The 144,179-nt window shown below is 39.7% G+C and overlaps 4 protein-coding genes across 8 annotated transcripts; 3 read left to right on the plus strand and 1 right to left on the minus strand.

The window, feature by feature from the left end:
- Positions 1-8,265: 8,265 nt before the first annotated feature.
- Positions 8,266-10,536, plus strand: CATSPERD (cation channel sperm associated auxiliary subunit delta; the record flags this gene model as incomplete). The annotated part of the gene is made up of 1 exon (XM_081953193.1): positions 8,266-10,536. One exon carries the CDS (start codon positions 8,266-8,268, stop codon positions 10,534-10,536), a length of 2,271 nt encoding a protein of 756 aa, XP_081809319.1.
- Positions 10,537-10,998: 462 nt separating this feature from the next.
- Positions 10,999-85,471, minus strand: TRAPPC8 (trafficking protein particle complex subunit 8). Of its 5 annotated transcripts, XM_081951927.1 has the most exons (32): positions 84,987-85,455; positions 82,366-82,560; positions 71,832-71,915; positions 64,526-64,615; positions 62,016-62,190; positions 60,879-61,032; positions 58,346-58,436; positions 55,815-56,068; positions 54,807-54,922; positions 44,859-45,009; positions 43,157-43,257; positions 42,594-42,699; positions 41,805-41,825; positions 40,721-40,852; positions 37,773-37,997; positions 37,398-37,506; positions 36,119-36,313; positions 35,844-35,974; positions 35,256-35,330; positions 29,633-29,759; positions 28,591-28,748; positions 27,754-28,187; positions 27,069-27,216; positions 25,407-25,503; positions 24,029-24,097; positions 23,894-23,934; positions 23,079-23,246; positions 21,432-21,533; positions 15,366-15,413; positions 14,034-14,179; positions 12,469-12,558; positions 10,999-11,976 (listed from the first exon to the last, which is right to left on the minus strand). In XM_081951927.1, the coding sequence occupies exons 1-32, from the start codon at positions 85,141-85,143 to the stop codon at positions 11,742-11,744; spliced, it is 4,425 nt and encodes a 1,474-aa protein (XP_081808053.1). In that variant the 5' UTR covers positions 85,144-85,455; the 3' UTR covers positions 10,999-11,741. The 5 variants fall into 5 exon arrangements, 4 of the variants coding, with proteins under 4 accessions (XP_081808053.1, XP_081808054.1, XP_081808055.1 ...); XM_081951928.1 differs by lacking the exon at positions 41,805-41,825 and having other exon boundaries at positions 84,987-85,453; XM_081951929.1 differs by lacking the exon at positions 71,832-71,915 and having other exon boundaries at positions 84,987-85,452.
- Positions 85,472-102,429: 16,958 nt separating this feature from the next.
- Positions 102,430-111,407, plus strand: RNF125 (ring finger protein 125). The gene is made up of 6 exons (XM_081951171.1): positions 102,430-103,005; positions 105,653-105,806; positions 106,038-106,132; positions 106,374-106,464; positions 110,246-110,353; positions 110,997-111,407. The coding sequence occupies exons 1-6, from the start codon at positions 102,824-102,826 to the stop codon at positions 111,087-111,089; spliced, it is 723 nt and encodes a 240-aa protein (XP_081807297.1). The 5' UTR covers positions 102,430-102,823; the 3' UTR covers positions 111,090-111,407.
- Positions 111,408-119,312: 7,905 nt separating this feature from the next.
- Positions 119,313-140,047, plus strand: RNF138 (ring finger protein 138; the record flags this gene model as incomplete). The annotated part of the gene is given in 9 exon segments (XM_081951170.1): positions 119,313-119,328; positions 119,331-119,468; positions 120,690-120,816; positions 122,094-122,259; positions 122,921-123,036; positions 126,020-126,091; positions 132,905-133,010; positions 135,830-136,007; positions 137,518-140,047. Coding segments are annotated over 8 exon segments (810 nt in total). The 3' UTR covers positions 135,899-136,007; positions 137,518-140,047.
- Positions 140,048-144,179: the final 4,132 nt, after the last annotated feature.

Raw genomic sequence — 144,179 nt, forward strand, 5'->3', positions numbered from 1 at the left:
CGTCGTTCCCCAGTCGCTTTCAAGGACTGCGGAGCGCGAGCCGGCGGAGCACGCTCAGGAAAGCAGGGAATGGGATCACGTGTGCTGGAGGCTGTGGCAGCCTCAGCCTCTAGCACACGTGGTCCCATTCCCCGCCTTCCTGATGACGTCACCAGCCTCACCAGCCATAAACCTCACCGCACGTCACTGGTCGAAACTGTTTCACATTTCATATGTGAATGCAGCAAAATTTCACAAACTGATTCCAAAGCTAGACATGACTGAGTTGCTAAATTAATCCACTGGTCATTATGTAAAAATATGATTTACCTGTATCCAGAAAGTCATGGGAACATAAAATGGAAAAAGTTATCGAAAATGAGAAGGTGAAGATCTTGTGGGACTTTCGAATACAAATGGATCCTCATTTGGAGCACAACATGCCAGATATCATGGTTGTAGAGGACTGAAGTGTACTGTTTATTGATATCACTGTTCTTGGAGATGAAAACAGAAAAACAAGGAAGCTTACGAAAATGAATCATGCTTTGCACCCTAAAAGTGATGTTGACCAATTTTATCTACCAAGAGCAGAGTGTGGTCGAGGACTCCTACAAGTAAAGCAGACTGTGGAAGAAGAAAAACACAGCTTGAATGATTACATCCAGTAAAGTGAAGAACCAATGATTAAGGAAGTAAATAAAGGAGACCTTTTGAAGACAACTAAGTTAAAAGCTGAATATAAGAAAGAAGTAATTGAGAAGCGAGCTGAAAATTGGAAAAGTAAAGTTATGCATGGCCAATACTTGAAAAGTATTGAAGGCAAAGCAGACCAAAACCTAACTTGGAACTGGTTAAGATCAGGAGTATTGAAAAAAGAAACAGAAGGCTTTATTTTGGCAGCTCAAGAATAAGCCTTAGCCACAAACTGCATGAAGGCAAAAATTCAACATGTTACCACCATCAGCAAATGTTGCCTCTGTAATGAGAAAGATGAGACAGTAGACCACTTGATCAGCAGGTGCAGCAAAATTTCACAAACTGATTACCTACAACACCATGACCACGTTGCTAAGATTATTCATTGGAAATTGTGCCAAAAGTTTGGATTTGAGTACATGAAAAACCACTGGGACCATCAGGTTGAGAAGATTTTAGAGAATGAGAAAGGCAAAATCTTGTGGGACTTCAGAATCCACACTGACAAGCACTTGGCCTACAGCATACCTGACATAACAATAGTTGAAAAGAAAAAAGTATGTTTCGTTGACATTGCAATACCTGGTAATGCACAAATTGAAGATAAACAGCAAGAAAAAAAATCACAAAATACCGGGACTTGCAAATTGAGATTGAATGACTGTGGAAAAAGAAATCATGTGTTGTCTCAATTGTAATTGGAGCCCTTGGAGCAATACCTAAAGGGCTACCTTGCTATTTGAAAATTTACCTGACTTGAACATTCTGACTCTACAAAAAAATCACCCTACTTAGAACAACTTATATCCTCCGACGTTACTTTAACAGTTCCTAGGTCCTTGGTTAGAACTCAAGCTGTTGAGCTACCAACCAGCCCTAAAGGCTGTGAATCTCACCAAGGATTAACCACATAATGATGATGATGATGATGATCTCGTGGGACTTTTGAATACAGACGGATCGTCACCTGAACACAACACAACAGATATCACAGTTGTAAAGGGCTGAAACGTACAATTTATTGACATCGCGGTACCAGGAGATGCCAGAGTCAAAGAAAAAGAATTAGAAAAAAAATCATGAAATACCGCGACCTGGCCATCGAAACTACCCGATTATGGATGAAGCATGTAACAGTGATACCCATTGTCATCAGGGCATTTGGTACCATGTCTAAGAATTTTATAAGATACATCTTATAAAATTGCAGCTTCCTGAAATAACACCAGCGGAACTGCAAAAAACTGTGCTACTCGGAACATCGTATATTTTAAGAAGGTACTTGGTTGATACCTAGGACGCTGGCAGCAACCCATATCAACCGTTAGCACCAGTCAATGGTATTTGCTATGCATTTTTGAATGTACAGTTGACTGAGTTTTATGTTTAATGAATAATAAATGAATAAATATAATAATAATAATAATAATAATAATAATAATAATAATAATAATAATAATAATAACAACAACAACAACAACAACAACAACAACAACAACAACAACTCCGCCATTGCCGGTCCCAAGCCCGGATGACAAAGGAGGAGGGTTGGGGTCAGGTTGGCAACCTGGCCCCATTAAAAAAAAACGCCAACCCATATAACATGGTGAAAGAAACAAATAAAAATTCTATACCGCATCGGTCGTCGCGCAGATTAACAAGGACTACAATAAGGAAGCAAAATGGATACATGACTTTGAGAAAAGCATTGGCAACAAACAAATGCAAGTATTAGAAATAACAACTGAGATGGTCAAAAATCGAGTAAAAAAAAAAGTAAAGAATTGGACATCACCTGGAAAGGACCAATTACATGGTTTCTGGCTCAAATATCTGACCAGTTTACATGCAATGTTGGCCAGGCAACTGAATGAGATTTTACAAAATGGCCAAATTGATGAATGGTTGACAACTGGAAAAACATACTTGATTCAGAAAGATGCAACTAAAGGAACAATACCTGAAAACTACAGACCAATAACATGCTTGCCAACAACCTTCAAATTACTCACAGGCATTATTGCAGATAACATTATGGATTATTTGGAAACAAACAACATCTTGCCAGTAGAGCAGAAAGGCAACAAAAGAAGGAGCAGGGGCACAAAAGATCAGCTCCTAATTGATAAAATGATATTAGAAAATTGTAAGAACAGAAACGCGAACTTGAATATGGTCTGGATTGATTACAAAAAGGCATTCGACTCATTGCCACATAGTTGGATCATAAAATGCTTAGAAACAACTGGCATTAGCAAAAATATTACATCCTTTACTGAAAAGGCGATGAAACAATGGAGAACCGACTTGGCAGTAGGGAATGAGAACTGCTTGGATCCGCACACATATTACGAAAATACGTTACGACGTCCTAGGCCCCTGGATGGGGCCCGACTAGTAATTAATGCCAAATCCGGTGAAACAACTGGCCGCTGTGATACAATTCTGTTGATGCAATAATAATAATAATAATAATAATAATAATAATAATAATAATAATAATAATAATAATAATAATAATAATAATAATAATAATAATAACAACAACAACAATAATAATAATAATAACAACAATAATAACAACAACAACAACAACAATAACAACAACAATAATAATAATAATAACAACAACAATAACAACAATAACAACAATAACAATAATAACAACAATAACAATAATAACAATAATAACAATAATAACAATAATAACAATAATAACAATAATAACAATAATAACAATAATAACAATAATAACAATAATAACAATAATAACAATAATAACAATAATAACAACAACAATAATAACAATAACAACAACAGCAACAACAGCAACAACAACATATATATTGGCTTTTCTGGAATTGGTTATAGACAAACGCATGGGTCCTCAAACTACAGCCCGCAGGCAGCCTGCTGAAGCCATTAATCTTGCCCGCACATGACCATGAGGCTGCCCCACCCATATCACCCCCATCCTTCAGCTGAGCGCAGGACTTACATTCAGGAGCTCCGCGGGCTGGAACTGAAAGGTAAGGCCAACAATTTTGCCTGCAGAGACCAAAAAAGAGCCCTTTTTGCCTGTTTTTGGCCTGCAGAATGCTTCTGGAGGTGGGTGGGTGTGAAAAATGGGGCTCACAGATGCCCCAGGAGGCCAAAAATGGGCGAAAATGGCCTGTTTTTCATCTTCCTTGTCTCCAGAAGATAGTTAAAGAGAGAGGGGGGGGAGGAGGGAGAGAGGAAGGGAGGGAGAGTAGGAGAGAAGGGAGAAGGAGGGAGAAAGTGAGAAAGAGAAAAAAACAGAGGGGGGAGGGAGAGAAAGAAAAAGATAGAAAGAAGGAGGGAAAGAAAGGGAGAGAGGGAGAGAAAGGGAGAGAAAAAGAGAGGGGGGAGAGAGAGAGGGGAGAGAGAAAGAGAGAGTGAGGGAGAGAGAAAGAAAGAGAGAGAGGGAGAGTGTTGTGTTCTGAGCATGCTCAGCACTTTCTGGTTTCGGCAGGAACGCAGCTAACAGCTGATTGGTATAAAAGCAAGCTGTCAGACGGGAGTCTCAGCTGTTGCCTGTCAGTAAGCCAGGTTTTCTGTTGGCTGTTCATTGTTATAGAATAAACTTGTTAGCCTTTATTTCTGTGTGCGCCTCAGTTATTCTGGCACCCACTTGTAGTTCAAGGTGTCGAACACTGGCGATGAGGATGGGATTGCCAAATTGAAGCCGGGTTGCTGGTCACTGACTTGAGCTGAAGGTCACTAATTGAACTTTCACGACGAGACATCGTGACCACTTCTGACAGGAATGGCTGCCCTCATGTTTGTGCCTTTCAGTCAAGGCAGAGAAACTTGGGAATCGTACATAATACGATTCGAGTGTTTTTGGGTGACACACAATTTCACAGAGCTGACAGACGAACGAAAATGTGCATATTTTTTGTCTGTTTGGGGCCACAGATGTTCGAAACAGCAAGGTCTCTCACAGACCCACTGGCCATCAAATCCGTGCCTTGGGAGCAATTTTAATTGGGTATTTTTTAGGATTGTTTATATACTGTTTTTTATCTGCTTTACCTGTACAGTGTTGTATTGCCTCCTCTTCTATGTTTTTATGTTTCCATGTTTGTAGTCTATTTTATCTATTTCATTTGACTGTATACCGCCCCGAGTCCCTTTGGGGAGAGGGGGTGGTATAAAAATCGAAATAAAAGGTAAAGGTAAAGGTAATGGCGAAACTTAAGAATCACTATGCGCCATCACCCTCCAAAATCACATAACGACATACATTTCACCACAGGAACCAAGTCGAAGGCGAATCAGTCAATCAGTATTGTGCCGGCTTTAAGATTGACGGCACTCCATTGCAAGTTTAAAGACCTAGATGATGCTCTGCTGGATCGCTTGGTGTGCGATGTGCGTGATCTGAGGCTTCAGCTGTGGCTATTGGCCAGATCTGATGTCACTTTTGAAACTGCATTGGCTGAAGCACGAGCAGCAGAACTATCTAATCAATCTCTCACTGCGATTCAGTCTCTACCTCTGGGGGCTGAAGCCAGAGCTACGATGCCAACCACGGCAACTGTCCATCAAGGTGACATGAGTGCAGAATCTGAGCCAGAAGAGGATGAAGAAGTCAACCACCTTAATGAGGCAGAAAAAGAGCTGGCCCAGGGGCAAGAATGTTGGCAAATCAGCCTGCATGGGTTGCGGTGGTAACCATTCTAGAGCTGTATGTAAATTTAAACAGGCAATTTGCCAGTGTTGGGGCCGTAAAAGGCACATTGCCATATCTGCTGTGCCTCTCAACTGATGACTGTCCCAGCCGCCAAGCCTCCCAGCTGCACATGGCCTCCAGCTAAATTTCCAAAATCAGACAATGACTGTCATGCAATCTTCCGCCACCCAACCCACCTGGAAGTGCTCGCGCTCCAGACCTGCAACTCTATACGAAAGAAGATCCACCTGATGGTCCAAATTGAGGGGATGCCCTGCCAGATGGAAATTGATATGGGCTCCGCAATATCCATCGTGTCCTGGAGCACTATAAAGCATCTATTACCTAAACTGTCAAAATATTACCTGCAAAGCTGCAACTTAACCCTAAGAGACTATCAGGGAAATGTAATCCCTATCACCAGCACCAGAACAGTGAAGGTCCAGTTCAAGGGTTTCACAGGCCAGTTGCACTTGATAGTGGTGGAAGGAGCGTTGCCCAGCCTCCTGGGCCTTGATTGGTTCGATGCCCTGGGCCTCCAGATCAGCGGCATCCAGTGCGTGCAATTAGCTGAATTGGACATTTTAGTTAAAGAGTTTTCCGCCGTTTTTGACAGTCAGCTGGATACATACAAAGGGACTTCGGTTTCTTTCAACATTGATCCGCAGGTGCCGCCCATCCGCTTGAAGTTGGCTGGGTACCTTTTGCGCTGAAGCCTAAAGTTGACGCTGAGCTGGATGGGATCATCGCCCAAGGGGTCCTGGAGCCAGTGGACCATGCATGGTGGGAGACCCCTATTGTAGCGCCCATGAAGCCTGATGGCAGCATAAGGATCTGTGCGGATTACAAATGCTTGATAAACCGCGCCCTGCCATCCAATGCCTACCCTGTGCCAGTGGTGCACCACCTGCTGCACACCTTGGGCGAAGGTACCATCTTTGAAAAGTTGGACTTGGCCCAGGCCTACCAGCAACTGCTGGTAGATGACACAGCAGCTGAAGCACAAATAATCATCACTCATCGTGGTGCTTTCAAATGCCATTGCTTGCAGTTTGGAGTCAGTATTGCCCCAGGTTTATTTCAAGGTTTAATAGAGCGGCTGCTCCATAGACTCAAGGGCGTTGTCCCCTACTTTGACGGCATCCTCATTTCCGCGACCAGCCACTCCGAACTTATGACCAGGCTCCACGCAGTGCTGCACCACTTCAATCAAGCTGGTCTGAAGGTCAAGCACAAGAAGTGCCAGATTGTGGTGCCCCAGGTTGAGTTCCTGGGGTACCTCGTCGATGCCGCTGGCCTTCACCCCACTGCTGCCAAAACCAAACCAATCATGGAGGCCCTTACTCCAACAATGAAAGCTGAACTCCAAGCCTTCCTAGGACTTCTTAATTTTTATGTGCTGTTCCTGCCACATAAGGCATCTGTGGCAGAACCTCTGCATCACCTCCTTGACAAAACGGCCACATGGATTTGGGGCAAAAGAGAAGTTGTGGCTTTCAAGGCAGTCAAACACTTGTTATCTTCCAACGCAGTCCTCTTGCAATACAACGAGCAGTTGCCATTGCTCCTCGCTTGTGACGCTTCTCTGTACAAGGTAGGCGCCGTACTGTGCCACTGGAACTGAAGTTCCAGTGGCATTCTTCTCTAGAACCCTGTCTGCCGCCGAAAGAAACTACGGACAGGTGGACAAAGAGGCGTTGGCAATTGTTGCGGGAGTGAAACATTTCCACCACTACCTTTATGGCCACCGGTTCCAAATTCTAACTGACCACAAGCTGTTGCTGGGCCTGTCAGCCAGCGACAAGCAAACACCGCAAGTGATGTCCCTGCGAATGACTCGATGGACTGTGTTCTTGGCTGCCTACAATTACACCTTGCTACACCGCCAAGGCAAGCAAATCACCCACGAAAGAAAGAGGGGGAGGGGGAGAAAAAGAGAGAGGGAGAGATTTCTCAAGCTCCTTTGGGCTGAGAATTGTTGCAAAACTGTGTTTCCTGAAGTGGACCACTAGACTCCTAAACAACTGAAAAAATGATCCAGTAAAAAGAAAAGGCAACCAAAAGAACAACATGCAAACAAAAGCAAGTAAAAACCCCAGGAGCAAAACAAATGTGTGCATTGTTCAATGGACTGTTAAATTGGCACACCCACCCAGTCACATGACCACCTGGCTTTGCCCACCCAGCCAGTCTATCCCCCCAACAGTCTGAGGGACCATGAATTGATCCCCTGTTTAAAAAGTTTGAGGACCCCTGGACTAGAGGATGGCTAGAGTTTTAATGGAAATAGTAAATAATCTTTGAAAACTAAGCTGCAAATCTCTTATTTATCCTGAATTCCTGGACAATATATATAAAGGCATGTTCTTCACTATCACTGTGGATATCTACAATGAAAGCATATTCTGATTAAGTCATTCTGCGAGGGAGATAGGTGGTTTCTAAATTCAGGAAGATGATAGGCAGGTAGGCAGGCAGGCAGGCAGGCATCCACTGACTCTCTACCTAAGACATCTATCAGAATTGTGTAGAGTTGAAGGTAAAAAATAATTTGATGTATTCAGTTGATAAGAATCTATTAGCCAATGTTCTTTGACAGAAAATATTTAGAACAGGAAGATCTCAACTGATGTTATTCATCAGTTTTTCTTTAGTAATAAATGTGGTCTTTAACCAATAACTCCCAGGTGTGCTTTATGACACAGTAGATACCTCAGAGCCTTAAGCTGCCAACTGCCTTCTAGAACCATCTCCCTCAACGACCATTGGAAATAGAATCTCAAGAGAAACAACAGAAGGGGTATTTATGATCTTACGCCTTATGTCAGTTAAACTAAAGGAGCCACATCATGTTATTCTCCCTGTTAGTGACGTTTTGGCTGTCCCCCATTATGGCAGTTGACTCCTGGCCATGCAGCTACGAGCAAATTGTTTATTCAGTTAAGACTCAGCATTTGGTCCCATCAACATCAGGTATGCTGCTTAATTTCAGCCACAGTCACCCTTATATATTGCATCACCCATGTGAAAATCTTTTTTATGATGGTATATCCCCATCTCTTTATCTTGGAGAAAGGTTATTCATCAGCTTTGATGTGTTTGACAGCAGCCTTCTTCCTCTAACCATCCCCAACGGTTTTACAAAGTCACCTGCCATTGTTAGTGCTGCTGTCTTTGGGCAGAATACAATCGTGACAGTGGTGAATGGCGAAGTCTTTCTCTATCTCTATGCCACATGGAGGGCATGGGTGGATTCACAGGGGATTACTCATCCAGTTACTGATCTTGCAAGCTCCACATGCTGCTTTGCTCTAAATGATCCTGCCTGTGACAAAATCAATGAACTGATTGTGGCATATCACCCAGGCAATTTGGTTAGCAACAGTGAGATCTTTTATTCACAAAATGGGGGCTACATATTTGAATCTTTAAAAAGTAGACCATTGAAGGATGGCTTTCTACTCGGCATCTATGTTTTTGCTTCCTCATCATATTTTGGAATGCTCCTCGGGGATGCCAGTGATAAAGACACTGCATACTTCATATATGGAGATGTTGAATCCATACAAAATGAAACAGGAACATCCTTTAGGTCAACATTCTCAGGTTATAAAATTGAAAGCACACTCCCCCCTGGTCTGAGAGGTTTTATCTTGCTATGGACTAGCGAAACATTTATGAGCTCCTGGAATGATGGATTGACTGCAGATGTTATTACTGTGCTTCCAACAAACAGCTATCCTAATAAAACTCTTCCAGAACGTATTTGCTTTGTAGCTGCCACTAATAATGAACTTGCAGTCCTCACTGAAACTCAGCTTTTCTACGGAAACTTGGACATGGTTGCTAGAAAAGTGGTACATTTGGGAGACAAAAATGTTTCCTCAGCCAAGGTTTCTTGTGAAGCTATGTTATTTGAAAATATTGGAATACTTAGCATCATTCATCCAATTCCCGGCAATGCATCCAATTACTATCATTTTCAAAAATGCGTCATCAACATCCAGCATACGCTCATGACTGTGCAGCCACCACTGCAACCCTGTCCAATGGAGATCCTCACGGGGGATTTCCATAACAGGATGTATTATATTGATACAAAGCATCAGCTTCATTTTAATGCCACATTTGTACCAAAGCCAGGGACTAGTGCTTATCCATATGTACTGGTGAGCAATCCAGAAGTACTGGTATTCGAGGCACATATTATAGAGGATGGCTACACTTTTAATGGAAACCCTAAATACAGCTTGAAAATTAAATTAGAAGAACAACCACAATTAACAAGTATGATGGTAGGAAAAAAGAACTCAACACTCTTTAAGAAGCTGTCATCTGTTACTGTGGACATCTATAACAAAGGGACATTCTGCATTGACATGTATCCATTGACAGCTCTTATTGCAGTGGACTGCCCACCTAAGAAACACATCAGAATTATAAGGACAACAACAGGTTGCAGTGAAGGTCTCTTTGAACCAAGACTACTGCAGAATTTTGTTTATTCAGTTGATAAGAATCTATATGATCCTTTGTTCCTTGGTAGAAAAAATTTAGCACATGACAATCTTAATGTGACCTATCAATATGACACTTGGGGATGTCCTATTCTCTTACATTATGATAAGCCGTGGTTTCCACAACTTGAATTATGGGATGAAGGTGAATTTGTGGAACAGGTTTCTGCGGATTTTGTACTATATGAAATAAATGGAATGCACAATTATGATTATCTCTTGACTGAAATAGAGGCCAATTGTTTGTCAGAGGCCCAGAACTGGACCAAACAATTAGCAATTTTTCCAGGCTCTCCACACATTGCATGGACTAGATATACATATGAGAGTTGCAAGATCCCCAAAGGAAACACCTCTTTACCATCAATATATTCAAAGTACCAGGTTTTAAACAGGAATGAAAGAAATAGAATACTTTTTCCACAGTACAATGGCTTTTATGTCTTCAGAGCTACTGTTGTAGATAGACTATACAGCTATTGTGACTTGACCACAGTTTTCAGTGTGTACATTCATGGAGCCCTCCCAAAATCTAAAGTCAGTGTTGGGAAAGCACTAATTAGTTTTCTTGTTCTCATATTTGGTACAATGCTGATGGTTTATTTTTTTCTTAAATTACTAAAGGAGTACTCAAGAATGAAATAAATGTAACCATCTCATTTCACAACTTACTGTAGAACAATAAATGTGGGTGTAATTATACTAAGATTTTTTTTTCTTTTGCTATCTGGTTTGAAATAAGAATATGCTGTAGTAAATGTTATGTTTGTATATGTGTATGTATGTATTCTGTTTCTCTCCTTTCATCAAATTATTTTCAAGAATATTTATTATATTAATGCCCATATGAATAATCATCTCTTTTTAGGGCCACTGATAAAAATTGACAATGTGTTATGTTAATTTTATTTCCTCTTCATTTTAGGGGCTGACAATGGCCTTATTTGTTTGTATTTTCCTCACCTCCAAACCTTAAATCTTGCAAGAACATGTGTTTCAGGCTGGACACTGATAATTGAAATTGGTTAGTCTGTGAACAAAACATTTGGCCAGCCTGATACTTTCATTTCACAATTAAAAAAAAAACACACTGGGGAATGTAGTGAATAAGATGCACAATATTTTATTTATTTTATTTACAGCAAATCTGTTATAAATATTATACATTTCTTGAAAAGCTTAACTTTCTTTTAAAAAAACAGATCAACTGAATTGCTCTAGTTACATAATAAAGTGAATGAATTTAACTGACAAAACATTTCTTTGTTTGAAACAGTGCATTTGGTACTGAGATGAATGAGAAAATATTCAAACTGCTGTCAAAAATTGTAGAATATTAAGTGGAGCTATTTATGCAATTGCAATGAGAATTGCTTAACAGTATATGAGGCAAGTCTCAAATTCAACTTTTTAAAAATTGAAAATGAAAAAGAAGAATTGGACTGGAATAAATTGGATCCTAGTTAACTTCACAGAAACAACATGATATAATTATCAATCTATGGCTTAACTCAAAAAAGCCAACAAGGAACTTTTTTCCTAAATTGCCATCTAATACAGCCACAAATATTAACACATGCTGTACATTTTTTTCAGCAGTAAAGATGTCAGAGGATTTACCAATTTTGTTCTTAAGAATCTTAAATGTTACGTGGTTATTTCCATTTAACATGAAATATTTTTAAAAAGAAAGAAACTGGAATTCAAGATGCCTGGTATTATGAAGCAAAAATAGGCATGTAATCATATTATGTGGAAGATTTATCTACAACTTTTTAACAGGTTATATGCCAAGGTTGCAAGTTCAAAGAAAACAGCACTTTGTTTTGTTTTTAAAACAAACCCATAAGTCAAATATTGTTAATAATGATCAAGGCTGGCACTGAATTCTGTTGACTTGTTTCAAATAAAGTAACTTGATGGGAAAGCTTGGCAAATATTCGTGGGGTTCCAAGATTATACACTCCAGTATGAACAAAGCAAGCCTTTAACTGAAGGCTAGATAATTCATAGGCTTTTAGCTGAAGCTTGTATTGTGTTTGCCCAAGCCAAGTAAACGAACCATGGATTTCAAGAGCTTCTGGACTGGAAAAGAGAAAGCAAAAGGGTCACAATTTCTTCCTGCTTATATCCTTGTTCTAAACAATGTATTATTTGTCCTCAACACATCATTTCTGGATGTTAACGAGAATTTTATGTAAAATATTGGCACTGAGTATAAAATTATAAATTGGAAAATTCTATTACTTAAACCTGTAATACTACCCTAACCTTCTATTAACATGAAAAAAGGTTTTAAGCATCCCAGGTCAGGTCAATAGCTTCATGCTGACATCATGCAGAGTTATTTAGGTTATCAATCAATAATTCTTAGTTCTAACTAAACATGCCCCTTCTGGTACTTCACCAATCTGAAACTTGTAAAACCTTTAAACCAAAACAAATTAGAAATATGCTTTGATAAGCTCTGATATTTAAATTTCTTAGACAGGATATAATATTCTAAAGAATGTTCTCTAGGAATCTAATTCAAAGAATCTTCCCAAGTATAAATGGCTTATAGGCTGTAAAAATTACCTTGTTGTTTTATGTCGCAGATCAATTATCACATCAACATCAGCTTCAGAACAATTTGAAAGGAGAAGAGTAACTGGAACTATACAAAGGCTGGAAATAAAATTTGTATCAATTGCAACTAGATCAACTGATCAGTGAATCAATTGTAGAGCACAACCATCTTTGCTTTTTTAAAACAACAACAGTGAAATATGCTAGTTTTAAACAGAGTGTACACGTAGCTGCAGTTAACTGCCAAACAAAAATGGACCATCTGGAAAAAAAAGTAGAATAGCATGTTCTGCTTGCAGGATAAATGGAAATGTATTTTATTTGACAGGACTCTTATTAGAATTCCAATTTGAAATATAAATCAAATATCAACTTGCACAATCTCTTTTAAACGACATATGTTAGATTTAGGAATTGTTATTTGTGAAGGGAAGGGCTTCTTACATTCATAGAAAGAATTGAGATTTATTAATTATTTTCTATTGGAAAAAAGAATAGGAAAGCATTTTTTGCTTACTCTCTTTAAATATCTAGTATAATTTACCATTCGATCCCAGAAAGCCTCTCTTGAGCAGTTTCTCAGAAGGCATAGGACTACAGTAGCAAAAAAGAATCTGAAGCAATTATTTCTATTGAGAAAAAAATTCTACTGGATGCAACTTTGGATCCAACCCAGCGGCAGGATTCAGCCAGTTTGTACCACTTCGGAAGAACCGGTTGTTAATTTTCTGAGCAGTTTAGGGAACTGGTTGTTCGAAGAAATCATTAGGGCAAAGAACTGGTTGTTAAATTATTTGAATCCCACCACTGATCCAACCCACTGACTATAAGCCTCCCAAGAGTACTCCTGTCTTACATTTATACAAAGATTGTGTCAATTACTGTTAAAAATCATACATGAAAATTATTTCTTAAGGTAAAGATGGGGAACAGAATAGCTAAGGCTATGAATTCTTAAAAATTAGGATTTCAAGATAACTTCATAAAATATTATGAAGGTTAGCTAAAAGTTATTTTATTTCAATGCAAGAGCCCAAGAACTAATTTATTGCGGACTTTCTTGTTAGGTGTTCTGTGTTGTTTTAGAAAAGAATCGAGCTAGAGTGGAGGTTCCCAACCTTTTCTATACCCGCACCCATAGAAAGCTTCTGATATATTCTCTCATCCCTTAAAAAAGTAAATAATTATTTACATATAATTATGCATATATACTATATTTTTGAAACTTCTAAACTCAAGTTTTCGCACCCCCTGGAATATTGTCTTGCACCCGCAGGGGGTATGTGAAATAGAATTTGAACCCTGCAGAAAACAAACTTCATTCTTTCCATCTCATCAGTACAGATTTACTTCTTTGGCTATAGTCCCCAAGCGAATCACTCCCTAAGCAAATGTATTTGTTCGTGTTCAGTGGAGAAAATAGGCTTCACTTTTGGACTTGTATAAATAATATTTCATGCTTTGCAGTGGAATGTTATAATGAGTGCCATATTCATATTTCTAAAAAGGGAAGGAAAATGGATGGAAGGGTAATGCTGGTTACAGTCTAGAGTAAAAAGAAGAAATACTCAAACCTTTTCTGATTAAAGGAGTGATTAAATGTTTCAGGATAATGAAGACTAGTTTTAATAAGATTGGAAAATTGTTCCACAGATGGTCTGGATGATACCGTTGTGTTTTCTTGGCGAAAAAGATTTGAAAGGCCTATTTCTGTGGATTCCTGTAACATAAAAAGTATTCAGAAAATATTTAGATTCAAGAAACACTTGGAATTCTATATGACAAATAGCTTATACCATATAAACGAAAGAAAAAGTCAGTCAGTGGGTTGTACTTATGAATCAAGTGCAGCAGATAAAAAGTACAAAAAATGTGCAAAATATCTGATGACATAATTCTAGAGAATTCACATAATTAAATGATTGCCTTTATAAGGTACAAAACACTTAAAATTCAAATTATTCTGAAAATGTTTCAAGCGCAAGAGTTCCATTTCACTTTTTAAAGATTGAAATACTTTCTGAATGATCAAAGTAGCCTGTTTCTAATGTGAAAAAACATAGACAGTAATTTGAAACATTTCCCCCCCCCCTAATTCTTCTATACTTATGATTATACCAAGGTGTAATTTGGGATAATTTTTCATATACGGATAGTCCTTGAGTTACAACAATTGACTCAAAAATTTCTGTGCTAAGCAAGACAGTAGTTAAGTGAGTTTTGCCCCACTTTACGACATTCCTTGCCACAATTGTTAACCGAATCACTGCAAGTGTTAAGTTAGTAACATGGTTGTTACGTGAATCTGGCTTCTCTATTGACTTTGATAGTCAGAAGGTCACAAAAGGTAATCACATAATCCTGGGACACTGCAACCATCATAAATATGAGTCAGTTGTCAAGCGTCTGAGTTTTATCAGGTGACCCATAGGGATGCTGTCACAGCTGTAAGTGTGAAAAACGTTTATATATCCCCCTTTCAGTGGCATTGTAACTAAACAAATGGTTAAGTCAAGGACTACCTGTACTGTTCTTAAATTAGCTTCTGCTCAATGTTAGTATTATAGTGCAAGTGCAAATACTTCATACATCCACTTTTTGTCCATTTCACATGAAAATATTTTCAGGTGGAGACTTAACATTTTAAAAATAACATTAATGCTTTTTGAAGTAGAGGGTAATGAACTGAGAAGCCAAATTCATTAACAATGTAATTATTCAAATGCAAGCTATTCACAAATAACAGAACAAACCGTCGTCTCGTGATGAAAAATATTAAACTTTGCTCATGCCCTTGCCCCATGATTATAAAAAGCCTCATTTTTTTTCTTATGTTGCAAGTAACTAATAAGAAAAATAAACCATGTTTAGTACTATACAAATGTATTTCCCTAGAATTTCAGTACCTGCTCCAGGTCCTCCCAATCAGAATTCCCAAGTATTTTTTTAAAGCCCTATGAAACATAAAAATAGATTACAGTAAGAAGCATCAATGTATAGACTATATTGTTATATAGCAATGAACATCGTAGTGGAACATTTGCAAAACAAAATGCATTTTCTTAAACTTGACTAAGAATTCAGCATCTGTAAGTGAAGAAAGCAATATATGGCTTTCCAAACCAAAGAAATAAGCCTCAATATTTCCTAAGCATATTCCTTCTTTGTGTGCCCCTCCAGAATCGTTGAAATTAATGGGCCCTTATACCTGCAATCCTCTTTACTCATAAAAGATCAGACAGCCTAAAGATTAGGCCTTCCAATCAGCCTCTTTCACAAAAGGAGGAACAAAACTCAGTCCAATTATAGAGATATCAATGTATTGGTTGTCATAAGTAAACTTTGTATAACATTATCTGAATTAATTCTTAAACCGGCTGGAGAGCACAGCTCTTGCAGATGAACAGAAGTGATTTAAGTCAGAATGAGTAAATCTATGCCCGATTCTATTTATCTTATTTTAATTCCAATATATTTTAAAATATAAACATACACTTTTCAAATATAAACATTCACATCAATCAATCCAACCTTGTCAGCCTTTCATAATCTTGAAGACTTGGTTCTTTCATCTGGCTTGGGGTTGGGGCATATGTCAAAGCTATAGTTGTGCTGATGGCTGTGATAATGTTTTCTACCTTGGTTGCCAATTTGAATTTATTGTGATATTGGCTTTTGTTATGATACTGTCATTTTAAAAAATTATTATCTTCCCAGAGATATGATATTGAGATGAGCAGCCATGTCGAATCAAACAAACAGATCATATCTCTATATGAGACTGTTAGGGATGTAACCCTAGTCTTGGCTTGGCAATGTATATAAGCCATGATTGTAACAAATGTATCTGTAACTTTAAATGCTAGAGAGATGTATAGACCATATTTTCTGAACTGCACCAGGTCTACATTATACTGTTGTCGATGGATGAGAGTTATGAAGGGTTGTTTCGTCTCTCGAGGTTCTATCCCGACAGGACCTAACATTGACTGATGTAACGTCACAACTGTTAGAAGAGTCCAGAAGGAGAGTGGAGAGAGAAACATTGAGAGACGAACAAACTGAGAATATGAGTTTGACTCAATCAGCATATACTGTAAAGAAATGTTTTGTTTGTGGTGCTAGGGGGCATATATCTAGGTTCTGCAAGAAGGCAAATGCACAGAACTCTAGAGAAGCTAAGAAGAAAGCTAACATTAATTTGACTAGGTTAGGTAATGCATTTGTAAACCACGATATGTGGATTATAGATAGTGGAGCGTCGTTGTGCATAACTAGGAATAGACATAACTTTGTCAAAATGTCTACAAGCAAACATGTGTCTTTGGCTAATGGGTGGAAGCTAAAGGCAGCTGTGGAATGAACTGCACACTGTGAATGTGTAAAGGAGAAATTGCATATGTTGTATGTGCTGAGACTTAAGTTTAATTTTCTTTCAGTAAGGGCTTTAGTCAATATCGGTTACACAGTAACATTTAAAGGAGATACATGTCTCATAGAGAAAGCAGGTAAAATGGTTACTGCTAATTTAAAGAATGGTTTGTATGTAATGGCTGATGAAGGTGTAGTTAATTCTGTGTATACAAATGCTAAACCACATGATGAATGCATACATTTGTTACACAGGCGTCTGGGGCATATTAACTTTAAAACATTACAACAAACGGCTAAACTAGTGGAAGGTATTAAGTTGAAGCCATGTGCTAAGTATTTGAACTGTAACGTTTGCAGTAAGGAAAAGAGTAAGGCTAATGTATCTGTTACTTTAAATGCTAGAGATGTAATTGGATGCTAATTGCTTTAAGCAGCCATATAAGGAGGAAGGAACTATTGCGTCCTCCCCCCCATAGCTACTGATGTTCCTGATTGTTCCTGACTGTTACTGTATGAGCTTTGTATTGGAGAGAAGACCGTGTATTGGATGCTGGCTAGTCTGTAACTAAGTTTACCTGTCTACATGGTGAATTGTGAGTTGAGCAACTGTAACTTCAACGAGTTGTAAATAGACTGTATATACTTCAAGACTGCTTATAGTCCAGTGATGGCGAACCTATGGCACGCGTGCCACAAGTGGCATGCGGAGCCATTTGTCACGGCACGCAAGGCGCTGCCCTGTCAGCAGGCCAGCGCGCATGCGCACGGTGGCAAGCTGAGTTCACCTTTTTAAAAGCTATTTTTCGCCTTCCCCAGGCTCCAGAGGCTTTATAGGAGCCTGGGGAGGGTGAAAAGAGCCCCCCCGCCCCCCCTCGGAGGCTTCAGGGACCGTCCGGAGGCTTCCCTAAAGCCTTTGGAGTGCTTAAAACCACACTCCGAGCAAACCAGAAGTCACTTCCAGTTTGCTCGGAGGGTGGTTTTAAGCGTTCCGAAGGCTTCAGGGAAGCCTCTGGACGGTCCCTGAAGCCTCCGGAGGGCCTCCGGGGGGGCGGGGGAGGCTCTTTTCGCCCTCCCCAGGCTCCTATAAAGCCTCTGGAGCCTGGGGAGGGCGAAAAAAGCATGTAAAAATGGGGGGGGTCGCGTGTTGTGCACGCATGCACACTGGGGGGGTCATGCATTGCATTATGGGTGCGGCATGCCCGCACACGACCCCCCTGAGCTCCCCCCATTTGTGGCACGCGAGCCAAAAAAGGTTCGCCATCGCTGTTATAGTCTGTTTGAAGACTATTTATCCTATTTTTGTTATGCAACTAAAGCTATTCTTTGTTTTACCTTTGGTGGCTGTGAGAGACTATTCAACGGCTTATTCGTTACTACATTCCTCTGCTGAACTCTAGTCTCCTGGATAGACTTAACAGAGACTCTATATAACTTCTGTAAACAGTATCAGAACTAACTGAAAGGAAAGTCCCTGCAAGAAATTTATATCATCCTCCATGCCTATCCAGTACAGATAATTATAAGAAGCCTCTCTTCTATTAATTTATATATAAAACACTGGCTGTAAGTTACTAACCTAGGCATAATTTTGCTAAGTTGTCTGAGAAAGGTCTATCAGTTTTATTATGTAAGGCCATACAATGTTACTTTGATACTGCACTGATTCAAAACTTGTCGAATTTGGTACTTAACACATTTTGATGCAAAAATGTTGCCCAAGTACTCATTTGTTTGGTACTTGACTATCATGGCCCCATTGCAGCCTGGTTTGGAGGAGGAGGAATTGGAACTGCGATCATCCAACAGGGTTGGCACATCTCCCTTGACATGTTTGGAGATGCCAGGGGCTGAGCACAATACTATCCCAGGTCCCTCAGCCATTGGAAGATGTGGTCAACCAGATGGAGAGCTGCCTGCCTGCACAGACATAGAGGAGGATTAACTACTGACAGGCAGTGGTCCTGATAGGCAGCCGATCTCTGATGAGGAAAAGCTTGATCCAAGGAAAATGAATGTGGAAGGTAGGCAAGCCCAGATAAGGGCTACAAGGGTACTCGGGAGGAGGTCATCCCATTCTTCTTCACAAGGAACACCTGGAGAGTGGAGTAACTTAAGAGGATGCTATGGGACGTTTGTCTTTCCCAGGAACAATTGTTTCCTTTGGCTTACATTCCCCCAGCTTTGCTCTTTGCCTTTTGTCTTGGACCTAGCCCTTCTCTTGTGCACTGCTTTTGGATTTGTTTCACCTTGCCTTAGGAACTGACTCTTGCCTTGGACCTTCTTTTTGCCTAAAGATTGCCATTGTTTTGTGCCTAGACTCTGCCTTGTGGATTGGACTTGGATGTTGCCCTGTGAGTGTGCTCCTCCTCTGTGGGCTTTATTTCAGAGGTGGTATGCTGCCAGCTCGCACTGGTTAGGGTGAACTGGTAGTGGCGGTGGCGCAAGGCTCCGCCCACACATCCAGATGTCATCAAGAACTTTCTGCGCATGCACGCCTGGGTCATCAAGGACCCAGGCGTGCGCACTCCTGCTACCGAACTGGTAGTGAAGATAATAGAATACCATTACTGCTTTATTTGTATCATAAGGACTGTTGTTTGGGGGCACGAGGAGGCTGCCTTCAGGGTAGCGTGGGGTTGAAGCCTTACAGGTCATTGGACAGCTGTTTGCTGGAATATTTGTTGAGAAAAATAAAAGACACTCTAGTGGCCTGCCTTGCCTTGAACCACCTGGGTCATAACATTGACATGCTACAAAAGGAAGTGGGGAATAGCTGCCGAGGGCAGACAGAAATTTGGCCATGCTGGAAAGGTCGCTGCAAAAGGAAGTGGGGAACAGCTGCAGAGGCAGTCAGGAAGTCGGCCATGCTGGGAAGGTCAGTTTTTGACATAATTCAAAATGTTTCCTAACGTTTCCTAACATGATGTTTGACTGTGCTATGCACTTCAATATGGGCTATTTTCAAGGGACATACATTTCTCAATATATCCCAACTTTTTCAGTGAAAACAACACATTAGAAGTTCAGTCAGTATTGAAGGCACTGAGATATCTGGTAAGAAAATATCTATGAAAGCTTGACTCAAAAGGTCATGGGGAGAAGCTAGCATCATAATGGTATGACAATGCTTTTGTCATGTTGATGTAATGCTGGACCCTGCAGACTTCTCCTCAAAGTATTGAGACTAAAAGTCAAGAATCCTGGGGAATACATTTCCAACACATAAGGAGATAGTGTCCTGGTAAAGCTGTTCTAACAAACTGACTTTTTTCAGAGGTGAAATTCATTTCCACCTAATGCTTCAATTTTCATTCGTGCCTGTTTTGCAGTGGTCTTGTCAAATAAGTTACTATTTTTAACTTTGCATTAAGTTCTTAAACATTATTTACAGGTGAAACTCGAAAAATTAGAATATCGTGCAAAAGTTCATTTATTTCAGTAATGCAACTTAAAAGGTGAAACTAATATATGAGTTAAGACTCATTACATGCAAAGCAAGATAGTTCAAGCTGTGATTTGTCATAATTGTGATTATTATGGCGTACAGCTCATGAAAACCCCAAATCTACCATCTCAGAAAATTAGAATATTACATACAATCAATAAAACAAGGATTGTACACAGAACAATATCGGACCTCTGAAAAGTATAAGCATGCATATGTACTCAATACTTGGTTTGGGCCCCTTTTGCAGCAATCACTGCCTCAATGCGGTGTGGCATGGAAGCTATCAGCCTGTGGCACTGCTGAGGTGTTATGGAAGACCAGGATGCTTCAATAGCGGTCTTCAGCTCTTCTGCATTGTTCAGTTTCATGTCTCTCATCTTTCTCTTGACAATGCCCCATAGATTCTCTATGGGGTTCAGGTCAGGTGAGTTTGCTGGCCAATCAAGCACAGTAATCCCACGGTCATTGAACCAGGTTTTGGTGCTTTTGGCAGTGTGGGCAGCTGGAAAATGAAGTCAACATCCCCATAAAGCTCGTCTGCGGAATGAAGCATGAAGTGCTCCAAAATCTCCTGGTAGACAGCTGGTTGACCCTGGTCTTAATGAAGCACAATGGTCCAAAGTCTTGATGCTCAGTGGCCCAAAGTCCTCTTTTCTAATGAGAGCAACTTTTGCCAAAAGCACCAAAACCTGATTCAATGATTACTGTGCTTGATTGGCCTCTCCATTCTTCCTCCATACTCTAGGTCCTTGGTTTCCAAATGAGATGCAAAAGTTGCTTGAATTATCTTGCTTTGCATGTGATGAGTCTTATCTCATATATTAGTTTCACCTTTTAAGTTGCATTAGTGAAATAAATGAACTTTTGCACGATATTCTAATTTTTCGAGTTCCACCTGAATATTTTTGTAATCCTTAATATAGTCTGAAAATCATACAATATGCAGTATCTAAAAAAAAAATCTGATTTTAGCAACAGATTAGAAATCTAATATACCAGTGGTTGGCAAAACAAGAAAGAATAGAATAATAATTATTTGGAACTCTTTTTTTTCTTTTACACTCAGGTGTTGCTTTACAATATTTGAAATATTTTACTTGATTTAATGTATTGAGTTAGACAAAATCAGAAGTGAAATTTTCCATGATACCTGCTTTTGAGGTAAAGAAAAGGCATCTTTTCCAACTGCATTAAGGCAGACATGATGCTGGCCTTCCAAAATGAGTTGCTTGTTATCTTCTACAACATATGCCTGTTGGAGGATAAAGTTGAAATAGACCATAACATGTTAGATTCTACAATACATTGAGTATAAATGTGTTTTCCCCACAGATATTATGTACAATAAGTATTTACAAAAATAATAAACAAATAGAATCCAACTGCAAAACATACTATTTGCTTCAGGATTTTATGGAGTTTTACTATTATATTACCTTACCTTCATGCAAATTTTAAAAATCTGCTTCTGGAGTCTATAAATGTATATAAACAGTAACAAGTGTTTGTAAAATGTGTTCAATGTTATTTTACAAAGAAACATATTCAGATAAAAAAAGATATAATTAATAATAGTAAAAAAAAAAATTCCAAAGTCTTTGTGTCTACACAGATTAGCTTTCCATACCTCATCTATTATTAAAACAGCCTTTACAGTAATTTAGGGCCTGATTATTCAAGAATCTACCACTCCTTTTATGTATCCTACCTGGATATTAAATTCCAGATAGGAGGAAAAGGAGGCACTGCTAAAAATGGTCCTGCTGACATATCTATCACATTGGAGGTTTCCTGCAGTCCTGTTCTCAGGTAATAAAATACAGACCATTAGACTTTGAGTTTAAGCCACCATTTTCTCAACATTTAGAAAATCTGTAAAGGTGCATCTCTTTCACAATATTTTTCACTGTTAATCAATTTTAGTAATATTTTTCATGTTTTCCTCAACTTTTCAGACTGTGGATATGTTTGCATATTAAAGTTTGAATGAGAAGGTGGGATATATATTGAAAAAATAAATACCTTGGCTTGTAAAGCTAAATTCTGATCGTGAGAACTAGATTTCAGTGCAACACTAGCTGTCCTGAATAGAGAGCAACAAACTGGATATGAAATTATAAATGCAAATGGATTTAGACTACAAAGAGGCACAATAGGCAAATCAATATAGATACTGTTCAATCCATTCTAAAATAGCTGCATATACATGCATCTGTCAGAGATGGGTTGCAAATCCCGGCACTACCAGTTCACTCGTGCTTGCGCGCATACAGGCGGGTGGGTGGAGCCTCCCGCCACCGCTGCCACTACCGGTTCGCCCGATCCGGGCCGAACTGGGAGCAACCCACCTCGGATCTACATGCTTCAACATTCAGTTTTATGGAGTTGAGTTGGAATATTTAAATGGAAAGTTATTTTACCGTAAAACATAACAATTATCTGGAACTAATCAAGAAGATAGAGTGTTGTCATGATGGCGAACCTATGGCATGCATGCCACAGGTGGCACATGGAGCCCTCTCTGCGGGCACGCGAGCCGTCCACCATGCATGCATGTGTAATCCCGCCTCCGTGCATGCATGCGCATCTCTTGCATGTGCGGCAAAGACCCCAAAATCAGCTGGCTGGTTGAGGCACGCGCGCATGCACCTTGGAGCTTAGCTGGGTGATGGCTCGTGTGCCTGTAGAGAGGGCTCCATGTGCCACACATGCCATAGGTTCACCATTACGGCATTAGATACTTAATTTTTTTTAATTGTAGTAGATTAGTTGCCTATTTTAGTTTCATTATACATACCTTCCAGAGTACAATAATATTCAGATCCACTTCACTACATTTCTGTATCTGTCTGACAGCATTGTCAGAAGAGCCTTGCAAACTGCTGTGTTGGTTCTGTATTCTTTTTAAGTTGGAATATAAACTTCGGAAAAAGAAGTCAGCACACGGACTGGTTGAACTGATTATCTATTAAAAAGAATAACATGATTTTATTTTGAAAACTTGCACAAAACTGTAATTCTAAATACATATTGTGATATACATGTATATGTTGATTCATCAGTACCTCAACAATTTTCATCAATTTAAAAAAAGGATAATTTGAACATTAGTACAAAATTAATTCTCCTCCAAACCTATTTTCTCTACAACACAAACAACCAGTTTTAAACCAGTTTTAGGACTGAATGTTTTTGTTATAAATATAAAAAGCAATTATTCTTAGAGAAAGCAGGAAACTATTTCTGAGAAAAATCTAGACATACATTATTTTTATTACATTATATACAAAATACATATTAAACATCATATTTACATAGAATATACATATATTCTAAATACATACATACAAGTCTGTGTATATTTCTTTTTATATTTTGTACAGCCAGAAAAGAAAATACTACTGCATTTTTACTCATCAAGTATTCTGTTATTTCTAGATCTGATAGATCTTTTTGTTGTTTTCTTTGTGCTTTTATTTTATACATTGCATAAATGCTAGCAATTTGGCATTACTGTATTTTTCGCCTAGATGTAAGGATATTTCTGTCAGGTAAGATCACAATTCTATGAAACTAAACAACACCTTTGAAACCAAAATATGATAAGCATACCTGTTCATTTCCAAAAACAACATCTGCAGAAGTATAATTTTCTATGGAATAAAGGAGGAAGGAAAGAGTCAGTCACCCAAATGAGAAAACAATTCATTGAAATGAAATAATGAAAAATAAAATGTGATTATTTACCTACTGATTGTTTGCATCTGACTGCTTTTAAGCACAGTTTTCCTTTTTCTCTATTAGCCAGTTTAATATCTGGTAAAAATAATTATAAAATATAAATTGCTTATCATGTCAAAATAATTTAATGTGAACCATCTGTTTCCCCAAACAGGTTTCAAAGAAAATTAAGAAAACACATTCCTACAGGTTTCACCATTTATTTGAAAACCAAATTCAAATATTCACCAAAACGTTTGCTGGGGAGGGCAAAAACGGGATGCATGGAGGCCAAAACCTTTTTCTCTACTAATTTTCAAACAGATTTACAGCACTCCACACTATAATAAAATTATAGAATTCCCAAGAGTGCCTTTCCAAGTAGCTAAAGAGCAGCAGCCAAAAGATAAGAAAATAGAACAGTGTATGGTTATTAGGATCTAATAACCCTATTTTAGAGAGAACAATTGCAGCAGCAAAAACATTCACACAATTTCCTCTCATGTGCTTATATATTTTTTTAAAATCTCCCATGCACTTGCCTTTTTAAAGGCTGGAGGAAAAAGACTGGCTATTTTAAAAAGAAATTTGGCTCTTCCAAAGGGAGGTGACTGTTGAATCAGAAGAGGAAAGGGAAAAATATGGCAGTGAGGGTTTGTTGGCTGTGGCATGCTTCCAGAACAGAGGACAAAATAAGAAGAAAGAAAAAGTAATAGAAGATCATGGCCTTTTGCACAATATCAAGCCATGGAGCAAACACAAGCAGTCCACAGTCATAAACAAAGCCACTCAGAGTTGCTTGATACTGAGATGAGCAGCATTAAAATTTATTAAATATACACATTTCTCAGATAAACCACACTTGTAGATTAGGATAACAGAACACAACTGAAGATCAGCAACCCACAAGGGACATTGATTGTTAGGCATCAGTTTAAAATAGAGTACTTTTAGGACAAAACTTAAGGTAGATATGGTTATAAGAAATAGAAGGTAGTATTACCAAGTAAAAACACAGAAAAGCCTAAATGCTAAAACATGGGATCATATTGATATAAAAATGTAAAACAAAGTATAAAACTACAGGCTAAGAGAAACAAATTAAGGAATGAAACTTTGAAAGATGAAGACAGAATATAGGTCAGCATATGAATACAAAAGATGAACTGGTGAGAAAAATAAAACATAGAAACAGCATTGGCAAGATCTTCTAGATTAAAACCAAACCATAAAAGGTTAGTACAGAATTAGAAAATCTAAAAAAAAATGTCACACCACTACTACCAAGAAATAGTGTGGCAATAGTTAGTGTGTCTTGCCTGGATTTGTAACATCCCTGATCCAATGGCCAAAAAGAATTAAAAAGAAATAAAAAGAGTTTTATCTTATTATAAATTTAACAAACCTTTATCTTCAGAGAAATTTATGGATTTCTGTAACTTCCAGTTTCTGCTGTTACTAGACACCTGGACTATATGAAATTCTTTTACACCAGCTTCACTCTAAAAGGGAGATATCAAAATAAGATATGCAAATAATTCATCTGTCTCAAAGGTAAAAAATTGTGTCAGAACTGAAAATTATATATAAAAAAAGAACTATTCTGTCGTTTATTTTATGCCTAACCCTTTTGGGTGGGGTGGGGGAAAATTAGAGCAGCACAATTTACAAATCATCCATATGCAATGATTTATATAGACAATATTCCTCATTCAATTAATGTACTTGCTCAGGAGCTATGGCCAGCATTTAGCAGCATCAGCCAGTATCTCATTACATGTTCGTACAAAAAAGAGGGAGGAGTTAAATCTTTTTGTTGAAATCTAAAATTCCTTCAGATTTCATAATTCACTTGGATTTTGAAATGTTATCAAGAGGAATAGGAAATAGAAAATTCACTTGCTGTTAACATCTGTCGGGGGCACAAGAGGGTCAGAATTACAAAACCCGAGATGGTCAGAATGATAAAACTGGTGTTATACCATTGCGATGCAAGCCACAAGTATTTGGATTGTGTATTGTGATACCCTATGCACATATAAAAGGGGTGGACCTTGCTATCAACACTGCTTTCATCATTCTGTCAAAAACAGACACCAGCCCTACAAAGTAAATTAGACTAAGAAACCAATGCCATATAACCCAATTTTATTAAAACAACTATAGTAATAGAATCTTACAAGTCTGAATATGCTCCCCCATCTCTTACTTCATCTTTGTGTGAATTAGGAAGGAGTCTAAGGTGTTTACTCAGATTAGCTTCTTGGAATGGGACTCTTGTACTTCATGTTCATTCCCCTATGTCCTCCACATCAGCACAATCCTGTGATGCCCTTGTGCTAGCCCTTTTCCAATATGATTTATATCTATCCAGCTCACTTTTTTAACCAGAATTATCTGTGGGAAGATTAGAAATAAGCTCTGATCTTATCCACTCTTTCCTCAGCTCTCATGGTAATGAAAAACAGAGATCTGGACCAGAATATTTAACATTTAATTTTACACTGCAAGAATATACTCGCTTTATAGAAAATGTATGCTTAGAGAATCAAAGACACATGATCTTTAGGTTTGTTGCTCACTTCCTTCTACAGCAAATCAAATTAGTTAGAGATGAAAAAGAGCAATGCGTAAAACTTAGCTAGACTTCATCCCAGAGAAAAAAAGAAGTTTAAAAGTTGTTAAATAAGGATTTCCCTATGAATAAAAGCTGGATACTACAGAGACACTTTAAAACTATATTTACTTTAGATACTTTTCAAAAGTTAATTATCTGAATCCCGAAGCACACAATAAGCAAGTAAAAATAAAACACATAATAGCAACATGTACAGCTATTCCTATATAGAAGGGGTTGGTTGGAAAATTACATTGGAAGAAACTTTCTAGATTTGTCTCTATAGCAGATTTCTATTGCCAAATTTCTATGAAGTCCTGAAGAAGGAAAATGATTTAAAGTATTGACTTTTTCTACATACGTTAAAGAATTAAACAAATATTTCATAAGAGAACAGAAAGGTTGTTTAAAATGCAATCAATGTTACTCCCTAGTTCCGAGAAGACTTACAGTATTGATATTTTCCACATCCACAAACACTAGCATATTGTCACCTTCACCTTTTTCATCCTCAAGAGCATTGCTCCGATACACAGTAGATCGCACAGTCAAAGATCGGCTGGTGCAAATAACTGCAGTGTGTCTCAATACTCTATGACTGGAAAAAAGAAAGATCTCACAGGCCATGTGTCAAATTTTCTTCAAATACAATTCAGCAGCTATCATATAAATTGATGCCCCCATTCCCCCACCATCCAGTCAGAGCTGAAGAAGCTTCTTTGATAAGAAGCGAAATGTCTTCAAAGAAAAACCAGAAAGCCCATTTGCCTCTTGAAAAAAGCATCTTTGGGATAACCATGACCTGGATGACTGAGAATCTCCACAGACATAGTAATGTGTGTTCTTAAAACAAATTGTCCCCATTTTATTTACAAGCAGGTACATTTAGAATTTATTTACAAGCAGGTACATTTAGAATATTTTTGAAGACTTGAGCTATTTAACATTTATCAAGAAGTACTGACAATGTTCTTTACTACAATAGTTTTCCATATAGCATTATTTGTGGAGAAATGTTCAGCCATAGCTACATGGCAGAGGTTAATAGGTTATTAAACATCATTTTTCTTTTGTTTAATTATCTTCTTGAAAACTTTAGTTCTTAGATAAAACAATATAGTTTTAAAAGACTTACCACATTTTTGAGTGCTTTCTAATACTTTCATAGTAAAACAAGAAATTTATTTCATGAACTCCTTCTTCATCTGGCCCACGGAGCCACATGGGTAGCTGTACTGATACTCCAGGGAGGAGAACTGAGTCGGGAAGGGGGACATCTATTATTTCAGGTTGACTTCCCGTCCCAAATTCTGAAGCAACAGCTGAGGATATCAGTGAACATACTGAGGTAGAATGTGTAACAACAGTCTTATAAGCGCTGCAATGTTCAGAAGCTGTTGGACTTAGTGGAGATAAAACAGCATCTTTACTACCAAAAGTAAAGAACTCAGGCTGTTTAGAGACAACTTTCACTCCAGTTAGGGGACACTTGCTTACATTCATGAATTCTACATATGTCTTTCGTATTTCTCCACAAAGCAGCAGTGTTGGGAAATTTATAAAAAATACCTGCATTTAAAAAAAGAAAGAAATCAATATGTTTTGCTAAAGTTGAGAAATTTTAAATTTAAATTTTAGCTCTATCTGACTGCTTCGACTTTAAGAGCGTCATAAAACGAGAAAAAGGAGAAAAAAACCCACAGTACATTGCTCTTTGTTTTAAAAAGGTTTGTTGTCATTCAAACCTCCACAAAATATATTGAGGAAGTTTCACATGATGTTATTTTGTACAGTACTTACATTTTATTTTATTATAACAGGTTTCAGAATTACCCTGATTTTATATATAATATAAAAATTTGAAGCTGAAGTATACTGGAAAACAAAAATCAAAACTAGGAAGATGGTTCATATATTCAGAAAACTTTTACATCTAATAGTAACTCAGATGTTGCCAGCTGTTGAACTATACCTCAAGCAAAGGCATCTCTTCTGTAATAATAGGATCTAAACGTCGATCTAGCCCATATTTAATAGATGTTTTCTCTTCTTTGGTGCTGTTTAAGCGAGGGCCCTGGATTTCCAAATCTTGCCGCCCTCGCACAGACATTTCAGTGGAATTATATTTCTCTAAAACAAAGTGTATCAAATGAGTCTGTAATTCAAACTTCATTGTAGCTTAAGCCACAATTTCTATGGCAATTTTAATATAATATTTAAAGCAAGTATAAAACTGTTATGATGTATCTCAGATACTGGAAAAAACTAAGGTTGCAGGAAAGGAGCAGAAGGAAAAATCAACTCTATTGAAAAGCTAGTGCCATCCTTTCTTCTCCAACAATTACCATCTAATACTTTGTATGAGGCTGCAGCAGCTAAAAAGATCTACTCAAATAGTTGGCTCTGCCTCTTCTATTGCACATACCGGCGATAAAATATTTTTAAAAAACAGTTCAGATGTGTTAAGATATTCAGATATTTGATCAGGTCAGATTCTGTATATTAAAGAAATTGTTTAGAATTTAAGAATATTGTTGTTTTCTTTCTTGTTGTTCCAATCTAAAAAACTTGAGGCTTTTATTAATTTGAAGGTCATTTAGTGAGTTTTGATGGCTCAAGAACATGGTACCATGTTTCAAATGAATAAAGTAATATAAACCAAGATTTTACAGTATGAAGTTTCACTGCTCATTTAGCGGACTGCTAATTAATCAAAATATCAACCTTTTGAAATATTATTGTATTTGGTTAAATTCAAGATTGCGCAAATAAAAGTAACCCTTCCAATATATGATGCATTGAAATATAGTGATGTATAATCATTGGGAAAACATCCTGAATCAGGTCTTTGTATTAAATGATATGCTACTATTACTGGGAGCCAAGAGCTTTTCTTTCTTATTGGGGATAGTAATTATTGCAACCACAACAATTTGAATTGATATAAGAATCTAACAATATGGTAGGAATCTTACATGAAACTTCAGTGAATGGAAAATGCCACAAAGGCTTACCTCTCAGTAATCCAATAGAAGAATCTAATCCATCTAGCATCGTAGTACCCTGCATAGTGCCAAGATTGTAAACGACTCCCAGAATGTGTAGCTCCCCTGTTTGATGGGGAAAGAGCTTTAGTCTTGCCTGTGGAGATATGTTAAATTTTTGTTGTTGCTACTGTAGTTATTTTACATTTATAAACCACTTACTATATAAAAGCAACTACCTATGTCACACATTTTAAGACATTGAATTTATATTATTCATTATAAGAAGCTACATATAAACTTAAAATTTTCTATATGTTCCCTGGATCCAACAATTCTGAAACTTTTTTGGCCATTTTCCATCCTTCCCTTTTTGGAAAAGCTTATGTAGAAGGTGGTTGTGCAGTGCAGCAGCTTCAGAAAAAATATTAACTGGAGGCATTGAGATGGCACTGATAGCGGTTTTAGATGATTTGTGGTAGGAATGGGATTTGGGTGGTGCATCTGTCTGCACGCTCTTCTTGATTTCTCAGTGGCCTATAGGACCTGCTCCAAGATGGTACTGTACTTTTCTCCAGTCGGTTCCAGTCAATGTTGTGGAAAAGAGAGGTTCAGCTGACATTCCTTTTTATATGGGGTACCACAGGGCTCAGTATACTCTCCTCTCCTGTTTAACTTGTAGATGAATCTGCATAGTGAAGTCCTTCAACACTTGAAGAACATTTGATGTATCATCAGTATGCTGACAAAATTTTATGTCTTCATCCCAGGTTGCCTGAATAATGCCATAGAAGTCCTATATTGATATCTTGCTTGTCTTGCTCTCATTGCTTTCATTATACCCAGTTGCATTTTCTGAAAAGGTGCTTGAAACTAACTCTAAGTACTGCACATGCAGAGTTGGAACTTGGAATTGGTTGACTGAGATTGGTTGTGTGAAATAAACATGCTTAACCTCCCGTGCTATGTGTGCATGGGCTGGGACAGGACAGATAAGCATGCTCAAGGTCCCATCCATTAATGAATGTCACCTAGCAGGTGTCAAGAGAAGAATCTTTTATGTCGTGGTATCTCTTCTTGGAACATCATGCCCCCAGAAATTAACCTTGCCTCAATTCTATTGGCTTTCCCTAAAACTTTAAAGGCCTGCTTCTGTTATTAAGCCTGGGGCTCATGGCATGATTAGCCCATATTGTGGTAATGTTGGTTGTGCTCTTTTATTTTATTTTGTATATTATATTTGTTATTTACTGTTTAGTTATGATGTTTTTATGTAGTTTTTATTTCCTCTCAGCTACAAAGTTATATGTTTAACATGGACAGCCATATAAATTGTTCCCCCCTTTGCGCATGCCCAAGATGGAATCCTGTCGCGTTTGAGGAGAACTTCGGGGAGATGATTTTCCTTCTCGGGGTATGCAGGGGGTACCCTATCCCATCGTCGGTTCCAGGTCCAGCTGTGGGAACTTTCAGGGACCTTGGGGGGTCCTTGAGCTATGATTTCCTGCCCTGTAGCTGAAATGTTGTGAGTGAAACAGGGGCAGTTGGCAGTGGAGAATGGAGAGCGTTTTTCTGCTGCCGGCATTGGTGTTGTCGTCATTGGCGGGGCTCCCCACCTGGGGTTTCTGCCATCATCGTTGCCGCTGCCCACGCCATATTATCCCGGTTGCTCTCCCCTGCTTATGGACGTGATAGACTGGATTAGCGGGGGAGAGGCTGATGCGGCTGGCCTGGGCATTGATGCCAGCGTAAGATGGCTTCGGTAGTTGGCGTGGGCGTGGCTGGGGTGGGGGGGCTCCTGTGTTGTGCCCCCCCCCACTATCACCGCTGTTGCTTGGGCCACCGTACTGTGCCATCATTGGCCGCTTAACCAACCCGCAATTTATCATCTGCTGCGATTTTGATATCTGACCATTACCCTTACCCTCTTCAACATCGACCATGGCTATTATGGACATAAGCCTCCCGCTACCCCGTTGAACACTGTTGGCTGCCCCCCCCCATGGATATGTCATCTCCATGTTCCATCTCCCTGTTATGTCACTCCATTTTGGTTGATGTCACACTCTCCTCTATATTATAATGCGACAGAACTTTACTCCCTTCAAGAACTCCCCCTTTCCTGGGATGGCCTTCTTGCTTATCAAGACGTTTCCTTAATGACGGATCTTGGGATCCCGAGAGGTGGCATGCAAAGAAGAGGCTTCTTAGGGGATTTTTACAGGGTTTTTAAAATCAAAATTTAAGGGGTGGGGGGTTGATTCGGATGGCTCAGACAGACTTGGGGGGGGGGGAGTCTGCCAGGTCACAGGCCAGAGCTAACTAATGGGTGAGGGTCGGGAGTGCTGGAAAGGGTTGGGATTCCAGGGGAGGCATTAAACCATTCCATTGGGGGATTTGCCATCTCTACTGTATGTGGGAGGGGCAGATACGGTGGGGGCCTAGGGCCAAATTATGTCCGGGGGACGCGGGTTTGCTGTTTAAGAGCGATCGCGCGTTCCGAACCTCATTGCCCCTCTCACACCCCTGGGTGCTCAGGATTACAGGATCCTGGTCTCTGGCTGGTATCGCCTAACGCCAGGTTCATAGTACATAAGGCTTCCCTCATTTACGTCCTCATATAAGAGGGGAGAGCAGACCTGGCATGCATTACGGAGACCTGGCTGGGCCATGAGGGAGGTGTTCCCCTCATTGAATTATGTCCACCAGGCTTCCAGGCGTTTCACCAGCTGAGAAGCCAGGGCAGGGGCGGGGGGGAGGCGGTGGTTATTAGTGGAAAGTCTTGGACCTCAGGAGGTCACTGTGCCTTAGATAGGCGGGTGTCAGTCCCTTTTTGTGAAGTGGGGCCTTGGAGTTCAGGTGGGCCTTTTTGTTACGTACCTGTCTCCCTGCTACGTTTCATCGGCCGTGCCGGAGCTGCTGGATATGTTAGCCAGATTGGGGGTTGATTTCCCCAGGCTTATGGTCCTGGGGAATTTCAATCTGCCTTCCATTAGTGAGACATCCGAGTCAGGAGTTTATGGCTTCTAAGATGGCTATGGACCTAACTCAGTTAATTCAAGATCCCACTCATAACGGGGGACACACGCTCGACCTGATTTTCGTCTCTGGACAGTGGATGAATGATCTAGATTTAGGGGATATTTCTATCCAACCCTTGTCATGGTTGGATCATTTCCTCCTTAGGCTTGACTTCCATACCCCTTGCCGTAGGGAGGCGGAACCGATTAGATGGTTCCGCCCCAGGCGCCTAATGGACCCTGAAAGGTTCTGATGGAGCTTGGGACTTTTCCTGAATCCCCTGCTCACAGTTCGACCAAAGCCCTAGCGGAAGCCTGGGATAGGGCAGCCACTGGGGCCTTGGACCGTGTTGTGCCTTTGCAGTCTCTGACCCAGTGCCGATCCCGGATAGCTCCCTCGTTTACTGAGGAGCCCCGGGAGATGAAACGCTGGAAAAGACGCCTAGAGAGTGTTTGGAGAGCCAGCCGTTCCGAATTCTACCGAACACTAGTAAGAATTCATATTAAATCCTACTTAGTGTCGATAAAAGCAGCAAAATGGCAACATTTTTCCGCTCTTATCGCGTCCGCAGATAACTGCCCAGCCGCCCTATTTAGGGTGACCCGCTCCTTACTTAATCAAGGAACTGGGGAAGACCCCTTGCAGGGTAGGGCTGAAGAATTTGTTCAGTGTCTGCAGGATAAAATCGCTGAGATTTGGACAGGCTTGGACTCTGACTGGGTAGATTCCGGCGAGTCGACAGGGATGAATCTTGTGGAAACTATCTGGGATGAATTTGAACCTGTGACTCCTGAAGGCACGGACAGGATTATGGGGAGACTCAGTGCTGCCACTTGTGTGCTGGACCCGTATCCCTCTTGGTTAGTTTCGGCTTCCCGGGAGGTGTCATGAGGCTGGCTCCAGGCGATTACCAATGCTTCATTGAGAGAGGGGTTCTTTCCCACCGCCTTGAAGGAGGCAGTGGTGAGGCCCCTCCTTAAGAAGCCTTCCCTGGACTCAGCCTCTTTAGCCAACTATTGTCCGGTCTCCAACCTTCGCTTCGTAGCAAAGGTTGTTGAGAGCGTGGTAATACGTCAGCTTCCCCAGTACCTCAACAAAGCTGCCTATCTGGATCAGTTTCAGCTGGGTTTTAGGCCCGGGTACAGCACGGAGATGGCATTGGTCGCGTTGGTTGATGATCTCTGGCGGGCCTGGGACAGGGGTTGACAGATCGTATTAGACCTCTCGGGGGCTTTCGATACCATTGACCATGGTATCCTACTGCGACGACTTGGGGGGTTGGGAGTGGGGGGCACCATTTTGCGATGGTTCTCCTCCTACCTGTCGGATCGATCGCAGTTCGTGTTGACTGGAGGGCAGGGATCAACCCCGAGGCGCCTCACTTGTGGGGTGCCCCAAGGGTCGGTTTTCTCACCCCTCCTGTTCAAGATATACATGAAACCGCTGGGCGAGATCATCCATGGTTTTGGGGTACGGTATTATCAATACACTGATGATACCCAACTTTTCATCTCTACCCCAAACCACCCAAACAATGCCCTCGACGTGATGTTCCGATGCATGGAAGCTGTATGGATCTGGATGGGGACGAACAGGCTCAAGCTCAATCCCTCCAAGACTGAGTGGCTGTGGTTCCCGTCATCCCGATTTGTGCATCTTTGATGATAGGGGGAGAAATTTTAGCCCCCTCAGAGAGGGCCCGCAATCTGAAAGTCCTCCTGGATACGCGGCTTAGTTTAAAAGAACACCTGACGGCCGTGACCAGGGGGGACTTTTACCAGGTTCACCTGGTACGCCAGTTGCACCCCTTCCTGGATCGGGCTGCCCTGTGCACAGTCAGTCACGCCCTCGTCCTTTCTCGCCTGGACTACTGTAATGCTCTCTACATGGGGCTGCCCTTGAAGAGCACCTGGAGGCTTCAGCTGGTCCAGAAAGCGGCCGCGCAGGTTGTCATTGGGGTACCTAGGTGCTCCCATGTTACACCCCTTTTAGGCAGCCTGCACTGGTTGCTGGTTGTTTTTCAGGTGCGATTCAAGGTGTTAATTATGATCTTTAAAGCGCTCCATGGCTTAGGCCCAGGGTACTTGTGAGACCACCTACTGCCACCGGTAGCCTTCCACCATCCAGTACGATCCCACAGAGTTGGCCTCCTCAGGGTGCCATCGGCCAGACAGTGTCGGCCCATGGTGAGAGCCTTGTCTGTGGGAGCGCCTTCCCTTTGGAATGAGCTGCCCCCTGAGCTTCACATAATTCCCGACCTCCGGTCCTTCTGGCGCACCCTAAAAAGTTGGCTTTTCCAGCAAACTGGCCTGGCCTGAATAAAATAAATTATTAATTTTAATTGTTAATTTTAATTTAATTTCTAAATCTCATTGTAAATGTCTATTGGGTTTTTTTGGATATTCTATTTAATCTTTTAACTTTTGTAATATGTGTTTTTATGTTGTACGCCGCCCTGAGTCCTTTGGGAGAAGGGCGGCATATAAATCCAATAAACCTAACCCAACCTAAACCTAAATTGAATAAATAAAATGCATTTTTGAGTTATTAATGCACATGAAATCCCTCCATATCCTTTCGTGAGAAACCATTCCAAGATTACTATTTTTTTAAAGGTGTGAAACAAACCTACCATTTTAGTTTCTTCGCTGTTAATCAAAAATTCTGATATCACTTCAGCCCCAATCGTATCTTTTCTACATGTTTCCTAGAAAAAAAAAGAGGTACTTATTTCATACGATGAATTTTTGCCATTAACACTTTTCAAAAATATTGCATTTGTTTTCATGGACCAACATTTTCTGATGAAAGAAATGTCCTAGATATTCAATCTTATCAACAGATTAAACGGAGACCCAAGTTTAGCACCACAAGATTACAAACCGGTGAACTATTCTCTACATGCACTCTAATCCCTCAGATGCAGTTTTTGGTTGTTCTTCTAAATAAGTGTCCATGGCCTAACACTAGTTTAGGGACAGTATAAAATGTTGCATTTTTGTTACTTTACACAGAAGCTCTGAATCATCTTGCTGCTATACTAAGGAGGAAAGGAAATGTGAGAGTACTGAGCAAAACAATGAAATGTTAAACTCTAATGTTATGCTTTAAATGCCATTAATTATTTAAAAATTAAAAGGAAACCAACCTAATAAAATATGGAATTACATTTTGACATTACTAGCATATTACAAATACAATCCAATTTCTAGTTACTTACAAATTCCTTTGTTTCTCCATTATTCTTTGAATTGAAATCCTTTGGTTGGAATTTCCAAAGTAGTGACAGATCACTTAATAAAAGTGGAACTTTCAGTGGATTTCTAAAAGCTACTTCTACTGTTATTGGTTCTATTAAAAGGAAAAAGTATATTTTTAGAAAGACTATTTCTAAATATGATTTTAATAAACATTTGTAAATTTTAGATTCAAATTGCCATTATTAAAACAATGTTATATGATGTATTACTTAGCTATACATTTACACAGATTTACCTTCTACTACAGCAAGTGGAGACCTAGAATTATCAGAATATCTGTTCAAACAATACTGCGTTGGCTGGAAATTAGGAAGTGCTGTGCCTCTGTTAACTGTAGACACAACTTGCTCTTCAAGTTCCTTCCATTGTTGTGAAAATTCCGAAACATATTCCTGATCAAGACTTATATGGGTTGCTGCCTGTTTTTCACCTAGATGTCAATATTAAAATAAAAAAGTTTTATCTTTGTGCTATAATTCCTATTGTTCTTTCATATGATATGCTTTTTTTTAAAAAAAGTGCATATGATTCCACTGATGCCTATTTTGTACCTTTTTATGCATTATTATCAGGAAAGAAGCAGAAGTCCATAATTCAAGTCACTGACTGGGACAGGAATCAAAACAACAAAGTGAGCAGGGAAGCTAAGGAGGTAAAGGGAAAGGCCTGGAGTTTTTAAAAATAAACCCAGGTTGAAGTCTATAATTTGCATGCTGATCTTAGCCGCTTCTTCTTTTAATAGGCTCCACAAGACTACAGTGCTAAAATTTGGGAGATAGCTCATGAACAACAGCAGCAGTACTTTCTTCTTTTTTCATAAAACAAGAATTAAAATGAGCAATTACATCTCCAATGTTATTATACAAATTTGGTTGCTTCCCCCCCAAAAAACAATAGCAATTACAAAATAGAACTCTCAATTTCTTCAAAATGGGAGTGAAAAAAAAGAAAAATTCTGCTCCTGCTCCTTCCTTTGACATGAATGTTATTACCATCATACTTCTTGCCATTTATATGCCAGTTAAAAGATGCAGCCTCAAGTCATAAAAAGGGTGCCTGGATCCCCTTAAATTTACATTTGTTTGATTTAGCTGTAGCAGAGAGATAAATAAATACATCCAAAAATACATATTCTATGATACAAAATAGAACTTGAGCTATGTATCCTGCAAAATTAGAAGTCACAGTTCTGAAAAAGTAAAGTGAACTGCACTTTTTCAGCCCACAGTGGAGAGGACATTAAATATTAATGACCTCCAAGTTATATATAGAAAATGAAAATAGAAAAAATACACACCAGAGAAAAATGGTGGGTAAGAGCAATTCCTAGGCTCAGAGTTTTCTAATTCTCTATTTGCCGGATATTTTACATGGTGGATATTAAAAAACAATGATCCCAAACTGCAGGATGAACCATATGAAGTATATTTTACCACTTCATTCTACCTGAAATATTAATTTTACAGTCTTTTACATATCTTAATAGACTCATACAATTGAAAAAAAGAGACCACCTTCTGCTGGTCGTCTGTCATGTCCGAAGAATACACGTGTTTCAGAATTGTTAATATAGGGTAAAGGAAGTTGTGGTAAAGGACCATCTGGTGACAACTGACTTATATTCTGCAAAAACAAACAAACAAAAGAAACTTCATCCACGCTTAGCAAGTAAAAACTGTGTATCTTTTGAATAAAAAACAAATACGATTGGGCATCGAATATCTTGAACTAGAAAAAAATGCAATATTCTCAGTAAATCCTCAAAGCAATAAAATGTGTTCCAAAAGGAACTTATTTTAACTAAAAAGGCAAAACCCTCAAATTTTAGTGCAATTTTAATGGCAAGCTCTCAAATTAAGATTCTACTGAGAGTAAAACTGGTGACATACCTTATAAACATAAAGATACTCTCGGAGGAAAGCTCCTTGCTGAGCAGCAGTTTGCTTGCTATCATTGATCAAAATATGCCTGAAGGCCGATATAGCATTATCAAGTTGTCGAAGGGTAAAAGACTGGCGGCCAATTGTGAAGTTGATATGGTCTTCAGCAAGGGACCACCCTTTCCCTTTATAAACTTGCATTGCTTGACAGTAGCATCGTAGAGCATGTTTTTTCTGTAAACATTTAAAATGTAAAAACAATTATGCATACCACAAATTGAAAGCATTTTATTAAAAAATATAAAAAGTTATTTTAGTGAAGAATGCACAAATCTGCAAATTTTAGTTTTGCTTGATTTCTCATTATTTGAAGCCGGTTTTGTTTAGTCTTCAGATCATTGTTCTTTTCCTTAAAGCCTACATGGAAATATGTTCACATCTATTTATAGATTTCTTGAAATGTACATACCGCATTTCCCCGAAAATACGACCTGTCCTGAAACTAACACCTTGCCACATTTTTCGGGTGGGCAAAAATATAAGCTCACCCCCAAAAATAAGCCCCCTGGACAACCCCCCATCCGCTCACCAACCCAACGGTATCCCGAAGGCACCAAGCCGCGAGGGGTTGGAAAGGCACTCACGTTGCTTGGCGCCTTCGGGATACCGCTAGGTTAGGGAGTGGCGTTCTGCCTGGCTGGAGGGGGGAGTTGCCGGGCGGCTGCTCCCTTGCAAGCGGGCTCCTGAAGAGCCGGGCACAGCCTCAGGGACGAAGCAGCCATGAGGTGATCACGTTCACGAGCAGCCACCCGGCAAACCCTCTCTCCAGCCGGGCGGAGCACCATTCACTGACCTAGGGGGTATCCCTAAGGCGCCAAGCTACTTGGCGCTCTCTCCGCCCCCCAGCTCCTGCGGCTTGGCACATTAGGGATACCCCCCAGCAGGTCAGTGCCGGCTGCCGGACAGAGAGTCTTCCAGCAGCCAGCCTACAACCATAGAGTGCACTCCTAGAGTGGCCGCTGCTGGAAGACTCGGCAGCCGAGTTTTGGAGTTTGGAAGTCGGAGAAGAAGTTATACTCAGAGCGCGGCGGCGCCTGAGCCCTGCAGGGAGAGTTGGGCCAGGGCATGGTGAGGCTGGGAGGCATGCTTGCTGGGGGCAGAACAGGTGCTCGCGCAACCCCCTTCTCCAGCCGGGCAGAGCTCCATGCATTGACCTAGTGGGTATCCCAAATTTGTCAAGCCACAGGAGCTGGGGAGCAGGCAAAGCACCATCTCTTCGGGAGCCCGCTCGCAAGGGAGCAGCTGCCCGGCAACCCCAAAATAAGCCCTCCCCCTCTAATAAGCCCAAGGCCATATTTCGTGGGGCAAAAGAAAAAAAAAACCCTGTCTTATTTTGAAGAAAACATGGTATTTGTATATCCAATTTTCTCAAATATATATGCTTTTATGAGTGATGTCTAGACATACAATATATTTTTGTGCTCTTCTTCCTGCGGCATAGCATTTGTGTGTTACTGTGGCATAGCATTTGTGTGGAGTACATCTTATATAAGTAGTTCATATAATTTTTTAACTAGTGGACTGCATCATAACACTTGGAAAGGAAAATACTGGATATATTTCTTTTGATTTGCATATGGTTCAGAAAGTAGAAACTGGTAAATTAATATTAAAATGCATACCAAACAAATGTTTTCCTTATCTCTTATCAATATTGCTTATATTATTAAATATTGAGGGAGTCAAAGTTAAATTAGAAGCTAGCAATATTAATCATTATCAAAAACGAAGTGCTTTGTTATAAAATTCTAAATGCTGTTTATAATAGCTATTTCACTGACCTAAATCATTTTTGCCAGGAATAAAAAAAAAACAGTGATACAGTAATATATTTCTATAATTCAGTTACCTAAAAATAAAGGATTTGAGGTTACCGTAAACATTTGGAAATAAGGCATTGGATCATTATATCATTATTTTTTCAATCCTGATAAGTGAATAAGAAATCTCTATACTGCTAAAATTCTTGTTCCTGCAACAAGCTGGGTGCAATAGTGCTTCATAGGACAAAACCTTTTCAACCAAGGTACCTCTCAAATGGGTTAATTTACAGAATATATAAAAAAATGGTACCCATGACTCCCATGGAATTACAATTTTATGACATACATAATATGTTATTATAAAGCTTTTTATCTTATAATAAAAGATGTTATAAAATGTTTCTTGTGGCTAACTGCAGAGGTTTGTCTATGTTATACAATTCCGCATGGGCTATTTTCAAGGTAGCTATATTTCTGAATATCCCTCTGAATTTTTAAGAACTTTCCAGTGCGGTAGAAGCTCTACTATTGTTAAGGCATCAAGGAATCTGCTAAGGAAATGATGACCCAACAAGTCACGAGTTGTTTAGTATAATACTACAAGTGAAAAACAAATCTTTAACTTTAAGAATTATATTCCACTTTACAACCGAAATATGACATTCCAAGCTATTACAAGAGTTATATAAAGAAGAATTTCAAAATAATTTGCCAATATATTAATTTAGGTCCTTCCATTATCAGTATGTGACAACGATGCAGAATTAATTCTCTGCTATGAGTCACTTATGTAATTCTCTCTTCAGAGATTTATCAACTTTGATCTCTTTTTCTCCGGTTTGACAAAATTCTACATATTATTCTAGAATTTTTAAGGACTTTAGAACTTGATATGCTATAAGGTTTTGCTATGATTATTTATATATAGCTAAAATTTCATACCGGTTTGAATTATATAAGGTAGACTAAGACATGCCAGAATAGGGGCTGGGGTGAATTTTTCCTTGCAATCCGTGTGTTGCTTTGTTCCTCCCCCACAAACACCGAGGCAGTAAAGTATAACATTAAATTTAAAAAACATTGAAACAAATCAACCAAATTGTGAGAATTTCTTTTGTGATCTGCCAAACTTACCTGTCCTGCTTTACTGTATCTATGTCCAGCCAGTATCATATGAAAGGCAAATTTTCTAACCATAGGATTTTTCATGTTTATAAAACAATGCGCAGCTTGTTCCAGCAGCAGTGCACTTCGAAGATCTGAATCCTATTAGAAAGAGTGAATAATGAGACAACTGGCAACTATCTTTACAACAAGCTCTGAAGACTAAAGCTATGCAAACACCCATTATATTACCACTGCAGTAAAACAGTGTCTGTTTTATACATAACTTACACTGAATAAATTAACTATAATCCGTGAACAGATTATAATCCCCTGAGAATGGATCATATGGATACTTAAATCCACTTGGTGATCAAATCTCATTTCTTATCTTGCACAGAAATATCCATCAGAAAGGAAAATATATTTGAGACAGAGGTTGTTGTTTTTTTAGATAATGCAGGATTCTGCTACTGAATCCATGTACATACTTTTAGTTTTTGGAACAAAGAAGCTTCTTAGTATTGTAAATTATCTCTAAAACATTTAGTAAATATTTTTTCAGATTATATCTCATCAGTTGAAGTTTAATTAATTTTCTATCCTTAACAGTTTATTTCTCTGAACATAATTTATATATCTATTTTAAATATAGTGTTGTTTCTCAGAATTGAAACTGAATGAAAAGACTAAGCTGGTTAAAAAGCTTATATTTCTAGCTGATACCATATTATTTATTGATTTATAAAGCAGTAACATATCAGTTTAAAAAGCATATTATCTCATTGTCTTCTAAGCATTAGTGACAGAGTAGGTAGAGAATGCTTATAGGAAAAAAGTTATTAAAAAAATAAACATTATAATAAAATTATTTCCACAAGGATATCCTCCTCTTGATTTGATTTGGATTATCATGTTTTATTCTTATTAATCTCAAAAATTCTCCATTTTGTAATGCTTTAATGCACATATTCCATGTCCTGAATCACATGTGCATCAATAACAATGAATTACTTTATTGCTACCTAGTAATCAAATTAGCACAATGTGTTTCAACATATTTAATACACTATCTAATCTTTCAGCTACTCCAGCTCACATTTCTAACACTCACCGTGCCAATCCAAGCGCTCTGCTGCCATTTTTTTCCACAGAAAAATTAAAAAACAAGAATGTAAGCTTTAAAATATTTCAATTAAACAAAAAGAAAATGAAGATTGGGAACAACAACTGAATATTGCAAACCTAACTCTAACTGTAATTTTGAAATGCTCATTAAAATCTGATTAAAAACTATAGTTGATAATATGCAACTGAAGTATCCCTTGTATGGTTTCAAAATATTGTTTCTAAATAATTTTAGAATAAGATTCCTTATGATTCTATTACCAATAAAAATATGCTTAAATAATTTAAAGGCCTTGCATTGAATCACATATTCATTATTTTTCCTTTTAATTATCTTATGATTTTGAGACATTTTTTTTACTCTGCTACTATTTGAACATGCATGATTTTAAAAGGCATAAAATGTGAAGTTGCAAATTTTCAGCACCTATCAAGTCTGTTTACTTGAACATGTTTTCTTTTTCCAGATAAAAAGTGCACAAATGTACTATAAATTATTATAACTCTTTCAGTGAATTCTGTTAGGATGTTGCCAGTATGAGTGTGAGTAAATATAAGGAATTAATTTATAGCCATAGCAGAGATGAATAATTTTCCTATAAAGAAATAAATGTGACACAATGTACATGCAATTACACACAGAAAAAGTATTATTTTAAGCTTACAAATCTTTCTTCTTGATACTATTCCATCTACTTAAAAAATGCACATTTTTAAAATCTTTTTTTTCTTTTTTTGCAACATACAAAAACAAAACAATAAAAATATTATCTACCTCACTGGTTAAACGAATGAGGAGAGCGGCTGCCTCTGAATATTTGGTTTGGCTTTTTAGTATTTCAGCACTAAGGAGCACACATCTCTCTGCCAGCAACATATTCCTATGAAACACAAAATAAATTCTTTGGGTATAATTTAAGATCCCATATATTGAACTCTTATAGAAAATATGCACTGAATATTTTAATTAAAGATAATCAATAAAAAATTTATTTCCTCCAATTTTGATTATGAAATAGTGAATAATTCTAAACACTGTAATAATAGTCTTGCCATATGTAATACTAAGGATTTAACCTAGTAGAATAATGATAAAACTTATGAAGTGTTGTAGAACAGCGTATAGTTATTTAAAAGAAGACTTTGCCTTTGCCTTCAGGAAGGCAATACTACGTTTGATTCCATTTAAGAGAAAATGATTTTATAGTTAAGTTACAACTGCCATTCTTTTTATTGTTGTTATTTCACTAATTATGCATGCATCATTATGGAATGATGAAAAATGTTTAATAAGATTGTTTTATCTTCAACTGAGAAAAACCAAATATAACCACATACTTGCATATGTCTCTATAGGTCTGAATTGCAGTCTCCATGTAATGAGCAGGATATGGCCTTGGTGCTCCTGGCTGCAGAAAAGCTGACACCGCTGCCATTTCCTATAAAGCAAAAGTGGTCATTAAATAATTTTGCTACAATTCTGTAATCTGAAAAAATTATTTGGGCACAATTATTCAAATATGAATACCATGAGTCAACTACATTTTATAGTACAATAGATGTGAGCTTCCAAACATATTGTACAGATTCAGCATAATTCACAATGGTGTGAATGACAAAATCAAAACAATACCCACAGAATCTTAGCACATCCATTTTACATTTAAAGTCATTTTGAGAGCTCTGACTAAAAACAGTTAATGCACATTTGTTTTAACTGAGCTGGCAAAAATCATGTTAAAGTTACAATCCAGTCAGAAAATAAAAGAGCAATAGAAGTATCCTGCTCCTATGCTCTGACTCTCTTCTGTATCTGCATGAGACCTAGATTTATATACATTATGAAATAGTTTATTTCATAATGTATGAATATACATTATGAAATAAACTATTTCATAATGTATATAAATGCAATATTCATTATATACATTATGAAAATTTATATACATTATGAAACCTTTGGCATTATGTGAAAAACATAAACAATACACGTCTAATAACAAAGATTATATGTATAAAAAATGACAGATGATATGCAACAGGTGATACTACAGGACAATATACTTGAGCTAATGCCAATGTCATTCATATCAATAACAGAGGATGCACTGATTTGTTTTGGTTTGAAATATTTTAATATATAAAACAGCATTCTCTGCTTTCGTTCTTTTCAGAACATTACTTCTCTCTCTCACTCACACAGACACACACATACATTTTGTTATACCATGTAGATGAAAAGTTTAACCTTTAATCCTTTTCAAAATATTTTTACATTTTAAAAGTTAACTTGAAATTTGATAAAGTTATAGATTCTGTAACTTCATGTAGCTTTATTTATTATTGGTTAATTTAGCCTTCCATCCTTCAAAGATCAGTAAAAAAAGGTCCCAGATTATTGGGGGCAATATGCTGACTCTAAACAGCTTAGAGAAGGCCGTGAGAAGCAGTATATAAGTCTTAAGTGCCATTGCTATTGCTATACTAAATTTCCAGTAACTGTCACAGCTTGCTGAGGCTATTGTAGCAGCAATATCTCAAAAACACATTCCTCTTTCCTTTTATAATCCCACATTTAATTTTCCAGTGTCAAATCATATGACAATGCCTAATGACCCTACAATTAATGGTCAAAGTCTTTAGGGGAACTAATAAGTGCTAATTGAATAAATGGAGCCAATTACTGAATTGGCATTAACCTTTCTATTCGTCAGCCTATTTGCTTTAATAGGCAGTCAACGTGATTCCAGTATTGATTCTGTGAATGGACACAATGTTTCAAGCTGCCTTACCAAGTCTAATAGCTATAGATGTATTTTCTAAATTATATGCACTGGTAACAACTTTTGACGCTTCAAGATTTCTATTAGCTCAATCCTAAGAATTCAGAAGAGCTTATATTGCTATAAGCTACATAAGAGAAACATCTGAACATATAAGGTGGCAGGCACATAGGCAATATTCACTTAAGATTTTTTTGTGCAAAGCAACATGTAGAAAAACACAAACATATTTTTTGCAAATATGCTAATGCACCAACCAGTGCTCCTGCTGCATACAGCATGGCTTGATCGTTCAAAAAGTCTTTCTTTGCTGTATGATAACAACTATACGCCAGTTCATAGTGCTGCACCAAAAAACACAAATCTGCCATTTTCCTGATTTGAAGCTCTGGTGCTTCTGGAGAGTACCTGAACATAGAAACAAATAAAAACGCACAATTTATTTTTTTAAAAGTCATACCATATTCATAAAGATATAAGCTTCAAACCAAATTGCAGCTAGTGCACATTACCAATTTAATATATCTATATGTTCAAAGAAAGGAATAACGTTAACAGCCATTTCTAGCCTATCTATAACGTTTTTAAATGAAAGATATATTGGTCCCTTGAAGTTATATATCATAATTAACAGTAACTGCTTGATTTCTCCTCTATTTAGTTTCAAATCTGTTAGAAAACGACAGGTATGCTTGGATACAAAGTTTTTCATCTACAAGAGAACAATTATATTCATGGAACATGTCATTCCATGCATGTGACTGTGTCTTCCATTTGTGTAACATAAGCTTTGGGCCCAACTCACAAAGAAGAAATTAATTCATATTAAATATTTTATTTAAAAAAGGATTACCAATTCTAATTTCAACAAAACTATGTAGAACAGTGTTTTTCTTTTCTTCTCTAGGGTCAACAGTAAACAGGTAGTCCTTGACTTAAAATCATTCATTTAGTGACTACTCAAAATTACAACATTACTGAAAAAAGTCACTTATGACCATTTCCCACACTTATGACCATTGCAGCATCAGCATGGTCACATGATCAAAATGTGTCCACTTGGCAACTGTCGTGTGTGTGATGGCAGTGCTTTCCCGGGATCATGTGATCACCATTGTGACCTTCCCAGATGGATTCTGACAAGCAAGTTCATGAGGGAAGTCAGACTCACTAACAACCACATGATTCACTTAACAACTGCCTTGCTTAGTAACAAAAATTTGAGGCTCAATTGTGGTCGAGGACTACCTGTATAGTAGTAATCACAATGCAATTTACAGCTGTAGCAATCACATTTTGAGTATATCCAAAGCAGAAGCAAAGAATTTGAAAGAGACCGTTGGCTTACCTGAACGGTCGTTCTCTGGGCGCTGCGGGAGAGTCCAAGCATGGGTTAACACAGCCTAACTGCCCTAGGACTGACTGAGTTTTTTCCTTGACCACGCCCCCTTTGCCTCTGGCAGGTCAGTTTTAAAAACGAAATGTGCAATAGGACGCCTTCAACCAGTCTCTGCAGAGATTTGGATCTGGATCCTCGAACCCTGGGTGGGTTTGGACTCTCCCGCAGCGCCCAGAGAACGACCGTTCAGGTAAGCCAACGGTCTTTCTCCTGTGCGCTGCTTGGAGAGTCCAAGCATGGGACATACCCAAGCTATCGTGTCCCAGGGCGGGCAGAGTCACTGTCCTTTGTAGCCTCCACAACCCTTTGTAATATACGTCTTCCAAAGGAGGCTTCTGCCGAGGCAAAGATATCGATCTTATAGTTCTTGATGAACGCCGTGGGCAAGGCCCACGTGGCCGCTCTGCAAATGTCTATGATAGACGCCTGGGTCGCCCAAGCAGCTGAAGTTGCAGCGCTCCTCGTTGAGTGCGCGGTTACTCTTCGTGGTGCAGTCTTGCCTTGTGTCTCATAGGCTAGCTTGATGCAAGCCCTCAGCCAACGTCCAATTGTATGGGATGAAACCTTGCGACCAAGGGACCCAGGGTGGAAGGAGACAAATAGGGATTCGGAACGCCGAAATTCCTTTGATCGTTTGATGTAAATTTTGACTGCCCTTCTTACATCTAATTTATGCCAGATTTTTTCCTTCTGATGTACTGGATTTGGACAAAAATTAGGAAGGATCACTTCCTGGGCTCTATGAAACTGAGTATTCATCTTTGGGATGAAAGATGGATCAAGTCTCAGAATGATTCTGTCAGTAAGAATAATGCAAAGGTCCTCCCTCACAGACAGCGCAGCCAATTCAGAAATTCTGCGAGCCGATGTTATAGCTATGAGGAAGGCCGTCTTAATAGTCAGATGATGGAGGCTTGCCTTCCTGAGAGGTTCGAAGGGAGCCCCCGTTAAGGCCTTCAGGACATATGGCAAATCCCAGGAGGGAAATCGATGAACCACTTGAGGAGAGATGTTCATCGCCCCCTTGAGGAAGCTCTTTACTTGTGGGTGCTGACTAAGAGATCTAGCAGATTTGCATGTAAGAATGGTGGATAATGCCGCCACCTGCCTCTTGAGCGTATTGGGCGCGAGACCTTTGTCCAGACCCTCTTGGAGAAACTCTAGCAAATTTGGCACTGAAGCCGAAATGTCCTGCACACCCTTGCCCTGACACCAAGATGAAAAAGCGTTCCACGTATATTCGTATATCCTAGTAGTGGAAGGTCTCCTGGACGCTTGAATAGTTCTGATGACCTTGTCTGAAAATCTCTGCTTCCTCAGGAGGTCCCCCTCAAGCGCCAAACGGCTAGTTGCAGCCACTGGGGATCTGGATGCTTGATGTGACCTTGGCTGAGGGAGATCTGCTCCTGAGGAATCCTCCACGGACTTTGGATGGAGAGGCTGACAAGGTCCGCGTACCAGGACCTCCTGGGCCAGTGAGGGGCCACTAGGATTAGATCGGCCTTTTCTGACAGTAATTTGGTCACTACTTGGGGTATGAGAGGGAGCGGTGGGAACGCGTACAGGAGTCCTGAGGGCCAAGTGCTCCTCAGCGCATCCGTCCCCTCCGCTAAGGGCGAGTGGTATCGAGTGAAGAAGCGTGGCAGATGTGTGTTGGTGCTTGTTGCAAACAGGTCTACTTGCGGTTTGCCGAACTTCTCCACGATTTGAGAGAAGATGTCTGGATGCAGCCGCCATTCTGAGTGGTCTATCGTCTGCCGACTCAGCCAATCCGCTTCTTGGTTGCTCGTCCCCGATATGTGGTCCGCTGTTATGGACGCCAGATGTCGCTCCGCCCATCTGCACAATAGTTCCGCTTCCTGCATGAGATTTTTGGAGTGCGTGCCTCCCTGCCTGTTGATGTGGGCCTTTGTGGCAACATTGTCTGTTAACAACAGTACATGATGACCCACAATCTGAGAAGCAAAATGACGTAGAGCGAGGCGAGCGGCCCTCAGTTCTAGCCAGTTTATGCTGTGGGCCGCCTCCCTCTGTGTCCATTTTCCTTGCGCAAGATGTCCCTGGCAGTGCGCTCCCCATCCCAGTAGGCTGGCATCTGTTGTTACCACCAGCCTTTCGGGCTCCTTGAAGAGGCACCCTTTCCTGACCGCCGCTGTGCTCCACCAATGCAGGGAGCGAAGTACTTTTGGCGGTAGTTTCACGCGTCTTAGCGAGTTGCTGTCCCTTGATCTCTGCATTGGCAGAAGGAACCATTGCAGCTCCCTTGCGTGAAGCCGTGCCCAGGGAACCACCTTTAGGCAGGAGATCATGATGCCCAGGAGCTGGGATAGTTGCAAAATCGGCACTGACCTGGGAGCTTTGCATAGACGAAGTTTGTTCTGAAGATTCGCCATCCTGTCTGGAGACAGAAATACCTGGCAGGAGACGGAGTCGATTATGGCGCCAAGATGTTGGATTCGGGTGGTCGGTTCTAGGTGACTCTTCTGCAGGTTCACTGAAAACCTGTGGTGTTGTAGAGTCCGTATGGTCACCTGAACGTCCCTTCGGGCCTGTTTCTGATTGGAAGAATGAATTATTATGTCGTCTAGATAACACTCTAGCCGAATTGGTCGATTCCGGAGGTGGGCCGCCACCACTGCCAAGATTTTGGTGAAGGTCCTGGGGGCAGACGAGAGGCCGAATGGCAGGGCCCTGTATTGATAGTGCCTCCCGTCGTAGTGGAACCTCAGGAACCTTCTGTGGGCAGGGTGAATGGGGACATGGAGGTAAGCTTCCTTCAAATCTATCGATGTGAGGAGATCCCCCTGTCGAGTGCAAGCCAGGATGGAGTGGAGGGACTGCATCTTGAACCTTTTGTATGCCAGATGCTGATTTAGGCACTTTAGATCCAAGATGGCCCTCCACCCTCCTGAGTTCTTTGGGACTAGAAAGAGGATGGAATAATATCCTCGTTTCTCCTGTTCTTTGGGAACCGGCTCTATGGCCCTGATTTCGAGCAGATGGAGGATCTCCTTCTGCATGAGATCTTTCTTTTGGGGATTCTTGGGGATGGGGCAACGAATAAATTTTTGTTGAGGGAAGGATAAGAACTCCAGCACTAGGCCCCTCTTGATCGTGTTGAGGACCCAAGTGTCCGAAGTTATCCCACCTGTCGGCATATATTTGGAGCCGACCCCCTATGGGAGGATTCCTGTGATGGTCACTTCCCCCTACGAAACTGTCGGGAATTGGATCCCCCACGAAATGGCTTCCGAAAGGAATGCTGTTGTTGCTGCCTTCCCCTGGACCCGTAATTTGTCCTGTCCTGTCCCCTGTCACCTGTCTGGGGAAATGGCCTCTGATAAGAAGAATTAGAGCCGGAAGCTTGAGAGTTATCCTGCGCTCTAAAGGGCTGTCTTCTAAATGAACCTGAACCTTTACGTTCGGCTTTCTTCAAGGTGGCCGGGAGAATTTTGCGTTTGTCCTTTGTTTCTATGACAAACTTCTCCAAGGCCTCTCCGAAGAGTTGCCCTCCTTTAAATGGGGCGGAAGCAAGCTTCCATTTGGCCTTCATATCAGCCTGCCAGTGGCGGAGCCACAGCAGGCGACGTGACGTCACATTGGACGCCAAGGCCCTAGATGCGAATTTGGCCGCATTAAGGGAGGCATCTGCTGAATACTCTACGGCGGTTATTATTTTATTGATATCATGCCGCCATCTAGAACCTGCTGAGGGAGGTTTGGACCTGAGTTGTCTTAGCCAGAGGAGAGAAGCCCTGGTGAAGAATGATGCCGAGGTGGATGCTCTAATGGCCCAGGCAGCCGCCTGGTGCGTCTTGTGGCACGCCTTTTCCGAGCGTTTGTCCTCGGCCTTGAGCCCCTCGAGTAAATCTGCTGGAAGATTAGAAGTAGAAGTTAGAGAGACCACCGGGGCATCCACCTCAGGCAACTTCAGCACCTCATCCATTTTGTCTTCTACAGCGTAAAGGGATTTGTCCCCCCCGCTGGGATTGGTCAGGGTACCAGGTTGGACCCACTGCCTTTGGACAACGTCCAGGAATAAGTCCGGAATGGGAATCATTTCCTGGGTTGGTGAAGGTTCCTGGAATAAACCTTCCTTGTGGTCCTTAGTGGGAGGGGGGGTGGCTGAGGCACTCTTGGGAGTGGGCCCAAGTTCAGTGGCTGCTATGGCCTTGTGAAGGATGGATTTAAACAGAGATGGTTTAAATAACCCTGTAAAGGCCGGTTTATCAGGAGGAAGGTCCTCATCCTCCGATAATTCAAAATCCTCTATTTCCCCCTCCTCTAATCCTGTGTCCTCCGTGGCAACAGAAGTGCCAGGCGAAGCAGGGGCTTGGTCTCCTACAGGGGCAGGGATAGCCCTGGCTTTAGGAGTGCTAGCAGAACCAGTCTCTTTCTGTTTGAGACCATCAGCTATTCCTTGGGAGATGGCCTTAGCTATGATCTCCTTCATTTCAGCTGATAATGCGGGACCCTTGTCCTCTTTTGGGCGTCCCTTGGAGCCCTTGGAGGTTCTCCTTTCCTCCCTCTGAAATATATCCTGATATGGTTCCAATTCCTCCCTAACAGAAGAACTGGGAGAGTCTGGATAGCCCCAGGAGGCATCTGGGGAGGAGTCCCTTGAAATCCCCCCAGTTGATGGAGGTGAGCCATCCTGGTGGGGAGAATCCTGATCCTGAACCTTCCCTTGGGGAGAATGAGGCCTTGCCCATGCCTCCTCTTGATCTGGGGACCTGCTGGCTTTCTGGGCCTGTGAGGTATGGCCTCTACGGGTTCCCTCCTTACTGGTGGGTAAGTCCCCTGAGGCTCGGGAAGGGGATCTATTGGGATTGCCTCTCCCTCCCTTGTTTCCTTTGGGGGGGGGCTCCACTCTGGGCCTCTTGGAAGAAGGCCCAGCCTGCACCTCCAAACCTTCGTCTGCCATTGTTGATCTGGAGTCACAGGAAGGCTGGATGGGTCTGGAGGGCACCGCTGGGACGAGCCAGACGGCCACGAAACGTCCGCGGTTGCTGAAATAGGCAAGGGAAGCCAGCCGGCGAAATCCCTGCCTTAGAGTGCGAAAGCGGCTGTATTCAAGATGTTCGGCCTTGCCGGAGCCCCGGACAAGGCCCTCAGTCACTAAGCGTCGCTGCTGCTGCTGCTACTGGCGAGCTCCGACTGCGAGGTCTGTAAGCTCAGCCGTTTGAATCCTGAGGCAATTTGGTGCTGTAAAATGGCCGCCGCTGCGCGCGCAGCCTCAGTAACCAAGGCAACCCTCTCCGAAGTGGAGAAAAGGGCGCGAAAGGTTTAAAATGGCCGCCGCTGTTGCCAGGCAGAATTTTGAAGCCGTTAGGACACTTAAGGTTCCGAAAAGGCTTCCGCGGCTTTAAGGAAGAGATCCCCAGCGCCAAACAGCTGGTAGTCCCTTGTAGCGATTCCGCTCGCCAGCTGGAGCCGGACAAGCCTCAATCCTACCTCGCTTAGCCTACAAGCAGCAGACAATGAATATCAGACCTCCTGAGCTGTCAAGAAAATGCCTTAGCTGATTGTCAAAATAAATGGTCAGGAATTTCTTTAAATGCTGATGTGGGGAGTCCAAGCAAAAAGCCTAAACTGGGGAACTCCCCTGCAACAGTCCTATCGGGCGGACTGAGTTTTTAAAACTGACCTGCCAGAGGCAAAGGGGGCGTGGTCAAGGAAAAAACTCAGTCAGTCCTAGGGCAGTTAGGCTGTGTTAACCCATGCTTGGACTCTCCAAGCAGCGCACAGGAGAATCATATGTTCAACTATTTTTTTAAGATAATTAGTAGCAAGCTCATTTTTAGGATATAGATATAGATATATATATTTGTTCAATACGCCGTATCTTTTGACCACACATGCAACCGCTTCCTACCGCCTCTTTCAGTGCTCCCTAAATAGATGAGAAAACTTTCAATTAACCACAGTTATTCAGTTGAGATACCTGTGGACAACACATGATTTTTAACCAGTGTGGTAAATAGTGCTGGATGAGAGCCAGTTGTTACAGTACATATTGGCATTAGTAGTATCAGGAAAAATAGCTGGATAATTTGAAGTGCCTTTCTCAGAAATGCTATCTATATTCATTCACACAGTGCAAAGCAGACAAGCAGAATTGAGCAATCTCAATCTGTGAATAAGACATGGTGCTGAATGTTGGGGAGAGATTTAGATTTGTCAGATATTGTGATACTTTTCAGGAGAAACCACATTTGTACAAAAGGACAAACTGTGTCAACTCAGAAGGGTACTAGAATGTGATTGGGCAATATTAGAAAGGTGCTAGAGCATGTCTTAAACTGATCCCATGGAAGAAAGTAGAGAAAAGAAAGTAGAGAAAATGAAATACATTTGTTCTGCAAAATTACAAGGAATAAAATTGGAAGCATGTTAATCAATTTTGATAATAATGTTGACTTATTTTTCTAACATGAAGTACAGCATCCCTTCTGTCTTAATTTTGTTGGATATACATGGGTTTCCGGTTTTTAAAAGTTATTCTTTTAAAACAGTAAGTTATCCAAAGTTATTCTGGTGTCAGACAGCCCTTAAATCTAATAAAACAACTTTAAAGGGGGGGGGAACCACCCCAGAGTCAGATTGGGAAAGTTAGAACGATCTATGTTGAAAGAAAAACAAGTATTACAAACTTTACACAACCCTGGGGGAATGAAATTTTCTCATGACATATCTCTTGATAAAGGTTTTTAGAAAGACAGAAAGGAGTATAATGGAAGCAGAATTATCCTATATGTCAAAGAAGGCATGTATTCTTCTGATTCATTGAGGGTATCCATGTCAATCTACAAAGTGTTAGTACTAGGAAAATATTATCATCTCCTTGGCCAAGAAACTAAAGCTGATGTACAGATGGAAATTAGTCATTAGTGACTGCAATCACCTTCATAAAGTCTGAGAAAATGCATGTCCTGGATATAGCAAAAACCAAACTGCTTATGTCTTGGAACAGCTAGTCAACAACAACAACAACAGAGCACTAGACTTAATCTTAAAACTATGCTCAGAATTTGTCCAAGATCTAAATGTTTTGGAGAACTGATCATAATTTTATAATCATCAACTGGAATGTGAACAGATGCTTGCCACCAACATGATCTCAGAAGAAAAGACTTCCAAAAACAACGGCGGCATCATTCAAAAGAAAAATGAAGGGATAGTAGTACTGGCCATTTTCTTCATAATGCTTGAAAGTCATTAATAAATATGATAGCATATCAACTAGAATATACGCCTAAAATTAGGAGAGGTACCATCTAGGAAAAAAAAAACCCTTAAGTAATTAATAAGCAGCTTCACAATTGCTATTAAAGACAAGACTGCTTTTTTTTAAAAAAATGGAAATATTGGTCCGCTGGGGAGTACTGTACAATAAAGAAAAATGTGGCCAGAGAAATAGAGGCAGTCAAAAAAAGTGACAGCCCCCCCTCCCCCCAAAAAAGAACCCTGCATATTGTAAACACTGAAACAAAAAGTAACAAGTTCTCCACATATGTTTGATTTGGAATAGGGAACTGACTCAGGAGATGAGGGGGGAGGGGATTAAAGACATGTTAGAATGAAATAAAAAATAGCAAGTAAGTGAATTAATTATTTGCGTTTATACTCACTAATAAATATAGGAACTTAGTTTATTTTTCAGGAACAAGATCAGACAGGATGAGCCAAGCAAAGATAAAGAGATGGAGAAAAAAGGGATCTAATCCCTCATTATACTAGAGATGGTATCCACCTAAGAGTTTTTAAAGAACTTAAATGTGAATTTGCTGATCTTTTCACAAAATTATGCAATTACACTTTAACAATACCATTTGTTCCTACGAAATGGAAAATGCCAATATGAGCCATTTTTAAAAATAGAATTATAGATAAGGAAATGTCAGGTCACTTAGTTTCACATCTGTCCCAGGAAAGAATTTTTTAAAAAAGCAAACATGTATGTATGAGCTTCCCTTGTCCTTGGCTATCTGGATTCCAGAAAGATTAAGTCTGGTCTCACTAACCTTCTAGACATTTTGAGAGTGTCAACAAGCATGTAGACAAGGATGACATAATAGACCATATATACCTGGACTAAAAGCCTTTGACAAAACCCCTCACCAAAAGCTTGAGCAAACTCAGCTGTCATAGGGTAATAGGATAGGTGCTCGCATGGACTGACAACTGGTTAAAAACAGAAAACAGAGAGTAGGAATAAATGGGTGATTTGTACACTGGCAGATAACGTAAACCACTAATACATTAATGGAATCTAAGCTGGCAGTGTCTGCCCAGAAAAGGGATCCTAGAATCACAGCAGACTGCTTGATGAATGTTAGCCCAGCATGCAGTTGCTATAATATACAAATTCCATGCTTGGAGTACTGAGACCAAAACTATTGAAATAGAAGCATCACTGTACAAATGACAAATTACTTAGGGCAGAACAAATCAGGATCTTAAACCACAATTAAAATGTGGATAAATATCCTGGTTTGTTATGAAATTGTCAATAGTCTCCAATTTGGATATAAGGAAAACTATGGTTAAGAGAAAGTTTACTAATTTAATCATGAAGAAGATCACAGGGTTGCATCTGTAAGCAAAAGACCTATCTAAATGGAGATCAAAAGTAGTTATTGTTAATTGCGTTGATATTATTAAAATAACAATAAAATGCATTTTTATTTATTTTATTATAAATTTAAATTTATTAGCCACCCAACTCCAGTGGACATGGAAACTAGAAAAGACAAAACCCAATAAAATTCAAGCATTCTTCATTTTTATAAACAGCTGTACTTACAACAAACCAGATGTGCTTTTCAGTTCATTCACACCTTTCTCGGGAACTTTACCGCCAGTAAACCATTTTTTGGTTGCAGAAAATAAAGATCTACTCAAACCTTTTCTAGATATTAACTGAAAGATAGAAATGTTTTTTCACTGAAATGCAATAATTTATTATTCACAGAAAACATTTACTTTTCAGAGATTTACAGCTATCTAAAAAACTATGTATATCATATAGAATACTAGATTTCAATCAAATGTTTATAACAGTTATAGACCAGCATAAAGAAGGTGAAATGAAAAAAAGTTTTTTAAACAAAATATTACGACAAAAATCCACAAAATTAGAAAAATAAAAAATACATTTAAAGCATATACATATATTGTCTGCTTTTTAAACGTTTGTTTTTTACACAAGTGTGCATAGAGAGAGAGGGAGAGGGAGAGGGTGGGAGAGAAAGGGAGAGACTAAAAAAGTCAGATAATTTTCTTTTCAGCTTTTTTTAAATACTGCTATCTGTTATCTTCAGAAAACAACATATGCTTCATTTTAGGAAATGTATGAATTTATAGGTTTACTCATCTATTGAGCATTGTTATATAATTCTCTTCAGCAAAAGATTGAAAAGCAAGAATAATTATTCATTGTCATTACATATTTTATCAAAGTAATCTGAAGGGCTCTGCATAAAAGGAATCTTGTATTTATTAGCTCTAGCTTTCATTTGTGACTTCAGATCATTTAAAATACATTGTGTTGGGGTTTCTAAAGCATTACATCATCTTTATAAATGAATGGCAATGACATTTGTATTAAATTTCAATGTTAAATATCAATTATACTATGCACATGTACTTTGACATAAGCTGTATTGAGGATTTTCAGTGAAATAAATAATATACAGGATATGTTCTGAATACATTTAAGATTTTACATAGCAAGCTTTGATTGTGAATCTAGCTTGAATTTCAGCTAAGCCAAAAACCTCCCTAAAAACATATTTGTAAAAATATTACTTACCTGATCATTCAGTTGCCTAATAGTTTTCTCTATATGTGGTAAAAGTCCTCTAAAAGTGAATTCTTGTATGAATTGCCGAATTCGATCATGATCTGTGAGTGTCAAACAAGTGCCATGAGGTGTCCAAATATTTGATTTCTTTGATTCTTGCATAGATAGATTTGGTTTTATGTAATCTGTGCCATCCAAGTAACTACTGTCGCTAGCATGATCCAACTGAAGTGGGTGGCTCTTAAAGTTATTTGATAAACCATCTAAGAAAAAGAAACTATATGTAATAACCATTAAATTATGATTTCAAAACTGCCTACAGTAATCCTTAACTTACTATGGCAATCGGAATCAGACTTTCCATCACTGAACAATGAGATTATAAAGCACAACCACATCACTTAGTAATGGCAATCACTGCAATTCCAGCTGCTGTTGTTTAACCAAATCCCAAAACTGTTAGGTGAGGCAACTTCCTGCTAACTTCCCACAAGAAGTCAACGGGGAAGTCAGCAGGAAGTTGCAAGTCACAGGAATCTTAGAAACAAGCCAGGAAGCAGGTAGGTGATTGCTGCTGAGGGGGACAGCAAGGGGGCGTCCAAGGGTGCAAGGGATATGTCTGCAAAAGGGTATGGTATGTGTTAAGAATGTGAGATGCAGGAAGGATCAGGGAGGATGCATGAAGGTGTGAAAAGGTACACGAGCATGCAAGAAAGATACATCAAGGCTCAGGAAGCGCCTGCACAAATGGCCAGCATAGTGCAACCACAGAAGGGCTGGAAGTGGGTGGATAGGTGGGAGAGATTTATCTCAGTAACTTACAGCATTTCCCGCTGGCTTCTCTATTGAATTTCTAGGAAAGCCAGAAGGAAAGGCTGCAAATGACAATCATGTGATTGTAGCTTGTGCAACAGGTAGTAAATTGAGCCAGCTGTCAATCACTCAGGGTGTGATTACATGACCAAGGGGATGCTGGGATGGCTAAAACGTTGAAGACCAGTTACAGCCAACATTTGTTTACCACCGTTGCAACTTTGAACAGTCATTGAATGAATGGTCATAAATCGAGGACTATCTGTATTCATAATAAAATTTAGCTATTTTGCAAGATTTCATACTTTTATAATATTTATATGACTTCATATCCATATCAATCCACAATGCACACATATATATCAGAAATGTCACAATATTTGACATGAGTGCAAAAGGCAAGTTTCAGCACCTAGTTTACCAAAATGTCTTAATTTTTTTTCCAGCCTCCAATGGCTGCAGGTAATATGGTATGTGTTAAGAATATGGTAGTAATATAGAGACAATCTTGAGGGGATATGACTGAAATTTTCAGTTTTCGGGTAGGTTTTAAAAGATCATTATTAGTGTATTGCCTTAATGGAAGCTTAACATACTTATTTTAACTTTGTATTATGTCTTCTCCAAAATACTAAAATAATAATAATAATAAGGTAGCCAAAACTACTGAAGAAGTCTGCTCTTCTGGACTCTCTCCTCCCATTGGCTTACTGCTTTCAGATGCCCTGTGATAAGCTCTTATTTTTGCTTTTTAAAGCATGAAGTTTTTTATTTATAATCATACTTTTATAATCATACTGTAAGTACATTGTCTTGGTAGAAAAGCTATCTGAAAAGTAGGATATACCATATTTATGCGAAAGGGAGATGCCTCTGAATTGAAGACCATTTCCGCAAAAGAGAAAGTATTGTAAACCACAAAATTATAAACAAGCAAAAATACCTGTCGAATTCCCCACTTTCCCCTGTGGCAACTAGAGTTCCTAACTCCAGTCAAAAATATTCATCCTATAGTGTGCCTAAGCCACAATATGCATATACACATCCCCAAAAGAAATGAAGAAAATAATAAGTAAGTTTTCTCTATAAGTAATCCCATTAAGAAAATTAAATGATCCTCAATTGCATAAGACAAGGATTTTTGTTATGTTCAGAAGCCACTACCTCATACAGAATCTAGTGGTATAAATATTCATTTTTTTGTCTTCATCCAACATATACAAGCAGTCCTCAACTTGGGATCACAACCACAATTTCAACCAGAATTTCCATTGTTATGTCAGTATCTTGGTAAAGCAAATAGTCAAGTAACCAGACCCAATTTTACAATCATTTTTACCACGGTCATTAAGTTATGACTTCCCAGCCAACTTTGCTTGTTGGAAGCTGGCTGGGAAGGTCAAAAATTGCAATCGTGTACATGTACCCGAACTACAATCATATGACTTGTGGGGATGATACGACAGACACAACAGCCATAACTTCAAATATCATAAGTCACTTTTTCCAAGACCATACTAACTTTGAACTGTCATTAAACAAATGGTTGTAAATCAAAAGCTGCTTATATAGTGAAAAGGAAAGGAACTCAACTGCAATAAATAATATGTTCTTGGTGACAAATGATCCTTTATAAACTGGTAAAAATATGCAAATTCTAGTGTAATCAAAATGCGATATAAAATACTTAGAATGATAATTGGTCTATTAATTTCAAAGAAATGTACCTTTGGAATCATTATCTAACCCATCCAGTGGTATGAAGTGATCAGAATTCTTATTTGAAATAACTGCACATGTGCCATCTTCACAAAGTTCCTGTCAGAATAATATATAGAAAAACACTTTCAATTTTACAAAAATATTATGCATCAAAATATTCTAATGAAAAATGTTCATTAATTTTTAAACAGTTTGGCCTTAAAAATAGCTTTGAAAGCTAGACGTACAATATTCTCACTAAATTACAGATGAATATTTAAACCAGGGGTCACCAATTGATGGTCCGTGGACCACAGGTGGTCTGCAGAAAAATTATTTGCAATTTTTATATTGCATTAAATCAGGGGTCCTCAAACTAGGGCCCCTGGGTCAGATACATGCAATGAACATTTGTGTTGCTGCAGAGTCTCCTCCTTCGGGGTCTTTTTATGCGGGTTGGAGGGGGGCAGAAATTCTGACGTGGGTTCTGCTTTGGCCGCCTGGTGCGGTGCTTTGGGCAAAGCCTGAAAGGAAGTGCCGCTGGTGGTGAAAGAGCCGGAGGGCCTTGTTCCAGTGGGACTGCTTCATGGCCTGGAACTGGCTGACCATCTCAGCCTGCTGAGCTCCAGGCACCGGTACCTGGCCTTGCACTCCTGCAGGTCTTTCCTCTGCTTGGAAAGCCTATGCTCGTAGTCCTCAATGAGGTGCTTCTGCTGAGCCTCCTTCTCGGTCAGATCCAATTTGAATTGAGCCAGCTGTTTTGCCAACTCTTTCTCATGGTGGCTGCTTAGCTCCAACAACTGCTTCCTGTTGGGGCCCTAAGGAGCCCAGGCAGGCAGGCAGGCAAGTAGTGGCTGGGAGGGGAGGGGTGAGTAGAGGCTGGTGAGGTGCCCCTTGACATGAGTGGCAGAGTTGGCCATGCCCACCTAGTCACATGGCCACCGAGCCACGCCCATCCAGTTGGTCATTAGACAGACTATATTAGTGGTCCAAGGGATTTAAAGTTATGAATTTAGTGGTCACTGAGGTCTGAAAGGTTGGTGACCCATGATTTAAACAACATTAGTACAGACTCTTGGGAGAGGGGCAATACAGGTAATTATCAATCTATGACCACAATGGAGCTCAAAATTTATGTTGCTAAGTGACACACTTAATTCTGGTCCATTTAGTTGTTAAGTTAATAATACAGTTGTTAAGGAATCTGGCTTCCCCATTGACTCTGCTTGTCAGATGGTCGCAAAAGGTAATCAATCATGTGTCCTTGGGACATGGCAACCATCATAAACATGAACCAGTTGCCAAGCATCTTCATTTTGATTACGTGATCACGGGGAAGCTGCAACAGTTGAAAATGTGAAAAGCAATCATGATGCTTTTTTCTCTGCTCTTGTAACTTCGAACAATCACTACATGAACTGTTGTAAGTCGAGGACTGCATGTACTTTATACATATTTTAATATATGAAGAATGGAAAATATAAAGCATTACAATGGATAGTTACTTCTAAGATCTATTTTTGAAAGAGTGACCTATTTCATACTAAAAAAATCAATTCAATTAACTCAAAGTGTTTTCTCATCCTTTCCCTCAGCTTTCACTGTTGAAGGTCTCTTTGACTGAGGGGTCTTTTATTACTCAACTGATGGTTCTCTTGCTTGGCCAAATCCCTCTATTCCTCAAATGCAAAACTGCGGACAACAGGAAAGACTTCAAGCTTGCTATAGTTATTACTAATACATTTTTGATCTATGAAAGTATCTCATGGTAGTTATCAATTATGTCCTTAATCTCTCTTATTTTTAATTTGCAATTGAAACTGCTGTTCCGTTTTATTGACAGAGGAAACATTTCAAGTATAACAGTGGTTGGGTTAAATAAAAATTATATACTAATAATATGTCTCATTTACGAATTACAGCTTTTTGTACTAAATGTATTGAAATTGTGCAATAGTTTGGTAATTGTCAGGATATTCAATTAATTGGAAGAAGTTTAAAGTGATTCTATAGGATCTTCTACGGAAATTTGTAATAACTGGAGTTTCAATTGTTGCACAACTGGAAAGGCAAATCCAAAAATCCAAGGTTTTCATTTTTGAGATAAATATATCAAATTTACCTTGAAAAGCAGCATACATAATTAAATATTTATTGAGTTTATGGAAAAGGACAAATGTTGTAAAATTAGCATGAAATTAATATACCTACAGAGAGATATACATATGCTAATGTATTTAAATTACTATTTATATCTGATGTGTTTGTGTGATTCTAAGTCTACTGTGTTTTGTTCTTCAAATAAACAGATAGTATATCCGAGTTTATTATTTATTTCTAATAACTCTGGAACAAAGACTGTCCCATATCAATAGATACTTAAATGCTTTAAAAAATATTAGGCACCTTTCTTAAGATAAGACTAATTCTTATCTAATCAATAAAAATATTCATTAATTGCTCAAGATAATTTTAAAAAGCCAATTAATTATGTCAGAAGTATAAAATGGATAAAATGGATGAAGAGTGATTTGGATGGATGGATAGATGGATGGATACCTGAGTTTGTATAATGTTTTTCTGAAGGTACTGGCTCCAGGGATCAGGAATCTGTTCATCTGTTCCTCGATTAGACACACGAGAATTTATCTTAAGCAAGTAGCAACCCTGAGTTCCATATCTCTGCTTTATTTCTTCATATATTAAATCAGCTCTGCAAATATGGCCAAGAGAAAACTATGACATTTTGAAAGACTAGTATAAGAGAATAGGAGAAACTTCAATGAGAATATTTATTAAATATAAGAAATACAATTATGAGCAGCACAAGAATGGTTTCTGGTTGAAGTAACAGGCAAAATTGAAAATTGCATTTCAAAACACAAAAGGAAAAATATGACATAGGAGTGACTATGTAGAGAAAATATTTCATTCTTGGATAATTATTCTTCCTTCTGCTAGCAGATGGAATATACCACATTATAATTACCACTTGAATGATTTTAGCTTCAATTTCTCTTAGGCATCAATGAATTACAATTACGTTATTAAAAGAATATTTATTGTACAATAAATTACTTTATGAGAAATCCACGAATGGGTGCATAGTCAATAATTAACATTCATTCATCAGGAAAACTAGAATAAATGTAGTATAAATGAAGTCAAGACAAAATAAGATAATCAAGCTGGAGTCCTAGTTTGTATTCCTCTAACCAGCCAGAATGCAAGCAAGTATGTTTTAAATGTATTGCCTGGGATGGAGGTAAGAGCATCCCAGGCATGGGACAAGGGAGGCAAAGTAAAGTAAGGGAGTGGGGGGGGGGGGGGTTCCTTTCCTTTTATTCATTTTTATAACCCAATGTAGAATTATAAAAGGAATGTAAAAAAGGAATAAAAAATAACTCTACCTTGTAGAAATCTCCTATGCTAAATATTGTCCATGTTATTTGATTTTTAGAAAATTCCATTATGTACAGTAGAAGTTAAAAATATTAAATAATGAACAATCAATTATTTTTTTATTCCAAACTGGTGGGAATCATTTAAATCCACATTACTGATTTACCTTAATGACTTCAAACAAGTTAGGTGCATTTGGGCTACCTTTTCATTCATTTTAAATCAAATAAATGGACAACAAGCTTGAAATTAATATTGTAGAAGCCTAATAAAGTATTAGTGATGCCTACTCACCTTTGTTCCTCTCCTATACTCACATCATGCAACAACACGTAATATTTCAGTGTGTTTGGAATAAACCACTTTGGATAGGAATATTCATTACTATGTTGAATCCGATGTTGCTCTTGTGATAGTTTTAGAAACTGTTCCACAGGTTCAGATTCACTAGATGATACCACGAGCATACCTTACTTAATGTTAAGGTGGAATCCCAACTGTAAAAGTTAGCTAATTACTAATACAAACACTAAATAAGTTGATTACTTTTAGTGACAATGGCAAAGGCATCGATTCATAATGCATAAGAGAAGGCAATGGTAAACCTGTATTTTCTTTAACCAAAAACCCACATAGATAAAAGTATTAAATGATTGATAATATAGTGCTAGAGTATGGTTCCCTCAGGTTGAATGACATTGAAAATGCTATTGAGGAAGAGGTGAGGATATCTCAAAGAACTACTGGCGTGTATAACATGGCTAAATTAAAGCATTTATGATGTGTAATCACTGATATTGCCACAGAGGTAATACTCACTTAACTATTTGTTAGAAGCTGCTGCCAATCCTTTATGTTATGGCCATTGAACACCTCCTTTGGTCAAATACAGCCCGTTCATATTTATGATTGTAGCATGTACTTCCTCCCATCAATCTATCACCCTTCTCTGTCCTTCTGGCCACCCTATATTCTGCTGTCTATCCCTGCTGCACAAACCCCATAACTGATGTTGGCCACCTTCTTGTTCCTGCTGCTGCTGAAGCATGCCTAGCTAAGATAGCTGTTGGCTCTTCATGAGGCCATGCAGGAAAATGATAATGAAGGCCAGATGTAGGTGTGGGCAGCAGAGGTAGACAGCGGCAAAGTTCAGGAAAACCATAAGAGCAGAGATGGGGGAAAATAAGGGGATAGGGGAAACTGAAGTGGAGGTGAGGGATGCAGGGCTGAAAAAGCATGAGTCCTTGCCTAATGAAGGCACACACTTGGCCTAACAACTACAACTGGGACTATTAGAACTGCCAGTTCTGAGCAGTGGGCCTCATGTGATGTTTAGCCTAATGATCACATTATTTAGAGATGGAAATTCTGATCCTAATTAGGCTTATTAGGTGTGGCCCATCTGTACAAGAAAAAAAAATCTGAAGCTGCAAAGAGAGAATTACAGAAGGAACATTGAATGTAAGACTCATGAACATGGGAAAGCTCAACACAATGAAAGATGAAATGAAATGATTAAATGTTGACATCTTAGGCATCAGTAGATGGATTTGGATCAGACCTTTTTGTCATAAAATCATACTGTTTATTACTCAGGATTTTAAATCAAAGAAACAGTGTTTCTATTATAGTTAAGAAGGGTAAAGCAAGAACACTACTTAACTATAATGCAATCGAGAATCACTTTGAAGTCATTGATAAAGACCCAGAAGAATTTTGTCATAAACTTAATTTGTTAAGGATCAATGTGAACAGGGATTGTCAAAAATGAAGAAAGAAAAGAAAACAAACTGGTTGTTAAAACAAACCATGGAAATTGCAAAGAAAAGAAACCAAAACCAGGAAAAATAAAAATCTCAGAAAGGAATTTAACAAAACCTTTTAAGAGAACTGTTAGAAAAGACAAGAAGCAGTGTTACAATATATCTATAGGCACTGAGAATCTTTCCCAAAGGTATGGAAAAACAAGAAAAGTCTCTCATCTGAAAGAGAGATCTGGAATATACAAATTCTCACATAGAATGTCATTTCAAATTATGGGATTATTTATATATCACCTCCAACGTTTGGAACTATTTGTTTCATATTTAAATTAATTAAAAACTAAACAAATAGCTTTTAAAAATATATCAACTGCAATATATTAGCTTCAGTATATGTTATAAAAACACATTACAAAAGCAAGATGCATAACCTAACAAGAATCAAATTATAGATAGTGTGTGTAAACAAGTGAGGAAGAATATCACTTGACCAGACTTCGTTTTTAGTCACATGCTAAATAAAATTAATCTTAATCTTGATGGCAACACTTAAGGAGACTGTTGGAATGGAACTGTCAGAAAATAGTTTTCTACTGAAAAGTCTATTGCTTTCGCTGCCTTCTTTCAGTCTTGCATGTTTCTGCCATTCTGCTATTCTCATGAAGGGCAAGGGGACCAGATTTCATCATAGCCTCATACATTGTTACTTGTCTTATACCCTACAAGTATTCACACAGCTTTCTTGATTAATTTTTACCTTGGCTCAATATTTTAGACATCTTAACTTGACCCTTTATAATCTTGTAAAATTTCAGAAACAGATTATCCAAAAATCTATTGCAAAGGAAGACTACTTGGTTATATGTAGAGGATTGGTTCAAATATTTTATTGTGTATCTAGGATAAATATATGCAATCACTATATCGTGTTTTCAAGAGGCATTTCCTCCTCTTGGGTCACTTCTTCTTGAGTTATTCAAACTATAGAGACATGGTCCATCTGAAGCTAACTGTATCATGTCCATCTATTTCTAAGGATACAGGCTACATAGTGGTTTAGAAACTCATGGTCTGATGCTGGCATAGATTGAAGAAAGCTCTCTCGATAAGCTTCAAACCATGGGGTGGTGGCTGAAATAAATGAGAAATTAAAAAGATGGTTATACAACCTTTTTTTTTGCTGTAAAACCATTTATGCTACTTAAAGTATTATAAAAGAAAGGTGAGAAAATATACCAAGTTAACAGCATTATTTCAATATGTCCCATAACCACGTATTAGAACAACAGATAGCTTTACAAATTGTACCTATGTTTTATTATTAGATACATTTTCATTTATCTCCATGGAAGCAATTCAAATAAAAAAAATTAAAGATAACCTGAAAATCTATGTGTAGCATACTGACAGTCTGACTCTATGCATACGTACTAGGCATTAAATTCAACAAGCATTTACTTGCAGGTAGTCCTCACTTAACAACTGCCCCATTTAGTGACCATTCAAAGTTACAACACTGAAAAAGTAACTTTACAATCATCCTCATACTTACAACCATAGCAGTATCCTGCAATCACATGATCGCATTTGTGTCCTTCACAGCCAGCTTCCAACAAGTAGTGTCAGTGGAGAAGCTGGTGGTAAAATCACAAGTGATGGTCACATGATGTCTTGCTTACTTATGACCACAGCAGAAGCGAGGTCATAGGTCTAGGGGCAGTGATGTTATGTCTTGCTTAATGATCACACTGCTTAGTAATAGAGTTGCCAGTCCCAAATCTGATCATTAAGCGAGGACTACCCGTATTACCATATGATACGATGGCATGTGCATCTAGAGAAGCAGTGGAGGAATTTTGGCAACCCAAGAGCTTTTCCAGAGATAGGGGGAAAGAGATTTGGGGTAGTCACATACTTGATTCTCTCAGGAAATACAGTATTTAGTGATTAGAAAGTAATCACTTGAGTTTGGCAAATTCGGTGTAAACAAATAAAGGATTAAACTCAATTAGACTTTGCTGTATTGTCTCTGGGTTTGGGCCTAACATACACATGATATTTTGTAAACATAAATGCCTTTTATATTTCGTAAAGTACCTTTACAACTGGTAATATCTTTAATTTACATTATGGATCATAAACATTCTTAATAAAAACTGATCATAAGGTTATTTTTATTCATATTTGTAAGGTTATTTTTATTCCTATTAGGAATATAGAAAGCAGTAATAAGTATTTTTATTATGAAATTTATATGTAGCCCATCTTGCTATCCAAAGCAATATTTTTAAAAAGTAGTATCTTTTAAGAAACTAAAATTGTAATTACACTAGTATTTTTAACAACATAGATACAGTAATCTTTGTTTAGCAACCATTCATACCGTGTTTCCCTGAAAATAAGACAGGCACTAAATATGGCTTGGGCCTTAGTATGAGGGGAGGGTTTATTGTTTTGGGGTTGCCGGGCAGCTGCTCTCTTGCCGGGCACAGCCTCATGGGCAAATGGCTGTGTTGCGCTGTCACAGCAATGCAACACAACAGCCATGAAGCGACTATGCTCACGAGCAGCCACCCGGCAAACCCCCTTTCCAGCCGGGCCCAGTGCCATTCACTGACCTAGGGGTATCGCCAAGCCACGTGAGCGCCTGTTCGCCACCGCCTGGCTGTCGCGGCTTGGCGCCTTCGAAATGCCAGTGAATGGCACTCTGCAAGGCTGGAGAGGGGGGGTGCGCAAGCGGCTGTTCCGCTCTCGCTCACGCGTCTCCCAGCCTCACGATGCCCTGGCCCAGCTCTCCCCGCACAGCCAGGGCACCTCTGCCGCCACCCCAGCATGGCTTTTTCAGAGGCTTCCAAATCAAGTCTTCCAGCAGTGGCTGCTCTGGGTATAGGCTCTATGGTTGTATGCTCTGCCGGCAGCTGGCCCACAACCATAGAGCTTACGCCCAGAGCGGCCACTGCTGGAAAGTTTGGAAGCCGCCGAAAAAGCCATGCTGAGATGGCGGAAGTGCCCTGGCTCTGCAGGGAGAGCTGGGCCAGGGCATTGTGAGGCTGGGAGGCGCGTGAGCGAGAGCGAAACAGCCACTCGAGCAACCCCCCTCTCCAGCCGTGCAGAGCACCATTCACTGCCATTTCAAAGGCACCAAGCCGCAGGAGCTGGGCAGCGGAGAACAGGCGCTCACGCGGCTTGGCGATACCCCTAGGTCAGTGAATGGCACTGTGCCCGGCTGGAAAGGGGGTTTGCCGGGTGGCTGCTCGTGAGTGTGGTCGCTTCATGGCTGTTGTGTTGCGCTGCCATGGCCATTCGCCCATGATGCTGTGCCCGGCTCTTTGGGAGCCCACTCGCAAGAGAGCAGCCGCCCAGCAACCTCCCTCTTCATATGGGCACAGTGCTACTCACCAACCTACCAGTATACCGAAGGCGCCAAACAACGCGACCACCTTTGCCTCCCTGCCCCCAGTTCCCACGGCTTGGCACCTTTGGGATACTGCTAGGTTGGTGAGCGGCGCTCTGCCTGACCATAGGTGGGGGGTTGTCCAGGGGGCTTATTTGCGGGGGAGGGTTTATATTTTGCCCACCAGAAAAATGTGGCATGTTCTTATTAGAGGACATGTCGTATTTTTGGGGAAACATGGTAGTTACAACAGTGATGAAAAAGTAACTTTACAACCAATCCCCATGTTTAAAACCTTTGCAAATCTGTAAATCAAAGGAAAACTGAAGTAAGTTCATAGGCACTGTCATGGTTTCACTTCATGACTGCTCTGCTTCATGACCAAATTGCTGGTCCCAGCTGTGATTGCTAAATTAAAATCACAGGTCTATAAAGCATAAATTTAAATTTAAAAAATAAATAAACAAATAAATAAAAACAAACAAACTAATGATATTGGCCGCCCATCTTAACATAAGATAACCCGTAACTCTGGATGGCCTACAGTTACATCTTAATTAAAACATAAAACGTCAAAATCAAACCTAACAACCAAAGACACAAGGTGAGGGAGGAGGCAGAGGGGGGGAGAGGGGGGATCTGTTATTATTCAATCACCTCCACTGCACAGATCCCCCACTGGAGCCCCAAGCCAACTGGCACAGCAATGTCAGAACGAACAGATAGGAAGGTGGGAGTCAATATGATACGATAATACAATATTTCTTTCTTGTAGCAAACACATTTTCAAAGGCTACACATAGTAATTAAGATAATTTCATCATCACAGTGAATCCTTCAAATTGATGCACTTATTACACAAAGCACTAGATACTAGTGCACACAGAGAATTGGGTTTAATATTTCATTCTCCTAACAAAAATACCATCTCAATGCAATCTGTACCATTTCAAGACAATGCCTCAGATATACAGTATAAGAATCTTCATACAGCCAAATGACTTGGGTTTATACAGTTGTTATCGTATTAGTATTTCAAAGAAGTGATAAATGAAACATCAGGCAGATGTAATCTGTTATTGGACTCTGCCACGATGTAATACTTATTCCAGCTAATTTATTCTATGAGATAGATATACAATTTGAAAAAAAATAGCTAATGCTAATTTAAAAAATGAACCAAATTTTTTTTTATATTCTTGGTAGGAGAGGATTGGAAAGATTAGCATATGATTTCGGTATCTACTACAGATTTGGTAGTATTCAAATGTAATTATTAGTCATTATTCAGTTAATCACTCCAACTTTTAGATATTATTCTACACACACACAATTTAAATGTACTTTTGGATTCCACTTATTAATATTTGCCATTCTCAAATATGTCTTGCTTGTATAGAAGGCAAAACCGCAATAGCTCCACAGATATTTTCCTGAAAGTCAATATTTCAGAATTGGAATTAATGATTTGTTTACATTACTTTAAGTATGCCTTAAAAAATAAAATGATTTTTAAGGAGGAGTAAAATAATTAAGGTAAAATATGTCATGGCATTTTAGGAATTTGCTGACACTAAAGAATATAACGGAGGCATGTATCAATTTGAAAAACATGCATATAAAATCACAAGTGTCATAAGATGTAAGAATGGGAGAGCTCTACATTTTTACAGGCTGTGCAATGTTCTCATTAAGGGAGGCTCAAGAAGAGCATTATGCATGCATTCCACATGAGTAAAAATTTATTCTATTTCAGAATAAAATTAGCCATTAGAACAAAAATCATTATTATACTGAGTTGACTATTTTGTGCAGATGCTATGTTGATTTTTAAACTTTTAAAAAGGGAATATAGGTGCATAAAGTATTTTAAATGGATCTGTGTATGTGATATGGTAAAGGATTAAAGATAAACCCTTTATCTCAAGTATTTTCAAGACCGGTATTGCCAAAATTTTATCAAATCGGACTGGGAAAAGCACAAATGCATAAATAGATGAAGTCATGTGATTGCTTCTTCCTGCAACTGAAGTGTAAATGTTTTCTAATATATTTAAAAGATGGCAAGAAGGAACAAAGATACTTCTGCTTTCAACAGCTTAGCTATTGAGTAATAACGATTTTCAGATGGCAAGAATATTTTGCAACAAAAGACTCTGCTTGCTCTCCACTTATTCTGAAGGAAAGGACTATATTTCAGTGGTCTCCTTAAAGGAAAAAAATCATTCATTCAATTACAACAACTGCCCATCTAAGTCAATGATTCTGGTTGGCTTACAAATCAAAAAATGTATTACAATTAAAAATATTAAAAGCCTTTTAAAATAGCAAAAACACTAAAAACATCCAGATTAAATATACTGTATGTACAAGAGCAAGATATTTAGCCAGCTAGAATATATCCAGGAAATTGGGTCCTTAAAACATTCAGCACCCCAGCGCAAAATTAAGAGTTTGGGTCACTGTTTGAGGACACCTTATAGTCAAATATAGTCAGTGTGTTAAATCTATCCTTTATGGAAGAACCATACATATATGAAAATTAGTAGTAACCATTTGTAAATAAGTATCCATACATTTATGCTTTCACTGTTCAACAAGCCTTTGCAATAGTCTCCTGCAACTCACAACTAAAAGAAACAGTACTATATCCATCTACATACGTATACACATAAATCACAATACTATTTCCTTTTAGGATGAGCAATGTTATGCAGAAAACAGGAAAAAAAATAAACCAAAGAAATTAAAGGTAGGAGATAAGATAAAGAAATATTGTGAAACTTAGTTTACAACACCTTGTGATGTATTTACCTGTCCTTGCAAAAAAATATTTGCTTCCATCGTATTATTACATTCACTTCCTACTTACACTGTGCTCTACAAATGACCCTCCTTTCTCTTTTTCAGCATCTTATTAACTCTAAACATACTGTCAGTTTCCTAATCACATACTGTACTCATCAGTCCCCATTACTTGTTCTTACCTCTCCAAATGGTCCAACCATTATTTTGAGTTCCATTCCCTTGTTCCCATTTGTTCATTCCTATCATATCGTTGAATATCTTTCCCCCATTGGATAGCATTATTTCAGAATGTTACAAGATTTTCTCCCAAGCTCCTATCTTGTTTTCCATTTTCATTATTTACTAAGCATAACTAGTAAATATCACCAAATATGGCTTCTTTCTCTTTCCATATACACTAACAACTCCTTAGTGAAACCAATTCATATTTTCTTGACTTTACATTTTAAAACCTTTCATTTATAATTAGTCATGTATTTAACAACTCTTATTTTGTAGGGTGAGGCTATCTTCAAATCTATTATATCCTTTCAGTTTCATTTAGTTTCAGACATACTGTATGCCCTATTTTCTTTTTATTCATAAATTAATTTTTTTACCATTAACCCCGTTTATATTCCAAGTTATAATTTTCCTTATGCTACATTTATCACCAGACCAGAATAGAGACATTGAGATTTACAAGCACATCATTATTTAGGTCAATCAGTGCTTCACATACTACTTTTTAATCTAGACAAGGTGTATACTATACCTGTGGCGTAGGAGAATAGCAATAACAATACTGATCAATTTTAGCCAGTACGTCACAAACATATGCTCACTGAATCTTGGAAAGTTAGAATCTTTAGAGATTATCTTTCAAACCAAAATATTTGCATCCTACCAATTAAGAGATAAATGAAATAAACTGACACATAGTCAAGACACATCTTATCTAGTTTATATACTGTGTTAAAAAGAATCTAGGTACAGGAGAGAAAAACAAATGATTTACAAAATCAGAATCCCAGTAAAACTTCTAAGGAAGATTTACTCTGGTTGTTTGTATAAAAGAAGAAAGGATATCAACAGACTATTTAGGACACCGGCAACTGAAATCCCCCTATTTTCTCAAGTGCAGGGTTGTCAAACTCACGGCGTCACAGTGGCGTCGCATTATGTATCAGGACTTTTTTCCCTTCGCCAAACTGGGTGTGACCAATGCGTGATGCATCCAGTCCGCGGGCCGGGAGTTTAACAGCCCTGCTCTAGTGGAACTTTGTTTTAGAAGGCAAGTAGCAACTTAGAAGATAAAAGTAGCACATTAGAAGTAGCCCGTTAGAAGAGAAAATAATTTTCTCTTCTATTATTCCATAAATTCTAATCGTAACACATAATTTTATTCATGTAAGTTTCACTGTTTTTAAGAGAAATATAATTGCTTTTTCCTGCATGCCAATATTCTAAGAATAATCAATTTTTTTAAAAAAAACTTTCTCGATTAAATACAACCAAATTCAGTGAAGCACATGAGAATAAATTTATTATGCAATAATAAAGGACCATTTATAAGTTATTTTAACAAGAAAATGAACAAAAATTCACACGTAATTCCAAGAGCACTTCTGATACCATGTATGCATGAGCAAATGGCAAAGGAAAAAGAAAACTAAGAGGAAAAACTATTAGGAGAGTCCAAGCCTGGTTTAAATTAAAAGCTGGAGCTCACTGAATTAGTCCCTAATTGGGCCAGACTGAGGAAAAAATCTGGCGTTAACAAGCACCAGGAGGCGTGGCCAAGGAAAAAGATTCCTCAGTCCTAGGGCAACCAGACTAATTTAGCCCATTGCTTGGACTCTCCAAGCAGTGCACAGGAAAAAGGAAAGAATTTTGGATGCAGTAAATATTATAAAGGTCAGCATGCACAATGAAATTAATCAGAAATTGAAAATGATTTTATCTGCATTTAAAATTCCATTATCGCAGTCAGCAATAGTATATGAATCAACTAGAGAAACATAGCCACTACCAATATTCTTCCAGGAAAAACAAGATGATTTTGAGAAAGCACTACACTACAATTGGATTATAAAGAAATATGGAAGCATTATATAACAGAGGAACAGAAATGGAATAGAAACCCACACCTATCACACAAAATACCTGAATAAAATGTGGATGTGTTCAGTCCCATCAGGGTGTCTTTCCAACTAATGTACCAAGGAACACTAGCTTTAACTGAGTGATCTGACAGAGAAAACATGGAATTATTACACTAAGCAAATAAGAGTTTGAAATATCTTGCTCACCATATTATATTTCCTAAATTTTAATACACATATAGCCAATATGTATTTAGATCAAACTGATCTTTTTGGAATAGTTCACACTTTCTGAGCACATTTTGAAAAATACATTAACATATCTATTTACAGCATGCTGAAGCTGGTATCTTGTTGGAACAAAAATATATGAAATGTAGCTAATTTTCAAATGTATAATAAGGAAAATGTACATAAGTTAAAGAATAATGAAATTTTTATGGGCAATGGATATCCTTCCAAAAATTAAGGAAGTTTAAATCGGTTGGACTTACTATGAGGTTTCATTTTAATCCCAAAAGATATATCCAACAGGAAAAAGTTCACTTCATTTCTTCCCATTAGAAAACAAGGGTAAGAAGTCTGCTTTCTGTGGAAGTAGCCCTTCCTAACTTAATTTCTTACTGATCAATAATAACCACTTTAACACTCCTTATATATAATACAACAATTATTAACATTTAAAAATAGCAAAGAAAGTTAATTCGGAAATGACACAACATTCATATCTCATACATAAAATAGGTTTGTACCCTCTAGAAATATGGGTGGGTCTTCTGGTACATTAATAGTACATATAATTTATTTTGTCCTTCACGAAAGATGTTCCTGACAGGTAGGAATATGCCCGATTCATTCTTACTTACTAACAGTTGGCATAGAGTCTTGCTTCCCAGCATTTTCTATCTTCTATGAGATTAGAAGGCTTCCAACCTTTAAAATAAATATGCAAGAAAACTACCTCTGGACTTGGGCAAAATTTAGGTAAAACTATTTCCTAATCTTACGACACTCTTAATTCCTCTTAGGGAGAAAATATGAGTCAGGCCTGATTACTAACCTATCTGAATGAAAAACACAATGATATCCCTTAACTGATAAGCTACTGTTCCCTTAGTCTTCTTACTGAAGTTACTGCCACCAGAAAGTTCTCCAATTCAGTCTTGAATAGGGGCCCCTCTAGTGGCTTGAAGGAAAACACTGTTAGAACACTCAACAAATCCCAGGATATAATTGTGATGACTAAGAGCCGGAAAAATACATAGTCTCCATAGCATGTACACCTCAATTCACTATCCAAGCTTGCCTGAAAAAAAGCTACGGGATAGGGAACTTTTGTTTTCATTTGAGTCAATTTCTTTCTCCTGCACCAACAACTGATATGTGAATTGAGGTCATTCATTTCTATAGTGAAATCAAACTCTTTTGTCTTTGTTAAATTGTTTTTGTCTCAGTTCTTTGTCAAATGGATATAGAACACTGCTTGTTAGTCAGAAAAACCTGAAAAAGAAGTTATTTAATAGAAATCACAGATAACACTAGATTGGAGAGGCTACCATCAAAAGATGCAAAAGCCCAAGCTCTACTACTGACTGGAAAAGGTATAGTTAAACTTTTCCTATAAATTCCATCTTTGGTGACCAAGAATAAAATTTTCTATAAATGTTGATATAAGATTCATAACAGTCAGAATATGTTTAATAATCCAGGTATTTTCAAAGTAGGGGGTGTAGCTAATCCTAAATGTCTTTATTAATTTGTTATCTGTCACAATCAAATATCTTTGGCTAGCTTCATACTATATAAAAACAAATTAAAATATCAACAAATTAAACCAATCGCAACAAACACCATAAACTGATATAGTCAAAAATCATAAATACAAATGACAAATAATAAATAGTAACAAATAAAAAGGAAAAGTAGATTAAATCTATTTTTAATACCTTACATCTGTTGGTAAGAGTAAGATATAATGCTACAGATTGTAGTCAATTAAATTATAGATTCCTTAATGTATAAATAAATAAAATATTTTCTTATATTGGAATTCAACTATACACATATAAGACACTGAAATTTTCCCGGATTGATTTGGCTAAAATAATTTTAACATTTTAGTTTATTTTAATAATATGCTGATTTATTCCAATGTAAGCATATTAATATCAAAATGATATTATGAAAAAAATAATTGAAATGTGCAAATCAACAGTCCAGGACAGGTCATTACATTTGTATGCAAAAACATCAGGATTGAATACATTATTGAGCTACTCTAAACCAAACTGGCCACTAGAATCTGCAATTAATTTTCCTCCTACCATTAAATAGAATGGCTTAAGTAATCAGAAATTGTTTGTTTAATGCAAAGATGCTTCTAGCTACTTTGGACCCATCAAACCCAAACAGCATGGGTAATTACAAGAGATTGTAGGAATTAATCTAGAAACATCAGGATGGCGCCAAGTTACCTAGCTCTGATAACAAAGTTATCAGCCGGAAGAATCAAATCCAGAAATCCCCCACTGGCACTTGCACAACATCTGCCCAACAACTTTAACACTGATTCCCAATGGAAAGTAAAATGAATCGCTGAACCCACAGATATAGGTAGAGATATAAATGACCCACAAAAAAGGTACCACACTTTGAATTACCACATAAGTCATGGACAATTTTGATTAGGATTTGTACCTCACATGGCATCTGCTGCGACTCTCTGTATAAATGGGGCATAGTATCCTCCCCTCAGTGTGATTGCAAGGTCCCATATATCTGATTTTTTTAATATCAATAATGCTCCTTTTCAATGGTTAGATGACCTAGACCCGTGATGGAGAACCTATGGAACCATTTGTCAGGCCAAGCAAGGCATTGCCTTGTCAGCTCCAGCACGTGCCAGCAAACTTCAGCCTTCTTTTGAGGCCATTTTTCACCCTTTGGAGCGTGAAAAACCAGCCCTATGGCAAACTGGAAGTTTGGAAATGGATTTCCGGTTTGCTCATAGGGCCGTTTTTCGTCCCCCGGAACCTTTGGGACACTTCACTGAAGGCTCCGGAGAGCGAAAAACAGCCCTACGGCAAAACCGGTTGTCACTTCCAGTTTGGCTGTAATGCCATTTTTTGTGCTGCGGAACCTTCAGGAGGTTTCCCTGAAGGCTCCGGAGGGCAAAAAATGGCCCTATGAGCAAATTGGAAGTCCGCTCCTGAACTTCCAGTTTGCCCATAGGGTTGGTTTTTCACACTCCGGATGGCCTGTTTTTGGGGGGGGGGAGCGCTGGTTGTGTGCACATGCGCATAGAGGGGAGAAGCATGTGCATGTGTGGCATGCCCATGCACAACCCGACCCTGCACTTCCCCCCCCCCCCCCGCTTTTGGCATGTGAGCCAAAAAAGGTTTGTCATCACTGACCTAGACTTTGGTTTTTGAACAGAGATCTTTTTAACATTTATATTTTATTGTGTTTTATCAATCTAGGCGAAATGTTAATATATATTGCTAATGCGTGTATGACATACCATGCACTAAATAAAATTAACAATGTCTAGTCTTGACTTAGGAATTATTTGTAGGGAAGATCCTGGTTATTGAACTTTTACAAGATTCATTATCTCAAACACAATGAAAAACTATGCCTTTATCTTAGCTGCATTCCATTTAATAATTAGCTCTAAAGAATAATAAAATCAAACCAAAGTCCTCTTCTCAATAACTTTTTTACTCGTTGATAGCTATTTTTCAAATAAAGAAAAGCATTTTATGCACAGTGAATCATAAGTGATTCTTGTGTTACATTGGCTAGAAGATACTTTCAGAATCAGTTTTACTCAGGAAGATTATTCCTGGTATTTCTCTGGTATTTCCATTCTTTCTAACTACACACTAAGGATATGGAAACTAAAAACAGGCACAAGAAATTGATTATTACATTGTTACAATTGCAAAGAAGGTTAATATTAAAAAGTTAGAAAGATTCAAATTTGCTATCAGTTACACAATGATCTAAAATACTTGTTTCTCTCCATTGAACAAGCATTCTTCACCAGGAAACTCTGATAGAGGACTATATAAAAATATGATGGACTTATATCATCTACATTCTTAATATATGCTTTTCCTTTTTGTCAACCAAACTTATTTAAATGTAAACAAATCAATACATAAATGTACACATGTGTATGTATAATGAATACTCACATAAGCTCTTCCTTTTTTCTTTTACAATTATTTTTAAACTATGACTACTAGGAATTCTGAAGGATTCAGTTCTGGCCTTCCTTTCAACACACTACTCTTGGATGGCCTCAAATCCATGCCTTTCAGTAGTAGGACATTAAAGTATACAAAGATATTTCAGAGTACCTATCTCCAAAACATAGACTAAACGAATATTTCCCTAATCTATATTGCACACCAAACATTTTTGGTGTGCAATCTCTTTGAGTCTGAGGTGCTGCCTAGTCTTATACTGTATCATCTTTATTGAGATAACATCCAACTCATGTTCTTCCTTCAAGTTTTCATCTTAAACTGCTTCTCCAGTATTTTTTGCTTGACTGGGTTTACACACTCAGTAAATATTGTATATTTCATTGTTGCCTTCCAAACCTCTTTCCTTATTTATTAACAATATTAGTACCTCCCTTTTAAATCTGCATGAGTTTATTTTTGACTTCCTTCCCTTTTCCTTTCTTTCCTTTCCCTTGTTTAAGGAATGGGCTACTCCTGCCTTTATAAAGTACAAAAATACTGCTCTCCCTTTGACATGAACAAAAGCCTACTGCAATCTTTTTTTTCTCCTCTCAGTCTCCTGATGTTTATCCTGGAATATGCAGTCAAAATAATCCAACTTGCTTAATGCTCTTATCACATGATGGGATTCTTGTCTTTAAAGCCCTACACTGACTTCCTGCATATTCCCTTCAAAGTTCACAATGTTGCTCAGCTATACCATTTTAATATATCCTGAACATAAACTTTATTCCTTCCACTCCTATATGATGCCTCATTTCAGTTTTTTAAATCAGTTTTACAATTAAATTCATCTATAAAAAAACAGATTTCTAAGCATAAGCAATTGAAGCAATCATTTGTTTTATTACACTGAATGCTAGACTGCAAACACTTTGATGAAGAGTACCATTTTCTTGTACTCTGAAGGTGCATATAATTAAGGTGCTACTGTATAATAATAATAATAATAGTACTTTTGGTTATAGTGCAGTCTTCACTTATTTCAAGTACTAACTGGTTAAGAGGAGTGCAAACGTATAGTATTGTTCTAACCCAAAAGTCTGGAGTATAAGTCATCCATTTATATACCGTTGAATTCAACAGTATTTTTTTTTCAAACGAAAATATTCAGGATCAACCAGTAAGTTTTAACTACTTTAATAATAACTCATACCTATTTATTTGCAAAAATACAGCTTTAGTTAGGTATGACTATTTTTTTGCTGAATTAAGATGTTTAGGAATTAAATCATTCAATAAGTAAAAACTCAAAAGCAATATTAAATTGGAACCAAATAAATACAATTATTTTGTTCAAAACAACTTGACAAACACTACTTAATTATATAAATTAGACTTCACAATAGTGCATTATTCAAATGCAATAGTGACCAACCTGATTGAAATGTAATATAATTTTATATACCTTTCACTACAACAATAAACTATTGGAATGCATGAACTGAAAATGTTTGTTGAATATGTTTGTTAGAACAAATGCCCAAAAAATTAACAAACTTTTAAGACAAAAAAAAAGAGATTCCAATTGAAATATAGTAATAATAATAATAATTTTAAAAACCTTGCATTCTTTTAGGATATTTTAACTCAGAAATGTGCTTTCTGAAGTTTTTCACTTCTCCCTTTCCATTAAGTTTTTTTCCCCATATCACTTCCTTCTCTCTCTCAGTGATCTGAACTATAAACTAGTATAACTAATTAAACAAACAATCAAGATTAAAAACAAAACAATCAAGATTAAAAACAAAACAATCAAGATTAAAAACAAAAAAGCAAACTGAGCTCAATTCCTAAGGACTTCACAAACATCAATGTAGCTTCTCTGGAAACAGTATTTTGGAAGTGGTTTGTAATAGCTTTCTTGTTACAGCTATAATCCTAGAATTTCTGGTTAACATTCAATACTAATCAGATCTGATCCTGCTTCACTTCTCAAGTTCAGTCAATGAGTTTGAAGACTTAAAAACAGAGATTTATTTATTTATTTATTATTCATGCTTCTAGACCGCCCCCTCTCCCAAAAGGGACTCGGGGCGGTGTACAGTCCATGCAAAATATATCAAAATACAATAAAAATTGAATATGTACAGTTGGAATGGAGGAGGTTAAAAATGGAATTAAAAGAACTGTACAAAGCAATATATATAAATATAGGATTTTGAACCCCTAAAACACACACAATAAGTTAAAAACAATACCCCTAAAATAACCAGTTAATACATTTGCCAGGAGGGACAGTTGTAATTATGCCAGGCCTGCTAATCGGAACAGGTGAGTCTTCAATTTTTGCCGGAAGGAGCGGAGGTCAGTTGTGGTTCTAATGTCGGGGGGGAGGTCATTCCAGAGGGTTGGGCCCATCACAGAGAAGGCCCTACTCCTTGGTGTCGCCCGTTGGCATTGCCTAGTGGACGGCACCAGGAGAAGTCCCTCTCTGTGTGAGCGAATTGGCCGCAGGGATGTATGTGGGAGGATGCGATCCCGCAAGTAACTAGGTCCCGTGCCATGGAGCGCTTTAAAGATGGCAATCAGCACCTTGAAACGCACCCGAAAAACCACAGGTAGCCAGTGCAGCTCGCGCAGGAGAGGTGTTACGTGGGAGTACCTCGTACTCCCCATCACAGCCCACGCGGCTGCGTTCTGAACTAACTGCAGTCTCCGGGCGCGTCCCAAGGGCAGCCCCATGTAGAGAGCGTTGCAGTAATCCAGGCGGGACGTCACCAACGCATGAGTGACCGTGCGTAGGGCATCCCGGTCCAGTAGGGGGCGCAATTGGCGCACCAGGCGAACCTGGTGGAACGCCCCCCTTGCCACGGCTGCCACATGGTCATCCATTGACAGCCGGGCATCAAGGAGGACGCCCAAATTGCGCGCCCGTTCCACAGGGGGCAATTGTTCGCCCCCTATGGCCAGCGATGGAATCAGCTGGCTGAACCGAGGTGCCGGTAGCCACAGCCACTCAGTCTTGGAGGGGTTGAGTTTAAGTCTGTTGTCCCCCATCCAGACCCCGACGGCTTCCAAACACCGGGACATCACTTCGACAGCCTCGTTGGGGTGGTTTGGGGTTGAAATATACAGCTGGGTATCATCAGCGTAGAAGTGACACTCAACCCCAAAACCACGGATGATCTCACCCAGCGGCTTCACATATGTGTTGAACAGGAGAGGCGAGAGGACCGACCCCTGTGGCACTCCACAAGTGAGTGGCCTCGGGGTCGACCTCTGTCCCCCTGTCAACACACATTGCTTCCGGTCGGAGAGGTAGGAGCCGAACCACCGCAGAACGGTACCTCCGACTCCTATCCCCTCCAACCGGCGCAATAGGATACCATGGTCGATGGTATCAAAAGCCGCCGAGAGGTCTAATAGGACCAGGATAGAGGAACAACCTCTATCTCTGGCCCTCCAGAGATCATCGACCAACGCGACCAAGGCTGTCTCCGTGCTGTGCCCGGGTCGGAAGCCGGACTGGCGTGAGTCTAGATAATCGGATTCGTCAAGGTGTCGTGGAAACTGCTGCACCACCACATTCTCAACAACCTTCGCTAAAAAGGGAAGGTTGGAGACTGGACGGTAATTAGCTAGCTCCGTTGGGTCAAGTGAAGGCCCCTTAAGTAAGGGCCTCACCACCGCCTCCTTCAAGGCGGTTGGCAAGGATCCCTCACCCAATGAGGCATTCACCAGGCCCAGAAGCCAGCCTCGGGTCACCTCCCAAGATGCCAGTACCAACCAGGAGGGACACGGGTCCATTAAACATGTGGTGGGTCGCAGCCGTCCACGCAACCTATCCAAATCCTCGGGGGCAACAGAATCAAACTCCTCCCAGGATGGTCTCACAAGACTCGCTGTTGGCGGCCCGTCTGGTCCACTGAGGGGGGCCCATCCACTCCGGATCTGAGCGACTTTGTCCTGCAGATATTCCCCAAACTCCTCTGCTCTGCCCTGCAAGGGTGCCCCCCGCGTCCTCTGTGACAAGAGGGAGCGGGTCACCCTAAACAGGGCGGCAGGGCGGTTATCCGCGGACGCAATAAGAGCGGCGCAATATCTACGTTTGGCCGCCCTTAATGCCACAAGGTAGGTCCGTAAATAGGCTCTTACCTGTGTTCGATCAGATTCGGAGCGTGAGGACCTCCACCTGCTCTCTAGACGTCTCCTATGGCGCTTCATCACCCTCAGCTCCTCGGTATACCAAGGAGCCCGGGTGGGTCGCTGTCGCAGGAGAGGTCGCAAAGGCGCAACCCGGTCCAAGGCCCCAGCCGCCGCCCTATTCCAGGCGGCCGCTAGGTCCTCCGACCGAGCGCGGGTCAGGGCTACAGGTAATGGCCCAAGCTCCGTCTGGAACCTATCCGGTTCCATCAGGTGCTTGGGGCGGTACCAGCTTGGACCGTCTGGTCCCGCCTCCTCGCGGTGGGGGGTAGCGCCAGGGAAGTCCAGCCGGAGACATGAGTGATCTGACCATGACAGGGGTGTGACAACTAAGTCCCCTATACCCAGATCACTCGTCCACTGCTCAGATACAAAAACAAGGTCCAGTGTGTGGCCACCTTCGTGTGTGGGGCCCTGAATTAATTGGGTCAGGCCCATGGCTGTCATGGAAGCCATGAACTCCCGAGCCACCTCAGATGCTGCTCCCGTCGACGGCTGGTTGAAATCCCCCATAACCACAAGCTTGGGGATCTCAACCACCGTCTCAGAGATCAGCTCGAGGAGCTCGGGCAGGGCCGCTGATGTATAGCGAGGAGCCAAGTATACAATCAGCAAACCGAACTGCCTCCCTGGGCCCCATTTCACACCAAGGGACTCACACCCGGAGATCTGAGGAACAGTGAACTCCCTCGGCTCTAGACCTTCCCGTATAACTACCGCCACCCCGCCACCCTTACCCAGGGCCCGAGGCTGATGGAATGCACGGAAACCTGGTGGGCACATTTCCACGAGGGGTAAACCACCCTCGTGGCCCAACCAGGTCTCCGTTATCCCTGCAAGGTCCAGCTCCCCCTCAGAGATCAACTCATTAATGAGGGGGGCCTTGTTGGTTACGGACCTTGCATTGCAAAGCATCAGCCGCAGGCCCCGGCTCTGTAGTTCCTGACCACCTAGGTTGCGGGGGTTGGTACAAACGACCGGGCGTAGCCAGCAGCCACGGTCTCCCAACCGGCCTTGTGATCTTCTCTTGTCCTCGCATCCCCCCCTCCCCGCGACCGTTGTAATCAAACAACCCCCTGTTGGAATAACTTGTTCCTTCTCCCCCCCCACTCCGCTCACTTCCTTCCCGGACTCACCTGCCCATCCGGCACTGGCACTGGCTCCTCTCCCGGCCTGGTTGTCCCACCCCCCCTCCCTGGAACCCCTTAATAACAATAAAAAACATTTAGATAAAAAGGGCCCGAGGCTGATAATATATAATTATTTCATAGTACAAGCAGAATTCAGGGCTAATAAACCTCTTCCATATTACGAACATATTCTATTCAGGCAATATTTTTTTTTAATAAAAATTTTTATTCTATTTTTAATTTTCAAAACAAACACAACACAAAAAAATCTTCCATTTTTACATACTGTAGAAAGTATATCAGTTACAAAAGACTTTCGTGCATCTCTTCCACAATCATCAAGCATAGTTCATATTAACTCAAGTATTTTAACTCAGATATTTATACATGTTACCAGGAGACGTTGGCTCCTCCTATTCAGGCAATACTTGTGGCTGAGTCCTACTCCTCCACATCTTCTTACTAAAGGAAGATGAATAAAGGAAGAGAAACAGCAGGAAAATATTGCTAATGATCAGTACTACCTCAGAACGTTTCTGTACTAAGTAGGATTTGGTCTGAATTACACCTGAGATTGCTTCCAATTCTATGATTCTGTAAAAAAAGTACTGGGTGGATAAAAGAGCTAACAAGGACTACAATTTATAGCAATAATAACAAGCACTTTTAACATCAAGTGATATATTTGGAAAACATCATTCCAATTATACATATCCAAATCTTTCCTTGTTTTTGATAACTGAAAAAATAAAGAGTTTTGATTAAGAAACAAAACTGAAACATTTTCAAACTCTGTAAATATGAAGCATACAAACTTTATTTACAATAGTCAGACTTTTGTACAAGGAACTGTACTTTTCCCACAAAGAAAATATGTGTGTGTGTGTGTGTGTGTGTGTGTGTGTGTGTGTATGTATATGTATATATATATATATATATATATGTATGTATGTATGTATGTATGTATGTATGTATGTATGTATGTAGTGTGTGTGAACATGTATAAAATATTAGTTTTAAATTATTTATGACATCTAACACATATGGGAATCTTTTTGTTACTTACCACTAATGTTGAGATCATAATCTCCTGCAGTAATCACATTAGCTAATAATCCTTCAGCAGGCTGGCTAACAGTCACCACATCATTCAGAAGTTTTCGAATAGCTCCAGGCTGAGGTGGCTGAGTAATAATGTTGTTGACAGCTATTTTCAGGTTTTTGATTATGTGAAGTTGATTGTTAGGGTCTCTCATATGCACTGAAATAAGAAAATAAATATGTTATTAAAATAACCTATTCTGATACTATGTATCTAGTAAAATAATGTTTTCAGTAATAGGAATCAAATATAAATTTTGTCTCATAAATGCTTATGATTATAATTGAGCTATAGAGAAAACCAGCATTAAACAAATAATACAACAGAAATAATGAAAAATAACTGAAGTGTTCTTCACAACGAAAACCAGAAAATGTAACCAATACACAACTTTTCCAGGAAAAATCAATACAATACAATACAATACAATACAATACAATACAATACAATACAATACAATACAATAGCAGAGTTGGAAGGGACCTTGGAGGTCTTCTAGTCCAACCCCCTGCCTAAGCAGGAACCTTATACCATTTTAGACAAATGGCTATGGAACATCTTCTTAAAGTCTTCCAGTGTTGGGGCATTCACAACTTCTGGAGGCAAGCTGCTTCTCTCCTTGATTAGTTTCCACCCATTGCTTCTTGTTCTACCCTCAGGTGCCTTGGAGAATAGTTTGACTCCCTCTTCTTTGTGGCCACCCCTGAGATATTGGAACACTGCTATCATGTCTCCCCTAGTCCTTCTTTCTCTTAAGCTAGACATACCCAGTTCCTGCAACCGTTCTTCATATGTTTTAGTCTCCAGTCCCCTAATCATCTTTGTTGCTCTTCTCTGCACTCTTTCAAGTTTGCTTGTATAATATTCTGACTTCTGTGAATAAGGCACGTATTATTTTATAGGTAGTCTTTGATTTACGAGCACAATTGAGCCCAAAATTTCTATTGCTAAGCCAGATAGTTTGGTGAGTTTTGTCCCATTTTATGACAATTTTTGCCACAGTTGTTAAATGAATCACTGCAGTTCTTAAGTTAGTAACATAAATTGTTAAGCGCATCTGGCTTCCCCACTGACTTAGTATCAGAAGGTCAGAAAGGGAATTACATAATCCCGGGAATCATCATAAATATATGCCAGTTGCTGAATTTTGATCACATGACCAGTGGGATGCTGCAATAGTCATAAATATGAAAAAAAGGTCATGTCATTTTTTCAGTGCCATTGTAACTTTGTAAATGAATGTTTGTGAATAGAGAATTACCTATACTATTTTGAGTCATGTATGTCACAACTTTGGATATACATAGTGTACACTAGCTAATATAGAAGGGTTGTTATTTGTGTTATGCAAGATATACCAGTACTTGAATAAATAAGATCACCTTAGTATAAATCAAGCGTTCTTGCAACTCAAAAAACATATTGTACATTAACATTTTGACTATGTTGTCCACCATTCATAGTGAATGTTAAGTCCCAACAAACAGAAACTTGCCTTGGTTGTGTATTCCCCCCCCCCCCCGCCCCAAATATCTTACATTTCCAGATGCATATTATATTTGCTTTTGTTACAGTATTTCCTGCATCAAAATAAGGGGAGCAATGTGTTTCATTACCTGGGGTGGCTACTGGGAAGATATGCTTTTGTGACCCAACTTTTCCCCCTGCATATGGGTGAGGACTCTTGGCCATTTCTCAATATGTGTTCAGGCTGTATTTGAGCAGAAAAGGCAGCCTGGCAACGACACATATGCCAAGACACACATATGGACATTCAAGCAAAAATCATCAACTTCAATTACCCACAAGTGTACAAGTAGCCAATGCAGCAGCCAAGAAGGTGTACAAATTCTTGTTAGGATTTAAATTACTGGAGTTCTACCAAAAGCACTTTTGGGGTTGTCTTCAAGAAAGCCCCATCTAAAGTTTGTGGTAGATGCCTACACATGTGGTGAAGAAACTAAATTATCATCGTAAGATCTTTCTGGTCTCCCATCCCAAAAATACAGGGATTAATCTAGCTTTATCATTTAAATATCTGGCACATGCTTATTATTAAGAAAATATTTTTGGTAAGGCAGTTTAAGTCTCGTTCTAGATCAGTGGTTCCCAACATCGGGTTTAAACCAAGTTAATGGACTTTTAGGCTTCCTCCGCATGAGTAGAGTTCACTTTTGGGGTAAAGTAAGAATTATATGTCACGGAGGGGGGACATCAGGATTTTAGAGATGCTTAGGTGGGGCATGACCAATAAAAGGTTGGGAACCACTGTTCTAGATATTATCCATATATTAGCAGAATCCAGTGTATGTCTCCGAGTTCATCATTTACACAACCATTCGGCTTTACCAGAAGGTAGAAGTTGACAGAAAACTAAGACAGGCAGCAGCTGCCTTACAGGGCTGTCAAACTTCAGAGAAAGGTGAACAGCAGAAAGTGCCTCCCGCTCGTGTTCTGGCTCAAAGGGGAGGCTTTAAAAGGATTAGGTAGCCTCCCCCAGGCCCAGCTGGCGAAGGTGCTAAGAGCGGGACTTCCCTCCCTGCCATGTAAACAACCCAGTTCCTCTCCCGCCGAGCGATACCGACCTTCCGAAGTGAGGCGACAGAAGGGCTTTACCAGCTCACAGAAGCCCAGGTTGTTCTTGCGGGTGATTCTCTCCGCCTCCTCGCTACACAGCGCGGCCACTAAAGGCACAAACGAGTCCTGGAGGAACTCTTGAACCGACTGTACCCGCTGGGCCATCTCTCCGACCGACGGAATGGCTCAAGACACCGAGCTCCAGCCGACGACCTGCCAGACGGCCTACCCGCCTTGGCCCGCTCTTCTCTCGTCGTCCCCCTCCGTGCCGGGGCCTAATTCGCGCCGATGTACACGCTACTCTTCCCCCGTCCAGGGCTTGAGAGCCGTGGCCTCAACTGCCACCTTACCGGCCCCCTCAACGACCGCCCAGAGCCGCCATGTTGGATCTGAAAAAGTCAGGCAAGTGGGTAAACTAGGCCGGCAGACTTTGCGGCTGTCACGTGATAGGCGTGGACGGGAGGAGCTGAAAAAAATCGAGCGAGAGAGGAAAGGGGGCGGGGACAATCGCTGACGTGTATCTTGTGAGCCGCGTTCCTGACAAGCGGCTGAAGGACACCGGGAAGAACGATTAAAAGCGCTGGCGGTTCGGCAGCTCTTCCGTTTTAGACTTACAGAAGCGAAGTTTTGTTACGGCGCAACAACCTTTAATGTTGGTCCGTTGACGGTGTCTATTCTAGGATAGCATGCGGAGAGAAGAGAGCTTACCTTAGACCAGGGGTCCCCAAACTTGGCAACTTTAAGACTTGAGGACTTCAACTCCCAGAATTCTTAAAGTTGCCAAGTTTGAAGTCCTCTGATCTAAGGCTGACTACAGCTTTCTTCGGTTTTTATAACCAGATCTATATGTATGCTTAAGGCGGATCTCCTAGCACTTTTCTCACAGTAATTTCATTCACAGTGACTGGTCCAAAATCATTTCAGCTGAACGTGGGCTCTCTAGTCCGCACCCAATATTTATCCATACAAAAGCAGTGTGGGCTTCCAAATCTGACGTCTCTCCCCCCCCCTCTTTTCTTTCTTTCTTTTTGCGTTTGTCTGATCGGTTGAACACAAATTTATGTTTTAGCCCAACGTTTTGTGTGAAACTATGTGAGTCAATAACTTTTTTGAACTGAGGAAATGTCATCCACTGAACAACTGATAGTTGACCATGGGATGGGTATATAGGAGATACATTATGGCGTATGCAGATTTTTAATTTATTGATCTTAGCTGTAAAGTGGATTAAAAGTGTTTCTGGTCATATCTTTTCAAATGTGTACAAACAGTGGTTTCCTTGCACTGAGAAACGTGGTTTGAAACGTATGGATACAATTGCAAAAATAAAATATTGTTTAAAAGCTTTTGTCCCCACTGATGATTGTTGCTTCTGTACTAACAATTCCAGATTATTCTGAAGCTAATAAAGAATTCTGTATTTCTTACATATTGATAGCCCTTCCGTCTGTTTCTCAGTCTGTTTCTCTATTAGTTCATTGGGTGATTTCATAGACAATTTAATGGTCTGTAATCTTCTAAACTTTAAATGCACATAAGGGTTTAATCTTACATGTATTTCTCTGAAAAAGAATTGTTCTGTCCATGTCTTTCACCGACAGACTAAAGTTTATATCACTACACCCCCCCTCCCCAATTCCCAGCAGTTTGTCATAAAATATGGAATATATTAAAGAACCTAAATCAATATAAAACATAAATGTAGAACAAAAAATCTGCAGTGGCAACTGCTCACTCTCCAGAACCCCCTGCAACACCTTTGTCTTAATAAATTTCTGGAAGGTCAACAATAAGATTTTTAGCCTTCTTTGCAGAGGGAAGCTATTCCAAAACTCTGCGCCTGAAAAACATTCTCCAGCCCTGCCGATTTCAGTTCACATCCTTCGATGGGCGGAGAAATTTAAATGAAGTTTTTGGCATGTGTGCACTGGATGAGTCAGGCAGGCCATATATATGTAAGGTAGAAGAAAGCCTTGTAAGTACTTTGGTGCTTAAATGCATACAGATTGATAGATATTGATAGCAATAGTTTGAATTATACCTGAAAAAATATTGGTAACTTTGCTGGAAAAAAATTAGGGAATGTGATGACACATTAAAAAGTTTAATTAAAAAGCATGTGTTTTTCATCATCACTTTGCCCTTTACTAAAAATGGAAAATGTGTTAATAGAAAAAGGTACTACAGTACCAGACCTCTGATTTCAAATGTGAATTATATTTTCATTTACTGCTTTTATTTCTCCATTAATTACATTCATTGGCCTTGGTTATGTTAATAGGAACCATGGTTTGATAGACAATTATTATAAACATTTTGACAAGCAATAGTAGCAATTACAGAATTCTGCTGTTAAAATTAGAAAAGATGGGATATTTGTGCCCAATCTCTGTGACACATAAAGAAGTTACACAATTAACCACAAGAGGGCAGCTGAAGCAATTCTTACTAGAAAATAAGGAAAAAATTGACAGTAACAAAAACAAAAATGATTGAGGTAAAGTCAAATCAGTATATTCATAAGTAATAATTGTCCATGGATAAATCACTTATGTATTTCATTAGCCCAAACATCCTTCCCTCTAAGATTCTGTGCTCTGTAATAGATAGCATCTCATATTAAAGAGCTGTTTGTTATTTATTAATGATTTAAATTAAACAATATTAATTTATTAATCTCTTTACCAAGCAGTTCAGTGGTTTTTAAAAGTACACTTATTGGTGTTATTGTAAATTACACTCATTTTAATTTTAATTAAAAATAATTTAAAAATAAAATTAATCATTGAAATATTTAAAATTATAGTTCTACTTTTGAAATTACTTTGATTGATACTATTAATTTTTATTCTTTCTCCCCTAAGAACCCAAAACTGGCTCCAAATAAATGATTGTAGAAGTTTGTCAATCCTCAATCAAATAGTCCTCAATTTATGACTGTCATGTGATGGTCATAAAGCAGATCACCACCATAACTGAACTCATTTTATTCTTTTTAAATTATCATTGTGAACAACATGGTCATTAAGCAAACCCATTGTAAACACTGTTTTTTTTTGTTTTTTTTTTTGCAAAACCAGCATAAACCATGGACACATGACAGTGAGAAATTACAAATGGCTGTAAAAGCAGGCTGGTTGCTTAAGCACCCAAATTGTGATCCTGTGATTGTGGAGGAGGATGCCATTGAAAGTTCAGAATCATACCCGGATCTGATTTGGTGTCATACCTGGACCAGCAATATATCACTGGAGGAAAGAAAGATAATCATCCACATGATTCCAGACAACTGGTCCTTATCAGTCAAATACAGAAACTTCCATTCTGCAAAGAGCTTATGAATTGACTGACTATAGGAGAAACTGGAATTTAAGGGGAGGAGTCAAACTGTGACTTAGTCTAGAATGCCTGAGTGGGTGAGAGGTTCAACAGGTTCAACTTCCTTTGAATGTCATTGAACATTATCTAGTCTCATTTAGGTGCAAGCCATTAATCTGAGAAGATCATTGCAATAAGGTTGGGTAAGAAATCAGCTAATTGAATTCTTCCTGTGTGAACCTTGTTATTTGCATCTGACACTGGCTGGAGACAAGAGTTCCATCAACCTTACCTCCTCATTGCAGACTTCTGTTAAAATTAAGCTCCACCAAGCTTCATTTCTTAATAATAGAAAAATCCAAAAAATGATTATATCAGAGAGATTAAAACCCCTTTGAGGAAGATGATGCAATCTTTTTCATAAAACTATTAACTTTTAATAGTTTTATGAGTATAAAAGACAAAAACAGACAAAATAAAGACATAGAAAAGAAGGGAACAAGGTTAGTTCAGGAAACAAGGAAAAAAACTGGAAAAGTAACTTCTGACTTTCTTCAGTACAGAGCTAAATATAACATACAATAACTTCTTTCTCTAAGATTAACAATATCACATAACCAAGATGATGCAAATTTGGTTTTTAAAAACCTTTGAAGTATATTAATTTTTTTAATTATACAACAAAAAAATGCTCAATATGTGGACTTCAGAAAGTTAACAATGATCAATTGATTTGGAATTATAGCTTTGATTTAATTACAAGAATTTTTCTCACAAAAAATAGCATTTTAAAAATATTTTATGATAACGGAACATGGAAGGCTACACACAAGAGGGAAATAAAAGATAAAGAAAAGAATGGAACATAGTTCTATAAAAGAAGGTATTGTACATTTTTTTGCTAATATTTTTGAAAAAAAATTGATAAACCTCCTAAAGAAATGGACAATGCAGTGAGATTGACCATTGGCTTACCTGAAGGGTCCTTTTCTGTACACCGCGGGAGAGTCCAAGCAATGGTTAATTCAGTCTGCTTGCCCTTAGGACTGAGGAACTTTTTTTCCTTTAGCCACACCTCCTGGTGTGATCAATCCCCAGAATTATTAGAAAGAGTCAGTTTGTGAGGACGGAGCGAAGCGTCCAAGATGATGTACTGTTGACACGAAGAACCCGAATCCCGGCCTCAGATAGCCAGAGTGGGTTGGACTCTCCCGCGGTGTACAGAAAAGGACCCTTCAGGTAAGCCAATGGTCATTTTCCTGTACACCGCTTGGAGAGTCCAAGCAATGGGACATACCCAAGTTATTGTCCATCCGGGTGGGCAGAAGAAGGCTCCCGGGATTCGGTCTCTGACACAACCGCCTGGAGCACACGCCTGCCAAAAGACGCCTCAGCCGAGGCGAAAATGTCCAATTTGTAGTGTCGTACGAAAGGTGATGGAGAGGACCACGTAGCGGCCCTGCAGATGTCCAGAATCGAGGCCTGAGTGGCCCAGGCCGCAGAGGTAGCAGCGCTCCGTGTGGAGTGCGTGGTGATGCCGCGCGGGACAGCCTTGGACTGGCACTCATAGGCTGACGCAATGCAGGCTCGAAGCCACCTGCCAATCGTGGAGGAAGAAACCTTCTTCCCCAGGGAACCTGGCTGGAAGGAGAGGAAGAGAGCCTCTGATTTCCTGAACTCTGCAGTGCGAGCGATGTAGACCTTCAGGGCTCTCCTGACATCAAGAGTATGCCAGGAACGCTCTCTGGGGTGCGACGGATGTGGGCAGAAATTTGGCAAAACAATGTCTTGCGCCCTGTGAAACCACGAATTTATTTTAGGGGTAAAGGTCGGGTCCAGCCTCAATATGACCCTGTCAGGATGGATGACGCACCAGTTCGGAAATCCAACGAGCGGACGTGATAGCTATCAAGAAGGCCGTCTTCAGCGTCAGAAATCGAAGGGACGTCGTGCGTAGAGGCTCGAATGGAGGGCCAGAAAGGGCCCGTAGGACCACGGACAGCTGCCAGGTAGGGTAGCGATGAACGGTGGGAGGGCGAAGGTTAGAGGCGCCTTTGAGGAAGAGGCGCACCCTCGGAATCTAGCTGAGGGGCAAAAGGGGATCGCCCGACCAGACAGTGGACAAAGCCGCCACCTGGCGTCGAAGTGTGTTTGGGGCCAAGCCTTTGTTGAGCCCCGCTTGAAGGAAGTTGAGGACTCTGGAAACAGGTGCAGTCGTCGGTTCAATGTGTAGCTCCTCACACCACCTCGCAAAAGCGGCCCAAGACGCGTCATAAATTCTGGTGGTTGAAGGACGTCTAGCCGCCTGAATGGTGCACACTACCTCCTCTGACAGGCCTTTGCCTTTCAGTTGGTCCCCCTCAAGTGCCAGACGGCCAACTGGAGCCACTGGGGCTCTGGGTGAACAACGGCCCCCTGGCTGAGGGAGATCTGGTCCGGAGGAATGTGCCACGGAGGGGACATCGACAGGTGGACAAGGTCGGCGAACCACGACCTGCGGGGCCAGTGTGGAGCCACTAGAAGCACTTCTGCCCCCTCTGCGATGACCTTGGAGATGAGTTGAGGTAGGAGAGGTAGAGGAGGAAAGGCATACAGTAGTTCGCGGGGCCACCTGCAACGCAGGGCATCCGTCCCCTCCGCCCCCGGGGTGAAGAACCGGGAGTAAAATCGGTCGAGCTGCTTGTTGTCCCTGGACGCAAACAGGTCTACAGTTGGAGCTCCGAATCTGCTGGACAGCTGGTGGAACAGGCAAGGATCCAGTTTCCACTCCGCGGGATCTATGGTTGTCCTGCTCAACCAATCCGCTTGGGTGTTGTCCACTCCAGAGATGTGGTCGGAGCGGAGGGACTCCAGATGGCACTCCGCCCAGCGGCCCAGGGACTCCGCCTCTCTCATCAGTGCTCTGGATCTGGTGCCACCCTGGCGGCTGATGTGCGCCTTGGTGGCCACATTGTCCGTCATCAGAAGTACATGTTGACGATGGATAGACCGGCGGAAATGGCGCAGGGCCAGGCGAGCAGCCCTCAGTTCCAGTAGGTTGATGCTGTAACTGGCTTCCACTTGGGACCACTTGCCCTGGACTACAAGGTGACCCATGTGGGCTCCCCAGCCGGAGAGGCTGGCGTCTGTGGTGATGATCAACCTCTCGGGCTCCTTGAATAGGTGGCCCTTGAGGACAGCCAGAGACACCCACCAGCGGAGAGACCTCTTCACCTCCGGCGGGATGCGAATCGGCCTGGGTGAGTTGCTCCTGGATGCCCTCTGGTACGGTAGCAGCAGCCACTGGAGTGCCCTGGAATGCAGGCGGGCCCACGGCACAATGGAGATACAGGAAATCATTTTCCCCAGCAACTGCGACAGAAGGACCACTGGAGCCTGCCTCATGTGCATCACCTTGTGGGTCATGGACCTTAGACCGTCCAACCTGTCTTGGGAGAGGAAAACCCTGCACAAGTTGGTATCTATCACCGCCCCCAGGTGTACAAGTCTGGTGGTTGGAGTGAGGTGGCTCTTCTCTATGTTTAGAGAAAAGCCGTGATTCCTGAGGGACCTCATGGTGGTCTGAAGATCCCGCAAGGCCTGCTGCCTGGACGACGACTGGATAAGTATGTTGTCCAGATAGCACTGGAGCCTTACAGACCTGCGTCTTAGCTGAGCCGCCACTACCGCCAGAACTTTGGTAAACGTCCGAGGAGCGGACGAGAGGCCGAATGGAAGAGCTTTGTACTGGAAGTGGCGACCGGCATAAAAGAAGCGCAGGAACCTCCTGTGCTGGGGCTGGATGGGGATGTGGAGATATGCCTCTTTGAGATCTATAGATGTGAGGAGATCTCCCTGTCGAATCCCCGCCAGAATGGTCTGTAGGGACTGCATCTTGAACCTCCGATAGGCAATGTGCCTGTTGAGGTTCTTGAGGTCCAAGACGGCCCTCCACCCCCCCGAGCTCTTTGGTACCAGGAAGAGGATGGAGTAAAACCCCCTCCCCTCCTCGTCCGGGGGGACGGGTTCCACGGCCCTGATGTCTAAGAGATGCCTGACTTCCTGGTCCATGCGCTCCCTCTTTTGAGAGCAGGTAGGGACGGGGCACCGGATGAAGTTCCGGGGGGGAAGGGATAGGAACTCCAGGGAGAGGCCTTCCCTGACTATTTGCAGGACCCAGGCATCCTCGGTAGTCTGGGCCCAATGGGAGGCAAACAGTTGGAGCTGACCCCCGATGGGAGCTGAGTTCGGGCAGTCACTTTGACTTACGGAACGGCCTGTTGGAGGCCCCACCGCGGTTATACTTGCGGAAGCCGAACTGTTGTCTGCCTCTGTCCCGGAAGGACGCCCTGTCCTGGGACCTGTCGCCCTGTTGACAGAGGACCTATTGGAGGGAGAGAAGGAAGAGGTAGAGGTGGACGGCTCGGAGGCACGAAAGGACTGCCTCCTGGGATAGGGGGCGGCCTTGCGTTCCTGCTTCTTGTTTAATGAAGGGAGGACCTTCCTCTTGTCTTTGGACTCAATGAGGAGAGGGTCCAGGGATTCGCCAAACAATTTAGACCCCTTAAAGGGAGCGGAAGCCAGTTTCCATTTGTTTTTCTGGTCCGCTTGCCAATGGCGGAGCCAGATCAGGCGGCGAGAGGTGATATTGGATCCCAGCACCCTGGAGGCAAATTTGGTGGCATTGAGAGATGCGTCAGCAGCGTATTGAGAAGCCGCAATTATCTTAGACACATCCTGGTGGAGACGGACGTCTCCCGCCGGGAGCTTGGTCAGAAGCTCGCGCAGCCAAATCACCGAGGCCCTGTTGAAGAAGGACGCGGATGAAGAAGCCCTAATGGCCCAGGCCGCCGCAAGGTGAGTTTTGTGGCACGCCTTTTCCGCCTTCTTGTCCTCCGCCTTAAGGCCTTCCAGAAGGTCGGCCGGTAGGGAGGAGTTAGAGGTGAGGGCAGCAATGGGCGGGTCGACAGTGGGAAGGGCCAGAAGGTCCTCCAGCACTGGCTCCATGGTATAGAGCTTCCTATCTACCCCACTGGGAGAGGACTGCGTGGCTGGCTGAGCCCACTGGCGCTGGATGAGGTCGAGAAACAGCCCCGGGACCGGAACCAACTCTTGTTGGGGTGCTGGGACATCAAACATGACCGCATTGGGATTAGCCGGAGTGGCATCCGCCGCTAGCGCGGCCGGTTTGGGCTTGATCCCCACCCTGGTGGTAGCCTTAACCCTGTGAAGGACAGACTTAAAAAGGCTGGGCTTGAACAGACCCACAAAGGCGGGCGCCTCAGGGGGGAGGTCCTCGTCGTCCGAAAGACCTAGCACCTCTGGGTCAGGGTCCTCAATGGCAGAGACCTCGCTGACCACCGAGGATTCCAAGGAAGGGTGGCGAGCACGTTTACTTGGAGGAGGAGCGGCCTGATCGGGTTTGGGGCCCCTAGGGGTCATTGCAGGGGGATCCCTAAATTTCATGGCCTCCATGATGCCCTTGGCAATGGCACAGGCCATCAGCTCCTGCATGCGAGGAGAGAGCTCCTCTGGATCAGAATCAGGATCTAGGCCCTCCTCTAGAGGGGGTTGAGCCTCACCTGGCATATCATCTATGCTAGCATCCCCAGGGGGAGGAGCTTGTTCACAGGCCCAGGAGGGGGCTGGGGAAGCCGGCTCCGCAAATGACCTGTTTGGGGACAGGTCCTGGGACTCCACCTCCTCGGCAAGAACCATTTGGAGATCCTCCCGGGAGGGGGGGATTCCGGAATGGGACTGCTCCCTGCCTGCCTGGCGTCTGGCCTTCTCAAACTGCTTGTCAAGGGCCCGCTGGCGCCTTTCAGCATCCTTGGCCTCAGCCACAGAAGGGGTTCTGGAACGATGTTTCCCAGAACTTCCCCCACCACTCTTGCCCGGACCCCCACTCCCCGATGAGGAGGAACCCTTGCTAGGGGCCTGAGAGAGGCTTGGCCTAGTATCTTGGGAATCAGGGGGACTGGGCAGGTCCATAGTCAATGACCACACAAGATGGAGCAAGGCTATGACAAGGCAGTAAAGGTAGAGCGAGACTGGTTTGCTGCAAGGGGAAAAAAGAACAAAAGGATTTGTCAAAATTGCTAAATGCACAGTAAAGGATTCAAGGCATTCAATACATATTAAAGGTCCCTTGCTTAATACCAGTCGGAGGCCCAGGGGTAGGATTGGGGCCTGCACCTAGGCGCAAGGCCCCGCAGGAGAGGCAGGGAGGAGAATGACTAGAGAAAAAAAGGCTTTGGCCTGCACTTTACAAAGGCCTCCTCCCTGAGCCGGTATAATGACCGTTGCACGGCCCAGGAACAAGCACCGCTCGCAAAAATAGATAAAAGGGCGAAGGTGGTGGTCCCAGCCTGGAAGCCCTTGCCAGGCCCTGCCACCTCCAGCGGTCTCCCGATAACGAGGCTGATGCAAAATGGCGGCCAGAAAGGAGCGCGCTTTTTTCACACCTAAAATGGCCGCCGCAACAGCGTGGGGGCGAAGGGAGAGTGAGGAGCGAACGCGCCTTAATGGCGACGATCGCTCACTCCTCCCTGCAGCAGAGGTCCTCTAGCAGGCCGGGGAATGAAAAAACTATGTCTAAAATAACAAACGAGGGGCCTGGGGAAGTAGGAACCTCGCCGCTGCAGCTGCGCCGTTTTAAACGACAAGCGGCAGGCCTCCGAAGCCGTCCCATAGAGATCGGCTGAGGGGCACCCCCCCCACCTTCCAGCTTACCTCCTGGCCTTCAGAACGGAGAATCTGCTGGAGAAAAGCGCAGCAATGAGAAGTAAAACATCTCACAATGTTGGGGAAATATCAGGAAAGGAGAAAAAAACGCAAATAGAGAGTCCAAGCCAAAAAAGGATTAATTCAGCTCAGAGCTCTAGCTAATTACGTCCAAACGGGCTGACTGAGGAATAATTCTGGGGATTGATCACACCAGGAGGTGTGGCTAAAGGAAAAAAAGTTCCTCAGTCCTAAGGGCAAGCAGACTGAATTAACCATTGCTTGGACTCTCCAAGCGGTGTACAGGAAAATACAATGTAAACAAGCTGGAACAGATAATTTTGAAATGACTTTGAAGGTAATTTAACCATGATAAGTAATATGCAGAAGGATATACTGATACAAATGGAATTGATGATTTATTCCCTAAGGAAGATGCATAACAATTTAATGAAGAAATCCATTTCAATTTTAATAATAGTTTTCTTATCAAATATACAAAATAATTTTCTTAAAAGTCTTGAATTTTGTCTAAGGGATAAGCAAAAGGACAGAATGCTATTTACCGGATATAAAAAAAAATAACTTAAAATTTTTGAGAGCCCTGTGGCTACAAAAATAGATTAACAGAAAACTAACTCTGGGGCTCTTTCCGAAAGGATTAAGAAGTGGGATTCTTAAAAATTCAAAGAAGATTTATAACGTTGGTTTACTTGATGAGGATTACGGAATATAGTAAGGTTTTGCCTGTTGGGCTTTTGCTGACAAGGAATATTTGACAAAACTTATGGATTTGTGTTTATTTCTCAAGTGATGAACTATGAAGGGAAAAGAGATTTATGTAGTCCTTGACTTACGACCACTATTCAGCCCAAAATTGTTATCGCTGAGACAGCTGTTAAATAAATTTTTCCCCATTATAGAACCTTTCTTGCCATAGTTGTTAAGTGAACCACTGCAGTTGTTCAGTTAGTAGTGTTGGAAGAAATGTCCTTCTGGGTTCGGCTCCAAGTGGGGAAAAAGACACTGGAGACATAGAGGCTGCTTGGAAAGATGGTTTTAATGGTGGACAGGACCGCATGGCTTGAGTCCTGAACAGAAAAGGTGATCACATGCTTCAATGTTGGTGGAGAGGAAGAGAAGGGAAGAGAAGAGGAAGAAGAGAAGGGAAGAGAAGAGCAGAAGAGAAGGGGAGAGAAGAAGGGCTTGCAGGGATTTTTATAATCTGTTCTGCCCCACCTATCTGTTTCCTGTTCCTGTGTAAGAAATGTATTCTGATTGGTTGCCAGACTCCCATGGGCCTGTGCAAGGGCAACCCTCTAGGCTGAGTTTGAATTCAGGTTTGATTGAGTTCAGATGCCATGTGGTCAGTTGAGTAAAGGCTTATATTATCATGCCTTCATTGTCACTGCCAGAACTCTACACCCATCCCCCTGGAGCTGAAGGGGAGAACTCTTTATTATGTAAAGTGGACTAGCTTGGCCTTCTTAATGGCCCATTGACAAACTGGGGATGGGCCGGAAGCTGCAGGAATTTACTTTGTGTCTAAAATGTGTTTCTCCCTTTTTCACATCCAGGAAATATAATATTCTGCCTTTTCAATATTTCCTAGGATATTTCATTTTTCTGGGAGAGGGCTGGGTGATAACTTCCTACAGTAGCATGGCTGCTGTTAAGTGGATCAGGCTTTCCCCATTGACTTTACTTGTCAGAAGGCCACAAAAGGTGATCACATGATCCCAGGACATTGCAACCATCATAAATGAGTCAGTTGCCAAGCATCTCAATTTTGATCATGTGGCCATGTGGATGCTGCAATGGTGGTGTGAAAAATGGTCATAAGTCATTTTTCATTGCCACTGTAACACTAAACACACTATTCAGCCAAGACTACCTGAACTGTACAAGCTTAACACAGCAACTCCCTTCGATACTTTATTTCAATTTGTAAAATATCCAAAATCTCATAGCAAAATCTGAAGCATGTCTGGAAAGGAATTTACACACGGGGGGGGGGGGGATCCTCCAAGGCCGAGATTGGGCCCCTATAAACTGTTGTATACAGTGTATAGTTTATATACAATTCATATACTACATGCAAAGTCAGCAACAAAAAAACACCTCACATGAGGCTTACTGAAAGATGTAATTTTTTTCAATGAAACAAAAGACAGTAATTGAATATGAGAGAGGTAAGAATATGCCTTACTCTGCTTTAGGGTAAAAACTGGAGGACTGGGCCTCTTCAATTTCCCAATGTGGAGAAGAGTCTAGCGGCCAGACAATACTTTTTTAAAAAAACCTGATTGGAGGTAGTAAGATGATAGACCAAACCAAAGGAAACACCTAAATGCAGAGTTAGACAATAGAGTTATTTTTTTATTTTTTAAAAAAGCAAAAATTACACGTTTGAGTTCTTCGGAACTTTTTATCATATTAAATAGCATAAAAATACTGCATAAGAATTTTTTTTAAAGTCCAAGAATTAAGACTTGGGATCATGAAGCATACAGTTTAAATTCAGTCTTAAGGGAAGAACTGTAGATTAAATTAGTTCTAAGTAGGTGTTAAAGCTTTCAGACTTTATCAAGACAAAGAAACAATGGCTGATTTCCATAGTTCAGGATTATGAAAGGCCAGCTATTTCAGTCTCTTATCTTAGGCAAAATGAACAATAGGCATTTCTTCAATAGGTGAAGAAATGGAGGAAAGACCAAAATGTGACCTGCCCCCCAAAAAGGGGGAGATGTGTAAATGTGCACTTTGGCTGTAATACATCAGTTTACGACATAAAATATAAAAGGGAAGAAATAAAATTGTAATTTTCCAGATGGCTTATATTAATTAAAAATGGGATGCAAACGCATATAAAACAGTATTGTTTTTAAACATATCCCTATAGTTCGAAATACATGTATTTATTGAATTTATATAGCTGACCATCTTGATTCAGCTGCCTGGTCCTGTTATATTACTACGCAGCTTCTCAGAGTCTATTATTTGTTCCCCTGCACTTTGGTCATTAATGAGGGAATGGGATGGTTTTTAAAATATGATTGATTGATAAATTTATGGCCTTGCAAGTCTCACCATTGGATTCCAAATGACAACAATAACAATGCAATAAGTAGAATATGTGAATCAATTTTATTAATAATTCAAGATTGGATAGATCCCTGCAAAATGAACTACCAAAGGAGCAGCATTATGACTTATAGAAAAGTGAATCCACCTGTAGAATAAATAGATTTCAACCTGTCCTTCTCATAGCACAGAATAATGAAAGGCCAGTCATATTACTGTGACACTTACTTGAATATGGAACCTATATACTCATATCTTACTTGAATATGGAACGTGTATATAAATCTGACTCTTGAAAACATAGAAACGAAATTGCTCTTAAGTTTAACTCCTCTAAGTAATGGAATAATTTAGGTTGGATCACCTAGCCATCTGGGTAGGCAAAGCAAAGTAGAACTTGATTAATACTTGGATTAGAAGCTTTTATGAAATACCAGGACTGTACGCTAGGTTGAGAAGTAAAAAAAAATCCTGAGAGAAAACAATGTCAAATTATTTCCCATGATACTAGGAGCTGAGTTAAATATTCACATAGGTATTTAATGAAGGATAGTAGGCTAGAAACATTTTAACATTTGTCAAAACAGCATGATACACAAGGGAAATTTCTGACAGAAACTAATATCTACAGTATTGTGGGGGGGGGGGAGTAGGGAAGTATATAATCCTAACTATTAAGTGAGCTATTTATAAAAAAATAATGACAAAGCTAGGCTAAAATAATAATAGCAGAGCAGAAGTGGAAGAACTGGGGGGAAATCCACAAAATATAAGGACATGCAAAAAGAAATAGAATGACTGTGATAAAAGAAATCAAAGTATGAATATCAATAGGCATTTTGTGTGCAATTCCAAAACAACTGGAGCACCACTTGAACACTATCAGCATTGACAAGATTACTACCAGGCAATTGTAAAATGCAGCTTTGCTTGTAATAGCTGATATCTAATGCCATTAAACAAGATCTGTCTGTCCCAGGTTGTTAGGAAAGACTGAATAGGTTGATAAAAATACCAAATCCAATGTAAACATTTGGCTTACTGTGCAACCAACCATAATAATATAATAATAAGAAAACCATTTGGTGAACACACTTAGTTTGAGCATTAAGTGAAGTGCCAACTGATTTTGAGGGTAAGGGCAAAGCCAGTGTTGGTAGAAATGTCCATCTGGGTTCAATTCCAAGTGGCAGAAAAGATACTGGAAACATGGTGGCTGTTTGGAAAGAAGGTTTTAATGGTGGACAGGATCAAATGCCTTGAAGATATTGGGTGGAGAAAAATTGGTTGTCAGACTCCCATGGGGCCATGCAAGGGCAACTCTGTAGCCTGTCCTGAGTCCCAGGCTTGGTTCAGCCTTGCTGGATGATGTAATATTCCCAGGTGCCATGTGGTGAGATGGGTAAAGGGCTAATTCTACCTTTGTTGGATCTTGGGTGAAGGCATTTGCTTATGAATAGACATAGCTATCTCTTTATCTCTTAAGCTCAGACATCTGCTGTGGGCTATTGAGGGTGGTGGAACCTATTGAGAGTGAGTCTGTTTCCTGCCTAAAAACATGTTTCTCCATTTCTCATCCAGGGAAATATAATATTCTGCCTGTTTAATATTTCCTAAAATATTTCATTTTTCTAGGAGAGGGCTGGGTGCTAATTCCTACACCAGTACATGGGAAAATGAGGAAGGTTTAGTTGTCCTCCTGGATTCTGAATAGAAACACTGTTAATGTTCTATGTTCATTCGTAGTGTTGGAAGAAATGTCCTTCTGGGTTCGGCTCCAAGTGGGGAAAAAGACACTGGAGACATGGGAGCTGCTTGGAAAGATGGTTTTAATGGTGGACAGGACCACATGGCCTGAGCCCTGAACAGCAAAGGTGATCACATGCTTCAATGTTGGTGGAGAAGGGAAGAGAAGGGAAGAGAAGGACTGAAGAAGGGCTTGCAGGGATTTTTATAATCTGTTCTGCCCCACCTATCTGTTTCCTGTTCCTGTGTAAGAAATGTATTCTGATTGGTTGCCAGACTCACATGGGCCCATGCAGGGGCAACCCTCTAGGCTGTTTTGAATTCAGGTTTGATTGAGTTCAGATGCCATGTGGTCAGTTGAGTAAAGGCTTATTATCCTGCCTTAATCCCATCACAGCTGAAGAGGAGAACTCTTTATTATGTAAAGTGGACTAGCTTGGCCTTCTTAATGGCCCATTGACAAAGTGGGGATGGGCAGGAAGCTGCAGGAATTTAGTGTTTAAAATGTGTTTCTCCCTTTTTCACATCCAGGAAAATATAATATTCTGCCTTATCAATATTTCCTAGGATATTTCATTTTTCTGGGAGAGGGCTAGGTGATAACTTCCTACAATCGGGTGCCCTTCGGAGGGACTTTTGACGCGTTCCTCACCGCAGGAACCTTCTCTCGATTCGCGCCCTTTCACGCAGGGACTTTTCTTACAGTTTCAAGTCTTGGGGAAAGAGACCCGGAGGACCAGCCGCACAGTGACCCAGGAGGGGTGCTGTCGGAGCGGGTATGCATACCTCCCTTTTTCTCACTAACTTTCTTATGGGCTTTAGCTTTTTTCTCTCACAGGACAAAAACAGCAGCAACAACAAAAAATAAAAAATCCATTCACTTTTCCATCCATTTTCACACACACTAGTCACACACAGGCAGGCATACACACATTTCCCATGCTTTAAAATTAAATTTTAGAGAATTAAAATTTAGAGGTACTCACCTTCTTTCCAGGCAGCCTTTGAGCTCAAACTCAAAACCCCTTTAAAGCCTAGATCCAAATGGCTAAGGCCAAGATAAAGTCCACCCACAGACTCAATGGGGTCTGTGCCGGCATGGGAGGCTTACCTGGGCCATATCCATTTGTTAGGCTAGCTTGGAGTCCCATCTGGGGTGCCAATTGTTGGGAGAAATGTCCTTCTGGGTTTGGCTCCAAGTGGGGAAAAAGACACTGGAGACATGGGAGCTGCTTGGAAAGATGGTTTTAATGGTGGACAGGACCACATGGCCTGAGCCCTGAACAGCAAAGGTGATCACATGCTTCAATGTTGGTGGAGAAGGGAAGAGAAGGGAAGAGAAGGACTGAAGAAGGGCTTGCAGGGATTTTTATAATCTGTTCTGCCCCACCTGTTTCCTGTTCCTGTGTAAGAAATGTATTCTGATTGGTTGCCAGACTCACATGGGCCCATGCAGGGGCAACCCTCTAGGCTGTTTTGAATTCAGGTTTGATTGAGTTCAGATGCCATGTGGTCAGTTGAGTAAAGGCTTATTATCCTGCCTTAATCCCATCACAGCTGAAGAGGAGAACTCTTTATTATGTAAAGTGGACTAGCTTGGCCTTCTTAATGGCCCATTGACAAAGTGGGGATGGGCAGGAAGCTGCAGGAATTTAGTGTTTAAAATGTGTTTCTCCCTTTTTCACATCCAGGAAAATATAATATTCTGCCTTATCAATATTTCCTAGGATATTTCATTTTTCTGGGAGAGGGCTAGGTGATAACTTCCTACAGTAGTCTAGCATCTAAATTACGATGATTAGATCTGGCTTCCAAAAAGAAGTATGCAACATAATAGTCTCTAGTCTCATTTGCAAGTTGCACCAAGAGCTACAGTTCTTAAAACTATTTTTAAGACATAAAACTAATTTATCTGCTGTAAGCCAATCTCATTAGTTTACAGCATTAAAGCATTACAATCTTCACAGATAAGTATTCCCAACACAATAAAGTATAAGTACAAGCAAAGTAAAATCATAGTTCCAAGAAGGGTGGGGGAGGTGGAAGCTAGATTGGCCCCAAGCATCTGGCATAGTCAGGTTTTAAGGAGCAGATTAAAGGTCAGGAGTGTGGGACCAGATCTCACCTCTCAAGGAAGAAGATATATCAAAGGACAGGAACCAAATATCTTCTCCTGGATCCCAATCAAAATTCCTTGATTGAGGAGATCCATGGGCTAGTCCCACCGGGGAGAGACGGTTCCTCAACTTAAAAAACCCATAAACCATGATTTCAGTTCACACAGTATAAATCTAAACATGGTCTGTGGCTTGATGTATTCTGTGAATCTCTAGTCACTGCTTTATAATCCGATTTTCTTAAGTATTTTTGCAAGCTTATCAATAAAACATCAGCAAAGTAATATTTGGGTTAGTATGATTTAATGTTTAGGCTAGCTAAAACCATTACTTTAAGGCAACACGTGAATTAAGTGTTTAGTTTCAGCAGAGGACAGCTGTTTAGTATTTTCCCTTGTAGATTGCGTCTTTTTCTCGGGATTTAGGGGTGGATTTAAAAAAAAACATTTATTCGGCCCTTCGACCCAATAGGAATCATCTTTGGTCAGCTACGCAGAGACCGTTCGCAAAATCATCCAGGTCCAAGGAAAAACAAAACAAAACATTGCGCCAACCAATAAAGGAAGCCAGGGCTCCCTCCGATCCCCACTTTGTTATCTGAAGGTGTCAGGTTTCACCGCGCTGACTTGGAGTAGCCCTGCCACCACCAATAAAGCTTGCGCAGGATTTCGACTCTGCAACCGCGGCCGAACGTCTCTGGGATTCCTCCCCAAAACAAGGAAGAGGTCCAAGTGGGGCAGCTGACGCTTTTGTCTTGCTTCAAGGCGAAATCCTCCTGCAAAACTCCTACAATCCCGGTTGTAACGCATTTGAGCAGTGCGCCTGCTGCACGGTAGCGGCAAAGACCAAGCGCCAAAGCGTGAGAGCTCGTTTAGGCGATGGGATCGGTGCTAAGCGGCGACGGACGGGAGACGGCGAGAACGCCGGATGTTGGCAACCCCCAAGGCAGTATTCGATTCCCACAGCCGGGAGACGTGGGAAAGCAGCAAATTCCCTCTTTTGACTGCGCCATCTGCTTGGAAGTGTTCGACCAGCCTGTAAGGACCAAATGCGGCCACGTGTAAGTACAACTTCTCTAAGTTAGCTCGGGTTGGTTGGAGGAAGTACGGATTGTCTTCTCCTATTCACATGTGAGTTTGTTTCTGTTTTTGTCCGCTGTGCTTTGCAATGGAAGCTTATTGGAAATATAAGTCCCAGGTGTTGTGTACAGGTAAATTCAGTATGAACGTTTAATATTTTTGTTAAAACCAAAAAACGAAAAAAATATTCATCCGTTTCCTCTATGCGATGGGATTGCATTTAGCTTCAGATTTGGTCCAATGAGGGACTAAACTCAACGGGTGGTTTTCCTTTTAAGCAAGATAATTTATCTCGAGGATGGCATTAGAAAACGAAAAGTATTTTTTCTTATGTCGAAAAAGAAAGGAATTTATTAAATTTGAATCAAGCTATGTTGCTGAAACAAGTTGGTTCGTTCCTCCGATTGTTTTGATAAGCTAAACAAGATGTTTTGGCAGAAAAGTAATACCTTGCTATATGTATTTTAAACGTGATTTTGGTTTAAAAGGTTTATATCTTGAAAAGGAATTTTGTGTATTTGTGTATTTGTTGTATTCCTGGCAGGATACCAATAATGTAAAATAAAAATACTGTTGTAGAAGCCAACCCTAAATTTTAGTTGCCTTCCCAAAAGATAATTGAACAAGTCATTCCACTCCCTTTCATAGTCTCAGCAAATATGTGACTCCTTCCCATTTTGCAAATGAAGTTCTTGATTAACAGCCTATTTTTTTCTTTTGGGTAAATAGTTACATTTTCAATGATTAGCAGCCTCATATACTTTGCTTTCAGCATGCTCCCTTTTCTCTAAGAAATTTAGGTAAGAGTCAGACTCTAATATCTGTGAATAAAAATCTCTGAATCTGTTGAACCATCCGGCTTCAGCAAGAATCTAACACTACACTAGAATCTAACACTAAAATTAAAGCAAATGCATCTTAATCTGCTTGATTGACCAAATAATGTTTTGACTGCCATGGCCCTATCAGCATATATATGTTTTCCCTGCAATAGCTTTCTATTGATGCAAACCATAATTTATTACGACATTGAACAAACCTTGAAATCTATTTGATTGAGCCAGAATATCAAACAACACTATGGGCTTGTCATGAAATTCATTCAGGTCAGGCTAGAACTAGAGTAACAGTGAGTTCTGTTCCTGCTTTAGGCAGGAAGCCACCTGAGTAATCTTGGGCCAGTCATTTTCCCTCAATTCAGGAAGGAGGCAAACCACTTCCAAAAATCCTTGCCAAGTGAACTGCAGAGACTTTATCTTCAGCCATGGAAACTTAGTAGCTCTGGGGTCATCACACCCACTCAGCCCAGCCTATATCTCAAAATTGTTACAATGGTAAAATGTAATCACTTTTTCCTTTTGGAAGTAAGACAAGATATAAATATAATATATATTTAAAAATCTATAAACCTGTTCTTATAATATAAAAACCTTGCCCAAGAGAAGATGATAATATGCAAATATAGGTATCTCCTAGACAGAATGCTTGTTAGATGTCATCCTGATGGCACCTTTTGTTTTGCATATCAGTTTCTAATTTCCAAGCTTTTCTAAAGTAAATCCAATCAGGGTTCAAAAAGCTTATTTGTGGTGTTTTTTTCATTCCTGTGAAACTTCCCTAAAATGCTTCCAGGCACTCCCTCCTGGGGTGGGGGAGGAGAGAGGTGGGGGAAACACCTCTTTGGTACCAATAACAAGCAGCCAAAAATCTCACCTTTCTGAAACAGAACTGGTACCAAAGGAGCCATAAAGGGCAGATGCTCCTCTCACAATAGGTTGGGCATTGGTTGTTATCAAAAAGTTTGCATCACATGTTCCCTGGTAGAGGAGAAAAATGGAGAAGCAGAAATTACTGTGATTCTACTTTGTAAAAAGTCCTGCACTGTTTTCCTGAAGACCTGAGGTTCTTCACATTAAAGCAACTCTACATTGACTGATTCAATTTGAGAAAACTCAAGAGGAAGTATATTGTTAAGAAAGTATAAATACATGGCATTTTCATTCAGAATAGTGAAGGTTTACATGAAATTTATTACTGTAAATTATGCATACAAATGAAAGCAAAATAAAAATGGAAGCCCTTCTAAGTTTCATTTCTGTGGGAATGTTTGTGGTTAATTTTTGGCTAACTCTTTGCCTTATATTCTTTTTTTTAGCACTGACATATTAAAGTTATATTACAAGTCACTTATTTTCAGTCATTAATAGGCAAGTACTTTGATGCTAATTAGTAACTTAGGTAATGCAGAGATAGCCTCATATCAAAGCATATTATCTTCTGTAGCTATTCTTTATCAATAGTTCGACAGATTGGGATGCTCAAATAAAGAAAACTATTAACAGACAGAAATCATTCTTTGTAGGATATGTCCAGATTTTAGATTGCTTTCCTTAAATAATAATAATAATAATAATAAAATTTTATTTGTTAGCCGCACCCTCTCCCGAAGGACTCGGGGTGGCATACAATAAAAACATATAAAATACAAAATATGGACAATACATACACAAAATAGACATATACGTGGAGGAGGTAGACAGATAAAAAACCCCTGAGCCTCCGTTTCTTCCAACCCTTTCTAAAATAGGGTTTTGTGTTGAAACATGATTTTATTTTTCTCTTTGACAGATTTTGTCACACTTGTATTACCACATGTTTAAGAAATCATACATGGACATGTCCATATTGCCGAGCGTATCTTCCTTCTGAAGGGATCCCAGCAACTGATATTATCAAAATGATGAAAAATACACACCAAAACTGCACAGAATGTAAAACACAGGTAAACATTGATATTACATAATTTACTCTCAAATTAAGAACTTTCTAAACAGTATTCCTATACACTTTCAAACTAATTTATATTGAGTTGTAAGCAATGTGTGATACCCAACGGAGAGAAATTTGAACTTCCCTTGTCTTGCCTCCTCATGTTTATGAAAATCAAAATTTTAAAATATTAATCTGTAAGAGTAAACTTTTAATTAACCAGGTATGTCTTTCCATGTTTCAGGTATGCCTTAGTGAAATGAGAGCTCATTTGAAGACTTGTGACCAATATATAGAAAAATATGGGCCTCTACAAGAATTTGCGTACCCTGAAACAAGGTAAATTACATCATAGCAGAATTAAGGATAAAGAAATCTATAGATTTATTAGCTATTTTAGCTTTTCATAGCCAAGTGGCTTGGGTATGAATACTAAAACTTGCTATGGAGAGACAATGTTATAGTCTTATTTCTCAGGAGCAGATTGGTTCATTGTTCAAAATAGTTATTAACGGGAGAACATATTTAGTAGCTAACATTGAAAATGTGTGTATTTATACATATCTGTCTTTGTTTTCAGGTATCCTTGTCCTTTCTGTCAGAATGAATTGGATGAAAATGATCTCTTGGACCATTTTCTCACTTTTCACAGAACTGAAAGAAGACCAGTGGTAACTTTGCTACACTTCTGTTTATGTCTATATCCTAGTATGATAAATTATATAGATAAATGTACATTTGTATGTCATTATATATTAATAACTGATATTTCTTAAAAACAGTGCAACTGTTGAAAAATTATGTCTTGCTGCCTACGGAAGGTTTTGTGAAATGTGGCTCCAGAACAAAAACTTCTCATTCATGCCATAATAGAAGTACTCTGGAAATGTTCTTTTTAACTTTTTCATTAGCATAAGCTGGCTGGCCTGTTAGTTTCATCTGGGCAATCTTGCATGTTTGAAAATCTATTATGACTCTTACTGTACTATGTTATTTTCTTCATTGCAACACAGTGCATTAGTGTGCTTCTTTGATCAGAGAAATTGTAACAAACATAGATTTAGAAAGAGGAAGGTATTTACAGAAATCAAACAACTATTAAGTAATCATTCACTGTGAACAATGTAAGTGCAAGTATATTAATTCTCAATTTCCAATAGTAAATTATTTTCTTAGATTAAAGTATATTTAAAGCTTCATTGAGGTCTTAAACTCACTTGAGAACTGCCAGCATATGTCAGGAGAAAAATAGTTCAGTAATTAAAGCTACCTATGGCTACAAAATATTCATCCATGGAAAAGGTGTCCAATATGTCTGTAATTGGGCAGACGTTTATTCTGACTTGTTTTCCAAAAATCCAATGCTGGATTTTTAATAAATAAAGTAAAAAAATATAGAACAGTAAAGTGCTGGTTATTGTTGTAATCTGTAGCAGCTGGTTATTCTGCTGCATTTTTATATCCTATATCTGTCCGTGAATTAGTACACAGAATGTAACTGTAAGTTCAATTGGATAAAAAAGAGTGGTGCGAAGTTACAGTTTGGAACCATACTTTCTATAAAAACAAATTCATGGCTGTGTTCACACATCATTTTCAACTATACAGGTTGATTTATGATCACATTTGGGGCCAGGATTGTAGTCCTAAATTGGTGCAGTTGCAAAGAGATATGATGTGACCACACCAATTTACGATGGCAGTCAGAAGTATTTCCTATTGTGGTCATTAACCAAGAATTGTGGTTGTTAAATGAGTACCCATCCCAATGTGTAAGGCATTCCAGTTTTGGTCCCTCATAGCCTCAAACCTGAGTAAGATAAGGGACTTCTTCTTCTTCCTCATCTCTGCCCTTAGACACCCTGTCCCTACAGGACATCAAGCAGCTCCAGAACCACCCCAGTTAACATTCATTCACCCTGCTGCCTTCTCCCCCAGTTCCCCATACTGACCTTTCCCCTTTTCCACCAACCATCATGGCTGAAGGAGAAATATTCCACTGACTTTGCCTGCACCTTTTCGGACCCAGCTTTCTGATGAACATTTCTTACGTGTGGCTCCTTGAAACTTTGGAATGCTATGTTGTCTTTGTAAATTTGTGTTGACTTTGAAAAACCACTGGGAAATATGCAGGTCAAGGGAGACTTGAAGTATCCCTGTGGTTGTAAGTATGGGCAGGCTGCCAAGCACCCAAATTTTGATCATGTGACCACTGGGGGACTTCAATAACTAATTTTGGGCGTGGGTCAAAAGTCCACTTTTTTTACCAGTGCAATAATTTCAAAAAGTTGCTGAATAAACAAACATAAGACGAGAAATACCTGTACATTTTGGGTTGTTTTGCTTTGGTATTTTGCTTACTGTAGGTGAAAACTATATTAATTCTATGGGATGTTTGAAATTTAGAGGCTATATCATAGGAACTTTCCTGAAATGGCAGGAGACAAAAATTTGCAAAATTGCTGTTTTGGCCGGGGGGTGGGGTGGGGTTGTTTTTGTTTGTTTTGCACCTTTGAGTCAACTTTTTGACTCTAGGCAACAACCCGAATATGTTTCTGCAAATTTTTTGGCAGAATTTTTAGAAGTGATTTGCCATAGCTTCTTTCCTAATACTTAGAGAGGAAAAATAACTAGCTCAGGGTCACCCAGCTGGCTTTGTGCCTAAGGCAGGACTAGAACTCAGTCTCCCAGTTTTGAGCTGCTGTGATACATTCCTACACCAAACAGACCTCTCTCAGTATATGGTGGTTATAACCAGTCAGAAAACACTATAAACTGATGAGGGTGCTTTCCCCAGCTATGTAGGATCGAGAAGCATTTTTGGAAATAAAAATGTTGCAGGCTAACTACATGTTTACCTTACCATGCCAGATTCCCGTTTATGTTTTAAGTAAAAATAGGTTTATTAGAAGAAGGAGCCTGTTGTGTACCAAGGAATATGTCCATGAGTTTAATATTGCCTAGCCTATTGTTGTGCTTTTGCGTTAATACAGCCATTGTAGTTTATAAACCATAATTTATTGCTTAGTTAATACAATACAATACAATAGTAGAGTTGGAAGGGACCTTGGAGGTCTTCTAGTCCAACCCCCTGCCTAGGCAGGAAACCCTATACCGTTTCAGACAAATAGCTATCCAACATCTTCTTAAAGACTTCCAGTGTTGGGGCATTCACAACTTCTGGAGGCAATCTGTTCCACTGATTAATTGTTCTCACTGTCAGGAAATTTCTCCTCAGTTCTAAGTTGCTTCTCTCCTTGATTAGTTTCCACCCATTGCTTCTTGTTCTACCCTCAGGTGCTTTGGAGAATAGTTTGACTCCCTCTTCTTTGTGGCAACCTCTGAGATATTGGAATAATGCTATCATGTCTCCCCTAGTCCTTCTTTCTCTTAAGCTAAACATACCCAGTTCCTGTTATTTTGTGTGAACCCAGATAAATCTGATCTGTTAATAAACAATATTTATAAAATCAGGGATTTGTCTAACCTGTGAATTTGGTCATGTCTGATGCCTCACTGAGGTCTACATGAATAGAGGGCACTAGTTTACAGATGCATAAAGCTGAAAATGTTCTTGGAACATGAACTATTTTTGTATTTTCCCCATGACCTACATAGATAACAGGACCAACTGCTTTTGCAGACAGGATATTTACATTCTTTTATAGCATTTGTAATGTAGGCTATGGAGAAAATAAACTGAATTTACTGCTGATAGGTGATAATGTCTGAAAGCTTTTATTCAATCAACAGTAATTTAGATATACCGTATTTTTTGGAGTATAAGAACATGAACTATTTTTGTATTTTCCCCATGACCTACATAGATAACAGGACCAACTGCTTTTGCAGACAGGATATTTACATTCTTTTATAGCATTTGTAAGGTAGGCTATGGAGAAAATAAACTGAATTTACTGCTGATAGGTGATAATGTCTGAAAGCTTTTATTCAATCAACAGTAATTTAGATATACCGTATTTTTTGGAGTATAAGACGCACCTTTTTCCCCTCAAAAAAGAGGGTGAAAATCTGAGTGTGTCTTATACACTGAATACAGCATTTTTGGCCCCACCCCTTTTGCAAAAATGGCTGTGCATAGTCTTTAGGAGGCTTCCAGTGTGCTGCCTGGGGCTATAGAGGGCAAAAATGTGTGTGTTTTTTGCTCGTCCCTCCCCCGCCCTCAGGAGCACACTAGAAGCCTCCTAAAGGCTATTTATGCCCTTTTTTGACAAAAAATGGGCCTGTTTTCACAAAAAACGGGCCATTTTTGGGAGGTCTGCAGAGTGCAAAAACTTTTTTAAAAAATTTGCCTCTTCAAAATCTTGGTGCGTCTTGTACTCCAAAAAATACAGTAATTAACATTTTTTTTCTTTTTCAATAATAATTCATGTTGCACATTATAATGACAAAATATTATTTACTTCTCCCCACCTTGAATTGTCTCTACAGTACTGTCCAATCTGTCGTTTACTACCTGGTGGTGGTCCAAGTTACTACATCAGAAATTTTATAAGGCATCTTCAGCTGAGACATACATTCTATTATGAAGATTATATTGTGAGTAAATTATATCATTTTTCCTAATTCCTGCTAAACATCTGAATCTTTCTTTATCTCTCTATATGTAGCGTATAAGGACATTTATAGATTTCAAGAGTATTATTTGGGGGAATAGGTTGCAAAGACTAAAGAGTTCAATGGAGAAATAACCAAGTTTACATTGAAAGTGCTATGCCAGAGAATTTGTTCAGATGTTTAATAGCAATCCAGAATTTACTGAACAAGTTATGTGTGTTTATTTTTCAAATTACTAGAATTTCTTCTGCTTATGCAAAGATCTCTGAATCATGAATCTTCTATTTACAAATCTTTCTAAGTTGGAAAGAAGGAAGATTTTACAAGGAATTTGTTGTACAAGACATCATTCTGCTGTTCTTGTGAACTTACTGAGATATACATCCAATTACAGTTTTAATTAATACAGTCCTTTTATTTGGAACTATAATTTGCAGGTTGTCTAGTTTATATTGTGACAGAAATATCAAGGGGTTACTATCCTAAAATATGTAAGCTGGGTGTAATCTAATTATTAGCAAAGTTATTACTATGCCTACACTTTGGCTGCTTTCGCAGCTAAACAAGATTTTGTTTGTTGCAGTATTTTACTTGAATGTCTGATTTCCTTCCCTTCTTATTTCAGGACATAAATATTGTAGAAGAAGTTCTCATTGAAAGAGTTCTGGATCGATCAGTTTTAGATTATGTACATCTGAATAATCCAGGTACTGCGTGATCATCAACAATCCGACAAAGACAAATGGATTACATTGTGAATTAAAGCACTGGTTGTTTATGTTGTTATTAACATTCAAAAAATTTCGAATTTTAAATATTTCATATGTGAAACATTCCATTTCAAGTCTGAAGCAACTGTACTGACTGTTATATTTAAAACTATACATTTCAGATTCAAAATGAGATATTTCAAGAATGAAACATTTGCTTATCAATTTCCTTGTCTGTAATTCATTTGTATAATTGCTAATCACTTTTAAGTTTCTAAACTCTATTATTTTCCTTAAACAGCATATAAATATTAGCATCAAACTAATCTTAATTGGTTGTGAATTACTGAGATTGAGTGCATACCAGAACCCTTCTCAATGTATATATCTTGAGTTCATTGATTAATTATTCATTTCAGATTTGGAGAACCTATCTTTAAACATTTTCAATAAATCTGTTTGGCTCTGATCATTCATCCTATATGGTATTAAACAAGCTAATCATGGAATAAGAAAGATCTTAATGAAGATCAATTAATATCCATATTTTAATACCTCTTAATACCTAGAAGAGTCAGAGGAAGTTATAAAAGCAAAACATGCATTTACAGAAAATGTTATATTTGCTTTAAACAAGTTGTTAAGCTACAAAACTTAACATAATTCTTAACATAATTCTAATTCATTATTATCCTTTAATTTCAATATTAGGGAAAGATTGGTTTTTCAACATATACATATAAAATATATCAAAAAATTAGCTATCAAAATACAGTTTTAAATTTGTCAAATTAAATACTTATGCCTGATTCTTTCGGGAGGAAGTAATTCTTCAGAATATAAATTATTATCTGTTTTTCCAAAAGCAAACATTATTGGACTTTTTTTACCTATAGTTTTGAAAAAAGTGACCAAAGCTCAGATCATCTTGTGACTGCATTTCTAAGTGGAAGACAGAATCTTTATGATCATGAAAATGTTGCAATGCCAATGAGCAACTATTTACTTTTTAAAACATTGCATCATTTCTCAGTGAGAAAACTAACTTGACAAACAAAGAGTATATCATTACATAGTCCTGGAGAAATAATTGGATATATTAATGCTGAGGCTTAAATTGACAGCTGTTGGACTGTCAAATACAACATTTTCCCATAAAACAAACCCTAATTGTATCAGTTAAATCATATTCAAAACCAGAACTACTGACACTGTCTTTCCATCTTATTCTGTGCCATATTTCATACTGTTTTGCAGAACTCTAAAACTAATTTTACATAGGATCTTTTAAAATTGTATTTCCAGTAATGCCATTGACTATAAATATTTTGTACATTCATGTAACGTAATGTGTGCTGATGAAAAATTATAGAAAGTTGTTCTTACAATATTCGTACATATAAAATATTCAAGACTGAATTAGTCTTGTATTTACTAATCAAGAATAATATGAAAGAAGGGTGATAGAAAATTACCTCAAAACTGTAGACCTATAAACCTATAGTCAGCAAGCGGTATGTCAGATGTTTATGTAGTTCATTAGTGGATTGGATGGACTCAAACTATTCTGGTAAGTAACGTTTGGCTTTCACCTAAATCATTCTGTTATATACCTCCTAGCCCCATGATGGCGAAGTTATGGCACAGGTGGCACACGGAGCCATTTGTTAGGGCATGCCAGGCGTTGCCCTGTCAGCTCCAGTGCGCATGCGCATGCTGGCCAGCATTTTGCTGCTGATTTTGGCCTTCTTTTTCATCTGTTTTTCTCCCTCCGGAGGGTGTAAACTGGAAGTTTGGGAATGGACTTACGGTTTGCGTGTTGGGCTTTTTTTTTTTTTTGCGCTCCGGAAGCTTCCAGAGGGCAAAAAACAGCACTATGGACTTCAATGCCAGGGTGGGAGCTTCCATACTAGTTCATTTGGATGTTATTCCTGAAGATTATCTAATGATTATCCTGGTTCTCTAGAAACACCAAAAGAAATACTGCAGGTTCACAATTGGTCTCCATAGCTTCACAATTGGTCGTCTTGATTTATAAATTAACCTCCACATTTTAGGTGGTAAAGAACCTGGTGTTATACTGTATATCTTTTTTCATTCCATTCAGGAAACTCCAGCAGTATTCTAGATGAAGCAAAGAGTTGTTTTCAGATATCGAAGCTCGTGTGAGGGACGATAGCAATCATTAACAAAGTCTATTTCCAAGGCAGATCTGATATTAGGTTATACATGTCTCATGTTGAGTGTATATTAACTAATCTTAGTGAGGCAGAACAGAAAGCTTAACTTTCTGTTCTGTCAAGTTTGATAACAAGACATTAGCTATCTTTCTAAATTCAGAACAGGCCCAGACCTGGAGAGTCAATTTCCTGCATTACTCAAGGTTCATATAAAATCCTGACCCAATACAAGTGTCTGGCATTTGCTGAGAAAAAATTTAATAGACAAACTTCCTACTAGAAACCATCAACAAATATTTAAATTGATTTGATTATGTTTACATATTAGAAAGTTACTGAGGGCTGCAATGTGCCAGGCCTCTGGGACAAAAATGCTAAAAATTAAGCATGATTACAAAAAAATGTGATAGCCTTTTAAAAAGCCACCCATAGAATTAAAATATGGTCAGATTTGCAAGTTTCAGTGAAAAGAATAAACTCGGTTTTATTCTGGAAAATGGTATCAAGTTTATTGAAGGAACATAGATTTCAAGTTGATATTCCCGTTACAACCTCGGTATGGGAGGATCTCATAAGGCACCTTGGAAAAGGTTTTCTACTCCCAAAACTCTTTTAAGACACATATTGATTGGTGGGCCCCTCTGTTAGCAGGGTTGTTCATCCATATAAATAATATAGGTTGTATTCCAGTCAGATGGGAAGTCACCATTATAGTTCTATATAAAAAGGAAGGCAAAGATGATCCCCCAAAAATAGACCGATAAGCTTTATTGGAGTTGTGGGTAAAATGTATGTGATACTCCTGTTAAGCAAAATAGAAGGCTGGATAATGGAAATAAATCTTTAGAGACAAGTTCCCTGAAGATGAGCACCACTGTGAGTCCAAAAACCAGAAGACTAAACATCTGATCCTGGTGACCGACCCAGATTATCCTGGGACACATTTGCCTTCATTCCGGGGGAAAAAATCTCAATAGAGGAACAAGCTGGGTTGGGACCAGAGCACTCCACAAGAGACAATTATTTTACTTTATATACACATAAAACAAAACAATTAAATCACAAGGAACAGTTTACCATATTTATACAACTTAATGCAGCTTTTGATTCCATAAGTACAAATACACTTTAAATATGGAACCCAAACTCTTCATTTTGGGTTAAGGCTCTCTACTCAGTCACTTGAAAGTCTGCATAGGTGCAAATGCTGCTTTAACTAAAAGTATAGCCACCCATAATGGTGTATAGATACACCACTGGCTACTTGGAGAGTATCCTAGCCCCAATGACTTCATTTCTGTGTCAATGATTTACCTATATCTGCAGACACTCATATACCAAAGATCCATGATAAAATTTATTAATATCCTTTTATATGCTGATGACATGATTGTAATGGATTATTTCCGAATCCATCTCAGAAGACTGCTACTAAAGCGAAATATCTACTGTACTCTTTAATTCTTTAAACAGCAATAAAACCAAATTTAAAGTGATGGTATTTAGCACAAAAAGTGAAATATAGCTGACAGATAAATGGGGAATCTGTGCAACAAGTGAATTATTTTACCTACAGTAATTTTTACCAGCACTTGGTGAGAGTTAAATTGTTTTTTAAAAATGTTTGGGAGTAACGGCCCAATACTAAAATATTATACAAAGCATTTAACTACATTACCTATGTACTTTTATTCCTACACTGAAAGTATTAATGGGCAAAAATAGTTCAATGACCAATGTGCAGAATTATGGGGCCTTAATAAAGCTATTCCACTTGAAGTTCAGGTCTGTTTTTTAAGATGTCTACTGGGAACGGACAAGAGCACATCTGCCCCTGCACTTTGAGCAGAAACAGTTATCCATAATTTACATAGTCACTTGATAATTAAAACTTTTCACATACATGGGGAGGATCCCTTCAACAGACCCTGAGTTCCCAAAATATGCTTAACAGATAAGTAGGCCCAAGCCAAGTCCTGGATCAGCCAACTTTCCTGTTATTTCACAACATATCTACTCTCAAGGGCCTCCCAGGTAGGGAAATCTAAGATATTAGTATTCCAATCAACATGGAATTATTGGCTAAAAATAGATCTCTAGGCTGGCTGGCCAAGAATAAAATTACTTTTCAACCCCCCCAAAAATCTGTCATTGGATCTGACACAAAATTTAAGGGTTTATTCTAGAGCAAAGTTTGAGTTATTGGACTCTATGGTCAAATATGGGCATTTCTACCACTTGCCATATGAGAGAACCTGCGCATGAGGCACTGCAACCATTGAAAATAGCACACTAGGATCTGAACCACAGATTGTCATACATACATACATACATACATACATACATACATACATACATACATACATACATACATACATACAACTAGGATAGTGGTCCCAAGAACCTGACCCACTGAACAAATTGAGGTACCCTGTAAGGGAGACTAATTATTGACTCCTTGCATTAATACATAAGTATTTTATCACTCTATTTCCTATCTATCTTACTCCAGAATTGGACTATACTATGTACTATATTTAACTTTATTTTATTGATAAGGCTTTAAGACTAATCAAGCAATAAACAACTATTACAATACTGCTCTTCATATAGAAACAGTTAGTTTCTTAAAGTTGAAGCCAATGCATGAAGCATCTTCTTCAAAGCTAAAGCTAATAACTTCCTGCAACTTAGCTCCAGTTGCCTTAGATGATATTAATTACAAAATGGAAAAGAGGTCTGGGGGATAAGCTGCATCATTATGGTTTCTTTTATCACAATGGGGTGTGATGCCACTACACATAAACCTGTCAGACATCTCATCTGCTACACTAACATTTCAGAGAATTATCACATTTGCCAACTGCAATGCTTTACAAATTCTGATTCTGGAAGGTAGATTCCAGGAAATCCCATACCTTGAATGCCGCCATTACCAGTTCGCGCAATCCGAGGCGAACCAGCAGAAACCCACCTCTGGTCTAAATCAGAATTTGTAAAGCATTGCAGTGGGCAAATGTGATAACCTATAAAAACAACTACAAGTAACTCAACATAGCAAACATACATACTACTTCCTATTTTTCTCACAACAACCTGTGAATTGAGCTCGACTGAAAAAGAATTATTGACCCAAAGTAGGTTTCTTCTTTTACATAATATATATAAGTGCTATTATTTATGCATGAATTAATTGTATTCTCTATTTTTAATTTTGTGACATGCTCTTGAGGGAAAAATTTGAGATAAAATATGGTTAAAAATACTATTCCTGCTCTCTGGAACATTGAACACCCCACCCCAAAGCAAGATCTTCACCCACCCTTTTGGCCTTCCAAAAGGGCCTGAACATTTGCTTCTGCCAGCTGGCCTGGGCATGCCATGGAGTTGTGTCATTCTGAAAGTGGCTTATGATAGCTAAAGATAAGACTCCACTTCCTCCCCATGCACATCTTGCTCTTTTGTCTCCATCTTGGTCAATTAAAATTTAATGTTTCCATTGTTTTAATGTTTTATATTTGGCATTTTGATTGATGGATTTAAGCCATCTAGAGTCGCCTTTGGCAAGATGAGCAGCATATAAGTTGAATGAATGAATGAATGAATGAATGAATATAAGACTAATTAAAATATAATTAAATTGAATTGTTCTTGGCAAGGCCCTGACAGATCTTGCTAGCAATTAAAGAGAACCTGATGACATTACAGTACAAGAGAATACAGAATTCTGAGGAGTTAGGCGGTCACTTAATTTAAAGAGTTAGCGCAAGCTAAAACCTGAGATAATAAAAGGTGTAGTTAAAATTCATATCACAATTCATGGTGACACTGACAATAGAAAAGTACATTACTTGTTTCAATAGATCTTGATTTGTAGTGACAAAGGCATTCAAGGTATGGGATTTCCTGGAATCTACCTTCCCGAATCAGAATTAACAGTTTCTATAGGCTAAGACTATAAATAATTTTTTTTGCTACAAATATTGTTTAGTGACTGCCTTGCACAGCAACGTTTTGCAGTTACACTGGTGATGAAAAGTAACTGACCATTCCTCACATGTACAACCTTCACAGATCTGTGATGCAAAGGAAACTGGCATAAGATTATAATCAGAGTCACAGTTTTACTTAGTGATCACTTTGCTTAATGAACAAGTTGCTGGTCCCAATATTTTCCTTTCACCTTTACCAGTATTAGAAAATATCTACAGACCCCTCACATCCTGGACATAGTTTCAACTTCTACCCTCAAAGCGATGCTATAGGGCACTGCAAATCAGAACTAGACACAAGGAGGTTTTCTCCCATGCCACCACTCTGCTAAACAACTAATTCCCACAACAGTGTCAAACTATCTAAAAAGGCAGTATTGCCATCATTATTCTCATCTTCCCTATTACCCATCTCTTCTCATGACTATAACTTCGTTACTTACCACTATTGTTGTATGTACATTGAAAGCTTTAGGCACCAGAAACAAGTTCCTTGTGTATCTAATTATACTTGGCCAGTAAAGAATTCTACTCTATTCATTTGCCTGGCATACACTGATGCAAATAAGTAATTTATTTTTTGGATTTAACGGCATATCCTGTCAGCTATGTCCTGGCTATAAAGTGCTACCCAAAAGAGACACAAACAAAAATACATAACCTCAGTATATCTTTATTACACTTAACACTGAATATTTGACTTGCTTGTAGTTCTCCCTCATTTGCCATAGCTTGGAATGGTGACATGGTGACTCCCTAGGGTGCAGCCGGCTTGCCTAGAGCTTACCAGAGGTCCCCAAACTTTGCAACTTTAAGACTTGTGGACTTCAACTCCCAGAATTCTCCAGCCAGCTGGCTGGAGAATTCTGGGAGTTGAAGTCCACAAGTCTTAAAGTTGCAAAGTTTGAAGACCTCTGGCTTAAGCCATAACGCTTCTAAGCCAATTTAGGGTGCAAACCGCAGTTAAGAGACGGCGGTCGCAACGCTCCATACCGTGCTAAGAGAAGCGAGGGACGACAGGGGTCGCCTTTTAAAAACGCCGACCTTACCGATGATAAACCAAGAGTTCTTTTGACGTTTACGCAGAGCCTCGCTGTCTAAGTAAAAATCGGCGACGTAACAATAGGAGAAAAATCTCGTGTTCTCTTAATCAAGGTTAACCCAGAAAAGAAACGGAAAGGATTGACCTGGGTGGCTTGGGCTTTCCAAATCTTCCAGCCCGTAGGACCGTTCTCTTAACAACCACGTAATAAAAGTTTCAGCAGGTAAAGCAAGGTCCATCTATTAAAACTTACAGGAGGCAAGCTGGGAGGGGGGAAAGAGACGGAAAAGGTCGATAATCTAGCAGAAAAAAGCCGGTTATTTAGCATCTACAATGGTTTGTGTACCATTAATGGGTGGTAAAAGTTAAAACAAAAAGAGATCGAATTAAATGCGATCAGCGCTTGTGCTTCCAACTTATCTTCAGAGCAGAGTTAAGAAATGCAGTCATACGCTTCGTGGCCGCCTCAAGGAAACAGAAGACCAAAGTTGGAAGAAGTTTCCTAACTGGGCCGGGATCTGCAAGGCTCCCGGTGGGCCAAACCGGTCAAACCACCACCTCTGCTGCGAGTTTAGCTTAAACAGAGGAGCCTTATTCGCCGGACGCTCAGGAATTATGGTTTGTCCAGAGCTTATTATGCCATCCTGTATACTTTTATTAAGCACTAAGTTTCAGTAGCTTCAATAGGGCTTCCTCGCAAATCGAGAGGTCCGCCGGGCTGCGGTCTGGGGAGGGGAATCGCTGCTGGGGCGAAGGCGGGAAAAGAACCAACGTTCGAAGGGCGCTTCTTGTCTGACGGCTTCCTAAGCCCGGTTCTTGCATCTCCGTCCCGAGGAAGCCATTTGGCTTTACTACTAGACCCACAGCTTAAGTCCGGGCCAGTTAGCTCACACGCGAGAAGGCTGAGGAGCGAGAAAGGCAGCTTTCCCGTCGCCCCTCGTGGAGGCCGAGAGAGGCAGCGACAGCCACTCTTGTTCAATAACAATTCCCGCAAAACGGGAGGGGGGAGTTATTGCCATGGCAACCCAGCACCGCCTCTTGGACTAGGCCGCCGCTGCGGCGGCCTAACAGCTATGGAGAGCGGTGGTGGTTTGACCGGTTTGGCCCCGGGGCGCCTTGAAGATCCCGGCCCACTCCCAAGGCCTGCGAGAGACCCTCCCGTTCTCTTGACAGGTAGTGGCGGTAGCTCTTGACGGCACCTGGAGGCTCAGGGCGGGCAGCCTTCAGGGAGGATTGGCCAGGCTGAGACCTGAGAAGCGCGAGGGAGGCTTAGGGCGCGTGGCTCAGCGTCCCGCCCCTGAGGCTTCCGCGCGCCACGCAGGCGAGATTCCTCTTCACGCTCACGCGCCCCTTACCTTTTGGTAGTGTGACAGGAGCTTCCGTTTTGTCTTTTTCATTTTTAAAATCCATTTTTCGATTTAGAAGTTTCTCAGGTCAAATTCCAAAATGCGAAGGAAAGTCAACATTGATTAAAATATTTTGGCAACACACACACACACACACACACACACAAGCCGTCCTACAGAGAGAGCAAAGTTCGAAGATCACAGGGCCAAGCCCAGCCCTGTTTACTTTTAATAAAATAGAAAAAGTTTCACTTTATATTCTATGGGCTTATGTGAGTTACAGACTAGATTTTTGGTCTCTCCAAATCCAGGCAACTGTTTATTAAATGGCAAGGGAATATAGAAAAAGACAAATGTTAAACAAGCCTGTGGCTGATATTATGCAAGGCTCCAAATACAATGACTGAAAGCTGTGCAAAGGGTTTGTAAAAAAAACTGATTTCAAGGGGAATGGAAGCCTAGAAAATAAATTTGAAGGAGATTATTATTATTATTTATTGAATTTCTAGACCGCCCCCTCTCCCCGATGGTGTTTCAGCTGTTGAAGCTGTCTATTCTTTCCCCAAATTCCAGAGCAGAGACAGTAGAAGTCTAGTGTGATGGAGGATAAGCTAGGCCAAACTATCATTGCTGTGGTCATCGCACGTCATACAATCTGTAGGAGAGCTATAAGTTCTCACATTGCAAAATGACTGAGAAATCCCCCCCCCAATTCATTATTATCAGTTAATTGCATTTTTATGCATTGCCTCTATCTGTTAATTTGGGGTGATGCTATACTGAGCACTGTGTGTGTATTATAAAAAATAGTACTTTAACATTACTATTACATCTAGTATTTCATCTAGTGTAGTTGTAGTATTATTATGATTGGTGCATACAGCCAGATGTTTAGACTGTATTTGGCACTTTATCCAACTCCTTTCCAAGGATCTGAGATAGGCAAACGTTGTTTGATGGTGCTAAAGGTATCCTTGTCTTTTGCAATTGGTTGTCAATGCCATTAGGGTTCAAGTGATACTTCAGATGTTAATTATTCTTCTTTCAGAAATACCACAGTTTGCTGTCATGAATGAGGAACCTGCCACAATTTGTTTCAATGAAGATGATTATTATTGTCCTGTCTGCCAAGATGTGTTCAAAACACCTGTCAGGATTTCCATTTGTCAACATATGTGGGTACCTGACTAACCCATTTTTCAGTATTTTGTTTCTTTCCCTCTCATTCTTCCTTTCTATTTGTAAGAATACATCTATGGCAGTAATATTGCCCTTTTTCCAGAATATGCAAGAACATTATCTAGGCAAAAAGGGCTGAAATGTTTTTTAAAAAATCCAGAATTACAAAATAACATTTGAGAACAACTCAGGCAGACAGCCCTGTAATTTACTAAAATATAAGAAGGAGCAACAGATACTGCAGAGGTTTCTGTTATAGCCAATTTCAATAAAAGTAACAATAGCCTTGTAGACTTGATTTTCTGAGCTCATCTACCCAGTGGAGCTGATGTATGTTCTATTTCTAATTATGATGATTAACCATTGAGTTCTTATTCTTCCAGAATCTACTTACTCCATTTTCATACTTTAATGGTTATTACCACTTAATTCCTCCTTAGCTTCCATTAATCTAGTATCATCACAGTATACATAAAATTTGGATGATGATTTGCCTTAGACTACAGCAGTGATGGCTAATCTTTTTGCCATTGCGTGCCAAAAGCGGGGGGAGCACAGAGAGGTTGTGTGACCACGTTCCCACACTCATATTCTATGCGCCCTCCCCCCGTGCATGGGCGTGACCCTGCATGTGCATGTGACACACACACACACCACCTTCCCCCCCGCTTTTGGCACGTGATGGCTCGGGGATCCTGTTTTTCGCCCTCCCCAGGCTCCAGAGGCTTTCTAGGAGCCTGGGGAGAGCGATAGTGGCCTCCCCCCCCCCCAGGCCCTCTGGAGGCTAGAAATGCCCCATTTTCCAACTTCCGGTTTGCGCATTGGGCTGTTTTTCGCCCCCCAGAGGCTTCAGGGAAGCTTGAAGCCTTCAGAGGGCGAAAAACGTCCCAATACGCAAACCCAAAGTTCAGGAATGAACTTCCGGGTTGGGCCATTTTTATCCCTCCAGAGGCTTCAGGAGTCTTCCCTGAAGCCTACAAATGGCAAAAACAGCCCAAAGCACAAACCGGAAGTCCATTCCTGAATTTCTGGTTTGCGCGTTGGGCGCTTTGTTTCTGAGGGCAAAAACCGGCCCAAAATCATGGCTGAAATTAGCTGGCCAGCGCACGCATGCGCACTGGAGCTGATAGGGCAACGACTCGCGTGCCCCCAGAAATGTCTCTGTGTGCCACCCGTGGCACGTGTGCCATAGTTTCGCCATCACAGGATTAAAGCATGTCACTTTGATTTGCCATTTGTCTGTTCATTCACTGCCACATTATATTTGATTAAGATTTTGCAGGAAGTGTTTCTTAATGGCTATGAAAGAAGGTGGACCACACTGTCCATTATGTCGAGGCATTGTAACCAGAAAAGAAAAAGCACGTCCCAACAGAGCCTTAGATGTTGAAAATAACATGAAGAAATTGGTGGGGAGTTGTAGATGCTGTGAAAAACAGGTACAGTAAATGCAAAATAGTCAGTTTTAAATAGATAATTATTGCTGCAAACCAGAGTTGGGTTGCTAATTTTTTTACTACTGGTTCGGGTGTGCTCCCGTACGTGCTTACAACACTTCGTGCATACGCAGAAGCGTCTGGGCGGGTGGACGGAGCCTTCCACTGCCAGTTCGGCCGATCCGGGTCAAACCAGCAGCAACAAACCTCTGCTGCAAACATACACATATTTAATCCAGAGGATCTTTCAAATTTGTAGATTAAGTCTGGGAAGAAAGCTTGTCCAATCTATCAGCATTATCCTGTTCAAAAGCAGATACTGTAGATTCATTAGAATGCACCCTAAAATTACATAAACTATTTGATTTACCTACCCTTTGAGATTATTATTTTTAGTATTCCTTTTTATTTTTGGTTGGCTCAAGGAGGACACATATCTAATACTCCTAATTTCTATTTTCCTCACAACAATAACCATATTTGGTGTATTGTGCTGAGAGAAGCTGGCCCGAAGCTTCCCAACCAACTGTTATGCCAAAGAGAAGATAAGAACTGGTAGTCTCCCAGCTGTTAGTCTCTCCCAGGTCTTCATATCATTAAAGTGTCTTTCTGAAGTATTTTTATACCAGTATTTAAAAATCTAAATGAAATATATCTTTTACAGATTAGATTCTCTCGTATGAGACAGCATTATAAATCATGTAAGAGGTATCAAGATGAATATGGTGTTCCTTCTATAATTCCAAACTTAGACATATCTCAGGATTCAACAGGAAACAGGTGATGTGTAGTTAATTTTATATTTTTTCCAAAGGATATCCAAACCAAATTTTAATGCTTTATCGTACAGTAATTCTGTACTATAAACATTAATGGGAACTGTTTACAGTACAGAATTTTCATCATGGTGATGGGTGAAATACAGAGTTGTACATTTATTAATGGTATTGCTAATGTGATTAGGACAAGACTAAAATAAATCTAAACTTTGGAACTTTGGTTCCACTATGAAATAAAATTCTGAACATTTCCTTATGTAATTCAGTGTTTTGTTCTGTTGAAGTAATGATCTTTTTAAAAATATTTAATATTCTATTATGTATACGGTTCATAAAACTGACTTTTTAATAAAAAAAGTACTTAAAAAAAATATTTGAGCCAAAACCAAGAAGCTCTTTGTCAATGTATTGTTCCATATCTGAGTATAACTGCATCAGCATTTGTGTTTTTTCTAATGCATTTCTTCAGTTTTCTTAAAAGTTTGAATGGACGTAAGAGCTACTTTCAGCTGTCTGAGTCAGCCAGATCATGAAATAAACAGCAAGATTTTCAGGAATACCATGTTTTCCTTAAATATGACCTACTCCCAAAACAAGCCCTAGCCCTGCGCCTAATGTAAGCCATACACCAAAAATAAGCCCTAGTTAAACCCCATCCACCTGATTGTATGAGGTGGGGTGAGACACAAGCATAAAAATCAAGCTAGGATGGGGGTGGGGGATGGAGCTGCCCCACATGCTCCAGAGCCAGGCCTCCCAGACACCTATTTTGCCGTTGCCCGACCTCTGTAGCAGCTCATGGCTGGATGCCACATGGCTCGTCACGGTGGTGTCACTGCTCGCACAATGGCACAATATGCCATGTAGCCTCCTGCTGTGAGCAACGGCACCAGCACAACAAGGCTCATGACAACCTGCCATGAGCGGCATCACTGGCGCGACGAGCCACACGATGTCTGGCTGGGAGCAGCTGAAGGAGAAGTCAGGTAGCAGCACAATAGGTGTTGGCATGGGAGGCATGGCTACAGTGGTCCTAAGGTAAGCGACAAATACTTCCCCCAAAAATAAGATCTAGTGCTTATTTTGGGGCTGAAAAGAAAATAAGACCGATCTTCAGGAGAAACTTCAGAGATAAAACAACTATTTCTTATTTTGAATATATCACTAATTTTACTGATAAATTTAAAATCCATTTTTCGATTTAGAAGTTTCTCCTGTTCAACGCATATGTGAAGCCGCTGGGTGAGATCATCCGTGGTTTTGGGGTTGAGTACCATCTCTACGCTGATGATACTCAGCTGTATATTTCAACCCCAAACCACCCCAACGAGGCTGTCGAAGTGATGTCCCGGTGTTTGGAAGCCGTCGGGGTCTGGATGGGGGACAACAGACTCAAACTCAACCCCTCCAAGACTGAGTGGCTGTGGTTACCGGCACCTCGGTTCAGCCAGCTGACCCCATCGCTGGCCATAGGGGGCGAACAACTGTCCCCTGTGGAGCGGGCGCGCAATTTGGGCGTCCTCCTTGATGCCCGGCTGTCAATGGAGGACCATGTGGCAGCCGTGGCAAGGGGGGCGTTCCACCAGGTTCGCCTGGTGCGCCAATTGCGCCCCCTACTGGACCGGAGTGCCCTGCGCACGGTCACTCATGCGCTGGTGACGTCTCGCCTGGACTACTGCAATGCCCTCTACATGGGGCTTCCCTTGGGACGCATCCGGAGACTGCAGCTAGTTCAGAACGCAGCCGCGCGGGTTATTATGGGAAGTACACGTTACTCCCACGTAACACCTCTCCTGCGCGAGCTGCACTGGCTACCTGTGGCCTTCCGGGTGCGTTTCAAGGTATTGATCACCATCTTTAAAGCACTCCATGGCAGAGGACCTAGTTATCTGCAGGATCGCATCCTTCCACATACGTCCCTGCGACCTATCCGCTCACACAGGGAGGGGCTCCTCCTGGTGCCGTCTGCTAGGCAATGCCAGCGGGCGACACCTAGGAGTAGATCCTTCTCTGTGATGGGCCCAACCCTCTGGAATGACCTCCCCCCAGACATTCGAACTACCACCGACCTCCGTTCCTTCCGGCAAAAGTTAAAGACTCACCTGTTTCAATCAGCTGGCCTGGCATTTTCTTAGTTTTACCTCCCAGGGATTTATTTTATTTTAGGGCTTGGGGTTTTAATTGTGATGTTTTTAGGATTAGAATTATTTATTTCTTAGTACAGCCTATCTCCCCTCCAAATGTATCTTAAATGTAGCTTAAATATATTTAATTTTATGACTGGTTTTATTGTATTGACTGTACACCGCCCCGAGTCCCTTTTTGGGAGAGGGGCGGTCTAAAAATCTAAGAAATAAATAAATAAAATAAATAAATAAATAAAATTGTTGAATGCAGCGTTTAATCCATATTTATATGTTCCTTATAGACTGATAAGGCATAACTATTTTAAACCACATTCATAGATATAGTTATAATTAATATTAAATGTATTAGAGAGAAATTTGTAACAATAAAGCAATGATAAAAGTGACAGCAGGTCCTGGAGTTCTTATGTGAAGTTGTAAACAGGAAAGCAAGGACAAATCTAGTTAGTATTTGGAAAACACCTGAAGCCCAAGTTCTGTAGTCTAGACTGGGGAATTCAAATGCACATCCACTTAAACAATTGCAGTGTAGTATAACTTGAGAGCATTTTCACTGGTATTTTTTAACAGCTTGTAGGAAAAAAATGCTAGCTCCTTGGTTACTATTTCTGTTTCTTCCTCCAATTATAAATGTGTGTATGTATGTATATATAAATACATACACATAGACATACATAGAGAGAGAGAAAATCTGGAAGAAATATGCACATATTTTATTCAAATGAATTTTGTTTATCAAATTTAGAGATGCCACTTATAAATCAAAGATAGAGGGATTTATCTAATAATCATAACTATTAAGTTTTTTTATTTACTGTAAAATAAATTCTCACTCAGTTTTGGGAGTGATTCTTCTACTTCGGAAATGGGAGAAAACTCTAATCTACATGTTCCTGAAGAACCTGCAAGGTAGGAATAACCCTGCTTATTAATAACTATTGTTTTTTATGACTAGAAAGAGGGTGGACTTAACAAAAATATATTCTAAAATAATATGAAAGCTAGAACACATTTGTGTGAACTGCTAATTTTTAAAGTATTGCATGAAGTAGTAAACAAATAGCTATTGCAACATGTGCCAATTTTGTAATAATAACATTATTCTACATCATTGATCATAAGAGCCAGGATAATGTGAAAGCTATACCTTCCCCCCCCCCCCCGGAAGAGTCCCCCCCCCCCCGGAAGAGAACTCAATTGTAAGGGAAACTGCTGGCCCTAGTCATTGGTAGGAGAATAAATTTCCAGAAATCCTTTGGGCACCCCACTCGGGGGGGGGGGGGAACACCCAGGTATTTATGAATTGCCTGAAATTTTGGAAGCAACTGAGGGATACTCTGATCCCTGCTACCAGTCACAGGTGATGTTTTATCAAGATGCCAAGGAAGTGATAAGCAGAGAGAGAAAGCAGAGCTGCTTAATTCCTTCTTTGCATCTCTCTTCACGCAAAAGGAAAAAATAGCATAACCTACCCAAAACAGAACTGTAAAAGACAGACTAGGAATACAAATTAAAATAGACAAGAAACTGGAAAGAAAACACCTGTACACCTCTAGACGAGTTCAAATCACCAGCACCAGATGAATTACATCCCAGAGTTTTAAAGGAGCTGGCAGACATGATCTTGGAACCATTGAACCATGTCTTTTAAAGATCCTGGATCACGGGAATTACCAGAGGAGTGAAAAAGAACTGCTGTATTTTCCATTTTCAAAAAAGGGAAAAAAACAGATCTAGGAAACTACAGACCAGTCAACCTGGCCTCTCAATACCTGGGAAGGACCTGGAAAAGATAAGTAATAGATCTGTGAACACCTAGAAGTAAGTAAACCAGAAGCCAACATTATTTCAAGTCACAAAGTGACTAAATTAATAGACCAGCAAAATGCTGTGGATATAGTATACTTGGATTGCAGTAAGGCATTTGACAGAGGAGACCACAACCTACTTTATGAGTAAGTTTAAAAATGTGGGATAGACAGCATCACCATCAGATGGATTCGTAACTGGCTGACAAGGCACTCCTTAATGGAACTACATCTGTATGGAGGGAAGTAAGTAGTGGATAACCTCAAGGTTCCATTTTAGGCCCAGTACTCTTCAATATCTTCATAAACGATTTAGATCAGGGAATAGAATGGGAACTCATTAAATTTGCAGACAACACAAAGCTGACAGGAATAGCCAGCACCCCAGAAGATAGTCTCAAGATCCAGAAGGATTTTGACTGACTTGAACACTTGAGTCCTAACAAAATGAAATTCAGTGTAGAGAAAAGTAAGGTTTTAGGCAAGAAAAACCAAATGGTCAAATACAGATTAGATGAACGTGGCTCAAAAGTACTATCTGTGAATGAGATCTTCAGGTCCTAGTTGACAATCACATAAATATGAGCCAATCAAAAAAGCCAATGCAATCCTAGGCTGCATTAACAGAGGAAAAGATCAAGATCGCGTGAAGTCTTAGTACTGCTTTATAATACCTTGATAAGACCATACTTGGAATATCGCATCCAGTTTTGGTCACCGCAATATAAAAAAGATGTTGAGACTCTGGAAAGAGTGGAGAAAAAAGCAACAAAGATGATTAGAGGGCTTGGAGGCTAAAACATGAACAGTTGCAGGAATTGGATATGTCTAGTCTAGTAAAAAGAAGGATTAAGGATAACATGATAGCAGTGTTCCATTTGAGGGGCTGCCACAAAGAAAAGGTGATCAACCTATTGTGGCGATCCCATGGGGCCCCACTAGCAGTGGCGACCTGAGGGAATTTTGGCCCGGTTTGAGGCTGCCTCTCATACCGGGGGCGAGACACATGAAAAGAAGGCTCTGACACCGTTCGGGATGAAATCGTCGCCCCGAGCAGTCTCGGGGAGCTGTTTTTATTAGGGTAAAAAAGAGGGCAGGGTTCCGCGAATCGTACACAATAGTTTCCTGTGTAGGTGTGGCAAGTCATAGAAACATCACAGTTCATGGTTATGTGGTTGGAACAGGATATGCAGAAATATACACAGTGCAGCTACATTTTCTACATTGCAAGCTGTTACTTCCTCAGTTTGAAAGTCCCTGTTAAGATGGTTTCAATATTACTTTAGCTTTGCAAGCACAGCTTTCTAAATGGGGTCCTCCCAGTGGGCATCCAGCTCAACCCGTGTTCATTACTCAATTTATTTCAGTCCCAAATTCCATATATGTGTTCCAATCAGGAAAACTGATCTGCACATATACCATGGTGACCTTGTTCCCACATCTCCTCCGTTTTTGTTTTTTAAAGACACTCTTCTTCATCCCCTTCTCAGTTGGTTAATGCGAAGGGTGCAGTGAGCGAGGGGATGCTGCCAGAGGCTTGTTCAGTGGTGTCCTTGTTCTCATCCTCACTGTTTAAGGTGAGGGGAACTTTTGCAGACACCTCATCTTCCTGAGGCAGGAGTTGATAGGAGCCATGAGTGTGTAGCAACGCATAAACTCGTGCTGTTGCCTTTTTTTCAGCTAACAATGACAAACTATGAGAGATAGTACGAACAAAGATTGGCAAAACACAGGGTAATATTATGCAGCCTAAAGCAATCATTCCAATAAGCGCAACTACAGCTTGCAAACCAGGCAATTTTGACCACCATCTATTAAAGGCATCAGAGAGGTCCATCCCCTTCCATGTTTGCACAGGATTGTTGGAGACCATGGTTCTCAGGGCAGGTGCCAGGCAGTGGAAGGATTTTTGTGCAGGGTCTGTAATGTTGGAGAGCTTCCTTGTGGCAGAATTATTCCGTTTGATGCACAATTCCGAAGGAAATGAGATAAAAGTGTCACTGAGTAAGTTTTGTTCATAGTGTGATGGTTTGTAAAGTCATCTTCTTACAAAGGGCTAGAAAAGGAGCTATTATCAGGAGAGGGATATCCCTGCAGTTGTCTATACAAGGCATAAACCTGACCCTGGGGCAACGTGAGAGGTGGTTTTGGGATTAAACATGTAGAAAGCAAATTTTCCATATATACACTTCAGACAAACAAAAGGCATCAGTTTGTGTGATGTATGCAAGCTGTACCCATAAGTCTTGTTTCATGTGTTGTTCAAGTGAATGGGTGATATGACAGCTCAAAATACAGTTATTATCAATCAAACACAAAAATTGCAGCACACAAATTCTCGGGTGCGCTTTGGTGGTTAAATTCTTCACATCTCCCCATGTCACTGGATGACTGGCATGACAGGATCGGGTTGGTGTAGAGTCGCCGTTGTCATCTCTGGGATAGGAGTCAGGGGTTGGTGGCACGACATCTTTGGCTGGACCCTGTAGATGTAAACACAGCAGCCTAGCCCCACCCCCAAGTAATTAAAGTAATCGGTCCTAACCATGTTTTGTCTGGTAATTGGTGTAAATATACCAGATGAAGAGGCAAACTTGTTTTTTGTTGAAAATGCCTCTGATAAGCGGTCGAATGAGAAATTGAAAAATTCAATTGATTCAAAGTAAATAAACAAGGATTGAGTTTGTTTTGCAGGGCTGGGAGGCCGAGGCATTTTTCCTCTTTTGATTTATTCAGGGCATGTTTGTGAGTCTAATTAGCTCGCTCTGCAATTCCCTGGCCATGAGAACCGCAGGGCAAGCCAATTGTGTGTGTGTTGGACAATTGGGCGTCCCAACGTTACAAAGGTACGAATGCAGTGGTTGATCATGAATAAATATCCATGGAAATGTGCAAATATTTCCATGGGGCAAAGGAAAGGTATAGAATCATCCATTTGCCAAATTTCATAAGTCCTCACATATTCATCTTCATGTTCCATCCTCAAATATCTCTGACTTCCTCTCACTATCTCTGACTTCCTCTCACTATCTGAAATCCTCTCTTACAATGACCAATTGCACATTGATTTGGTCCCAAAACAACCTCCAACTGCCAACGCTAACATCTCGTTCTTCTACTGTCCTTAGCAACCTGCTTTTTTCTTCCTCTGTCTCATTCCTTTTCCCACTTCTATCCTGACTTCCCATTTCCTTCCAATAAACAAAGCACATATCATTCCTTTTCCCATCTATTTCAACACCAATATCTGATCGTCCTTCTAAGTGTCCTTGTAAACTGAGCTGGATTCAAACAAAAAATGTTACTCACTCTCTCTAACTACATCTCTGTTAGAATATTGTAATTTCTAAGTCATCTCTGTAAAAATTCTTAAAAAGGCAGCAACTAAGCGCTGCCGACAGACAGATAAACAAACAAACAAACAAACAACAGATCAATAAACAAATAAACAAACAAACGTGCCATCTGTTAAGTATGCAAAGTGCACGCAAACATAAAAACATAAAAGAATAAAAAACAGCTTCAAAAATAAAACAAACAATCTAAATAAGGTAATTTGAGTCAATATTAAATTTTTCCAAAAAGCAAAGTTGAATTAAAACTTCAGATGCAGGCATCAGATATCACCCTTAACCCCGCCCTTCTGAGGCTGGCAGGGAGAGGGGAAAAAAAATGGTGAAAAGAACACAGCCCCCCTCCTCCTGCCTTCTCACCAGGGGCAAAGAGGGGGGTGAGAGGAAGGGAAAAAATTTGTTTTTAAAACGACAGGCTCCCTTTTCGGGGAAGACAGGGAGAAAAATATTTTCTCATTATTCATTTAAAACACCTCTTTTAGCAAAACAACACACTCTGCTTTTTAACCTTACATTTCAAGCATCCAATACTGACTACATACGCACCCATTCACACCTATAACCTTACATTTCAAGCATCCAATACTGACTACATATGTACCCATTCACACCTATAGTTACATTTCTTTTGCAATAAATCAGTCATTAAATTTATTTCAATGAACTAGCTTACTCCCAAAGCAGTGAAAACTCAGGCAGTAGTCTCAATCACAAAAGTGATTATAGGGCCCTGAACGACTACTGTCTGTGTCAGACTGCCTCAAGGCGAAAACACATCCATTTTGCTGGCCAGCAATTAATTAATTAAATCACATTAATTTTACACACTATCATTATAGATGCAAAGAACAGTAAGTCAAAGGAAATTGAATGCACAGCGGGGGAGGATTGCAAAAGCAAGTCAGGAAAGGGGAAGCGAAAGTTGTATTTTAAAACTGATACAATTTACAATTGTAGACACATAAATCATTTTGTACTAGGGTTTTGATCCCTGATGAAAGAGAGGGCGAGATGTTACAGACATGCCCCTCCTTGGATTTTTACACTCTCTTTTAAAATAACGCTTTTCTTGAGGTTTGCTGCCTTGCAATAAAGCAGCTACTAACAAATTAGTTTTATAAGAAGATGTTCTTATGTCCTGACACACTTTAATCATATCTGCCAAATATATTTTAGAAGGTAAATCAAATTCTTTTTTTATATCATGGGCAGGACTTTCCTGTTATTTTAAAATCAGCCAATTGTTTTGGTTTGTTGGTAAGAGTTTGCCATGATTAAGACAGAAGGCCAATTAATTTTTTTTTTCTTCAAACGAGGGAGAGATTTCCCTCCATTTGAGGCAATTTTAGTCTCCATTTTTGATGTGAGGGATGGTCTTATGCCCTCTAAAGGCAGCTAAAGAGAATCGGTTAGTTCTCTCAGTTCATGAAAGGTGCTGAGCTGGATCCTGAGAAAACTTTCCGCCTATACTTACCGAAGAGTCTCGAATTGTCTCAGTCCCGATTGAGATGAAATGCGCGCGGCCGTTCCCAGGCGAGTAAGTACAGATGGTCCGAAGCGTCCTTCCCAAGGCACGCTGAGCCGAATCACGTCGGGGTCACCAGTTGCAGCGATCCCATGGGGCCCTACTAGCAGTGGCGACCTGAGGGAATTTTGGCCCGGTTTGAGGCTGCCTCTCATACCGGGGGCGAGACACATGAAAAGAAGGCTCTGACACCGTTCGGGATGAAATCGTCGCCCCGAGCAGTCTCGGGGAGCTGTTTTTATTAGGGTAAAAAAGAAGGCAGGGTTCCGCGAATCGTACACAATAGTTTCCTGTGTAGGTGTGGCAAGTCATAGAAACATCACAGTTCATGGTTATGTGGTTGGAACAGGATATGCAGAAATATACACAGTGCAGCTACATTTTCTACATTGCAAGCTGTTACTTCCTCAGTTTGAAAGTCCCTGTTAAGATGGTTTCGATATTACTTTAGCTTTGCAAGCACAGCTTTCTAAATGGGGCCCTCCCAGTGGGCATCCAGCTCAACCCGTGTTCATTACTCAATTTATTTCAGTCCCAAATTCCATATATGTGTTCCAATCAGGAAAACTGATCTGCACATATACCATGGTGACCTTGTTCCCACAACCTATTTTCCAAAGCACCAGAGGGCAGATCAAGGAGCAATGGATAGAAACTAATCAAGGAGAGAAACCACCTAGAACTAAGAAATTTTCTGACAGTGACAACAATTAACCGGTGGGACCGCTTGCCTTCAGAGGTTGTGGGTGCTCCATCACTTGGAGACTTTTAAGAGAATGGATAGCCATTTGTCTGAAATGGTATAGGGTCTCCTTGGGCCGATGGTTGGACTAGAAGACCTGTAATATCCCTTCCAACTCTGTTATTCAATCACTACAACTGACTATTGTCAGTATTTCCAAAGCATATTAAATTAGACATCTGCTGCAAACAACAGATAGCCCTGTGAGCTTATTTTTCATCCATTGAGTTCCTTGTACATATTGTATGCTGCTTCTCTACTTTTTTAAAAAAATTCTGTTGCTGTTTATTTCAGTGAGCAGCCTACTTTCAAATGCCCTCTATGTCAAGAAAGTAACTTCACAAGGCAGACTCTATTGGATCATTGTAATGACAAGCATCTTTATCAAGTAGACCCAGCAGTGAGTACATATGTAAAAAGCTCGTTATATGTAAAATAATAAAAGGTCTTGTGGCTTAGCTCAAATGATATAACAGAGTTAATATTTAAGGATACACGTGTTATTTATTTTTGTTATTTTGTTGTTATTTCTGTTAAAGTCAGCTGTAGGAATATAAGCAATATACTGCTGGATTGGACCCTGGCCTGTCTAATCCAGGCATTTGTTCTCAGAATGGCCAACTAACTGTGCAGAAATACCCTATTCCTTCAGCTGATGGTCTTCCAAAGCAGTCACATTGCCATCCAGATTATGTCATCGATCCCTAAGTCTTCCATGAATTGGTGCAACCTTTTTTGAAGGCAACCAAGTAGTAGCCAGCACCACATCTCATGGTAGTGAATTATAAAATTTAATTGCATGTGTAAACAAAAAAGATTTTTTCTTCTGAAGAGTACTTATTTGAAATTATGCTAATCCCAAGGTATGTAAAGTAAAATAATGAAATGCCATATTTAAAAAAACTTTTTACCTCTTTTTGACATAACCTTTCCATTTTTAATAATATGGGAGGTCTTCAATAATATGGGGAGGTCTTATTTTCACTTTTTACCCTTAAATTTGGCATAGATCATACTTTAAAAAGCACACAGACATTGCATTTCATTCATTAAACATATCTGAACACTTAAGTGTTTAGATTTGGAAAAATTATACCATATCAACATTGCAGAATAGGGTGGGAGTGATTAAGTTTTTTAAAAATGTCTACTTAAGCTTCCCCAAACTGATTACATAGAGACCTCTGTGTTATTTTGCTGGCAACAGTTCAGAAATAGTTTGGTATTAATTTTTCCCCAAGCCTATATTCCTGGGATTTCCTGGTATTTTCCTCTGTGCTAAGTGGGTCAGATTTTGCTTAGGTTTTTTTTAAAACTCAGCTGAAGGTGGATTGATACTGGCACTAGTGGAGACTAGTGGCTTTTTAACATCACCTTTACCCCCATTCTTAAAGGCTTCTTAACTTAATGGGAAGAGCATGACTAGTATTTTCTCTTTTAAAAGCAGAAACACTATATCTACTTTTAAAATAAGAGATGTCTATTCTATTCACATTCCTTCCACAACTTTCTACCATGTTTCCCCAAAAATAAGACAGGGTCTTATTTTCTTTTGGACCCCCCCACCCAATAAGCGATTGGCCCTATTTTCGGGGAAGTCTTATTATTTTTGAGGTGCAGGACGTGATACGCTTGGTCACTTCATGGCTGCTGCTCTATTGCAATATTTTCAGGGAGGGCTTATTTTCGGGGGAGGGTTTATTTTAGCGCATGCGCTCAAAAGCCCGATTGGGCTTATTATCTGGGGAGGTCTTATTTTCAGGGAAACAGGGTACTTGTTAGAATCAAATATAACAATATCACAAATATCACTGAAGAATGATCAAAGGAGATTCATTTCCAGGAATAAAATTTTCAGAAATTCATAACTGGAAGGAATTCAGAAAAATGTGAAAATGGAAGACCCAAAGACTGAGTATAATAGTAGATAACAACAATTGGAAATATAGAGGAAACAACAGATATGGACTACATAAATGATAACTTAGAAGAAGTACAGAAGTAATAATAACAGAACCAGTACAGGCCATCACTGAAATAATTGACATACACACACATTAAAAGATAAAATTATGGCATGTGCAGAATTGCCAGTAGAAAGACAATGATTGAATTAAAAGTAGTGTCCAAAAAAGACCTGGCACCAATAATGAAGGATGTGAATAAGATGCTTGCAAGAATTAAAATATCACCTATCAAACTGTCTAACCATCTTGCTACAGTATAGCAGTGGCAGTTGCACAAGAGCAAAATATCAAAATTAGAAAACCAAAATCAAAGTCAATCCTAAAATGAAAGGTCAGTCAGGAATGTCAAGATAAAGACATTAAGTTCCGATGTAATTAAAGAATATGAAATAGCAAAAAAACCATTGAAGAATATAAGGATCAAGAAAAATCTAATTTTTAAAAATGCTATGGTAGGTAAGCAACCCTTCAAGTACTAGCACCTTAAATTGTATCTGGAAATCAATCAACCACCAGTACAATTCACAAAAGCAGAGATATTACATAGGCATGCTAAGGTATGCCCATCACTGCTCTTGGTTCTATACCAGTTAAAGCTTCTAGAGATCTTCAAAGGCAGCCCTGTGTATATCAAATTATAATAGGCAAGCTGCAAGCAATCAGGGCATTATTGACTATCTAAAGGGCTTTTGATCAAGGAAAGAGTACAAATTGTATTGTGAGAGTAATAAGTTCAAAACAATTGTGGCATATTAAAGAGAAACAACAGTTTCTTATTAATGTGCCAGAATTGTGGAATGAGAATATAGAAATCCTTTTTATATGGAAGATAGAAATCCTTCCATATTAAAAAAAAAAAAAGCTATGCAGGTACAGGAAGTCAGATCTTACGCCTTAAAATTTCTTCTCACCCCTCTCAGAGAAGAACAGAGAGATTTATAAAAGAAGGCGGTTTGGCTAAGAAGTATCTTGAATTCTTTTAAGTAATGGCAGGATACACTAAAATCAAATGAAGTTTTCCTTATGTGTTTGGAATTCACTTAGTTTATTTTTAACATCATTATTAAAACAGAGTAAATGAATTTAACAATAAGCCTTATTGCTGCTTTTAATATGAAGATAAAACTAAACAAAACCAATCATACAAAAATTTGTATCTTTACAATTTTCTAAGTAATAATGCAGAGTATTAAAGAAAAATAGTTTGATTTTAAAGGTTTTGTTTCTAATTCACTACTACTTTGTTATTTAGAATCTTCAATTGGATGAAGAAACTCTGTTTCAAAATGCTGTTGAGGAATCTTATCAAGTGAACCTTTGAAGCTTCTAATTTCCTTACATCACTACTATCTACAAGGGGGGAGAAGTCTGGTCTGATGTTAATAAAGAGGAACTCTGTATCCAATTCAGTAGCAATTGTTTTCCCCTAGGCCAGTGCTTCTCAATTATTTTCTGTCATGCCCCCCCTAGGAAGAAGAAAACATTTCGCGCCCCCCCCCCCCCGCGCGACTGTAAATAGTATAATTTGTCTATAAAATTGTTATAAGTACACCTCTGCATAACATAGCACACCGGTCTTTCCTCGTCTCCCACCGTAGTCACATGCTTTCTTTCCTCTTTCCCTCTTGCTTGTCTATCCTTCCTTCCACCCTCCCTTCCTCCTTCCCTTCCTTCCTGCCTCCCTTCCAGTTCCCTCCTTCCTCTTTCACCCTGCCTGCCTGCCTTCTTTCCTCTTTCCCTATCCTCCTATCCTTCCTTTCTCCCTCCCTCCTTCCCTGCCTCCCTTCCAGTTCCATTCTTCCCTCCTTCCTTCTGCCTCCTTCCTGCCTGCTTGCCTTCTTTCCTCTTTCCCTCTTGCTTGTCTATTCTTCCTTCCACCCTCCCTTCCTCCTTCCCTTCCTTCCTGCCTCCCTTCCAGTTCCCTCCTTCCTCTTTCACCCTGCCTGCCTGCCTGCCTTCTTTCCTCTTTCCCTACCCTCCTATCCTTCCTTTCTCCCTCCCTCCTTCCCTGCCTCCCTTCCAGTTCCATTCTTCCCTCCTTCCTTCTGCCTCCTTCCTGCCTGCTTGCCTTCTTTCCTCTTTCCCTCTTGCTTGTCTATCCTTCCTTCCACCCTCCCTTCCTCCTTCCCTTCCTTCCTGCCTCCCTTCCAGTTCCCTCCTTCCTCTTTCACCCTGCCTGCCTGCCTTCTTTCCTCTTTCCCTATCCTCCTATCCTTCCTTTCTCCCTCCCTCCTTCCCTGCCTCCCTTCCAGTTCCATTCTTCCCTCCTTCCTTCTGCCTCCTTCCTGCCTGCTTGCCTTCTTTCCTCTTTCCCTCTTGCTTGTCTATCCTTACTCCCTCCTCCCTTTCTTCCCTCCCTCCCTGCCAGCAGCTCCTCCAGCATCCCAGCTGGAAGCAGCAGCACAACAGTCACCGTTACCAGGGGCGAAGGGGTGGCGGTGGCAAGATCGGGCGACCGCCGCCCCTTTGTCCCTTCCCCAACAGCAGCTGTTGCGCTTCCGCTTCCAGACGGAATGCTTGCGGGTGAGCTGCTGGCGGGGAGGCGAGCTACCTGCATAAAGACACCGCCGAGGGCATGGCAGAATATATCCCGGCTTGAAGTGGCAGCGCTGGGGACTGCTCAGAGACTCATCAGAGCCGCGGGCTGGAGCTGTGCAAAAAGTCTGCTTGGGCTGGGGGGGGGGAGGGAGGGAAGCCTGGGACAGCCATGCTTCCCTCCCTCCCACCCCCGCCCGAGCAGGCTTCTTGCACAGCTCCAGCCCGCGGCTCCAATGAAAATCCACAGTCCGAAGTGCTGCCACTTCCAGGCGGGATATATTATGCCTCGCCCACGCCGCCGCCGTTGCACCCAGATGGAAAGGGAGCCTTCGCGCCCCCCTTTACGGAGCCTTGCGCCCCCCCAGGGGGGCGCGCCCCACTATTTGAGAACCGCTGCCCTAGGCAAATTTCATTTTAAAATACTTTAAAAACATGTGTTACTACATTGTAGTATAAAGAGTATAAAGTATCTATTTTCCAACTACTAGTAGAAATATTTCAAATCTCTGGAGAAAATATCACTGCCTTTGAAAAAAAAATCTTTTTTATTTAAATTATTTGATTTTACAGAACTCTCTTTTATTTGCATTAAAATAAATTGTAATGTATTAGAATGCAGAAAAGGAGGATAATTACCCTTGTTTGAATAGTTCCATTTTCCTTGCATACTTTGTATTTTGAAGTAGAAGTTAAAAGCTGAATGGTTTTATTGTGATCCATAACTTAACTATTGCATGCAGGGATTTTCTTAATTGTTTTTAAAAGTCTCTTAAGTACAGAACCATTTACTGAATCTTATAAATAGAATGGCAGAATTCACAGACTTAAAAACTGATTTGGTCTAGAAAAAGAATAAAGTTCTTTTCACCAACACCTCTATCACTATGCTTTTCTAAAACTCTTTTTTCTCCTAAGCATTACTTTTATATGATTAATTTACATTTGTTTAAGACCCAAATAAGATTCTTAGGGTGCAGCATAATTCACATGGGATGTTTATTAGTGTTTTTCTTTTTTGTAAAATGACACTTAGAACAGAAATGTTAGATAGTAGATTCCTAATACTTTGAAAATGTTATATTACTGAGACTGCTTTTATAATAAGAGAGTTTTATTTTAAAAAATGCTGTGTTGTCTTAGACCAGTATTAAATTGGGTTGATTGTAGTGTTTAAGTTAACAAGATATTTCTACTAATTGAACCTATCCTGAAACCAAGTAAATTTCTACTTGCTTTAAAAACTCGCTGGTAAACTATCTTTATTGTAGTAGTATAATTATGGGTAAGCAGCTTCATTTTGTGTCACTGCATTATTATTCTGTGTTTCTATTAAGTCTTGGGGTTTGCTTTATTTTCATGGAATAAAAGAGAATTTTAGAATGCAGACAATGGAATCTCTGCATACATGCTCATGATTTGAGTATTCCTTTTGCTTTATTGTTAAATAGTAATATTTGAATTTGGCTTTTTTTCTCAAACACATTACTCCTTTATCAAAAAAAATTAAAGAATGACTCAGATGTATTGATTTCAATTTACAGAATCCCCCCCTCCTTCAGTTTTGTTTTGGGGAGAGCAATAATGTTTAACTGCACAGTAAACAACAACACTTCGCTTTGTTCTGAAGTGCCATGGAATAGAAATATACCAGAAATTAGTAACTATTTTCAACACATGTCTGGATTGGGTTTAGAGTTCAGATAAACCTGTTAAATTAGCATATGTAAAGCAAGAGAAGGTACCATTACAAAAAAGAAGTTATAAGACAATAAGTCTTTCTATGAAATAATCACAGCAGTGCATAATACTAAGTACTGTGATTTCCTTCTGTATGCCCCCCCCCTCCAGACAATAATTTATTTTTGTTTCTCATTTCTTGGATTGTTTGATTTATGATTGTGATACTGTCACAATATTAAGTCAGTATGACTAATTCTGTACAAGGCAGTGTTGATAACAACATGATAAATTAAACTAACTCTTTATATCCTTTCTGGATTTAGAGGTGTCCACTCGACTGTTCAGGAAGTTAGCAGGGTTACCTACAATAAACCATATGCTGCAAGGCATATTAAAAACATCACCATTATTAGCGAACTGTGGGAATTTGGGTACCATTGGTAATTAGAAATACACATGTAGGCACCTAGCTTGATGTCATGTTTATTAGGTTGGTTAGATATTTTGTGTTACCAATCAGGTACAAGTAGTCCTGGACTTACAACCTTAATTGAGCCCAAAATTTCTGTTGTTAAGTGAGATATTTGTTAAGTGAGTTTTGCTCCATTTTACGACCTTACTTGCCACAGTTGTTAAGTGAATCACTGCTGTTGACAAATTAGTAACCCAGTTGTTAAGTAAATCTGGCTTCCCCAATGACTTCGCTTGCCAGAAAGGTCGCAAATGGCGATGACATGACCCTGGGATACTGCAAACATAAACATAAATCTATTGCTAAGCATCTGAGTTTTAATCATATGATAATGGGGATGCTGCAAAGATCATAAGTAAAAAATGATCATAAGTCATTCATCCATTGTGGGAATCAAAGTATCCTTCCATTTTTTTGCATAAAGTAAACTTGCTGCCATCAATATATATGATGGAGTTAAGAGTTACAACTTTGTTTAAAGAAAAAAACACAATTTTGTTTCTACTTGGAAACCGCTTCTGGATTTTGTGCTCGCAGTGGAAAAAAGTGAAACTTTGATTTTGGATTTTACCATTAAATAGGTTTGTTGTTATAGAAATGGCTAGTTTATACTGTAATGTAAAAGTAAAAAGTTGAGGTTTGAAGCTATTATCTTATACTACTGCACCATTTTGACTTGGAAGTCAACACCTTTTCTTACTTTTCCTCCTTTTTCCTGAACTTTTCCCTTCCTTTTTCCGTCCCCTATCTTTCCTAGTGTTTTCTTCTGCATTTTTTTGTATTTTATATTATAAATTAATTAAAATAAGAAAAGAAAAATAGTTATAAGTCACATTTTTTCAGTGCCATTGTAACTTTGAACCATTACTAAACAAACGTAAATTGAGGACTATCTGTATTGTTTGGTTGCCCTTCAAAAGCAAAACACCAGTGCAATCCTTTTCAAGAGATCATGTCATATTACAACTACATTTCAATTCCAATATATCACTTTATTATGATTATTTTTACAAACAGATTGTTTTTCTGCTCATGTAATTGAATAAATCAAACATAGTGCTGGTGAAAAAAGTCATACCATGAGATGAGCAGCATACAAATTTGATAATTAAAAAATACTGCATTTCTAGCAGTAAATAACAATCTTAAGCAGAGATGGGCCATGGAGAGACTTCAGGATTGTGTGATCTTCTTTGTGTTGATGTCATTTGTTAGATTTGTATCCTATTTTCCCATCAAGAATTCAAAACAGTTTACATTGACATCTTAACCTTACATCAGAAAGGTTGAACCGAGAGAGTGACTAGCCCAAAGTCATGCAGTTAACTTCCAGGTTTGAAGTACATTTGAATACTGGTTTCCCTGGTCCTAATCCAACAACCGTCTTACTAGAATCCTGAAACAATGTCAGATGATTAGCTAGGAAAGCCTATGAATGCTGTAGGAATAGTTTTCAGAAAGATATACAATTTATGAAGGAAATAGTAAAATTGTGTGTTTGTGCATGAGAAGCAATGAGTGTTCTTCGCTGCCTGCATAATATTTTAAACTGGTTGATATATCATGTATCAAGTAACACTGGTGGTGAGGAAAATATTGAAACCAAATATCAAGAAAATATCAACTTAAAGCATGTTTGTATACAGTATCGGTGAAAATAGTAAATGTAAAAATACATAATGGAGTCCAACACCAATATTAATGAAGATATTTAAGTAATCAGATATATGTCATGTGGTACAAAGTAAATTTGCTTAATTATTTAAGGAAAAACTCATTCTAAGCATGTTTCAGATGGGCTCTGGAAAATATTCAGGTGAAAGGGGATTCCGAAATTCTGAGCAAGCCAGTTTTGGGGCTAAAACATAAAGTAGTAGCCAAGAGATGGATCAAAAATCATTCAAAATGGACATTGACACTTTTAAAATTATGAAATGTAATTTTGTTTTTGTTTTGAAATTTTTTTATTGGTTTTTACAAATATTTTTTGGGAAAAGGCTAAATAGGTATAGAAAATTTTGACAGCTACATCATACGAAAGGCAGAAATCCCCCCAAATCTCACAACTTTTACAGAAAAGAAAAAAAAACATCAAGATTTAAATAAACGTTGGCAGCTTTTGGTTTTACATTATATCATCAATATATTCAATCATCTTTTGTGTCACTTCCAACAATTATAACAACAATTGCAATAATGTTTCAACCTCATTTTTGTGACCTGAGCCTTTTCACTGTTGCATCCCCCCCCCCCTGTCTGCTGGCAGAGCCACGGCCCCTCCCTCCTTCATATCTTGTGTACTGTCCCCAAATGTAATTTTATTCAATGAGTTCTGCTACATCAGAAAGCTGTTCGGAAGGGTTCAAGTGATCTCTGAATAAATAAAGTCAATCCAGGACCTAAAAGGAGCTAACTGGCAAGCAGCTAATGCAAATCAGTCCTTCAACATGCAAGACTTGGCATATGTATTCTGCAGGTACACTTCTGTAAGACCCCTGGAACTCTACTAAGTATAGAAAAAGAAAACTAGAATTACATGCATCTTGTTCTGCCCTCAATAATTTCACTTAATATCCATGTGTGCACAAAAATGTGCATAATTCTTCAGGAGATTCATGCCCAAAATCTATTTATAGAAACGATAGAGGTAACTATGATCTCATGTTTTCTTGCTAGCAAAGTGGAAGGGGTCTTTTTTAGGATATTTATTTTCCAATTTTTCAATCCGATAGCCCTATAATTTAATACAATACAATACAATAGCAGAGTTGGAAGGGACCTTGGAGGTCTTCTAGTCCAGCCCCTGCCTAGGCAGGAAACCCTATACTGTTTCAGACAAATGGCTATCCAACATCTTTTTAAAGACTTCCAGTGTTTCCTCATGACATTTTGTCCAGCTATTAACCAGAACTACATAACTTGACTTATCAAGGGATTTGCTTAGAGTACCCCCATCCCAATCCAGCCAGCTTTATTTATATATGTTCGAACTGAACAAATAGCCTGAAACAAACCATTGAGCTATAGCCAGGAATAATTAAATTATTTGATTGACAGTTCATTTACTATAATTGCTGCAGCAGGTACCTAAGTTCTGGGAAACAGATGGATTTTGGAAACTAATACCATTCTTATTTACATCTGTTTCACTCTTGCTATATGCTAGCTCTTTGTTCCAATTATGTCCTAAGAAGTCTGCTTCAATTTAGTTGAGCTGGTGGAAAACAACAGCAAATCTTTCCTCTGCTGACATATTGTATAAATGGAGTCATCTTCTGTCAAGCTTTCACCTCAGGCTTTACTTGGCATTGGAGACTAAATATTGCAAAGCACAGATGGGCATTTTAAGCATGGAAATGGTGGCGCTATGGTAGAGCTATTTTTCCGGGGGGACGGGGGACATTACCCTCTTATCAAATGTCAGTAATATCGGGGTATCCATGGAAATCCGTAATTCCCCTTGCTACATACTTGGAGAGCATATTATCAGTCCCCAAATTCTGGCAATTCAAAAGAGTAGTACACTTTTCTTTCTCTGTGAGAGAACTAGGATATCAGACTTGGCAGTGAGATGGGAATTATCATCCAGAATATTTAAAGGGCAGCAGATTTCCCATGCTGGTTCCATGATGTCCTTTGAATAATCCACTGAAGAGATGAATCACTTCTAAATCATCATGAACAACTGATAAGATTTTTTTCTAAAAGCCAAACATATGCTATAATATAAGATGATGACTTTTTCTTTTCTAATCAATGTAAGAATCATCTGGTGGTTATAATACAATCTTGCCACCAGAGGGCACCAAGCTCTTTGAAAGGCAATCCCTTTAAAATCTGATTAAAAAAAAAAGATTTGATGAGGCTGCACACATGTCACTTTAACACAGAGGTGCCTCACCTGTGAGCTTGGGGCCGTATGAGATTCTTTTGAGTTCAACTCCAAAAGCTTTTACCAAATTAAAAATAGCAATGTCTTTACATATATCACTGGAAAGTAATGTTACCTATATTCCACTTAGACTGGAAATGAAATGCAGGGCGGGTGTTGCCCCCTCCAATGCTCTTTTGCAATGCAGCCTCTAGCACATCACTGAAAGCCTCTGGCACACCATCCTTGATTTGAAAAAGTTATACATCAATGCACTCCTATGCGAGTTGCTTATTTATTTATTTGAAAGAAACATATTGCAGTCAAAAGTCTATCTTGTAGTACTCATAAATATGTCCAGATGGTTATAAATTGAAAAGGTATTTTAAAGGTTACTCAGAGTTATTGACAGGTGGGCTGCCTAAAGTACGACATGTTTATGGCTTGGCTAAATAAATATGTGACCAGCATTGCAAGAAATATATATTGCTGATGCAACATAGCTAGTTTGCTTTCTCTGTTGCTTCTACAGTAAATGATTTATAAAGTACAATAGGTACATTCGTTTACAGATCGTCCCTGCTTACCCAACTGCATTTGGGACCAGTAGCTCTGTCACTGAGCAATGAGATCATATAGTGAAACATCTTGTGACTGTGCCTGACTTATGACCTCAGTTCTGGCCGTGATTAAACAAATTGTCATAGTAATGAAGTGCAGATCACCTGATCACAATTTGCAACTTCCTGCCACTTTTCCCATTGACTTTGTTTCCCAGAAGCCAGCTGTTAAGTTGCAAATGGCAATCACATGAGTGCAGGATATTGCAACTATCCTAAGTGCACATCAGCAACTAATTGACAACTAGTGACAATTCAACATAGTTCCTGAACATCCTCCCTATGGCACCATTTTTATACATAAATACTGATACCATGGCTTTTCTCAGGCTTCTTTTCCCTGAAGGAAGCATCCAAAGTTACTTTTATAATTTTTGGTGGCCTCCTCTAAACCTATTGTAAACCTGCCAATACCCATCTG

Source organism: Natrix helvetica (assembly GCF_964273705.1).
Source record: "Natrix helvetica genome assembly, chromosome: 4".
Lineage (NCBI taxonomy): Eukaryota > Metazoa > Chordata > Lepidosauria > Squamata > Natricidae > Natrix > Natrix helvetica.

Bases quoted from the DNA above. Each gene is read 5' to 3' on its own strand.
- TRAPPC8 (XM_081951927.1), bottom strand. From the start codon at position 85,143: ATGGCCCAGCGGGTACAGTCGGTTCAAGAGTTCCTCCAGGACTCGTTT. The intron at 82,561-84,986 runs GTCGGTATCGCT...TTCTTATTTCAG, and splicing joins CTGTCGCCTCACTTCGGAAG to TGCATATGAGAGACCCTAAC. The intron at 35,975-36,118 runs GTAAATCTGTGT...TCCTTTTAATAG, and splicing joins TCCACTTGCTGTAGTAGAAG to AACCAATAACAGTAGAAGTA.
- RNF125 (XM_081951171.1), top strand. From the start codon at position 102,824: ATGGGATCGGTGCTAAGCGGCGACGGACGGGAGACGGCGAGAACGCCG. The intron at 103,006-105,652 runs GTAAGTACAACT...TCTCTTTGACAG, and splicing joins AGGACCAAATGCGGCCACGT to ATTTTGTCACACTTGTATTA. The intron at 110,354-110,996 runs GTGAGTAAATTA...TTCTTATTTCAG, and splicing joins TCTATTATGAAGATTATATT to GACATAAATATTGTAGAAGA.